Raw genomic sequence first — 144,179 nt, 5'->3', positions numbered from 1 at the left:
ACAAGACAGATTCCCGGTGAGAACTCAGTCTCCCGGGCCCTCCCGGCTGTATGACTTTATGGAAGCACAGGGCTTGGTGGACCTTTGGCGGCGATTCCACCCAGACGACCAGCAATACACGTATCACTCAGCGGTCCATGATAGTTTATCACGGACCGACTATTTCCTAACACTAGGACACGGCACCCTCACTATAGAAGACGTACAAATCAAACCAAGGGGTGTTTCGGATCACTCTCCCCTGACACTGAGTCTCTCCAATCCTGGACGGACCCGAACACGCATCTACCCAATCTACCTGGGGTACCTTAAGGTACCATTAGTAGCAAAAGCGCTTAAGAGAGGGACGAGGACGTACCTCGCCGAAAACGTAGGGTCCGTTAAGTCCCCCACTATCCTATGGGAAGCATACAAAATGGTTCTCCGGGGACAGGCTGTCTCCACTATCACGAGGTACAAACGCACACAAAAACAAGAGCTCCTAGACCTAGAAGACAAACTTGCCAAGGCCAACAGAGATCATGAGACTGACCCGACAAAGGACACGCTACACAGGCTCCGACTGTGTCAGCAGCGTCATACCGACCACAAGCGCCGCAGGGTAGTGGACAATATAGCGACGACAGCACACAGAATCTACGACGTAGGTGATAAAGCTGGTAGGCTTATTGCCTGGTTAGAGAAAAAACGTGAAGGGCAGAGGGCCATCCTACACTTGAAAGATCCTGCAGGGGTATTACAAACCCGTCCCTCATTGATAGTTGAACTCCTGGCTGACACTTTCAAACAGTATACTCCCCTGAATTCGACGTCACTCGGGAGATGGCGGAGGCGTCTCTCGCAGGAGTACCCACTCGCACCCTGTCGCAGGACAGTAGAGACGAGTTGGAAACAGACCTGACCGCTGAAGAGTTACTGATAGCCATCACTGCACTACACTCAGGAAAAGCATTAGGTCCCAATGGGATACCGATTGAATGGTATAAAACCATGTCGGAAACGCTTGCGACCCCCCTACTGAATATGTTTAAGGACAGTCTGGAACAGGGACAACTACCGCCCGATCAACGCGCAGCGACTATCATAACAATACCGAAACCCGGCAAGCCACCTGAGGACTGCGGGTCATACCGCCCAATATCCCTACTTAATGCCGAAAGCAAGATCTTGGCGAAACTACTAGCCAACAGACTGTTACCTCATCTGGTGCACCTAATACATCCTGATCAATCCGGATTCATGCCGCACAGGAGCACGGCGATGAATCTCAGACGACTACACGGCATGATGGCACGGGCTCCATTACTGTCAGAACCAGCAGCTATCCTGTCGCTTGACGCCAAAATGGCGTTTGACCTGGTAGAATGGCGCTACCTCTTTGCGGTTCTGGAGCATATGGGTTTCGGCCCGAAATTTATAGAGTGGATTAGACTTTTGTACAAAAACCCTGTAGCCCGAGTGACGGCAAACGGCCACATCTCGAGAGAAATACCATTAGCGAGGGGCACGAGACAAGGGTGCCCACTCTCGCCGCTGTTGTTCGCTCTGGTGCTGGAACCATTAGCCACCATCATTAGGACCACCCAGTTACTGAAGGGCATACGGTGGGGAGGCGACTGGGAAGACAGGGTGTCATTATATGCCGATGACATGTTGATTTACCTGACAGACTTAACGACAGGTATTCCGGTACTGCTGGCCTTGTGTGAGAGGCATGGCACAGCCTCGGGGTGCAAAGCAAATTGGACGAAATCTGTGCTCTACATGCTACATGGCACGCCGCCGAACCTAAGCGCGGACTGCCCATTACTGTTGGAGACCACCTCCTTTAGATATCTAGGGATCCAAATCACACGAGAGCATGCGACCTTTCAGGACTTAAATCTCAGGCCGCTGCTCGAAAGGTGAAAATCAGACGTGCGCCACTGGAAAACCCTCCCGTTGACGCTGTTGGGCAGAGCCGCACTTTTTAAGATGATGGCGTTGCCCCGTTTCCTATATGTCTTGGAGAATACGCCAGCGTTGGTCCCATCGTCGTTCTTTCGACAAATATCGACTCAACTGTCCAGCTTACTGTGGGGAAATAGACCAGCCAGGGTTGCACACGTGAAATTGATTCGAGACTGGTATAGTGGGGGGATAGCGCTCCCAAATTTGGAACTATACTACTGGGCAGCCCACCTTAAAGTGATTAACCAGTGGATACACGGGCAACAGGACGACCCGGCGTATGTGGCGGACAGACGTCAGCTAGGAACAAACACGCTTCTGGCCCCACTCTACAATAAAGGTTTGACGGCAAAACTTAGCGGCCCAACTAAACACACTGTGACGCTATGGCATAAAGCCCAAACACGACTAAACTGGGAGGGAGTGGTTACACGACTCACACCCCTGTGGGACTCCAGAATTCGGGGAAATCTGAGACACAGTAAAGGCTTCGATCAGTGGGACAACATCGGGATCTCCACGGTGGGTGATATGTGGACGAAAGATGGGGTGGTTTCGTTTGAGACCCTGAGGGAACAGTACGAATTGGGCATTACTGAAACATACCGTTACATACAGATTCATCACGCATTAATGTCAGCGATAGAACCAGGCACTAATGTCCCAGAATCGGCCCCGTTGGAGGACCGACTACTTACAGACTACATGGAAGCGAGTGCTACTTCCCTCACTTACCGTAAACTCATAAACAACTTACCCGGCCCGTTGCAGAAATTGAAGGAGAAGTGGGAGGGGGAAATAGGGGAACTAGATGAGACAAACTGGAACGCGGCGCTGGCGTCACCTAAAGAAGCAGGCATCTCGGCGAGATTTAGATTAGTGCAATTTAAATTATTGCACCAAGTATACTATACACGCACCACTCTGCACAAAATCCAAAGAGCAGATCACCCATACTGCCTGAGACACTGTGGAGAGGAGGGCACATTGTTCCACACCCTATGGTCCTGCCCCAGCATGGTGGACTACTGGCGGCGAGTAACACGAACGATGGCCCAGACTTTACAAATCCCAATCACACCTGACCCCCGAGTTTGTCTGTTGAATGTTTGGAGCCCAAACAACTTAACACCACAGGGAAGGCAATGGGTGGTCATTGGAATGATGTTACCAAAGCGAGATATAGCGCAAAAATGGGGATCATCCGAGACGCCGACCCTGGCACAGTGGTGCCGGAACATGGACATGCTCATGGTGGTGGAAAGGGCGGTGTACCAACAAAGAACCAACCCACGTAAATGGAACGAAATATGGACGCCTTGGAACACTTATAGGGGGGATCTGTGCAAGCCGCTGCCAGAAGAGGAAGACATGGATAGCTCAGGGGATGAGGAGGATATTGAGTAGGGGAGGACGGAAGGGGGAGATGAGTTAAGATAGGGTAGCCCCAGGGTTTTTCGGGCTCTCATGGTTGGCATAATAGACCTGCAAATTGTGGTATTAAAGGCTTTACCCGATGTATTAGTTGATTTGAATGCTCCAATGATCTATCTAACATGTGCCAATTATCCAATCGATGACCTTTAAAGTTAAGAGTTGTATAAGAAAAATGAAAATGTTGCGCTAATTGTTGACTGCAGCAGAATGTTGACACTGCAACCAACGAAAATATATGGCTGTGTTTATCGATATGTGATGCAACAATAAAAAAAAAAATAAAAAAAAAACCATTCAACATTCTCAATAACAATCTAAAAAATAGAAATAAAACCTATGTTAAATGTTTTTTTCTAAGAGCAATTTCTTACCTAAATATGAAACAACTCAAACAATGATAGAATAACAAAACATTATTATTAATTTTCATACTCTGTAAATAATGTTGTTTAGAAATATATGTTGACAAAATATACAACAAAAAATTCTTAATTGTTTTAGATACTTTTCCTCAAGGCCAAATAGTATTTGTGAAAGCCTTTGTTTTGAAGTTGACCAATAGTAATCCTGAAAGGCCAAATTTTGTTCCTAAAACTTTGGCTATAAGAATATTAGGTAAGAATTTGGTCATTCTTTAGGCAAACGTTGTTTAAAAAACCAATTGACCCTCATTTCAATGTATCCAACCTTTATCACATTTCAAACAAGCAGTGTAATGTCCAGATGTTATAGAAGGACCATCATGGAAAATAATTGCTACAGCTACAAAAGTTCTTCCTGATATTGATATTTGAGTAGCTATAAAATGTTTAATTAAAGTTTCCAATTTTCTTCCATCAGCTGTACAACGTTGCATCATGTATAAATAATCTTGATGACATTTCTGATTTACATTGGCTACACTCCATGTTTTGAGTGGCTCCTCTAACTAGGTTGTTAAAAGACACTGATTGACATTGGTAAAGTCAAATATATAAATCTTTCAGTGTCTATGTTAGTGCTACATGTAAACAAACAATTTTCACAAGCATGTTGCCATTTATAAGCAAGGCCAAAAACATTTTCAATATCTATACCTTCATCTTCCAATACAACAAACATATACATTAGAAATTCCTGACAATCTTGCTGAATATTCTGCGTAAATTGAGTACAACCAGAACATGTGTCCAATACATTTCGAATATCAGAAACACTTTGTATTTTACTTTTATCACTACTACATTTCTCATAAACGGACTACAACAACAAACAAAATCTTTTTTCCCGATTTTCAACAATTTGCTGTTGCAAACTTTCAAGAAAAAAAACAACATTATCAACTACATTAGCATAGCAGTTGACACCAGAACTATTTTCAAACTGATAACCAACTATCTCTTCAACAGTGTCCTTTTTCTTTTTGCTTGTAATCACAACTTTATCTTGTTTTTTTTCTTTCTTTATACATTCACGACAGATATTGTCATATCTTCTTTTTCGACCTACCACACCCTATTCAAATACAGGATATTGACCTAAATTGGGAGTATATTCTCTTCTTAACCTATCATACTCTTTCACACAATTTGCATCTGCCCAAATATTTCTCTCATCAAAATCAATCAAGTACAATCCAGATAAAGTTCTGACTCAAGACAAAGCATCATATGCCATACCCTCTTTAAACACGGTACTTCCAATATTCACCAAAGCACTATCTACACTTAAACCTTGAGATTTATATATGGTCACCGCATACGCCAAAGAAACAGGAAACTGTTTTCTGCGAACATACAAATCTTTTACAAGCAAAAACCAAGCTGAACAACGACTAAATTGTTGTACTTCTACAATTTGATCAAATTTGATTTTCAAAAATTCAATACCATCTCTATTTAGATAATTAACGAAATCAACAACATTACCCATTGCTCCATTTACTAAACCTTTTTCCACATTCAAATTAAGTCGTAAAATTACCCAACAGTTTATACATGCATATAGATTCTTTTCTAAATCAGCAGTTTTAGATTTCAATTTCTCTAAAGAATCCAATTTTCTCTTCAACTTTTCTGTCAAAATAATAGTGATTTCTTCATGCTCTATTTTATCAATAGCTTCCAATGTTATAATTTCTTCATTTTCCAACTTTAAAATGTCTTAATTGAATATAGAAGATTCACGCAGGGTTGGCATTAGCAGATTAAAGATTTGTTTTCTGCCATTCTCATATTTATTTTCTCAGGAACGATATTTTAATTTGGAAACGAATAGGAAAGTAATCGTCTCTGTAAAGCTTGTTTGCCATGTTCAGTCATGTTTCCAATTCTTAGAAGAATAGTTCCATAATCAACATCATTTGCCTGTCGCATATTTGTAATAAGTTCCTTATATTCAAAATTTGACCAAATGTTAACATTTCCAATGCTAACCAAAGACTTTCTGGCATCTTCATGCGTAAGTGTTTTAAATACTAGTTGTCCTTTTACAGGAGTAAGTTGTAGTAGATCTCCAAAATCCAAAAACTATGACATGTTTTCCTCCAAACAACACATCTTAGTCTGTTTTAAGAATTTGCTGCATTCCTAAATGCACAAAAGCATTGCTTACCTCATCAATAATCAGAAGTTTTATTTTCTTATGCACTCTTGAAACTTCACAACAAGCTTCTCCAGATAGCTTGTGATATTCCAATTTGTTTTCATTCTCCACAGGCAGCATAAGTAAACAATGCAATGTAATTCCTTTAATGTTGTGTGCTGCCAACCCAGTTGGAGCAGTTACAACACAAGACAAATGAGACTCAGTTGTTTTCTGTGGATAACTGGTGATTACTTTAATTGAGAAACTTTTTCCTGTTCGAGCTTGTCCACTCACATACATTTTGATTGGTTGAAACGTTGTACATGTGCACTCTTTCTTTTCATGAAGTAACCTATGGTCAATCTGTTCTTTCACTTGTTGATATAATTTCTTTCTGTTCAAGATTTAGTTGCTCCTCCAAGTTTGCTAAGTCCATAATATCTTCTTGAGCTTGATACATTGCTGTTTCCACCTCATCCATGGCAATTGCTGCTTCATTTTGAACAATTGTTCTCCTAGTGGATCATGACTCAACGGAGCAAAAGTTTGACTGTCTTGAGAACTGTCTCTAGCAATCTCAGATGCAATTGTAGCTTCTTTCTCAATTTCGTCGTTCAACATTTTCACATAATTAGCATAAACAGGACATTCTATAGTATCTTTAGTTGCATTGAACAAATCTTCATAGCTCTGAAAATCTCCAAGTACATCCAATTTGAACGCCACGGCTTGAAGAGTTGCAAAAGAGCTAAATAGGAAAATTCCCTTTTGTCAGGACTATCGCAACTCAGTTTTCGGTGATTAATCAAATGTCCTTTTCTTTGTTTCACCAAACATCCTTGAGAACCAATCACAGCATATATTCCATTATTGATGTTTTCTGTAATATTCAGTTTAAAAGTATAGTATTGCAGCACTTCATAGAGACAAATGTTCTCAAGATGATGACTTCTATTTGGATAATATGTATCCAACATAATTGTTTTCACAATATCTGTACTTTCTGGCTCTTTTTCAGCTAAATATTCAATTTCTTGTACATATTTAAGTACTCGATTTTGTGTTGCATCAAGACCTAGACTCACCCAAATTATTTTTCTAGATTTGGAGTATAGACTTGCAGATGATAAGCGATCTGAGTATTCATACGCTCCGATTTCTCAATGAGATAACATCTTCAAACAGTAACTGTATAATTTCTTACTTAGACTCTTCTCGCGGGAAATCTCTTCCCACATTTCCTTCAATTCCGTCTTTTCTGATTTTGTTATGTAGGATGTTACATATAGAGCAACAGCAATGGAATTGTCTGCAACGTATTGAATATCCATGTTAGCATTTCACATGGACAGAATAACTGGATTATAATCATTTATATATTTTGACTCTTCACTTTTTCTCAAATTATAGGTATTGTTTGGAGACTTTCTTGTCAAGGTATGTCGCACAGCTGACATAAAACTATTTACTCTTCCTTTGCTTATTACAGGACGTGGAAAACCAAAACGACATTTGGTATAAAACTTTTCCTTTGACTTGCACTTTCGACGACAGTATTTCCCACAACGATGGCTTTGGAATCGTAAGACTTGTTGTCTTAAGTTCTTTTCTTCTGTGCTTTCGGGTATAGCCCATGTAGCATATTCTTCAATAAAAGACAATACAGTATCATCCGAATCTGTTCTGAATTTGGGGGCATCTTTGATCCATATTAGCATATGTATGTGAGGAGCACCTCTTGCTTGATACTCCTTTCTCCAAAAGAAATCCACAACCTCTCCGAGAGGAGGATTTGTTTTATTGGTGATAAAAGACATCATAGCTTCAAATCTATGATTGAAATATCTGCTTACATTAACTGGATCCAAAGAGCACAATTCTCCAGGTGTCTTGTATTCAATATTTACTATATTTGGATTTGCCTCTCGAAGAAATTGAAGTACATCATCCCAAGCATATTCAGCACAGCTTAGAGTAAGGAACCATGTAGGAGTTACTAAGTTCCTTAGCATACATTTAGGTTCTCCATGACGACGGTATCAGTACTCATTACTACCACGCTGACATGCCATGAGATTAATCAGCTGAGATTCCAAAACATTAACTTTCTGGTGTACTTTATCCATACATTCCTTTGCCGAAACATTTTGCAGATGTACACGTGTTTTCAATATATAGCTGACTGCTTAAGAAAGTCCAGACAAGTCACTCTCAAACAAAAGATGAAACATATACGGAATACATTGTCGAAATCTTGGATCTTCTGCATACAATCTTGATGTCCAGTATTCAGAAGCAGGAACCTGTACAGGTCGTTCATCATATCGTCCTCCTTTTCCTGTTGGAAACAACTGAGGGAAACAACAATCTTTCTTCCCATACTCTCATGGGACTTCCCGTTGCTTCCTTCATTTGGAATAACTCAATAGTATTCCCCATCACTTCTTTGGAATGAAGTGGATAAACACTGTAACGTTTATAGATTTCTTCAGTTCTTGACATATCCACTTTTTCAATTTGTCCAGTTGACGAGTCAGTATCTTCTTCTAAAGTTATTTCTTCTTCTCCCACATACACATTTTTATAGTACTGATTATTTTTTACCAGATTCAACGTTGTCTTTTTCACTTTCCTAACATCCACTAATTCTTGCCAGATTTTCTTACTCTTAGTAGGAACGCCATTAACTAGAATAACTAGAGGTTCATCTACATTTTCTACACCAATTGTTTCAATATTTATCCTTTCGGGCAGAGAGGCGAGAGAACTGCCGGCGGCCAGGCTAACGGACTGGGAGGCTTGAAGAGGCGAGGCGATGCAGAGGGAAGCTGGTGAGGTGCCGGAGGATCTCCGGGACATCTGATGCAGATATCGGACAGGGAGCACCACAGAGAAGACGCGGGCACGCAGTGAGGCTGGGACTGCGGGGCGAGGCGAAGCAGAAGGCGAGAAGAGCACTTAAGCACCCGGAGTGATGGTACTTCAACTGCTAGCCCCGGGGAACTAAGGAATCAGGTGAGGGACGGAGGTGAGGAGACCGCACAGCGCCAAACACCGCAATGGGGCCAGCCATCGGTAAAGCCATGGCGAGATCGAGCGGCCTGCCCCTCCCTCGGCCTCATCATCCCATTGACGCTAGGGAAAGCTGAGAGGCGGGCCTGGAGGCCTAAGCAGAGCGGGCGGCCTAGGGGGAAATGCACCGGGGGAAAAGTGGCAAGGGGCTGAGAGGCCCTAACGGACCCCAGGGGTGAACTGAAGACGCAGGGAGAGGGCACACAATCTGATACCTGGGACCCTCGCACAGTCATCATCCCCCCCACTGGAACTACCATCTTCTGCTGGCGGGCCGAAGACACAGATAAGCACACCATCGGGAGCAAGTAGGACATATGGCCTAAAGTGGGACTCTGAGGAGTGGCTAATGGTGTCCCTGCACGCCCAGGATAGGCCGGGAAGAGCCTGGGGAGTCGAGTCGGGCCAGCTGAGTCGCTGAGAAGAGGAGTGAAGAGACAGGTCCAGCAATGGGCGACGGAGAATGGGGCCCTGCTAGTGAGGCCAACGCTGGTCTACAATCGACTAGCACGACATGGGTAAAAAGGACGCGGGCCCCAAGGCCCCAAGGCAGGGCACAATCGACAGATTTGCAATGGCATCACTGGCAACTGACGTGGAGGGCACAGGATCAAGATCGGATACGGCCCTCCTGATAGGGGCCATACAAGCATCAGGGGAAGACATTCAAACCTCACGCACAGCCCTAGAAGTCAAGATAGGGGAGGTGGGCACGGAAGGCACGTTGCTACGCCAGGATTTCTGCAATCTCACAGAGAGGGTGACCACAGCAAAAACGAGACTGAGTGAAGCAGAAGATGTCATACACTTTCTCGAGAAGGACATGAAAGAGCTCAGAGACTCGCACAAGCAACTGCAATGGAAGGTGGACGACGCAGAAAATAGGGCACAACACAATAACCTGCGCTTTGCTGGATTTAGGGAAGGAATTGAAGGGTCCATTATGGTGGAGATCCTGCGCACATGGATAATTAAGACGATGCCACAGGCGACATTCTCCAACTGCTTTGTCATAGAAAGAGCGCACCAGGCACTCCTTGCAAAACCACTGGTAGGGGCACGACCTAGACCGGTCATCGCCCGGTTTTTGAACTTTGCTGACCGAGACATGATACTACGTGAAGCAAGAAAGTTGGGGGAGATCCGCGTGGAGAACTCACAGATCATGATCTTTCCCGACTATAGCCAAGAGGTACAGAAGATGAGATGCTCCTTCGATGCGGTGAAGGCAAAGTTGAGAGACTTGAAGATCCAATACATGCTGCTCTTCCCAGCTAAGCTTAAAATTATCTATAAAGAAAAAACGTACTTCTTCACACACCCGAGGATGCGTGGCAATGGCTGGAAGAACGCCCATCCATACGGAGACAAGAGGAAGGGGAGCGAGACATGGCGGCGAAGGGCTCCACGACCAGGAATAAGTGGGAGACAACGGAGATGCAGTGGCAACCCAAAACGAGGGGGAACAGGAGAGTGAAGATGACACCCTATCCCACGCAGAGCCCGACTAGCAGGAGACAACAGAACCCCGGTAACCCCCAACGCGGTGGACATGCGGGATCTAGGTTCTGCTGCCTGGCTGGACATGAGCGCTCCGAGGGGGACGAAGAAACGGGAGGTATCACATCCGAAAGTGAAGAGTTGGAGGCACAGTCGTTGCATCCGCTGGTAGCGGCAATCAATGAATTGGAGCAGGAAACGATTAATGAAGGGGTACCTACACAAGGAGAGGGTCAAGACTCCAATGCCTGATCAAGGGACACTCTGGATGGACGAGATATCGGCTTATGGACTGGAAGCACGCAAGTTGTTTCACACCCCATACGTTCTATTTGTATTGTTTTTCTTCCTCTTTCTAATCTACTGAACAGGAATGTGGTTATTGTAAGAGCAGTTTTTTTCAAGCTTTTGCTAGACAGACTGTTTGGGGTAGGTTTTAGGGGGGAACTTGGGGAGGGCGACAGACCTTCTCCGCCAGTAGGTCCTTTTCCTGCTTTGGGAGAGGATGGGACTAAAGGGGGAGGGAGGTAGGGTGGGGGAGAGGGGATGAGTTGGGGCTGTTCAAAAAGCGAGAATCTACGGGGATGGAGCAACCAGGGGAGGGAGATTCGGGGTGTGGGGAGTTGAGGGGAAAGGAAGGCAGGGTTCATGTCACTGAGGTCATACACACCGGTGTTCTAGACACTGTATCCACACCAGGAACACGCAACACAACTCAGGAAACAAGACAAGATGTCAGGTGACATATGCAAGAGGTGCAAGAGCAGGAGGGGTTTAGCATACTATCTTGGAATGTGAATGGGCTTGGTAGTAAAATTAAGAGAAGGCTAGTAAATGCATACATAAAACGACTAGGCCCAGACATAATCCTGCTGCAGGAAATGCACCTTAAGGGAACCCAATGTGCTTTCTTGGCCAGAGGTCAATACAGAGTCCTTGCGCATGCAGGGTTTACCACAGGTTCCAGGGAGGTGGGCACAATAATAAAGAAGAGCCCACCATTTAGCTTAGCTCAGATGTGGACGGATCCTCAGGGGACTTACGTAAGAGTGAGGGGTGTGTGGAGGAGGCGGGAATACACAATAGTTTCAGCTTATGCTCCCCCTAAACTACAAGCAGCTTCACTCAAGGGGATTGTGGACATCCTACTTAATGCAGCAGATACCATACAAGTCCTTGGGGGAGATTTTAATGATGTGATAGAACCGACGTTGGACAGGGCAGGGGTTAGACCTAGAGACCAGACGCAGACCTTACTCTCCAAGACGATTACTACACTTATTTATTTATTTATTTATTATAAAGTTTTGTATAGCGCGAACAAGACCCGTGGGTATCAGAGCGCTTAACATGAGAGAGGAAAAGTGTCAACATATATGTAGTTTGTACAAGCTTTATTCGAGATAAATTCTCATAAAAGCACAGCATAAGATTGAACATGACAAAATAAAAACATATCATTTGACAAATACAAATACAAATTCGTGTAAACATTTGTGCAAGCTCATACAATACCTATATAAAAAATTTACATATATGACACAATAAATTTGGATTTTATAAAAAAATCTAAAAACATGAATAACTGGACCCTCTCAGAAATCGCCGCCTGATTGCCCAGGCCCACCCCAAATATTTGGCTACCCCAATAACTATCGACTCCTGAGTTGAAGTGCACAAAATTCTCAGTGCCACAGCACTATCTCGTGTCCCGAGGTTCTTACATACAGGTGTAAGCCATACCTTCCTAGGTGAAGAATAGGCTTTGCAGGCAAATAGAAAGTGGCCTAGGCTTTCCTCAGCTGTTTCGCATACTGGGCATAACGTATTGGTCGACATCTGCCAACCTGCAGTTAGTTTTTTTAGGGGAATAGAACCAGATCTAACCTGAAAGAGTAGCTTCCTATCCATTGGGACCGTAATAGTATCCCAATAATTTTCTAAAATAGGATAGATTTTAGTCTCCAGGAAGCGACCCGCCATAGAGTCAGACCTAACACCTCTCAACAAATTACTGCCCACCCAGTCCCAATATTGTAGTTTGAGGGCTTCCTTACTAGGGAAGACCTCCCCAAGTGGATTGGTCCAAAGGTTGGAGAACCCAAGGTTAAATAACATGGACCTTAAGTTTTTTAGCCACTTTATCTTGTGGAAATTATCTTCCTTGATTATCGAAAGGAAACCCTCAGCATATTGCCTAATCTCAGGGGTTGTCCATAGACGTCTCCAATAGAGGACAGGGCGCAATCGCGCTCTATCACTAATGGGACGTCTACCCAGCTCCAGAAACAGTGGCAATAGGGGGGTACTCTGTGGGAGGCCTGTAATCCCTCTGAGAAACTTGTTCTCAGATATCTGTAAAGTCGAGAGATTGTCCCAGGCCCATAACTCTGCTCCGTATAAGGTCGCGCCTAAGACCTTGGCGTCATAAACCATAAGAACAGGTTTGATCGGTTTCGTCTTAGATTTTCGATGTTCCCCCCGCAATGCTCCTGATAGTTGTTGATGTTTTAGGGCCGTTTTTTCCAAGTGATGTGACCAACCAGGGCCCTCTGCTATCTGTACCCCTAAATATACAAACTCTTTGACAGTCTCTAGCTTGCTATTATTCAGGGTTACCTTAGGATAAGTTTTACGGCGTGGGGAGAAGGCCATTAGTTTCGTCTTCCCCACATTTACTTCTAGGCCGTGCTCTTTGCAGAAAGCATCGAATATATTTAATGCACGTTGTAGCCCCACAGGGGTTTTTGACATGATCAGGGTGTCGTCAGCGAACATCAGGATCGGGACCCTGACGTCCGCTATCGATGGGGCATCTACGCTAGCTTCCAACATTCGCTCAACAATCCCATTAATAAATAATGAGAATAGTAAGGGTGCCATGGCACAGCCTTGTCGGACCCCCCTTTCCACCGGGAAGTCCGGAGTTGACTCGCCATTCCCACCCCACTGTACTCTTGCAAAGTTAAATTCATTCAGACGCATGATCAAGGTGAGCAGTTCAGCAGGGATCCTCAGTTTTTGCAGGACCAGCCATAACTTGAACCTGGGGACCAAGTCAAACGCCGCCCGTAGGTCAACAAATGCGACGTACAGGCAGCCCCTACCAAGTAAGACCGTCTTCCACCGCAGTATAGTAAAGCGGAAGACCTGGTCAATAGTGCTGGTCGCTCGACTGAATCCTGCCTGGACTGGCGAGAGAGCGTTATTGTTCTCCACCCAGTCCATAAGTTGATTTGAAACCATTCTCCCCATTACTTTTTGCACGGTTGCTATCAAACTTATGGGCCTGTAGTTGGCGGGGAGTGAACGATCTCCCTTTTTATAAATGGGGATAATAATTGCTCCTTTCCATAACTCGGGAACCACCCCCCCCTTGGCTAAGGCATTTCCTAACAGAAAAATATATTTCACCCACCTCCTCATATCATGTTTGAAAATATCCGGGGGAATCCCGTCTAACCCTGGTGCTCTCCCGCATTTTACAGTGCTAATAGCATTCTCAACTTCTTTGTGGGTGAACAAATTGTCAGCTGCAAAGACTGGCAATATGCCCTCCCCTACCCCGGGTTGCATGACTTCAGCATATTGTGGTCTGAAGTACTCTACACAGGCTTCTTCGGCTACGTTGTTATCGGGTCTTGCGGGGCTACCTCCTCTACCCCACTTGATGATTTTCCAAAAGAGCCTAGAATCCTTGCTACTAGAAGCCCCTTTTAACTCAGCCCAATGATCTTCGTCCCATTTCCTCTTTGCCCGAGAAATGGCTAATTTATACGCTTTCCTTGCCACTCTAATGGCAACATTGTCCCTATTTCTAATGGCTTGGCCCAATTCCAATCGTGCGGATCTACACTGGCAATTGTACCATCTACCAACATCCGGGTTTTTCCTCCCTTTATTGGTCTTAGTCAAAAAACATGGTTTTAGGAGGGAAAATAGCTTATTATGGATATCAGTGATGTCCCTAGCCCCTGGAGTTGTGGAATCTACCACCTCCATGGCAGAAATTGCATTATCCACCACAAGGTTAATGTAGGTCATTGTTTCATCATTTGCCAGTACCCTTGGCCATTTCAGCCTACGTCCATCATTAGTCATAACTGGGATCTGGTCATTCCTTAAATGCAAGTTTTCAGGTCCAACATTCCACCACCTATGGGTCACACAAAGGGGGTTGTGATCACTTTCAATTCTAGGATTAATTGCCATATCAATAACCCCCTGCCACAGCTGGAGACTACATATTACGTAATCGATTCTGCTCCTACTGTTGCCGTTATCAAAAGTACAACTACCCTCTTTGTCCCCTGGGGTTCTCCCATTCAGGGCTCTTAAACCGTGCTCCATACAAATAGCATTTAGTAACAGGATATCCTTTGTCCACCTTGTGATGGGATTTAGAGTTAAAGGTGGTACTCCCCAAAGATTATCCTCCTCTTTCCCTAGGGCGTCATTTGTACAGTCAAGGGGTTCAAAAGTCCTATTAAGATCCCCAGCTACTATTACCCTGCTATCTTGCGACTTGGTTTCTAAGGCAGCAGACAGCGCCTCTAGAGTGGAAGAATTAGCTGAGTTACTCCCTCTTGCATAAACATTATACAAGTCCATTAAAACCCCCTTTTCTGACGAGATTCTTAGCAGTTGCAGATCGCTAATTCCCAAATCCAGCATTTTAATAGAGATGCCCAAGTTCTGCTTTATCCAGACCTCCCATTGGTCGACCTCTTCCACCTTTGGTGGCTGGTATAAAAAAGTTTAAATAGCCACAGAGAAAGACTGGGTCACAAGCCCAAGTTTCTTGGAAACAACATACATCGAACCCATTGATAAATTCTACCCAAGATTGGGAGACTAGCTTACTACCCAACCCGGCAATATTCCAGGATAAAAACATACCAGAGCTGAGTTCGATCCCACCGGAATTGCTAGTTTTGGAACATGGTTGGAGAGCCATTGGGTTTTCAGCAGTATTGGCGACCTTCACACAACCGATGGCGTTTGCTGTTGGTATGGATAATTCCCCGACACTAGCATTTATATTTGCTATCTCATCGCCTCCCGCCACAGTAAAACTCCCATTTCCAGTTTTCTCAACAGTTGTGGTTGTACCCGCAATATCATCATGATCATCACAGCTCCCTTTAGATTCGTCGATACACCCTCCGATACTACTGCACGAATCGTGCACAGTTTGTCAACGACCCCAACTCTGATCCTGCCATCCGACAGGAGGGTTATAATTCATACATGTAGTATAGTTTTGGAACAGTGGAGGTGGAGCTGATGTTGGAATAATTGGCAAAGGTAGGGTGGGATGATTTATGGGTTCATTAAGCAGGCTAGTTAATACACTGGTTGGGGGGGGTAAAAAAAGGTGAGATCGACAATTCCAATACCTCCCTTGTTTGTACCCCATCCCTGTCTAGTTATCCATCCAGCCACCCTTGGATCTTGAAAGTTCACCACAATACAATCCCCACCCAGACTTTTAGTTGTGTACCCTATCCAATCTATTCTCCTAACCCCTAAGATTAACCCATCGACGTCTCCAGGGAGAGGACGATTCTCCCTTAACCAGTGCATGATCTTATTTTTAAGCATCTGGAAGGTTTCTCTCTGCCCTACAGATAGAGGTGGAACATTTATGAGAATGGCTACGTAGGGGAAGAGTCCGGAGTAAGGTTCACTGGGGGTTTCCTATGTGGTGGCTTTATCAAGGGTGGTGGGATCGGTTTGGGAACTGTAAAAACAGGACGGGGTACAGGTTTGTTTAATAGCAGCTGGTTGTTAGTAGGTTGGGTAGGTGCTGTATCTTTACCCGCTAAGGAACATGCATTAACCCCTAGCCCTACTACAAGTTTGTTTGACACCATCTGGTTGTTGGTTGGTTGGGTAGGTGCATTAGCTTTACCCACTGTGGAAGATACATTAACCCCTGACCCAACTACAGAAGGAGGAACTGGTATTATTGTTGGTTGGAGCACCACAGACTGGACCGGATTCGCAGTATTAGGGGGATTTGGAGCAGAGCCTAGATGTACTAATTCAGTAGGATTGGAAGTTCTGCTTACAGATGCACTACCTGACTTGGATGGTAATAGGGGGTTAGTTTGTGGCCTCTTTCCCTTGTCTTGGGTTGTATGGTTGGTATTGCCCTGGTGCTTGACACTTACGTCCATCCTAGTGTTTGTTTTAATCAATGATTTTGTGGAAAAGAAATTGTCTAGAGTTGCCTGCTCAAAGTGATCTAGGCGATCGGAGAGCTTAACAATTCTATCCTCAATCGGGGAAAGAATTGATCTGAGCAGCTTTTCTAGCTCAGGGATCAGGTTTGTAAGCAATGGAAGCTTATCATCAGTTGGGGGGCCTGACTCAGAAGCAATATTCTTAGCAGGGACAGGGCTATCCAGTAAAACAACATTCCCATTCAATACACTTTCTGTGCTACAACTTGCCTCAACGGCAACCTCTCTAGTACAGATAGTCTTGTATAACTTCCTATGCTTTTGTGGGGGTTTCACAACATATTTACATTTTCTCTGTACGGTAGTTCTTTTCCTTTTAGATCCGTGCTTGGGTTGAACCAAGGCAGCCTGGGCACCTGGACCACGAAGCAGCGTAGGGTTAATATCACTCCCACTGGATAAGATCAGTTCAGTAGCATTGTCTTTATCCACAGCATTTGTGGGTACCTCAAATTGCTCATTTACAACTGGGAGATTTACCGAGGATAATGGTGTTACCAAGGTGGGATATGTTTGAGTAGAGTGCTTGTCCGTAATGTTTTTAAGTAGTTCAATCGATAGTCTGCGCTCAGCGCGCTTCTCAGCCAGTGATATCTCTTTGTCAATGGATAGAGATGAACGATTGAAAAAGAATTTATCCAATGGACCAATTGCCAATGGGCCAGTCTCAACCGGTGGGGTTGGCGGACTGACACTACTTGTGGAGGCAGACATTGCACTTTTATGCGCCAGCAAAATACAATAGTTAGATGTCACTTACTATGAAATTCGCCGATGGACAAATATCAGGGGAATGGCCCAGCCCGGCCTCCTTAGGCCCCTGACGGCCACAGACGGTCCCGCCCTTGTCCCGGGCTTCTCCCGGCGCGCTCCCGCGCAGCGGGGATATCCAGTTAATGAAATACTGTTTTGGGAGGAAGAGGAGGAGCCTGCAGGGAGAGCGTCCCAGGTGACAGCAATTGGGAGTTGTGGGCGCTCCTGGGACTTGAAGTCCTGCGCCCACAACACGCTCGCAGCCCTGCAGGTCACAGCACCCGGAATCAAGCACCCAGCAGCCACGGCAGAGAAGGAAGCCCCAAGCGTACAGTTAGCGAGCAACCGCTGTGAGGTAGATGATATATATATTCGTAACATCTGTGAACGATTAGCGTACATAAATATGCTATGACAAAATTACTAACAAAAGCATGTATATATAACAGATATGAGGTAGCTCGGTATATGTTCATGAAAGATGCTGTTCTCCTGTTCACTCAAAGTAACCATTACTAATGGTCTTTCGGTTGCTCTCATATCATAGGATACGTATTCCATTATAGAATTGCCTAGGTCTCCCTTTCTAATGGCGTACATGATCAGTACTAGGCAGTGGTAAATCCGAACCATGAACAGTGTTCTAAGTAATGTATCTATTCATCAGCAGGCTGCATCCAGAACTGACGGCCTACTCCTTCTTCTCTGGTGCCCATAGGGTCTACTCAAGACTGGACTACATTTTCCTAGCCATACACGACTTGACGACAGGGGATGTAGCTGAATACAAAGCAAGAGGGATATCAGACCATTCCCTGCTCCTGGCTCGGGTGGGGGGAGGAGGGGTGTGAGGAGGGGATCCTGAAGGTTGACAGCCTGGGACCTACAAAATGCAACCATATTGAAGGGTATCAGTGCGGACGTAAAAGTCTATATAGCTGAAAATGAAGGCACAGTTACGTCCAAAGCTGTCTTCTGGGAGGCCTTTAGGGCGGTTCTTAGGGACAGGGCACAGAACAGACTAGCCGAGGAGAGGCGGAAGCTACAAAATGAAATTGGGTCTCTAGAGACACAGATATTGGAATTGGAGAGGGAGTATCAGGCCACAAGAGAGACAGGGACACTTAGGAGGTTGACGGACGTACAGCACCAATATAGAGAGGTAGTTATGGGAGAAGCTAAAACCCAGGCACTGGCGACACTCCATCGCCTATATGATGTGGGAGACAAATCTGGAAAGTTACTGGCGTGACTCTGTAGGAAGGAAAGAGACGCCAGGTGGGCAGAGCAGGTTAAAGACCCTCGGGGGACACTGGTAAGGTCGGACGCTCAGATCGCGGAGGCATTTGCTGCCCATTACAAATTATTCTATGAAGCTAGAGACCTAGGGACACAGGAGGACGCCCTACGCTACATGTCAAACATCGAGCTACTGGCACTAACTGCTGACGCTCAACGAGGCCTGGAAGCTGACATTACGCTGGACGAAATTAAGGCAGCCTTGGCTAAGTTGAGGGCGGGAAAGTCCCCTGGCCCGAATGGGTTTCCTGCGGAATTTTTTAAATGAACGGCCGACCTATTGGCCCACCATCTCCTGGGACTCTTTGAGGAAGTGGTGCAGGAGGGGAGACTGCCATCAGATCTCCGTATGGCAATAATAATTCCGGTACATAAGGAGGGGAAACCACCAAACGACTGTACATCGTACCGCCCCATCTCTCTCTTGAACATAGAGGTGAAATTATTGGCGACTATCCTAGCACTCCGTCTACGGACGGTGATATCCGAACTAGTTCACCTGGACCAGATGGGCTTTTTCCCCGACAGGGCCACTAGATTAAACCTCAGACGCACTCACAACTGGCTACAGGAGGTGGGCAGGAGAGAGGAGCCACACTGGTTCCTGTCCTTGGATGCCGAGAAGGATTTTGACTCTGTCCACTGGCCCTTTCTCAGGGGTGTCTTGGCGAGGTTCAGCTTTGGCCCCTAATTCCAGAAATGGGTACAACTGCTATACACGAAGCCTAGAGCCAAATTTAGGGTTAACGGGATCTTACCCCAGGACTTCCCGGTAAGACGAGGGACCAGACAGGGGTGCCCGCTGTCCCCCTCCTCTTTGCGCTCACAATAGAGGTGCTTTTTGCATCCCGGGAGAAGCATGCTGCATCTGGAAGATCTTCACATCTTTATTTCTTTGCACCAGTACTTTGCCGCATTTCCCTCACTTCAACATTGCTTGTCGTGGAAGCGCAACGCATCATAAGGTACATTGACGCAAAGTGTTGCATCTTAAGAACTGAACTGAACTGAGCTAAAACTACCCATCTTAAAGTAACAGTATTGTGTATTTTTGTTGTTTATGGTCTTGTGATAAATCTATATAAAGTTTACTTATTTTTTATGTAAAACCTTGTGTGGTGTCCATTTGTAGTGTTGTCACTGGGTTACTGTATGTGGTCACAAATGCTTTACACACTGCCTCTGAGATAAGCCTGGCTGCTCGTGCCAAGCTACCAAGGGGGTGAGCAGGGGTTATTTGGGAGTGTAATCCCCTTATCCTGACTAGAGGCAAAAGTCCCTATTTGTTACAAGTACCTACCTGTGCCAACTAGAGACCCCCGAATCTAACATTGATGGTCAGCAGTGAGGATTCTGGACTTGCATTTGTGACTCATGTACAGTGATTGGTGAACACTACTTAGTGAGTGCAGACCATAACGCAACCACATACTTTTTTGGTAGATTTCTTTTTGGGATTTTTTTATTTTTGCCAAGAACTGTCAGGTTTAACCACCATGAGTAAAGCAGCATCCATAGCATCTGTTGATTTTTATTGGGAGGACAGAGAGAGATGTAGGATGCATGAAATGGAGCTGGCCAAGCTCAAGTTGAGTGGACAACTGGAGTTAGAGAATAGGAAATTGGCCCTTGAGGAAAAGAGGATGCTGTTTGAGCAAGAGTTGACAATGAGCGTGCTTGATTTAGAGCTCAAGAGGCTTGAGGCCATGAGGTTCTCAGCCCAGCAACAAGAAATGTGTGTAGCTCAGAGATTGAGGATTGCTGAGTTGGAGGTGGAATCCAGCTCAGATGGTGGCAGCAAAATTTAATGTTCTAATGCTGAGGGACCAGTACATACACCCAGAGATGTGGCAGCTGACTTGAAGGAGCGGGTTAACATACACCAGGAGGTTCAAGGACATGAGGAGAATGGGGAAACTGGTGCAGGGGTTCATGGTCCTAGTGGTGGGAGGGACACTCTACTGACTCTAGATGAGAGGTGCAGGGAGAGGGGTTCCCCCAAGGTTGACGTCCGGGTATGTGAGTGTGAAGACCGCCCAGAAGAGTGTGGGTTGAATGACAGAGACAGTCAGATACTATCTTGCCAATCTCAGGAGAGTGGTGTGGAGTACGTGTGCGAGGCACTGGGTGGAGAGGTAAAGGATAGTTTGGTTAACCCTTGTAGGGGGCTGTGTGATCCAATTGTGGGAGAGCATATTGTAAGTCCCTGTTTTCCAGAGCAATGCCAACAGCTGTTGGAGAGTGAGTTCTCTGACCCCAGGGAGCACGGGAGGCAGACCTTTTGATGGATTCCAGAGGGTCTGGAGAGGCATTGGGGAATGACCCTGTGGGGAGTGGCTCTGGTGTCTTCCAACCCAGAGTGGTGGAAGTGGTGCAGAGTAGCCCTGCTATGTCCCATTGTAGTGCGAGGGGTGTAGGTTCTCACATCCTGTCTCACTGGAGAAAGAATGAGTGTGGGGCTACGTGTCTCAAGGTGCTCAAAACCCAGTAACAGGGCCTGGGTGGTGCTTTAGGGGAACACCACGTGGGGAGCCTAGGCTGTCCTGATGGGCCCCCCATTGAGGGGATCCCCTAGTGTCTGCTGAGCTGGGAGTATCTGTAATCAGCCCTCCATCAGTTCTGGTGTATGGCAGTGCCGCTCCAGTTGGGAGGGTACAGAGGTCCAGACTGAGGGGTGAGAGGGGAACGAGTACCCAGTGGAGGAACCAGTGGGTAAGGGGCCAGCCAGAAGGGCTGCATCCCCAGTGAATGACCATGGTGATACCACTTCTGTCCTGAGGGATCTTCTCGCACTGTCAGATGGACAGGGGTCAGGAGATCCACGCCAGGCAGACTGTCACAAGACACATGAGTTATGTGTCACCCTTGGGGGGAGCATGTGTGCTCCAAAGGAAGTCCTGGTTTGCCAGGCAAGTGTTCAACCGCAGGGTTTGGTCCCTGGGTTGGGAAGCCAGGTTCAGGGGTTGTCTGTCCTGGATGAAGGGGCAACTGTAATTAGTGTCCTTACCAATGTAGCATCTAGGTGTACCACTCCAGGTGGGAGGGTACAGCACTCTGGAAGGGAGTGCAGAGGGAGGTAGTCCTCCCCGCTGACCCCGGTGCAGCCTGAGGGTTTAGACCCTAGGTTGAAGGGTCAGGTTCAGGGTATCCCCCTGACCTGGAAGCCCAGTTGCAGGATAGAACCCCTGAACTGGTGGGCAAATTGTGTAGGACACCTGCAACAGGCCCCCTGACAATTCTGGAAGGGGCTACCACTCCAGGAGAGAGGGTAAAGAACCCCAAGGAGGAGGACTAAGTGTGGGAGAGCCCACCCCAGTCTCTGGTCCAGCTGCCGGGTACAGGCCTGGGGCTGGTAGGTCAGTGTCAGGATGTCATACCTGACCTGACAGGAGGGAGAGTGGACAAAGAGTGCCAAGCCCCTGGGGCTACTGCCCCCGCTCTCTGGCGCTACAGAAGTTTGAGAGCCCTGAGAGGCATATGGCCTGGGTCTCATCCCTGACTACTGTCAGTGGCCACTGTGACTTGCTGTCTGTCTGTTGGGACACACCGGTGAGCATGTTGAGGTTAGATGCTGCACAAGTGGTATCCACAGATGAATGGAAGTGTTCTCCATGGTTTAGCTTGATGGACCCTGAGAGTATGGACAGAGGATTTGAAAAGGGTTTAGATTAACATAGAACTGGAGTATGCCCCTGCTGTTGCGGGCCAGGTTCCTGTTCTATCACCCAAAGCAGGGAAGCCTATCAAGGGAGTGATTGGTCTACCCTGCATTTTGGCTGGAAGGGGGTTGTGGTGGACTTGGCCCTTTTTGCAGGGTCATCCCTGAACATTTTGCCTTCCTCCTCTATTATTTCTGACCCGTTGTTGGCTGTTTTATGACTCTGGGCACTTTACCACTGCTGATCAGTGCTAAACTGCATATGCTCTCCCTACTGTAAATTGATGTAGGAATCGGTGATTCCATAATTGACTGATTTTGTTTACTTGTCAGACCCTAGTATATTGTACTGAGTGTGCCCAGTGCATGTAGACCAAAATGCTGCTAGTGGGCTTGGAGCACTGGTTGTGCCACCCACAGAAGCAGCCTTGTAAAATGTGTCTAAGTTCTGCCATTGCAGAACCTGTGTGCAGTCTGGTACTGTCATGCTGACTGGGCAAGTGCACCCACGTGCCAGTCCCTAAACCTTCCATTTTCTTCATATCAGACACCCCTATGGTAGGCCCAAGGGCACGGTGCATTGTAAGTATAAGGTAGGACTTGCCCTGGTGTGTGTGGCATGTCCTAATAGTGAATTTCAGCCATTTTCATTTTTCACTATTGCAAGGCGACCTGTTCTCCATAGGCTAGAACGGGCAGTTAGATTATTACATTTTAATAATCCAAACGGACTCAGGGAACATTGTAGAAATTCGAGTTTAGTATACCTGAACTCAGAATGTTAAAATACATCTTTTAGTGAAGTTGGTTTTAACATTCTGTGTTTGAAAATACCACTTTTAGAAAGTAGATATTTTCTAGTCTAACTATCCAAAGTCTGCCTCTGCTAGGTTGTGTATTTCTTGTCTGGAGTTTGAGTGACAGTGCTTGGGAATTCCAGGAGACAGGATGAGTCAGCCCAGTGGTGAATAGAGAGATTTGCATCTAGATGGGAGGGAGGAGTTGCACCTGGGACCTAAATAGGACTATGCCCGCCCCAACAGTGTTAGCTCCACCCCCTGTGGTGTGTCTGATGTGTCTGCCCTGCACATTGAAAGAAGAGAAAGAATCATGTCAACGAAGTGCTCCAGGGCTGTGCTTTCCCTCCACAATGCTGGCTCCACCTCCTGTGGGGGGTCTGATGTTTCTGCCCTGCACTGTGAAAGGAAAGGAAAAGTCTGGTAAACAGAGTGCTTCAGAACTGGTTTAGACTGGGCAAAGGCCCCTCTCCCCTCAGAGATCAAAGGATTTTGGGGTAAAAATATTAGGACCCTGATCCCATGAAATTACATCACTTTTGGACAAACAAGAAGAAACCTCTGCTGAGGAGAGGAACCTGAAGAAACTGAGGAGAGACTATTCCTAAGCTGAAGTGCTGCTTAGGGTATTGGCCAGCAGTGGTTGCCTTACTGCCAAAGAGAGAAGAAAGAAACTATGTGTACTTTGCTTTCAACCTGTGAAGAATCTCCAAGGGCTTGGAAAAGAGCTTGCCTCCTGCTGAAGTCTCAGGGACAACAGACTTCAACCCTCAGCTCCCCAGAGTTCTTTTGGAAGTGCCTGCTGCTGTTTTGGGCCTTCTGAGGAAGTGCGTGTTGCAAGGAGCTGGAAGCGCGACGCAACGAAGAGGAAGCGTTTCGCTGTCGCTGCTGCTGACATCGCAGTTCTGAACAACGGTGTCGCTGCTGGAGTTGTCGCACTGCACCGCATTGAGAGAAGCGACTTGCAATGAAGAGGAAGCGTGTCGCCATCGCTGCTGCCTGCCGTCGCACTTCTGAACAAGGGTGTCGCCTTTGGATTTGTCGCACTGCACCGCATCATTAGAAGATTCTCGCAAAGAGGAAGAAGCATGTCGCTGTCGCTGTTGCTGCTGTCTCCCTTCTGAACAAGAGTGTCGCCGCTGGAATGGCTGCATTGCACAGCATCGAGGAAAGCGCCTCGCATCCCCGGTGAAGCGTGACACCGTCAGAGCTGCTGCCGTTGCATTTCTGAACAAGGATGTCGCCGCTGTAGTTGTCGCATTGTGCGGAACCTTCACGCAAACGTGGGAGAAGAGTGTCGCAGCTGAAGCTTTTGCAGTCGCACTTCTGAACAAGGGTGTCGTCGCTGCAGTCCACGCATCGAACCGAGAACTTCTCACATCCCCGGAGATGCGTGCCGCATCTGGAAGATCTTCACGTCTTTATTTCTTTGAACCAGAACTTTGCCGCATTTTCCTCGCTGCGACATTGCTTGTCGTGGAAGCGCAACAAATCGTAAGGTACATTGACACAAAGTGTTGCCTCTTAAGAACTGAACTGAACTAAGCTAAAACTACCATCTTAAAGTAACAGTATTGTGTATTTTTGTTGTTTATGGTCTTGTGATAAATCTATATAAAGTTTACTTATTTTTTATATAAAACCTTGTGTGGTGTCCATTTGCAGTCTTGTAACTGGATTACTGTACGTGGTCACAAATGCTTTACACACTGCCTCTGAGATAAGCCTGTCTGCTCGTGCCAAGTTACCAAGGGGTTGACCAGGGGTTATTTAGGAATTTAATCCCCTTATCCTGACTAGAGGCAAGGGTCCCTTTTTTTGGCACAAGTACCTACCTGTGCCAACTAGAGATCCCCAAATCTAACATTGTTGGTCAGCAGTGAGGATTCTGGACTTGCATTTGTGACTCATGTACAGTGATTGGTGAACACTACTTAGTGATTGCAGACCATAACGCAACCACATACTTTTTGGTAGATTTCTTTTTGGGATTTTTCTATTTTTGCCAAGAACTGCAAGGTTTACCCACCATGAATAAAGCAGCATCCATAGCACCTGTTCATTTTTATTGGGATGACAGAGAAAGATGTAGGATTCTAGAAATGGAGCTGGCCAAGCTCAATTTGAGTAGGCAACTGGAGTTAGAGAATAGGAAATTGGCCCTAGAGGAAAAGAAGATGCAGTTTGAGCATGAGTTGACAATGAGGGAGCTTTATTTAGAGCTCGAGAGGCTTGAGGCCATGAGGGTCTCAGCCCAGCAACAAGAAATGTGTGTAGCTCAGAGATTGAGCTTTGCTGAGTTGGAGGTGGAATCCAGCTCAGATGGTGGCAGCAAAATTGATTTTTCTAATACTGAGGGAGCAGTGCATTCACCCAGAGATGTGGTGCCTGATTTGAAGAAGGGGGTTAACAAACACCAGGAGGTGCAAGGACATGAGGTAGCTCCCGTATTGCGCAGTGTCCCTGAGGAGAATGGGGAAACTGGCGCAGGGGTTCATGGTCCTAGTGGTGGGAAGGACACTCTACTGACTCTGCATGAGAGGTGAAGGGAGAGGGGTTCCCCAAGGTTGACGTTGGGGTATGTGAGTGTGAAAACCACCCAGAAGAGTGTGGGTTGAATGACAGAGACAGTCAGATACTGTCTTGCCAATCTCAGGAGAGTGATGTGGAGTAAATGTGCGAGGCACTGGGTGGAGAGGTGAAGGATCGTTTGGTTAACCCTTGTAGGGGGCTGTGTGATCCAATTGTGGGAGAGCATATTGTAAGTTCCTGTTTTCCAGAGCTATGCCAAAACCTGTTGGAGAGGGAGTTCTGTGAACCCAGGGAGCTTACATGGAAGGCAGAACTTTTGGTGGATTCGAGGAGGGTCTGGAGACGCATTGGGGAATGACCCTGTGGGGAGTGGCGCATGTATCTTCCAAATTAAACAACAGAAGAGTGTAATTCATCAAATGCATAGAAGCACAAATGGAAAGAGAATGAATATGCAAATCTATTTGATTTGTATAGAAAGCCCTCACTCACCAACCTGGTTGGTGGCATGCTTCATCATCCGACCCACCAGGAGAAGCCGAATGCCTCCCGGGTGTGCTTCAACGCCAGATTACTGCAGAGCTGGTTACTTGTGAAGATTGTGTGAATGTGATAGGTTAAAAATGTACAGATTGTTTCTCACACAAAAAGTTTTAATTCAGTGGCCAATCTGACATATTAAAAACGATGTGTTTGGAAATTACCAAATTAATTGTTCGGCTATTTCCACTTAAAGTGGGGTCAACATGTTTCTGCCCTCGGTGTATGATTTACAGGGCATTTGTCACTAAACAGGTTCCTCTTATTTTTAGGTAATTTACCCCATAAACTTGTTGGTTTGTTTTGCAACTTTTTACACTTCTTTTTAACTTTCACGTCCTCAGGTAAGGGTGGGCCTTAGCGTGCCCATACCGCAGAGGTACACTCCCCACGGTCCTGACGAATGCCCTGTAAACCATACACTGAGGGCAGAAACATTTTGACCCCACTTTAAGTGGAAATAGCCGAACAATTAGTTTGCTAATTTCCGAACACATCGTATTTAATATGTCAGATTGGCCACAGAATAAAAAAAATGTTGTGTGAGACACAATATGTACATTTTTAACCTATCACATTCACACAATCTTCACAAGTAACCAGCTCCGCAGTAACCTGGCATTGAAGCACACCGGGGAGGCATTCGGCCTCTCTCGGTGGGCCCGTTAATGAAGCATGTCACCAACCAGGTTGGTGAGTGAGGGCTTTCTATTTGTGCTTCTATGCATTTAATGAATTGCACTCTTCTGTTGTTTAATTTGACTTACCTGGGGGACTGAGAGTGTACTCTAGCTTCCCTCTCTCTCTCGATGATAAGAAATCAGGTATCTTCTAACCCAAAGTGGTGGAAGTGGTGCAGAGTAGCCTGGCTAGGTCCCATTGTAGTGAGAGGGGTGTGGGGCTCACGTCCTGTCTCAGTGGAGAAGGAGTGAGTGTGGGGCTCCGTGTCTCAAGGTGCCCGAATCCCAGTCTCAGGGCCTGGGTGGTTCTTTAGGGGAACACCAGGTGGGGAGCCTAGGCTAATCCTGATGGGCCACCCATTGAGGGGGATCCCCTAGTATCTGGTGAACTGGGAGTGTCTGTAATTAGTCCTCCATCAGTTCTGGTGTCTGGCAGTGCCGCTCCAGTTAGGAGGGTACAGAGGTCCAGACTGAGGGGTGAGAGGGGTAAAGAGTCCCCAGTGGAGGAACCAGTGGGTAAGGGGCCAGCTGGAAGGGCTGTATCCCCAGTGAATAACCATGATGACACCACTTCTGTCCTGAGTGATCTTCGCGCACTGTCAGATGGACAGGGATCGGGAGATCCAGGCCAGGCAGACTATCACACGACACATGAGTTATGTGTCACCCTCGGGAGGAGCATGCGTGCTCCCAAGGAAGTCCTAGTTTGCCAGACAAGTTTTCAACAGCAGGGTTTGGTCCCTAGGTTGGGAAGCCAGGTTCAGCTGTTGTCTAACCTGGAGGAAGGGCCAACTGTAATCAGTGTCCTAACCAATTTGGCTTCTAGGTGTGCCACTCCAGGTGGGAGGGCACAGCACTCTGGAAGGGGGTGCAGAGGGAGGGAGTCCTCGCCTATGACCCCGGTGGAGCCTGAGGGATTAGACCCTAGGTTGAAGGGCCAGGTTCAGGGTGTCCCCCCTGACCTGGAAGACCAGTTGCAGGATAGAACCCCTGAACTGGAGGGCAAATTGTTCAGGACACCTGCTACAGGCACTCTGACAATTCTGGAAGGGGGTACCGCTCCAGGAGAGAGGGTACAGAACCCCAAGGAGGAAGACTGGGTATGGGAGAGCTCACCCCAGTTTCTGGTCCAGCCACCTGGTACAGGCCTGGGGCTGGTAGGTCAGTGTCAGTATGTCATACCTGACCTGACAGGAGGGAGAGTGGATAAAGGGTGCCAAGCACCTGGGGCTACTGCCCCCGCTCTCTGATGCCACAGAGGTTTAAGAGCCCTGAGAGGCATACGGCCTGGGTCTCATCCCTGACTACTGTCAGTGGCCACTGTGACTTGCTGTCTGTCTAAAGGGACACACCTGTGAGCAAGTTAAGGTTAGATGCTGCACAAGTGGTGTTCACAGGTGAAGAGAAGGGTTCCCCGATGGTTTAGCTAGATGGACCCTGAGAATATGGACAGAGGATTTGCAATGGGTTCAGATTGGCGTAGAACTGGAGTATGCCCCTGCTGTTGTGGGCCAGGTCCCTATTGTATTGCCCAAAGCAGGGAAGCCCATCAAGGTAGTGATTGGTCTACCCTGCGTTTTGGCTGGAAGGGGGTTGTGTTGGAATTGGCCCTTTTTACGAGGTCATCCCTGAACGTTTTGCCTTCCTCCTCTATTTTTTCTGACCTGTAGTTGGCTGTTTTATGACTCTGGGCACTTTACCACTGCTGATCAGTGCTAAAGTGCATATGCTCTCCCTACTGTAAATTGATGTAGGAGTTGGTGATTCCATAATTGACTGATTTGGTTTACTTGTCAGACCCTAGTATATTGCACTGAGTGTGCCCAGGCCATGTACATTCAAATGCTGCTAGTGGGCTTGCAGCACTGGTTGTGCCACCCACAGAAGCAGCCTTGTAAAATGTGTCTAAGGTCTGCCATTGCAGAGCCTGTGTGCAGTCTGGTACTGTCATGCTAACTGGGCAAGTGCACCCGGTTGCCAGTCCCTAAACCTTCCATTTTCTTCATATCAGACACCCCTATGGTAGGCCCAAGGGCAGGGTGCATTGTAAGTATAAGGTAGGACATGCCCTGGTGTGTGTGGCATGTCCTAATAGTGAATTACAACCATTTTCATTTTTCACTATTGCAAAGCTACCTGTTCTCCACACGCCAAAATGGGCAGTTCGATTATTACGTTTTATAATCCTAACTGACTCAGGGAACATGGTAGAAATTCAAGTTTAGTATGCCTGAACTCAGAATGATAAAATACATATTTTAGTGAAGTTGGTTTTAACATTCTGTGTTTGAAAATACTACTTTTAGACAGTGGGTATTTTCTGGTCTAACTATCGAACGCCTGCCTCTGCTAGGTTGTGTATTCCTTGTCTGGAGTTTGAGTGACAAGCTGGGGGATTCCAGAGGACCGGATGAGTCAGCCCAGTGATGAATAGAGAGATCTCCATCTAGATGAGAGGGAGGAGTTGTATCTGGGACCTGAATAGGACTGTGCACGCCCCCCACAGTGCTGGTTCCACCCCCTGTGGTGCTTCTGATGTCTCTGCCCTGAACTGTGAAAGAAGGGAAGGAATCATGTCAACAAAGTGCTCCTGGGCTGTGTTTTCCCTCCACAATACTGGCTCCACCTCCTGTGGGCCGTCTGATGTTTCTGCCCTGCACTGTGAAAGGAAAGGAGAAGTCTGGTAAACAGAGTGCTTCAGAACTGGTTTGGACTGGGCAAAGGCCCCTCTCCCCTCACAGAACAAAGGATTTTGGGGTATAAATATTGGGACCCTGATCCCATGAAATTAGATCACTTGTGGACAAACAAGAAGAAACCTCTGCTGAGGAGAGGAACCTGACGAAACTGAGGAGAGACTATTCCTAAGCTGACGTGCTGCTTAGGGTATTGGCCTGCAGTGGTTGCCTTACTGCCAAAGAGAGGAGAAAGGAACTTTGTGTACTTTGCTTTCAACTTGTGAAGGATCTCCAAGGGCTTGGAAAAGAGCTTGCCTCCTGCTGAAGTCTCAGGGACAACAGACTTCAACCCTCAGCTCCCCAGAGTTCTTTTGGAAGTGCCTGCTGCTGTTTTGGGCCTTCTGAGGAAGTACGTGTTGCAAGGAGCTGGAAGCGCGACGCAACGAAGAGGAAGCGTTTCGCTGTCGCTGCTGCTGACGTCGCAGTTCTGAACAACGGTGTCGCTGCTGGAGTTGTCGCACTGCACCGCATTGAGAGAAGCGACTCGCAATGAAGAGGAAGCATGTCACCATCGCTGCTGCCTGCCGTCGCACATCTGAACAAGGGTGTCGCCTTTGGATTTGTCGCACTGCACCGCATCATGAGAAGATTCTCGCAAAGAGGAAGAAGCATGTCGCTGTCGCTGTTGCTGCTGTCTCCCTTCTGAACAAGAGTGTCGCCGCTGGAATGGCTGCATTGCACAGCATTGAGGAAAGCGCCTCGCATCCCCGGAGAAGCGCAACACCGTCAGAGCTGCTGCCGTTGCATTTCTGAACTAGGATGTCGCCACTGTAGTTGTCGCATTGTGCGGAAGCTTCACGCAAACGTGGGAGAAGAGTGTCGCAGCTGAAGCTTTTGCAGTCACACTTCTGAACAAGGGTGTCGTCGCTGCAGTCCACGCATCGAACCGAGAACTTCTCACATCCCCGGAGATGCGTGCCGCATCTGGAAGATCTTCACGTCTTTATTTCTTTGAACCAGAACTTTGCCGCATTTTCCTCGCTGCGACATTGCTTGTCGTGGAAGCGCAACAAATCGTAAGGTACATTGACACAAAGTGTTGCCTCTTAAGAACTGAACTGAACTAAGCTAAAACTACCATCTTAAAGTAACAGTATTGTGTATTTTTGTTGTTTATGGTCTTGTGATAAATCTATATAAAGTTTACTTATTTTTTATATAAAACCTTGTGTGGTGTCCATTTGCAGTCTTGTAACTGGATTACTGTACGTGGTCACAAATGCTTTACACACTGCCTCTGAGATAAGCCTGTCTGCTCGTGCCAAGTTACCAAGGGGGTGAGCAGGGGTTATTTAGGAATTTAATCCCCTTATCCTGACTAGAGGCAAGGGTCCCTTTTTTTGGCACAAGTACCTACCTGTGCCAACTAGAGATCCCCAAATCTAACATTGTTGGTCAGCATTGAGGATTCTGGACTTGCATTTGTGACTCATGTACAGTGATTGGTGAACACTACTTAGTGATTGCAGACCATAACGCAACCACATACTTTTTGGTAGATTTCTTTTTGGGATTTTTCTATTTTTGCCAAGAACTGCAAGGTTTACCCACCATGAATAACGCAGCATCCATAGCACCTGTTCATTTTTATTGGGATGACAGAGAAAGATGTAGGATTCTAGAAATGGAGCTGGCCAAGCTCAATTTGAGTAGGCAACTGGAGTTAGAGAATAGGAAATTGGCCCTAGAGGAAAAGAAGATGCAGTTTGAGCATGAGTTGACAATGAGGGAGCTTGATTTAGAGCTCGAGAGGCTTGAGGCCATGAGGGTCTCAGCCCAGCAACATGAAATGTGTGTAGCTCAGAGATTGAGCTTTGCTGAGTTGGAGGTGGAATCCAGCTCAGATGGTGGCAGCAAAATTGATTTTTCTAATACTGAGGGAGCAGTGCATTCACCCAGAGATGTGGTGCCTGATTTGAAGAAGGGGGTTAACAAACACCAGGAGGTTCAAGGACATGAGGTAGCTCCCGTATTGCGCAGCGTCCCTGAGGAGAATGGGGAAACTGGCGCAGGGGTTCATGGTCCTAGTGGTGGGAAGGACACTCTACTGACTCTGCATGAGAGGTGAAGGGAGAGGGGTTCCCCAAGGTTGACGTTGGGGTATGTGAGTGTGAAAACCACCCAGAAGAGTGTGGGTTGAATGACAGAGACAGTCAGATACTGTCTTGCCAATCTCAGGAGAGTGATGTGGAGTACATGTGCGAGGCACTGGGTGGAGAGGTGAAGGATAGTTTGGTTAACCCTTGTAGGGGGCTGTGTGATCCAATTGTGGGAGAGCATATTGTAAGTTCCTGTTTTCCAGAGCTATGCCAAAACCTGTTGGAGAGGGAGTTCTGTGAACCCAGGGAGCTCACATGGAAGGCAGAACTTTTGGTGGATTCGAGGAGGGTCTGGAGACGCATTGGGGAATGACCCTGTGGGGAGTGGCGCATGTATCTTCCAAATTAAACAACAGAAGAGTGTAATTCATCAAATGCATAGAAGCACAAATGGAAAGAGAATGAATATGCAAATCTATTTGATTTGTATAGAAAGCCCTCACTCACCAACCTGGTTGGTGACATGCTTCATCATCCGACCCACCAGGAGAAGCCGAATGCCTCCCGGGTGTGCTTCAACGCCAGATTACTGCAGAGCTGGTTACTTGTGAAGATTGTGTGAATGTGATAGGTTAAAAATGTACAGATTGTTTCTCACACAAAAAGTTTTAATTCAGTGGCCAATCTGACATATTAAAAACGATGTGTTTGGAAATTACCAAATGAACTGTTCGGCTATTTCCACTTAAAGTGGGGTCAACATGTTTCTGCCCTCGGTGTATGATTTACAGGGCATTTGTCACTAAACAGGTTCCTCTTATTTTTAGGTAATTTACCCCATAAACTTGTTGGTTTGTTTTGCAACTTTTTACACTTCTTTTTAACTTTCACGTCCTCAGGTAAGGGTGGGCCTTAGCGTGCCCATACCGCAGAGGTACACTCCCCACGGTCCTGACGAATGCCCTGTAAACCATACACTGAGGGCAGAAACATTTTGACCCCACTTTAAGTGGAAATAGCCGAACAATTAATTTGCTAATTTCCAAACACATCGTATTTAATATGTCAGATTGGCCACAGAATAAAAAAAAATTTGTGTGAGACACAATATGTACATTTTTAACCTATCACATTCACACAATCTTCACAAGTAACCAGCTCCGCAGTAACCTGGCATTGAAACACACCGGGGAGGCATCCAGCCTCTCTCGGTGGGCCCGTTAATGAAGCATGTCACCAACCAGGTTGGTGAGTGAGGGCTTTCTATTTGTGCTTCTATGCATTTAATGAATTACACTCTTCTGTTGTTTAATTTGACTTACCTGGGGGACTGAGAGTGTACTCTAGCTTCCCTCTCTCTCTCGATGATAAGAAATCAGGTATCTTCTAACCCAAAGTGGTGGAAGTGGTGCAGAGTAGCCTGGCTAGGTCCCATTGTAGTGGGAGGGGTGTGGGGCTCACGTCCTGTCTCAGTGGAGAAGGAGTGAGTGTGGGGCTCCGTGTCTCAAGGTGCCCGAATCCCAGTCTCAGGGCCTGGGTGGTTCTTTAGGGGAACACCAGGTGGGGAGCCTAGGCTAATCCTGATGGGCCACCCATTGAGGGGGATCCCCTAGTATCTGGTGAACTGGGAGTGTCTGTAATCAGTCCTCCATCAGTTCTGGTGTCTGGCAGTGCCGCTCCAGTTAGGAGGGTACAGAGGTCCATACTGAGGGGTGAGAGGGGTAAAGAGTCCCCAGTGGAGGAACCAGTGGGTAAGGGGCCAGCTGGAAGGGCTGTATCCCCAGTGAATAACCATGGTGACACCACTTCTGTCCTGAGTGATCTTCGCGCACTGTCAGATGAACAGGGATCGGGAGATCCAGGCCAGGCAGACTATCACACGACACATGAGTTATGTGTCACCCTCGGGAGGAGCATGCGTGCTCCCAAGGAAGTCCTAGTTTGCCAGACAAGTTTTCAACAGCAGGGTTTGGTCCCTAGGTTGGGAAGCCAGGTTCAGCTGTTGTCTAACCTGGAGGAAGGGCCAACTGTAATCAGTGTCCTAACCAATTTGGCTTCTAGGTGTACCACTCCAGGTGGGAGGGTACAGCACTCTGGAAGGGGGTGCAGAGGGAGGGAGTCCTCGCCTATGACCCCGGTGGAGCCTGAGGGATTAGACCCTAGGTTGAAGGGCCAGGTTCAGGGTGTCCCCCCTGACCTGGAAGACCAGTTGCAGGATAGAACCCCTGAACTGGAGGGCAAATTGTTCAGGACACCTGCTACAGGCACTCTGACAATTCTGGAAGGGGGTTCCGCTCCAGGAGAGAGGGTACAGAACCCCAAGGAGGAAGACTGGGTATGGGAGAGCTCACCCCAGTTTCTGGTCCAGCCACCTGGTACAGGCCTGGGGCTGGTAGGTCAGTGTCAGTATGTCATACCTGACCTGACAGGAGGGAGAGTGGATAAAGGGTGCCAAGCACCTGGGGCTACTGCCCCCGCTCTCTGATGCCACAGAGGTTTAAGAGCCCTGAGAGGCATACGGCCTGGGTCTCATCCCTGACTACTGTCAGTGGCCACTGTGACTTGCTGTCTGTCTAAAGGGACACACCTGTGAGCAAGTTAAGGTTAGATGCTGCACAAGTGGTGTTCACAGGTGAAGAGAAGGGTTCCCCGATGGTTTAGCTAGATGAACCCTGAGAATATGGACAGATGATTTGCAATGGGTTCAGATTGGCGTAGAACTGGAGTATGCCCCTGCTGTTGTGGGCCAGGTCCCTATTGTATTGCCCAAAGCAGGGAAGCCCATCAAGGTAGTGATTGGTCTACCCTGCGTTTTGGCTGGAAGGGGGTTGTGTTGGAATTTGCCCTTTTTACAAGGTCATCCCTGAACGTTTTGCCTTCCTCCTCTATTTTTTCTGACCTGTAGTTGGCTGTTTTATGACTCTGGGCACTTTACCACTGCTGATCAGTGCTAAAGTGCATATGCTCTCCCTACTGTAAATTGATGTAGGAATTGGTGATTCCATAATTGACTGATTTGGTTTACTTGTCAGACCCTAGTATATTGCACTGAGTGTGCCCAGGCCATGTACATTCAAATGCTGCTAGTGGGCTTGCAGCACTGGTTGTGCCACCCACAGAAGCAGCCTTGTAAAATGTGTCTAAGGTCTGCCATTGCAGAGCCTGTGTGCAGTCTGGTACTGTCATGCTGACTGGGCAAGTGCACCCGGTTGCCAGTCCCTAAACCTTCCATTTTCTTCATATCAGACACCCCTATGGTAGGCCCAAGGGCAGGGTGCATTGTAAGTATAAGGTAGGACATGCCCTGGTGTGTGTGGCATGTCCTAATAGTGAATTACAACCATTTTCATTTTTCACTATTGCAAAGCTACCTGTTCTCCACACGCCAAAATGGGCAGTTAGATTATTACATTTTATAATCCTAACTGACTCAGGGAACATGGTAGAAATTCAAGTTTAGTATGCCTGAACTCAGAATGATAAAATACATATTTTAGTGAAGTTGGTTTTAACATTCTGTGTTTGAAAATACTACTTTTAGAAAGTGGGTATTTTCTGGTCTAACTATCGAACGCCTGCCTCTGCTAGGTTGTGTATTCCTTGTCTGGAGTTTGAGTGACAAGGCTGGGGGATTCCAGAGGACCGGATGAGTCAGCCCAGTGGTGAATAGAGAGATCTCCATCTAGATGAGAGGGAAGAGTTGTATCTGGGACCTGAATAGGACTGTGCACGCCCCCCACAGTGCTGGTTCCACCCCCTGTGGTGCTTCTGATGTCTCTGCCCTGAACTGTGAAAGAAGGGAAGGAATCATGTCAACAAAGTGCTCCTGGGCTGTGTTTTCCCTCCACAATACTGGCTCCACCTCCTGTGGGCCGTCTGATGTTTCTGCCCTGCACTGTGAAAGGAAAGGAGAAGTCTGGTAAACAGAGTGCTTCAGAACTGGTTTGGACTGGGCAAAGGCCCCTCTCCCCTCACAGAACAAAGGATTTTGGGGTATAAATATTGGGACCCTGATCCCATGAAATTAGATCACTTTTGGACAAACAAGAAGAAACCTCTGCTGAGGAGAGGAACCTGACGAAACTGAGGAGAGACTATTCCTAAGCTGACGTGCTGCTTAGGGTATTGGCCTGCAGTGATTGCCTTACTGCCAAAGAGAGGAGAAAGGAACTTTGTGTACTTTGCTTTCAACTTGTGAAGGATCTCCAAGGGCTTGGAAAAGAGCTTGCTTCCTGCTGAAGTCTCAGGGACAACAGACTTCAACCCTCGGCTTCCCAGAGTTCTTTTGGAAGTGCCTTCTGAGGAACTGCATTTTGCAAGGAGCTGGAAACGTAAGGAAATGAAGAGGAAGCGTGTCGCCGTCGCTGCTTCTGCTGTTGCACTTCTGAACAAGGGTGTCGCCGCTGGAGTCGTCGCACTGCACCACATCGAGAGAAGCGTCTCGCAACAAAGAGGAAGCTTGTCGCCGTCGCTGCCGCTTGCTGTCGCACTTCTGAACAAGAGTGTTGCCGCTGGAGTTGTCGCACTGCAACGCATCATGAGAAGAGTCTCGCAACGAGGAAGAAGCGCATTGTTGTTGCTGCGGTTGCACTTCTGAACAAGGGTGTCACTGCTGAAACTGTCACATTGCACCGCATCGAGGATAGCGCCTCACATCCCCCGAGATGCCCGCCGCTGTTGGAGCTGCTGCCGTCGCATTTCTGAACAAGTTTGTCGCTGCTGTAGTTGTTGCATTGTGCGGAAGCCTCACGCAAATGTGGGAGAAGAGTGTCGCAGCTGAAGCTGTTGCTGTCGCACTTCTGAACAAGGGTGTCGCCACTGCAGTCCGCGCATCGAACTGAGATCTTCTCGCATCGCCGGAGAAGTTTGCCACATCTGGAAGATCTTCACGTCTTTATTTCTTTGCACCAGAACTTTGCCACATTTCCCTCACTTCGACATTGCTTGTCGTGGAAGGGTAACGCATCGTAAGGTACATTGAAGCAAAGTGTAGCATCTTAAGAACTGAACTGAACTAAGCTAAAACTACCATCTTAAAGTAACAGTATTGTGTATTTTTGTCGTTTATGGTCTTGTGGTAAATTTATATAAAGTATACTTATTTTTTAAATAAAATCTTGTGTGGTGTCCATTTGGAGTGTTGTCACTGGGTTACTGTATGTGGTCACAAGTGCTTTACATTCTGCCTCTGAGATAAGCCTGTCTGCTCATGCCAAGCTATCAAGGGGGTGAGCAGGGGTTATTTAGGAGTGTAATCCCCTTATCCTGACTAGAGGCAAGGGTCCCTATTTACCACAAGTCCCTACCTGTGCAAACTAGAGACCCCCAAATCTAACAAGAGCTAATCAGGATTTTGCTGTTCCTGTGAGGGTTGCATTCCCATAGTCCAGTCTGGACAACACCGGGGATTGGGTGGCTTGTTTGAGATCACTGGGAGGGATGAAGGGTTTTATTTTGTTGAACAGTTTAAGGTTGAGGAAGGCTCTCTTAGTGGAGTTCTTGATATGTTTGGTCATGTCTAGTTTTGGGTCCAGAGTGATCCCTAGTGATTTTACAGAGTCGGTGAGGGTGAGATTGGAGTTGAGCGCATCTATGACTTTTAGCCATTCTGTGACATGGGGGTTCTGCTCCTTGTTGGAGATGAGTAGAATTTCTGTCTTGTCTTGGTGGTTGAGTTTCAGGTGGTTGAGTGCTAGCCAGTGTTGGACTTCTCTTAGAGTGTTGTTTAGTCTGTGAATGTGGTCAATGGAGGAGGTTTTAAGATAGATCTGGGTGTCATCCGCATAAAGTGGAAGGGAATGTTGTTTATTTGGAGAATTTAAGTGAGGGGTTCCATGTAGATGTTGAAAAGTTGCGGAGAGAGAACTGATCATTGGGGTACCCCCTGCTGACGGGATGTAGGTCCGACAAGAAGTTATTGATTTTTATTCTTTGTGTGCGATTCTGTAGAAAGGAGGTGAACCACTGTAGGACAACCTCATCCGCTCCTACCCTTTCTTGCAGTACCTTAATGAGTAATGTCTGGTCAACTGTGTCGAAGGCTACCAATGGGTCCAAGAGAATGAGCAGACAGCATCGGTCATTGTCTAGAGATTTGTGGATGTCGTCAATGACATCCAGGATTGCTGCAACCTTTTCTGAAGCCAAATTGCTCAGGGTCTAGAACACAGCTTTCCATACTGTGTGGCACGACACGTTTCTGTGTCGAGCCCCATGTGTGGGTGTGTCGCGTGACGCGATGACATATATGTCTGCCGGCCAATATTAGGGGAATGTAAGCCTCAGTCAGGACGTGTGAGTGCGATGTGCAAGGCAGAAGGCAGAGCAGCAGCGGAGCAGAGCCTCATGGTTCGGAGCTTGATTCTGCTATACCGATGCTCAGTGGGGCATTGTACAAGTCTCAGCAGCGGACTGTCGTGGGTCTGGATGTAACCAGCAAGAGTCCAGTGGGTGTATTGACCCCCTCCGGGAGTGCTGTGGCGCTGCTCACGGATCTGCCCTGAGCGCTTCTGAGCGTGCAGCCTTGTTGTGACGCAGTGGCCACGGAGCCGCCTCAACCCCCATCCCAGGCACTCTATAAGTGAGATTTTGACATTTAAAAAATCTGATGGCATACAATTAATATGGCTCCAACCGTAGAGGTGTAGTTTGTATCCCCTGGTGATAGGTTACTTAACTAGTATGGCGCCACTCTCGGAGGTGTAGTTGTAACTACACCTCCGAGAATGGCACTATACTAGTTAACTTACCTAGCACCTGGGGATACAAACTACACCTCTGAGATTGGCGTCACATTAATTTTAGCCAACAGGGTTAATGCATTGGCCTCTAGATGTGTGTTTGGTTCTTTAGTATCAGCCTTTATTGTTAACGGTGCCTGAAGGGCATTCTTCTTATTAATGCCCAGCTATGATTGCTAACGCTTGCATGATATGATCAATATTGACATATTATCTGAGTGTTTGTGTGGGAGAAAGAGAGTGAGAGGGCGAATGTGCGTGTGAACAAGATAGGGAGAGAGTGCGTGTGTGAGTGAGATTGTGTGTGTGAGAGTGTGTGTGTTTGTGTGTCAGGAAGAGAGCGAGGGTGTGTGTGTGTGATAGAGTGTATGTGTGTGTGCATCTATCTGTAAGTGTGTCTGAGAGGGAGTGAGTGTATGTGTGTGTGTGTGTTTGCACGTGTATGAGAGTAAAATTAGAGATGGAGTAGGGGGCTACTTTGAGCTAAGTGATAATGAGCATATCTCTGAGTAAAAGTTTGCAGCCATTCCTATCCATACATCGTTTTCTCTGCTGCCACCACCTTATTTAGAAGTAAGAGAAGCGCTGTGTTTCCGATGGTGGAGCAAGAGCTGGTGGCACTTTCAGAAGCACCCTGTGCACGAGCCAGCTGCCAGCTCACATGGAACTTGAATTCAGGGCAGGTCTTCTGATGCTATATGAGTTGTGGTTTTGAGCCTGGACCTTGGCAGAAAAATATTCAGAAATCTTGCCTACAAGCTTGAAGAAAAATCTGCTTTGGGAAACTGAAATACATGATATTGACTATTCCATCATGCTGCCATGGTATCTCTGTTGGCCAGCATGTTCAGTTTTGCTGAAAGTGATCTAGCAGGGGACTTTTAATATAGTACAGTCCCGAAGTAGGTGTCTGAGGTATGTTAGTAAATTCTATAAGCCTCATGAGGCCTTTTGTGCCCAGTTCAAAACACCACACATGCAGTACTGTGCTATTTTAGGCAACCTCATCTAGAGCATTTTGTCAATATCCAGGGGCATATCCTTAGATGGGGAAAGACATATTGGAATATAGGAATGTCAATCTAACATTGTGTTGATTTTAATCCCTAATGAAATTATGTCATCTCTGGGGGAAAGGATATTGTTAGAATTGGAGGTCTCTAGTTGGCATAGGTAGGTACCTGTGACAAATAGGGACCTTTGCGTCTACTCAGGGTAAGGGGGTACACTGCTAAAATAACACCTGCTCAACCCCTTGGTAGCTTGGCAAGAGCAGACAGGCTTATCTCAGAGGCAGTCCGTAAAGCATTTGTGAACACATACAGTAACCAAGTAACAACACTACAGATGGACACCATACAAGTTGTATATTAAAAATAAGTATATTTTATATAGATTTAACACAATACCACAAACAACAGAAAATCCACAATACTGCGCTTAAAATGGTAGAATTCGTTTAGTACTCTTTTGGATGTAAAATGCGACACTTTGAGTCAATGTACCTTAAGATGTGTAATGCTATACAACGAAAGTGTTGCAGGGAAGGTCATGTGTCGGTTCCTTACACGCAAGAACGGTGATGCGTTGGTTCCCTTCTGCTGCATATGGAGCGGTGATGCGTCGATTCTTCTCTGCGAGGGGAGGTGATGCGTCGGGTCCTTATAGCGCTTCCGTGGTGATGCGGCCCACAACGCTGTGATGCGATGAAGAGCCGGTGCAAAGAAACAAAGATGGCATCTTCTTCTTGGTGTGACACGATGTGGACCACTCCAGATCCTGCGACACGCTTCCCAGTGATGCGGCGGCATCTGATGCAATATCAATCCTCTTCTCCGGTGATGCAAGGCGCTTCAACAACAATGCGAGCCATGACAGGCCCTGCGACACGCTTCCCGGTGATGCCGGGGCATTTGATGCGATATTGATTCTCTTCTCCGGTGATGCAAGGCGCTCCGGTGGCCCTGCGATGACTCAATGGTTCTTCTGGGCACCGACAGGCCCTGTGACATGCTTCCCGGGGATGCGGCGACATCTGCGGCGACATCGATCCTCTTCTTCAGCAATGCGAGGCGCTTTCGCGTTGTGAAGCGACAGCAGCAGTTCGGCATCACGTTTCTTGCTCGTGAGTTTCGCTTCTGGCTCCTTGCGACACGCAGTTCCTCAGAAAGCCCAACACAACTGCAGGCACTTCCAAAGAACTCTTGAAGAGCTGGTGGGTTAGGTCTGTTGTCCCTGAGACTTCAGCAGGAGGCAAGCTCTTTTCTCAAGCCCTTGAAGATCCTTCACAAGTTGATGAAAGTACATACCAAGTTCCTCTCTCATTTCTTTGGAAGTCAGGCAACCACTGCAGGCCAATCCCCCAAGCAGCGCTTCAACTTAGGGATAGTCTCTCCTCAATCTCACTGGTTCCGCTCCTCAGCAAAGTTTTCTTCTTGTTTCCCAAAAGTGATCTAATTCTCTGGGGTCTGGGTCCCCTCTTTCATACACAGTTTCTCGTTGTTTTCTGAAGGCAGAGAGGCCTTTGCCTAATCCAAACCAGATCTGGTCAGTCCTGGCGCACTCTGTTTACATGACTCCTTCTTTCCTTTCACAGTGCAGGGCAGAAACATCAGACGCACCACAGGAGGTGGAGCCAGCATTGTGGAGGGAAGGCATAGCCCTATTCAGGTCCCAGGTGCATCTCCTCCCTTTCATCTAGATGCAGATCTCACTATTCAGCACTGTGCTGACTCACCCTGTCTCCTGGAATCCAACAGCCCCTGTCATTCAAACGCCAGACAAGGAATACACAACCTAACAGAGGCAAGTTAGACAAGAAAATACCTACTTTCTAAAAGTGGTATTTTCAAACACAGAATGGTAAACCCAACTTTACTAAAAGATGCATTTTATCATTCTGAGTTCTGGTATACTAACCTCGAATTTCTACCTAGTTCCCCGAGTCAGTTAGAATTATAGGATGTAATATTCAAACTGTCCATTCTGGCCTATGGGGTATAGGTAGCCTTGCAATAGTGAAAAACAAAAATGGCTGTAATTCACTATTAGGACATGCCACACACATCAGATCTTGTCCTACCTTGTACTTACAATGCACCCTGACCTTGGGGCTACCATAGGGGTGTCTGATATGAAGAAAAGGGAAGGTTTAGGGACTGGCAAGTGGGTGCGCTTGCCCAGTCAACATGGCAGTACCAGACTGCACACAGGCTCTGCATTGGCAGACCTGAGAAACACATTTTCAGGCTGCTTCTGTGGGTGGCACAACCAGTGCTGCAAGTCCACCAGCAGCATTTGGTTTACAAGCCCTGGGTACACTCAGTACACTGTACAAGAGTCTGACAAGTAAACAAAACCAGCCAATCATGGAATCTCTAATCCATACATCAATGTACAACAGGGAGCACTTGAACTGTGGCACTAGACAGCAGTGGTACAGTGCCCAAGGCATCTAACCCCAGCAAAAACACATGAGGCAACAGAAAAAATGGAAGGGAGACCCACACCAAGGTGCCAGGTCTAACAGCTATAATAATGTCATTCATGATTAAAAAGTCGCTCACATCATGTGTCACAGTTTGAAAGTGTGGTGGGGGCTCACATAGATCATTAAGACACATTGTCACATTATTATCGGTTTTCAGGACTTAAGATAGCGTTAAACTGTCTATAGCCTGAAAGGTTGGTCTTACTTACATAGGTTTAGTCTTGGGATAAGACATTTGTTTACAAAGGATCCACCATTACTTAAAACAGTTTTCACACAGCCTTAAGCTAGAGAACCCCATCTGTAAATCAGACTTGAAGTCTAGAGGCAGTTTTCAGGCTGAAAACTTTGGTAGTAAATTTGTACCTATGACTAAAATCTAGTAAATGAGTACAGTGTTGTTCCTGCTGGTATAAGGAAACCAAGATAATGCATTAATTTTAAGATTCAGGACTATTACTGTTCACAAAAGTAGCTACAGGTCAGACAGCAAGAGCAAACCTGACGAGTGGGTACACCCCTTTGTGCTAAGATTAGCAGGAGCTTGAGAGTAACAGAGAGTCCTTGATGTTTGTCATAGGTGTTGCAGAGAAGAAGAACGCCTCCAAGCATAATTCTTCCTTATGCTACCAGAATGAAGACACATTGAATGAAAACAGCTATGAAATATGTGTCCCCCATTAAGACACTGATACAATTCAGTGCAATAAATGTGTTGTGGTCTTTTGAGCTTTGCTAGCCGCCCTGTGTATATCTTTGAGCAGTAGGACTGCGCTAAACGACAGTAGGACGTTTTGCAGGAGCGGTCACCTGTCCTTCGTGGACGCTCGCTCTCTTGAACTAATGGCATGTCTGGGACTGAAGCTATGATTCCAGTGGAAGCATGAAATGGTAAAAAAAACTCTAGCGGAGAATAGAGAATTAAATGTCTGTATCATATTTAATTATGGTAAAAATATCAATCTTTTTACTGTTTTTTGTCGTCCTCGGCTGCAAAGTATCTGAGCTTCTTATCAAACAACCTGCTTAAATTGTGACAGTTTGCAATGTGGTTCTAGTTAGCAACGTACTGCTCAACTGGTGTGATGTGGGGTTTGATTTTTTTCACCGATGATCAGCTTGTGTTTCATCTACAAAGAGGCTGACTTTTGCTACTGCATAACAACAATGAGTCGATAAACTGGCAGACATCATAGGCCAGTGTGGGTCTACCCCTCCACTCTCGCCCTGCTTGGCTCGCACAGCAGAGCCTTGACACCCATGTTTTTCTGTGCTCTGCCCAAGGTCAGTTTTCATGTCCACCCCTGCCAAAGGCCTTTTTTTGCTTACAGTTGCACTGGCCGCAGCTTGATCCTTTCTTGTGCTTGTTTTTAGCGAGCATATTGAATACCTTTGAGGTGAGTTTGCCCTATAAAAATACATCAGAGCATGTCCAGGCCTGTCTGCACAGACACAGCCAGCATCTACTTATCTAGGTGCACAATAATCTGCAATGTTCCTGTGCGCCACCAGTGCTCACATGAGGGGCCAAAGAAAACCCTTCTAACTACCTGACCCGTCCAGTCAGTTATGGGCTACATGCACCTTTATTTTCAGAAGGACTCATGAAGTGCTATTGAAATAGTCAACAATTTATTGGACTGCACAGAACGAAGTCTGTAGTGCGACAAATATATACAAAGTGCCATCAAAGCTAACCCCAAACCCTCAAGCTCATCGCCAAATAACTGTCCCACAAAAATATTGGAAATTATCAATCCTGAGGTAATTGGAAATCTAACCTGGTCTATTCAGAAGATACTTTTCCATTAATGTAGATCATGTAGTCACAGAAGCAAGCTGCCTCAGTTTGGCTTCTCTAATTCTAATCCAGACATTCATTTGTAAAGCTGGACACTTGAAACACCATGTTCAAATAACCTGTGTTACATCCTTACCATCCTATGACTGCTTGGTTACTTTACTGTATGCTGGATTGAAATGTTTGTGAATATAAGTGCAAAACTAGAGTTGTTCAGTTAGCCATTATGATAGTGTTGCACTCTGGTTGTGTGTACATTCCAAAGGTCACGTTTCATGCACGCGTTTTTTTTCTGTTAAGGAAATGCTTTGTTAATATTTCTGGCTTTCAAAACTGGTGGCAATTCCAGCTCTGTGTTTACTGCTTACTCTTCTAGTGTACATTCATTGTCATATAGCTGGGTCTGAACTGAGGTGGAGAAGTGAGCTAAAGAATGATGATGGATTCAACCCAGATCTGTACCGGGGGGGGGGGAGTGTCTGAAAATTGTCACTGCTCCATCCACCATCTCCTTGTGTTTGCTTTATTGTGTTATAGGCCAACCTTAAGTCCTATGATATTATTGACTAGATTAGAACTAGATTCTTGAAAGATGGCAGCCATTATTTTCAACATAGCTTGGGCAACAGTTTGATTTCCCAACCATTTTAGAGGTTTCAGAAATGTGGTCCTCCAACTTATTTAGAATTTCCCATGGGCAATGTTGGCATGGTGCTTCCACCTTTAATGGCATGTTTTATGTGTGCCGCACTGCTACCTCATTTAGGTTGCCTGTCTCTGATTCAGTCAAAAAGGCTTCAGTGTCTTAGCAGAGCAATATGTGGTTATTTATGTGATTATCTCTTGATTGCTTTCAGTTCAAATAAGTAGATTAAAAATGAGACATCGATTTGTTTTTTTAGGAAAGTAAGCAATCTAGTTTAGCGGAAAAGACCATGGCATAGATCACTCATCAGATGAAGATGAGGATGAAGAGTCAGGCTTGAAATCTTTTTTTCTGGAGAGATCCGGGATTAGCTCTGGAAGTGAGCTTAATACTTCAAACCTGGACGAAGGGAAATTTGAAACTACAATGGTTCATAAGTAGGGCTCCCTGTTTTCCGTTTTTACTGATTTTTACATATAAATACAGACAGAAAACAATGGGTGTTCTGTCTGCATTTATTTTTAAAAGTGGATAAATACAGAAAATTGTGCTCCTTTAAAGTGATTCTCCATGCTGTCTTTGATGAATTATAGGCCAGCGGCTGAGCCTATGGACAGCATGGTGAATTAAAAAACAGGACAAAATGTATTTAAATAACAGCATATGTCAACCTACATTTATGGTATAATGCTGGTATTTACCAGTGGATGTATTGTTATGTAATATTTGACAGCTTAAATAGCTAAAACACAACAGATATCAAAGGATGAGTGCGATCGCTGAATGTTTAATAGGAGCAACTAACCCCCAGATGCATCAACAACCCATTTTGCGATTCCTTTATAGCGAAAAATGCTGATTCGCTATTAAGGAATAGCAAAATGGAATGTATCAAGAAATCACTTAAAAAATAGCGATTTCTTAGAATTCCTTAATTGCGAATGGCAAATTGCGAGTCGCAATTAAGAAATACCTCCCCATTCATTCCTATGGGCCTAGAGGCCCATAGGAATGAATGGGAAGACAATCTCAATTTGCGAATCGCAATTAGCGATTCGCATATTGAGATTGCGATTTCAAGGGTGCAGGGGTATCCAAAGGACACCCTGTTGTACCCCCTGAAATTGATCTGTGCACATATGTTGCGCACACACATGCCCTTAGGGCATGTGTGTGCACAACATGAACGTTTGAAAAATGCACTTAAGTGCATCTTTCAAAGTTTTTGCAAATTACCATGAAGTTGTACGTCATGGTAATTTGTGTGCCCTATTAGCAAATTCGCTATTTTTAAAAATTTCATGCATTTCATTTAAGAAATCTCAATTTGAGATTCCTTAAATGCAAATAATCGCAATTTAGCGATTTCTCAATTTGTGATTTTTGCATTTGGGATGATGCATCACAAATACAAAAATACCGGTCGCAAAGGGGCTGATTCTGAGAATTTGATAATTTGCGAGCGGATTTTTGTTTGATGCATCTAGCTGTAAATATACTATTTGCTCTGTCTATGGGTCTAATGTAGATGAAGCTGATATTTTGGAAAACCTAAATGTCGAATTGGCATTATGACCCAACACGTTAATTTTATGTGGGTATTTCAATATCCATTTAGAGGGACAATTTTTAAGCTCCAATGTATGTGGTAGCAAACCCAAGGTTTTTAACGCTTTAGCTCAAGTATTAAGGGATCATGGGCTAGTGGATACATGAAGGACATTACACCAGTCTGATCCTGGATATATGTTCTATTCATACCCACATAAAAAACTGGTAAGACTAGATTATATATTCTCGTCTACGGCACTTATAGCTGGAGCTAAAATGCAGGTTTGGCCCCGAATTACGGCTGATCCTGGCCCCCTTTTGCTGGATCTGTGTACAATCAGGCAGAGGAAGGGTGGAAGGTTAATTGCTTTCAACAGGAAATTACATTATTAGGTGGGAAAGGGATTTCCTTGATATAAATAGGGGATCTGCTCCGGGCCCTAACATATGGGATACTATTATAGCAGGAATAAGGGTGAGGCACTTAGTTTTGGCTTAGCTAAATCAAAACAAGGGCAAGCATTTATTCATCAGTTGCTGGACGCACTTCGGGCAGTGGAATCGGAATTGATACAGACCCTTAGACAGGGGTTAGATAAATGTGGTCTAGTGTAAGGAAATTGCCCTTCAATACAATACTTTTAGACAAAGTAGATATGAATATGGAGAGTTGACTGGGCAGTGTCTTGCTCAAAGACTTAGGGCCCCATTAGGATGGGAGGCGGATCGCCCCCGCGGGGCCGGCAGTAGTCACTGCCGGCCCAGCAGGGGCGATCCACCCGCCATCCTTGCAGAAAAGACCCCCCACCATATTACCATAGCTGGGGGGTCCGCGGCGCATGGAAAGACCGTCCACCGCTTTTCTGCCTGGTCGACAAGTCAACTGGATGGAAAAGGGTTCGATATGGTGGTGCCACGGAAAGACATGCAGAGTCTGCTTGGGGGGCCTGTTGCGGGCCCCCAGGGACTCCGAGGGGGGGGTTGCACATGGGGGTACCTATGGTGCCCCCCTGCCTTTCAATGAACAATGTGGCAGGCACTGCGCGGTGCCTGTCATGTTGTGCATTGAAATGCACAACCTGCCTCTGTGGCATTGTGGCGGGCGGTGCTCTCTGCACCAGCCGTGGCAATGTTGCAAATGCTCCATGAGCCTGCCAGTGTGGTGGGTGCATGCTAATCTGGAGTGTGTGACCGCCGCACCCTCAGCGGGCAGTCCTGGTTCCCGAGGGTATGTCGAGTGGACCAAGTCCGCCCGCCATACTAATGTGGCCTTTAGAGTTAGACAATCTTCCCAAAGAATTTCTGCTATGATTGGTGCTCCTGGACAATACGGTTGAATCTGAGGAGGGTATTATGTTTTTTTAATGAGTTTTATCAAGAGTTATATAAACAACAGGTTCCTGAGGATTTAGATATCGAACATTTTTGTCAAAAATTAGTATTGAATCGGATAAGTGTTGAGGATCAAGCATTACTGGATGATTTAATATCTATCGAGGAAGTAGAGATAGCATAAGGACAGTTAGCACAGGGGAAAGCTGCTGGTCCAGATAAATTACCATTAGAAATATATCACCTTCTCTTTCCAGTGTTGAAAAATGATATGCTGGGAGTTTTTCAGGAAGCCCAATTGGGGAATGGGCCTCCATCCTGGGATGAGGCTAACATTGTAGTGTTTAAAAAAAAGGCAAGCCCCCTAATATACCAGGGTCATATCGACCGATATTTTTGTTAAACGCCGATGGGAAAATCTACGCCAAGATCTTAGCTATCTGGCTAATGAGGGTTATTACGCCTTTGGTTTCAATGACCCAACACGTATTCAACACGGATTCATTCCAGGTAGAAGTACTATCAATCATATTCATAGAGTGGTTGCTCTTATTGATTTTACTAATGTGCATCATAAAAAGCTGGGCCTAATATTTCTCGACCCAGAGAAGGCGTTTGATCGTGTATCTTGGACTTTTATGTGGGGCATCATGCGAGGGATGGGGTTCTAGCCAGAATTCATTAAATAAATTCAAAGTATGCATAAATCACTGAGAGCTAGAATCTGCATCATGGGCAGGGAATCCCAGCAAGTTTGTATTCAAATGGGAACTAGACAGGGATGTCCCTGTTCCCTATTACTTTTCGCACTGTATATTGCCCCGTTTGTGCAGATGCTAGAGAAAAGTAGCCTGATAAAACCAATGGAATGTGGGCTTTACCCCACATGTGTTCTAGCATATGCTGATGATATCGTTGTAGCCTCTGCAGATCCTGTGCAGGCTATAAGAGAGATAGAAAAGTTGGCTGAAGAATTCGGGGCAGTGTCGGGATATAAATTAAACGCGGCCAAAACACAGATAGTATGCACCAATCAGGTCTGTCCGGGGGAGAACCGGGTAACGGTTAAAGCTCAATATTTGTGTATAAAAATCAGAATATCCCTACAAGAACTAATCGAGGTTAATTAGGGTAGTTTCATTTTAGCGGTTAAGCAGCCACCAACACCACCAACTCATCCGCGCCACCAAGAAAACTGCATTCAAGGAACGACTGGACAACAACGCACACAACAGCAAAGAACTCTTCAACATCGTCAAAGAGCTCTCCAACCCCAACGCTGGAAACAACGACATCACCCCTTCGCAAGACCTCTGCAACTCCCTCGCCTCCTTCTTCCACAACAAGATCGCGGACATACACAACAGCTTCAGCACCCAACCGACGAACACCACGACCGAACCACCGCCCCCCACCACCACCCTCCGCGCCTGGACTCCGACCAGCACCGAAGACACCATCCGCACGATGAACTCCATCCACTCCGGATCTCCGACCGACCCCTGCCCTCACCACGTCTTCAACAAGGCCGACGCTGTCATCGCACCCCACCTGCGGGACATCATCAACACCTCCTTCGATACCGCTACCTTCCCGGAGAGCTGGAAGCACGCCGAACTCAGCGCTCTACTCAAGAAACCATCGGCTGACCCCACCGACCTCAAGAACTACCGCCCCATCTCGCTGCTCCCATTTCCTGCAAAAGTCATCGAGAAGACCGTCAACAAGCAGCTGGCCGCCTTCCTCGAGACGAGCGGTTCCCTCGACCCCTCGCAGTCTGGCTTCCGGGCCAACCACAGCACCGAGACCGCCCTGATCGCAGTCACCGATGACATCCGAGCGCTGCTCGACAACGGAGAAACAGCGGCCCTCATCCTCCTAGACCTCTCCGCGGCCTTCGACACTGTCTGCCATCGTACCCTAGTACAACGCCTCAGCAACGTCGGAGTCCAGGATAAGGCACTGGAGTGGATCATCTCCTTCCTCGCCGGGAGGACAGGAGAGAGTCCGCCTCCCCCCGTTCAGATCTGAAGCCACCGAAGTCATCTGCGGCGTCCCTCAGGGCTCCTCGCTCAGCCCTACCCTCTTCAACATCTACATGAGCCCACTCGCAGACATCGCACGCCAGCACAACCTCAACATCATCTCCTACGCCGACGACACCCAGCTGATCCTGTCCCTTACCAACGACCCCGCCACCGCCAGAGCCAACCTTCACGAAGGGATGAAAGAGGTAGCCGAATGGATGAAGAACAGACGCCTGAAACTGAACTCGGACAAGACGGAAGTCCTCATCCTGGGATCCTCACCCTCCGCCTGGGACGACTCCTGGTGGCCCCCCGCCCTAGGCAGCGCATCCAAACCAACAGACCACGCACGAAACCTGGGCTTCATCCTGGACTCCTCCCTCTCCATGACCAGACAAGTCAACGCCGTCTCCTCGTCGTGCTTCAACATCCTGCGCATGCTACGCAAGATCTTCCGGTGGATCCCCACCGAGACCAGGAAGACGGTCACCCAGGCCCTCGTCACCAGCCGTCTGGACTACGGCAACACCCTCTACGCCGGAACCACTGCCAAACTCCAGAAGAGACTCCAGCGGATCCAGAACGCCTCAGCACGACTCATCCTGGACATCCCCCGTCACAGCCTCATCTCCGGACACCTGAGAGATCTGCACTGGCTCCCGGTCAACAAAAGAATCACCTTCCGTCTCCTCACCCACGCACACAAAGCCCTACACAGCCAAGGCCCAGGATACCTCAACAGCCGCCTCAACTTCTACGCTCCCAAACGCCAGCTTCGCTCGACCAGCCACGCCCTCGCCGCCGTCCCCCGCATCCGTAGAACCACCACAGGGGGACGGTCCTTCTCCTACCTCGCCGCCAAGACTTGGAACTCCCTCCCCACCCACCTTCGCCTGACCCAGGACCACCTCGCCTTCAGGAAGCAACTCAAGACCTGGCTGTTCGAGCAGTAACATCCCCCCCCCCAAGCGCCTTGAGACCCTCTGGGTAAGTAGTGCGCTATATAAATTCGATGATTGATTGATTGATTGATTGATTGATTGATTGATTGATTGATTGATTGATTGAAGCAGCAGTTAGACCGCCTGGAATGTTTGCATCTGACACTAGTTGGGAGACAAAATGTTTTTTAAATGATTGTCCTCCCTAAAGTACTCTATTATTTTAGAGCAGTACCATTAGAGCTTACGAACAAACAGTTACAAGGGATACAATCCATATGCAATAGATTTATGTGTGGACAACTCAAAGCCCGGAGAGCTGTTAAATACATGATGCTACAGTTAGACAAGGGGGGTGGTCCGTTCCGAATTTCTGTTTTTAATATTATGTTTGTTTATTGCAAAATATATACATATTCTGTTGACAGAGATACAGGCAGAAGCTCCTTCAATATATCAACTTCTGTTAGGGGAAGAAGCAAGAAAGGTGTTAATAAAATTTTCAAAGCCAAGTTATTATAAAAAGACAAGGTTCAAGGTTATGATTTCAGCTTACAAGGCTTGGAAAAGGGTATGTAAATGGCTGAATATTCCTCAACTGAACTATTATATTCCACTAGATTCAATTAGATAGGAATTAGTTGAAAGATACCAACTTCGACATCATTAATTTTTTTAAGTATCTGCAACTGTGCGATTATCTTGTTAGGCATTATCTATATGATGGAATCACTACACTCCCAATGGTAGAGGCTATCAGAAGGAAGGCTAAGATTGGGGTATTATACTCTACGTTAATTGAGTCTCAAAAGGATGATTTGGCCACTCATGATCTCAAATGGACTGCACGCCTAGGGTTTGATGGAGAGGTGATGCAGACTTCTATAGATATTGCAGGAAAAATTTTGTTATCATCAAATCTACAAGCGCAACACTTCAAGACCATTTTGATTTATATCATACACCTGAACGTATGATGATATAGTGGGGTGGAAATAATGATAGTAAATGTTTCAGGTGTCGAAGTGATTGAGCGGATAGTGTACATATTTTCTTTGAATGTATAGCATTGCTGCAATTAAAGAAACAAATGGAACTGTTTTTGCAAGTAGTCACAGGTACCTCCATATCTATTGCGAAGGCAATGATCCTACTAGGGATATCGGGTAATATTCCAAATGATCAACCACTGAAAAAATGTAGATATTTATTATTTATAGCTGTAGGGGTGGTGCATATATGTATTGGTTCATGCTGGCTCCAAAAGGAGGCACCCTCATTTGAGATGTGGGGGGCAAAATATTTTTATGTGTTTAACATGGAATATAGTCTATATGCCCTAAAATCAATCAAACTGCAAAAACTGGGTATTCAGATTTGGGATTCGATGATACAATACATGAACTAAGCAATTGTTCTAGGCTCCGTTATGATAATAGGGTTATATTTATTTTGCTGATGATGTTTCTGATGATTTATTTTGGAACTGTTAATGGTAGTGTACCAAAAATCTTGTCAGTATCGATTGTAATTGTTAATACACATCTGTGATACGGTATTTGTGTCATGGATTGAACCAATACTTTTTTTTTTAAATAGGTGTCCTGTCCTGTCTCTGATCCAGTCAAAAAGGCTTCAGTTTCATAGCAGAGCAATATGTGGTTGTTTATGTGATAATCTCTTGATTGCTTCCAGTTCAAATAAGTAGATTAAAAATGAGATCTCGATTTGTTTTTTTAGGAAAGTAAGCATTCTAGTTTGGCTGGGAAGACCATGGCATGAAAATGTAAGGGCCTTCTGATAAAGGATGGAATATAATGGTGGGTTCTGGACCGCTCACTTGGCATCCTGAGTCTGCAAGAACCAGTGTCGAATGCAGTTTTCACTTCTGTCCCACCTTATGCTCAGAGCTCTGATTTCACATGATTATCTTCTACTCAAATCCTGAAATGTTACTGGAGAGAATGTAGACTTTAAGCAAGGCGTAAGATTGTTAAACTTCGTATCTCATGTTCTTCCTATCTCTAGATTTCCACATATCTCCAGTTTCCCGGAAGGCAAACAGAAACTCCAAATGATAAGTTTATAATTTGGAAGCGAAAAGCTGGTGACAATGAGGTTTGTGAAGAACAAAATGTAGCAGCTATTTAGCAAACTAACCAAGAATCAACTGAACAGTCTGTCTCAGTACGTAAAAGTGTAAAGGGAAATCGCCAATTCCCGTTTATATAATAAAGCGTATATGAAACTGGGGTTCACATTCTCTGGTAATGAAAACCATCCTAGTCGTCAGTGTTTAGTTTGTGAGGAAATACTTGCAAATGAAAGTATGGTACCAAATAAATTAAAACACCATTTTACCACAAAACACAGCCATTTGTCCGAAAAAACAGTAGAATACTTTATTGAGCTTGCAGAATCTATAAGAAAGCAGTCTGCATCATTCACAAAGAGAATGAAGACATCAGAGAAAGCTCAAAAGGCAAGTTACTTCGTTGTTCAAATAATTGCCAAAAACAAGGAACCGCACACTGTTGCCAAAACCACCGTAAGGCAATCTTGCTCTGCTATTGTTCGAACAATGTTTGGGCCAGAATTTGAGATTGAAGTTAATAAAATCCCTTTGGCAGATAACACAATTGGAAGACGGATTCAAGATATGTCTGCTAATTAAGGATATTTTTCAAGATGTCAATATGGTCTATACATTGCAACTAGATGAATCAACAGATGTCAGTGTGTTAGCTCAATTACTGGTTTTTATACGTTTCATTCATACTGAAAAAATTATTGAGCAATTCCTGTGTTGCCTAGAACTTCCATTGAGAACTAGAGGTGAGGATATATTTCAAACTTTAGATTGCTTTGTGAAGGAAAATAATTTGCAGTGGTTAAATTGTGTTGGGATATGCATGGATGGTGCACCCTCAATGGTTGGCAAGGAAAGAAAATGAAAATATCATATTTACTCATTGCTTTTTACATCGCGAGGCACTAGTCGTGCAAACCATTGGAAATTAATTAAGGGAAGTAATGACAAAGTGACTCAAATGGTCAATTATATAAAAAGCAGACCTCTTAAATCAAGAATATTTGCTCATATTTGTGAAAAAATGGGGGCAAGGTTTAAAAAGCTCCTACTGCACACAGACGTTTGTTGGCTCTCAAGAGGTCGCTTGTTTTGTCGTGTATACAAATTGCGTGAAATGATGTTTAAACTTTTCGAGGGAAATCAGCAACATGAATTGTGTGATCTAATTCAAAACAAACTTTGGGGCACAAAATTGGCATATCTTGCTGACATATTTGAACATTTGAATAAAGTGAACACCAGTATGCAAGAAAAGGAGAAAATATCTTAACAGCAGTAGATAAAATTTGTTCTTTGAGAGACAAAATTAAAATTTGGGGAAGGAAAGCGAAAGAAGGCAGTTTTAAAATGTTTTCCAAAAATGATAAGTGCCAGCTGAAAATATGAGATCAGCCCGCTGATTGTTGAACATTTAACATTGCTCGGAGAGACAGTTTATCATTACTTCCCAAATGTTGAAATCCAAGACTATGATTGGATCATAAATCTATTTCTTTCAACTGCAACTGGGAACTTTTCACTAACTGAAGAAGAAGAATTAGCTGAAATAAAAAATTATCAAAGTACGTGCATGATGCATGCAGAGAGTGATTTAGATAGCTTTTGGATTCGTGTTACAAAAATGCATCCAAACAAAGGTAAAAAAGTGTTAAATATTCTCTTCCAGTTTTCTATTACATACATCTGTGAAGTATCCTTTTCAACAATGACAAACTTAAAGACACTGAAATGTGTATGCTTGAAAATGCTTGATAATGAAATGCGAGTGTCTTTATCAAATACTAGCAGCCCGTCCCGACGTTGTCCGGGTATGAATTGCTGCCGGCCAGTAGTATATTGTTTTGTAGGATTTCGTTTTGATAGCATTTCTTATCTGTGACAGGCCTGTGAAACGCTCCGATTCACAGTGCACTGCTGATGCACTTAAGAGTGCGTGTTCAGTAGTGTGTGAACTCGAGTTTCCCTACTTTATTTTTCCTTGCAATATTATGTAGAGCGAACTCGACAACATGGCATTAGCACAATTTACATTACAGAAGAACACATTCATTTGTGGTAGGCACAGGGAGACAAAGCAATTTGCCTGGAATCACAGGATGTTGAGCTGATGCCGAGATTCGAACGTAGCTCCCCAGCTCTAAAGTTCGCAATTCTAGAACTTGTTGCAGGAGGTGTGTCTAAAAGTGTATGTCGGTGCTGGCCATCAATGAGAGAGACCCGTGCATTTTTCAAATGGGTGGTGAAAAAATATGAGTATGTTGCTGGAGATGTGGGCCGCCGTGCCACCAATGTACTTACCGGGGGAGGGCAAACACCCATTATTCTGCAACTTTCTTTCCCCATACCATCACTCTGCATACTTTCATTACGAAAGTACAATGACTCCGTAATGCCATTATAACGCATGGCATTACATCCTATATGCTTTTACCACGCATACATTTACAACGAAATTCGTTGTAAATGCATGAATGGTAAAAGCATGTTTTTTTAAATGTTTGGATAAGGTAAGTATGGGTATAGGGGTATATGTTTTGGGGTACTGAGGTATATGTTTTGGGGTGTTTGGGTATTTTAAGGGTTCAGATATAGTTTTGGGTTATGGGGTACAGGGGTAGTTTTAGGGTTTAGGGATAGGTATGGGTTTTGGGCTACAGGGGCATTTTTAGGGTTCAGGGTTAGGTTTTGGTTTTGGGGTGTAGGGGTATTTTTAGGGTTCAGGGGTAGGTTTGGGTTTTGCGGTACAGAGGTATTTTAAGGGTTCAGGGCTAGGTTTTGGTTTTGGGGTACAGGGGTATTTTAGGGTTCAGGGGTAGGTTTGGGTTTTTGGGTACAGTGGTATTTTTAGGGTTCAGGGCTAGGTTTGGGTTTTGGGGTACAGGGGTATTTTTAGGGTTCAGGGGTAGGTTTGGGTTTGAGGTGCAGGGCTATTTTTAGGGTTCAGGGCTAGGTTTGGGTTTTGGGGTACCGGATTATATTTAGGGTTTAGGGATAGGTTTGGGTTTTGGGGTACAAGGTATATTGATAGGGTTAAGATGGGTTAGTGTTTAAGGGTGTTGGGGTACTTTAAGGAGTAAGGGTGGGTTATGATTATGGGGGCAGGGGTATTTAAAGGGAGCAGGGTTGGATTAGCACACGATATGAGACATGGCATGAAGGGTGGAACGTACCACACGCCCCCAGCGTTTGTCACGCCCCCAGCACACGCCCACAGCACAACGCAGACACGCCCACAAGGGACTACTTTGCTGGAACGGTTCTTTTACCTTTTAAATGTATATGGTGGGCGTCTGCATAGCCTATGTCCTTCTGCTGCAACTGCCCTTTCCAAGGCTGTATTGGGTGTTGTGATTGGTGCTGTGGTTCCTGAGATTACCCGCCTCAAAGATTTGGGCTCTCTCTTTATTATATTAGTATGGATTCAACCAAATATTGACCAGCTGTGTTCATCCTATTAGCCTCATATATCTCATTAAAATAGTAAGACAAGTGCTGTTGTTTTCATTCAAATTTTGTAATTCTTTTGCTATGAGAGACAAAAGAGAAATTTGGAAAAGCAAAGTGAAAGGAGGAAATTTTTAAATGTTTTCAAAAACTGCTGAGTGCCCGCTGAAATGTGCTATCAGCCCCCTGATTGTTGACAATTTAGCATTGCTCGGAGAGAACATTCATCATTACTTCCCAAATGTTGAAATCCAAGAATATGATAGCATCAGAAATCCATTTCTTTCAACTGCAACTGGGAACTTTTCACTTTCTGAAGAATTAACTGAAATAAAACATGACACTGAAATGTGGAAACTTGAAAATGCTTAATGACGAAATGTGAACGTCTTTATCTAATATTCCACCAAATATTGACCAGCAGTGTTCATCCTATCCACCTCATTCATCTCAATAAAATAGTAAGTGCTGTTGTTTTTATTCAACGTTTTTCATTCATGTACATATTTACATAGTGTTACTAATAAAGGATAACATGTTTTGGAAATGCATGTGTGTTATATTACATATCATATTTAAAAAAATAAAATCAATGGGAGGTTTTCGTGAGATATGTTGTATCCCCATACATTTGATATTTACAATTTATATGACATATATGTATTTGTCCTTATCTCTTATATCCAGTTAATTTTACCTCAAAGTGCTGAATGGAAAAACATATGACTCTTCTTATTTTCTGTTTTTTTTTGACGCTCTGCGATGAGGAAAGCGGTCCCACCTGAGTTCAATGCGCAGAGACCGGCTGATAAGTTGCATGATTGTTTTACCACTCACAATTCCCCCTTCCTGAATGGATTTTTGTATAACTCATATTCAGCAAGCAGCAGGCAAACTTTGTGCATGCAAAGAAAATGGCGGTAGTGTTTCTCATCAGAGAAAACGTCCGCACCTACTGTTGTAGTTATTCTCCCCGGGTACGTAATGCGTGAGGTATCAAATAGAGGTGCACTGAGAACTTGATAAGACACCCACCACCAGGGGTGTTTGAGCAATGCAACTGAATGCAAATACCACGAATCAAGAGAAAAAAACAAATTACACAAGCACCCTCTTAAAAGTCCATTAATCTATGAACATAAATGTAGTTATTTCCAAGGTTATTGCACCAACATTATTCAATGGTTCAATGGCAATTCAAAGTATGGATCCAAAACCAAATCTTGTGCTTCAAGTTCTTTATTGTTCAAATAAGTTAAAAGTTTCCCAGCTTTACACTGCCGACACGTGTTTCGCCCTCTCCAGGGCTTTTTCAAGGCTATCTTGTTCTGGTCTTATGCTGCTCTGGCATCGGAGAGGTCTAGAGTTCGAAAAGATACGGGTATGAAGCGTTTATGCGAAACCTATTGGATGTCTTGGTCACAGCGAGCTATTCAGAAAGTGAGTTCCCTCTAAGTAACTTTAATCTTGTTGGGTCCCTCGTGGAGCATTGAAAGAACAAAAGTGATTTAGATGCAGATTTGTCTTGTTATGGGGGTGCGACTCGCTGCGTGGAGGTAAATCCTATCTTGCTGAGTGAAAGATTCTTGAAGACCTTGATAAGTCTTACTCTCGTAGTTTTCCGGCGCCGAGTCTCCACTGCAAGGCGCCGGAAAACTACGGAAAACTTACGCAGCGAGTCGCACCCCCATAACAAGACAAATCTGCATCTAAATCACTTTTGTTCTTTCAATGCTCCACGAGGGACCCAACAAGATTAAAGTTACTTAGAGGGAACTCACTTTCTGAATAGCTCGCTGTGACCAAGACATCCAATAGGTTTCGCATAAACGCTTCATACCCGTATCTTTTCGAACTCTAGACCTCTCCGATGCCAGAGCAGCATAAGACCAGAACAAGATAGCCTTGAAAAAGCCCTGGAGAGGGCGAAACACGTGTCGGCAGTGTAAAGCTGGGAAACTTTTAACTTATTTGAACAATAAAGAACTTGAAGCACAAGATTTGGTTTTGGATCCATACTTTGAATTGCCATTGAACCATTGAATAATGTTGGTGCAATAACCTTGGAAATAACTACATTTATGTTCATAGATTAATGGACTTTTAAGAGGGTGCTTGTGTAATTTGGTTTTTTCTCTTGAAACTTTGTGCATGGTTGAAAGGGTTGGCAGTGTGTGTACCCCAATCATCAACAACAACAAGTATCTAGTGGTCAAAAAAGGAACAAACTCAACTCACAATTTATCCTCAATCAAAACCCATTTTTTGTATTAATAAAAGAATGTGTGAAACCCCAGTGCTCAATTGTGCAAGATTCAATACACGGGGGCAAGAAACCTCATGGGTAGATGAAGTTTAGCCATCAGTTGCCGATCTATACCACCCTTTTTACATCATCTGGGGACTCCTTACCCAGGAGTAAATATGTCCACAGTCTAAAGGCGTAATAGTGGTTGTGACAACCCAGTTACCATTCGGATTAATAAATGGGTGGTGAAGATATAAGATTAATGTGATTTAGGCAGCTGAAAAAGCAGTGCAAATAATGTGAGTAGTGATGCAATACAATTGGATAGAGCTGGGTAGAGGTCTAATCTTTAATGTTTTCTCTCAGCTCCTCCAAATCTAAAACTACGTGAAAAAAGGAAAAACAACAATAACAAACAATAACAAAATATCTGTTCAGTAATGGAGGTCAACATGTTTCTGAATAAAAGGCTTGTGCGCCTATGCTTTCGTCAGGACTAGGTTGCTGCTACTGCTATATAGTGAGATAGTAACAAGGAAAATGAAATTTATATCACCTGAAATTACAGGTTAAATAATCCACCACAATCCAAATCTTTGTGAGGAAAGCGCTTCAACCCACCTGGCTGCAGCTCGGGTATAGAGGAGCACCGCTCTGTCTGTCGGTGTCTCCCAGCGTCCCTCTGCACTGACTGATTTTTGTGCCGTAAATCACTGGGGCATGTGTCAATGTGTCCATGATTATATTCTTGTTTCAGGCACAAACCTAACCTTGCTTACACCCAGTTTTGCCAGTCACTGTCTTTGTTAGAACAGATTTACAATTGCTCTATAAACCTTCCTGCTTTCTCAAATTTGCTTGAAAATGCACCATTTGCCCACTATTTTTTCAAAATGTTCTCGGCGGGGATGCCCCCTCCACCAATACCACTTAGGTGGTTCGGGCGCGCTCACTGCGCTCATGCGCATTACCGTGTCACAAGATGAATATTGTCTAAAAGGTGTCACCAAGATGAAAAGTTTGGAAACCTGTGGTCTAGAAGGTTGTTGGGGTCCATGTGTTGAGTGAGTTGGAGGAGAACACATTTTTACAAGATTTTAGCTAGGAGAGGGAGATTGGAGACGGGTCTAAAGTTATTGGGATCGTTGTGTCAGAGCCTGTTTTTTTAGTTGTGGTGTGACTTGGCCAATTTTGAGACAGTCCAGCATGACTCCAGTTTTCAGGGAGATATTTATAATCTTGGTCCGGATCAGAGCTAGGGTGATCTTGAGGAATGGGGTCCGAGATGTGAGATGAAGGAGTAGAGTTGGAAATCATTTTTGTGATCTCGGCTACAGAGATGGGATTGAAGGTTTTCCAGTTGTTAGGGTGGGACATGGGTGTGATAGCTTCTGTGTCAGTGAATGAGCTATTTCCGGGGCAGTAGCAGTGAATGTCCAGGAAAAACTCAATCTTTGTGATTTTGTCATTGGAAAAATTAGCAAAGTTGTCACACAGGTCTTTGAAGGGTTGAGCAGAGGATGTGGGGGGTTTGGAGGATTGTTGTCTGATGAGACTGAAGAGTTCTTTCAGCCTGTTCTTGGCGTTGTTCAAAGCATTACAAAAGAAGGACTTTTTTCCATTCGTAATGTGGTTTTTGTATTTCCTGCGTATTGATTTGAGTAGATTCTGGAGGATTGTGGACGGGTTGTTCCACCAGAGTTTTTCTGCAGCACTTAGTTGTCGTCTTTCGGAGTTTATGTCTGTGTTGAACCATGATCTGGATGGGGTGTTTCTGACTCTTTTTTGTTTCCAGGGGGCTAATTGGTCCGTGATGGAAGTCATAGTATACTGTAGTGAGAGGTGAGTTCTGTTGGGGAGAGGTTGTCAGTGGAGGTGGGGAGAAGTGAGCTTACCCTTTCCTCCAGGTCACTAACATGGATTTGACTTAGATTCCTCGCCCAGTGGGTAGTTACCTGCTTGCGGGGCATGCATTAAGTCGTTTCAGTGGAATAAAATGATGTGATGGTCGGACCAGTCAACAGGTAGGATGTGGTCGATAGTGACTATGTCTGCTTGGGCAACAATGGCATCTAGGATTGATCCTCTGTTATGGGTTTGTTCTGTGCAATGTTGGGTGAGGTTATTGGTGTGTAAAAGTTTGTTCAGGTTTTGTTTTCCTCATTCCAGTGTAAGTTGAGGTCTCCTAGAATTATGTTGTTGGAGTCATGGAGTGCGCAGTCTGTTGTCAGATCGGAGAGGCGTTCACTAAATGTGGTGGTGTTGCCCGGGGGATGGTAGAGGCAATGGCATGTTAGTGTTTTATTGACACTTGACTTACTGTTGGCAGTTAGGCATTCAAGGGAGTTATATGTGAATAAGTCAATTTCCGATACGGAGATGTTGTTTTTGTGAATGATTGCAATACCCCCTCCTCGTTGTTTTGTTTCTGTCTTAATTGATAAGAAGGAAAATTGGGGGCACAAGCATGTTAAAGGTAGGGGCAGACAAATTGTTCCTCCATGTTTCAGTGATGAACGTGATGTCCATGTAGTGAGCAAGGATAGATTCTGCCAGTTCGGTCGCATGTTTCGTGGCTGGTCTGCAGTTTATAAGCATGCAATTGGGGAGTTCCCCTCATTGTTGAGATTGATGGGGAGGCCCTGGGAATAGTATAGAGGAAGACGGGGGGTCTTCCAGTTCTGGGTGGTGATCGGTCTGTACCAACTCCCTTGATAAACTGGATCTTGGAGTTTGGGGTGACAGTGGGGGATGTGTCAAAGGCAGTGGCAAGTTCTATCGCCTCACTCATGGACATTGCGGCTTTTGTTCTTTTGGGTCTCTGTGTTTGGTTCGAGGGGAAGGTTGTGTTCTGCCTTTGCCATTGAGTCATGAGAGGTCTTGTCAGTTTGGAGTTGTTAATTATGGGTGTAGGGTGTGGGTGTTGGTGGATTTTCCGGCGTTAGGTGAGGTTGAGTAGGATTTTGTTGAGGGCCACAATTACAGTTTCTATTTGGCTTTCCAAAACAGCGAGTCTCTGCCTCATCTCCCAGGAGGAGGGGGTGCGGGTGCTAGGATTTCGATTATCCTAAGCGAGGTTGTTAAGAGAACGGGAGAGCTTGGACTGGAAGGATTTTCTATTGTTGATGGTGCTGCCTTTGTTATCTCGGTGGGTAGTTATAGCCATGGGGTGAGAAGAGTAACGACTGTGGCGCACAGGTAGAGGGCAAGAGTTAGGAGTCGTTGACTGAGTATTCAGTTTGCTAGGTGTTTGTGGGGAATAGTAGTTTGGGGAGGGAGGGGGTGGGTGTCAGTCAGGGGATAATAGGGTCCCCACTGAGACGATTCTTCGATTTGTTTTGGTAGGTAGGTCAGTATTGAACGATTCCGGAGCTTGGTGGTGGGAGGAGAGGTTGATGACTTGGGGAAAGGGTGGCACTGTTGGTGTGAGATTCAGGGATAGTTTTTGGTCTCTCTAGGAGGGTCCATCTGTTGGGGAATGGGGAGTTGTTCAGATGGGAGCAGCATGGGTGATTGAGGGCATTACATAGCAAGAGGAAGAGGTGATTGAATGAATCTAGGTTGTCGTTGTTGGCTTGGTTCTTGACTGTAGCATTAGTGTAAATGGTTGCAGAGGTATTGCCAATACTCGTGTGGTGTTTAGGGTTTGAGATTGTCAATTTGCAGCTGAAGGGTGTGTTAGTTATTTTGGATATGTGGAGATGTGTTCTGAGAATGGTTTTCCAGTTCGCAGGGCTTTCTGTATGGATAACGAGATCTATTTTCTGCTGGCCTTTGGAGGTGCAGTGGTAAATATCGGCGAATAGCGCATCTGGGTGTTATCTGATCAGTTTGTGTTTGAAGTTTCTTTTTGCTTTTAGTGAGACGTTGGGGGGAAGATGAGAAGGAGTTGGGCCATGTGGTTTCAGGCAATTTGGCGTGGAGGGGCCGATGGAGGATGCGATGGCTGATGCATTTGTTCTGAGTTGGAGTGGTGAGTAGGTGTCTGGGGCTTTGTTCAGTCTGTTGGTCTGAGGAGGCTAGGGTTGGGGGTGTAGGGAGTTGAGTTCGAGGAATGAGTATACACCTGGAAAGTAGGAGTTAGGGCATGTCAGAGGTCAATTTTGGCACCAGGGTACCGAGACCCACTTTTCATGCTATTGGGGTGGAACGTCTGTAAAGGTTTTCACATGAATTAGGGAGCTTATTGTAATGTTCAAGGGATCTGTGGAGATATGGACAGGTGAGGGCCTGGATCAGGTGTATGTAATAGCCAGGTGAGGGGAGGGAATTGATCGACTCAGGCCGTCATTGCTCAGGTATTGAGGTGTAGTGGGCAGCGACATGTGTATCAGGGGTGTCACAACTAGGAGCGCTGCTGTCAGTCTGTTTCAGTTTCCAAGGGTCTGTTGCAATGCTCATAGGATCTGGGGTTCTAATAATTAGATCTTTTCAGTACTTAGTACGGAAATTCACCCAGCAAGAGGATGTTAGTGTCACCATTTTAGAGTCAGGTTTCAGGAACCATGACCTTCGACACCAGTTGCTGGGGCAGCACGTTAGTAAATAAAAAAAGATGTATACCTGAGGGTAATGTCTGACTGATTATATCAGTGCATAGGTAGTGCCTGAGTAGAAGCATCACTGTAACAATAACACTTGGATCACTGGATGAGTGCATGGGTACTGCCTAAGAGAATGGTTTACTGCAGGAGTAGTGCTTGAGTGATTGCATGACTATATGGGTAGTATGTCGCTGAATGCATGAGTACAGGAGTAGTGCCTGTATCATTGCATGAGTGCAGGGGTACTTCCTGGCTGAATGGATAACCCCATTGGTACTGACTGAGTGAATTCATGACTGCAAAAGTAATCCATGAGCCATTGTAGCTGAGGGAATGGATGAGTGCATGGTTATTGTCTGAGTAAATCATTGAGTGCAAAATTAGTGCATGAGTGATTGCAAAATTGCATACATAATGTCTGATTGATTTTAATGTGTGTATACGTAGTTCTTCCTTAACTGTATGAGTGCATAGGTACTGCCTGAGTAAAAGGATGACTGTAAGAGTAATGGCTGCATCATTGCATGAGTGCAAGGGAAGAACCTGAAAGAATAGGTCAGTGCAAGAGTAGTGCCTCGGTGATTACATGATTACATGAGTGCAAGGGTAGTGCCTGGGTGATTGTATGAGTGTATGGGCAATGCCTGAGATAAACTATGAATGCAAGGCTAATGCATTGGTCATTCTATGAGTGTATGAGTAGTGCTTGTATGAATGGATGAGTCCATAGGTAGTGTCTGAGTGAATGGATTAGTCTAACTCTAGTGCCTGGGTCATTGGATGAGTGCATGGGTGCATGGGTACTGCCTGAGAGAATGGATCAGTGCATGACTAATGCTTAAGTGAACAGTTGATTGCAAGAGTAGTTTTATGTGTGATTCCGTGAGTGCATGGGTACTACCTGGGGGATTCTACAAGTGCAGGGGTAGTGCCTGAGTGATTGCATGAGTGTATAAGAAGTACCTGAGTGAAAGTATGACTGTACGAGTAATAGCTGGGTCCTTGCATGAGTACATTGATAGTGCATGAGTAAATACATAAGTACATCAGTAGTGCTGAGTGAATATTTGAGTAGAATAGTGTTGCCTGGTTGATTGCATACATGTATGGTTAATGCCTGGGTGATTACATATGTGTATAGACAATGCCTCTTTGATGGCATATCTGCATGGGAGAGCCTGAGTGAATTAATGAGTCCAAGAGTAATATCTACCTCCTTAGATTAGTGCATGACCAGTGATTCAGAACAGAGATGTAACTGTCACTGTATTCTAGCAAACAAGCATGCAATTGTCTGTACCTTTCCCTCCAGGCATCATATATAAAAGAAACATACAAATAGATGTATACTACTGTTTTATACCTCTACTATCTTTATAGTCATAACACGTGTGAGAACACATGTGCAAGTAGAGACATACCTCAGTCATAAGACAATAAAGTCCCTTAATCTTAATAAACTGCACTTTCCATTCCAAGAACACACCTACATTTATAAGCATTACTTGCAGTGTTCTTTCACTTAGACTGATACGAGATTACTTAATCACTAATCTTTCTACCAACATGTCTTAAACCACACTTTTCTGCTGCTTCTTCACTATTTCAGGAACTACTGAGAGTGTTGGGCCTAGCCAAATACAAACCAGCAACTTTTTCAATGTGTCTGTTGTAAGTCACTCTATAGTCATAAAAGCATTAAGCATGGGCATAAAATCCGTTCCCCCCGCGGATTTTGCGGATTTTTGGTAAATTCGCAATCCGCGAACTCTCGCGAATTTGCCGAAAATCTGCAAATTCGCACGCGGCGGATTTTTTTGCTTGGTGATACAATATTGCGGCGCGCGGCGTTCACTTACCATCATTCAGCGTTTGCCGAGTTGTTTTTCTCGATATTTTGCTCTGACCCTCACAGCAGGCTCATAGAATAGCTACAAGTAGGCCACAAAGGTCCTGGGGAAAAAAATGCACAGTAACAGAAAGCAAATTACAGATAAGGAAGCAGGTGTCAGACTGGAAGTTTACATTCAGTGACACATTAATAAATCAACCCCAAATTAATTCATGTCAGTTGAAGCAGGGCAGGTGTGCTTGCTTTTCCCCACCATAATCTACAGTGATGAACCAGAGGGTGGCAGTGATGTACCAGAGGGTGGCATGGGTGAACCAGAGGGTGGCAGCGGTGAAACAGAGGGTGCTGTGAACCTGTGATGATGAACCAGACGTAGAAACAACATAGTTGCGACCGTTGCGAGCCGACAAGTAAGTTAGCAATTGCGAACTGGTACAAAACCCTCGCGAACTGGCAGAGACCCTTGCGAACACAAAAAAACAAAAAATCCGGAAATTCTCGAGAGTTCGCCGATTTTGTGGATTGCGAATTCGCGAATACGCAAATTCGCGAACGCCAGATTCGCAAAATTCGCCCATGCTTAAAAAGCATGCATACATGTGTCTGTACCTTTTCAGCTGGCATCATACATAAAAGAAACATACAAATAGATGTATACCTGAGTTTTGTCTGAGTGAGTTTATGACTCCAAGTGTAATGTCTGAGTGATTATATCCGTGCATGGGTAGTACCTGAGTAAAAGGATCACTGTAACAGTAACGCCTGGGTCACTGGATGAGTGCATGGGTACTGCCTAAGAGAATGGTTTACTGCAAGAGTAGTGCTTCAGTGATTGCATGACTGTATGGGTAGTATGTCAATGATTGCATGAGTACAGGAGTAGTGGGGGAAGTCTTACCAGCGTGCAGCTATCACCGAGGGCCGGGCTTTGCTCCGCCAAACTCAGCCGCAGCACCAGCAGCAGAGGGCCGGGCTTCGCTCCGCCTGCTCCCCGGCAGGGCTTGGCTACACCGGGTTCCTCCCACCCCGTGAGCAGCAGCAGTGACGCCTCTGACCAGCGCCAGGAGGCGCATAAAGGCACCGTCAGTCCCTCGTCCCGCGGGACGTGCTCGGGCGCGCGCCGGGAGAAGCCCGGGACAAGGGCGGCCGTCTGTGGCCGTCCATGGCAGACCGAGGCTGGGCTGGGCCACGGACTTTGGTTCTTTTTGCCCCTGGATACTCTAAAAACCGTGAGACTTATTACTTTATGAATTGTGGTCCCTGTCTGATGTACTTGAAGTTGTAGCAACCTTTGGTAATCCTTGCCTGTCGCAATAGTATCCGTGTCTCTAAAATCAAAGTGCTTGGATCTGTAATCTAGGTACACTATAATGTCTAAACTTAGATCGGCTAAAACACCGCTTGTGACTAGCACAATGGGCAATTATTTGGTAAAGGTAGTTAGTAAAATTAATAAAGAAAGGCGTCTTTCATTAAACCGGGTAAGCCCTCCGGTCTCACCAACAAGCTTGCATGCCCCATTAGTTACCCCTGTCCTGGATCGTAGTTGTAATGAAGACTCGATTGTAATTAGAGTCAACGATATACCTCCAGAACAGAGGCAGGAAGAGCGGGATAAATACCCGGATATTACACCACATTCTTCCCCGGCACCTTCCCCGAGGCCTTCACCGGCATCCTCGCCTGTACGAAGAGTAGTGAGGGCCTGTAGGAAGGCACCAGTTAAGCGGGGGGATTAAGAAATTAAAAAAGGCTGGGACTCAATCAACTAGTTCAGGGAGTGTAACTGAGACCGCAAATAATGCTGAGATGATTAACCTGCTTCCAGCCCATATTGACCTCTTGGCAAGCATTATTGAATCAAAATTCGAACTTATGATTAAACCTCTTGTGGCAAAATTAGATCAGGTAACACAAGAGGTATCTAGACTGGGTGGTCTTTTGAACTCTCACCTAACCTTGACTAAAACACATAAGAGCTCGAAGGCTGGCAATAACGTTAATAATGTTAATAAGGATGCAGGTGTTTCCAGCAATGGGGGGAATAGGGCCACACATACTGTACAAACTGTACTGGCCACTCAACTACCATTGGTACCATCTTCTCAACCACCCCCAGTACCAGAAATCCAACCTCTCCCAACGATTTCTGGTAATCAGACTACTATAGTTAGGGGGAATAAGGAAGGGAGGAGTCTGGCTAAGAGAAGAGCGCCAGTTAATCTCCCCCCTGAGTGTGTCCCATATACAGTTGTATTAACTAATGTTCCTGAGGTGGACTCTTATCTTACTGACTCTAGGCTAGAAACACACGAGGCCCTGAAAATAAATCACCATCGTGGTTGAGCAGGAACTGTGGTTTTCCACTCGCCTTCTCTAATGATATAATCTCTACCCGAAGAGTCAGCTGGATAGGAAATTCTAGGATGAACACTAGGGGGGACTGCAGTATTGTTAATTTCAAGCATCCGCAGCATGTTGCCACAGTTCTACTTAGAGCAGCTTCTTTAGCTGTTGCGGACAACATTGTATGTGCACGGCCCCTTGGTTTCTTTTATAATCATCTCATTAACTCTCCGCCTTCACATTCTGATCAGTCCAAGTTTCCCGTCTCCTTACCTAGGCGGGGTTTAGTTTGTTTTTCGCAAAATGCCTATCAACCACCAAACAGACTTGATCCATATTGTTACTGGTTGGCTAGGCCGTATAATTAATTTGACCAAGTCCTTCCACTGGCCAATCTCTATACCCCCCTATCTTCATTGGAGGAAAATGATTGACAGTCAAATGAACCTAGGACTAAAGTACAGCCCCCATTTCCTATTTTAAGAATTGCGACCTGGAACATTGCTGGCATCAAGGCTAAAGCAGGGAATGATTAGTGGATTTACTCATTAAAAACATTTGACATTTTAGCACTTCAAGAGACATGGGACCAGGTAAACAGTTTCTCTTTGGATGGCTACAGACATTTTTGCATCCCAGCAATTAGTAGTGCTGCAGGTAGAGCCAAGGGAGGCTTACTAAGTTTATTCAAACTTCACATAAATGGCTCACTAACTCAGTGTAATTCAGGATGCGAGAACTGTTTACTTGTGGAACTATCCATCCCTGATAAGACTAAGATTTTATTTATTAACTTTTATAATTCAAGTGCAAATGAGTGCACCAGTTATAATTTGGATGTATTGGAAAACATTTTAACAGTCTATAGCTTAAATGTGAATACTTTTGAAATAATATTCCTTGGGGATTTTAATATTCACCCCTGCAACCTACCGCATGCCAGTTTAGAAGAAGAAGGCCCCCCATACTCTCTACCCATGCACCTTGAACATTCTAAACGGGGGGAGGCCCTAGAAAACTTCATGGCTAGATGGAACCTTTACGAGTCGGGTTGCGGGGAAGGTGGATGTAGGTCCCCCACATTCAAGGGAATAGATGATGGTACTATCATTGATTATATTTTTATGTCCTCTTTTTTGTTGTGTAAAGTTTTAATATATAAAACTGAGGTATCGGTCTTCAGTGACCATAATCCGGTGTTCATGGAAATAATGTCTACGGACTTATTTTCCATGAAAACGGTGACACATAAGGGTGGCCTAAACGTGATCTTTAAAGATCAAGGACGTAGGCTAAAATGGACAAATATAGTCCCTGAAACTTTCTTGTTAGAGGTACTGGATAAAGTTGAGGACGAGGTGGCCGTATGCCTAGCGAATCAGGCGCAAAATAAAGACGTGGTTATTGCTTTTGATAACAACAGTAGAGAAATTAACCAAAGTTTACTTGTTGGTTCAAGACAGAAGACGCATTATGGCAAGAGATGGTTTAATAAAACATGTTCTAGGGCACATGGCGATCTACTTAGGGCCTTGAAGGCCACTCCAAAAGACCGAGCTCAAATAGCTAGCTTAAGATCTGCGTACAAGAAAGCTATCCTAGATAGGAAAAAAGAGCTAAAAAATGATGCCTGGGCTCAATTACTTGCCCTGGATACCCTAAAAAAAGCGGACTGTTTTGGAAAATTGTAAACCAACCGTTATTCTCGGGTGAGGAGAATTCCCCACTTGAGGCTAACATCCCAGATGAGGGCTGGATAAAACACTTTGGCAAAATATATTCTGACCCTAGCAATGAAACACAAATGGGTGACATCCCTCTTAGCACCGAGGGTTCTATTGTAACCTTCGAGGTCTCAGAAGTGGAAAGAGCGATAGATTTGACCCTAAAAAACAAGGCTCCTGGCCCTGACGGGGTCCCTGCAGATGTCTTCAAATGTGAGCCAAAATTCTTGTCAAAGATCTTGTGTAATGTTTTTAATGTTTTAAACCATGATAACACACCGGCCTCGTGGAAAAAATCGATCATCATTCCTGTCTTCAATACATGTATTGTTGATATTTTTAAAAATGTTTTTAAATGTATGTATTTTTCTTGCCTTTTATGATTTTAACAAAAATCGAATAAAGTGTATTTTGACTGACTGACTGATTATGGGAAGGTGCTCTAGGAAGAAGTACTCTAAAACTTTTACTTGCGGAAAAGAGGAACTTTGTAGAGTACCCACATTCCCCTATCTGGGGATCACTTTTGATGAGAGAGGGAACTGGGGACCGCAGTTAAAAAACAGAAACATTTCCCTCGCAAGAACTACCTCTGCTCTCCAGGGGCTAGGCCTATAGTAGCATTAATGAAAATTTACAAAGCAAAATGCCTCGCAGTGGCCACATACGGTAGCTCAATTTGGGGATATGGTTCCCCGGATTGTTTACAGATTACTGAAAACTAATTTTTGAGATCTGTCCTTTCAGTGCCACAGTCTACTCCCTCATACACTATCCATACCGAAATTGGGGTAGGCTTTATTTCAGATATGATAAAAATGGCCCCTTTAATATTTTGGATGAAGACCGGGCTAAATCAGGAAATTCCCCTGAATCATATTATTTTAAAAGATTGTCTTCATTTAGATAACAATAATAAGATTCAGTGGCTGACATACATTAAAAATAGTTTTTTCAAGCTGGGGAGACCAGAGCTTTTTTCCTCACCAGAGTCAATAACACCAAAGGACATTGCACTAATTAAGGGTGCAATGGAACAAATGCTAAGCCTGGAGAGAGAACAACTGGAATTAAAAAACCTACTGAGATGACTAACCTCATTATATCCGGCCAACAAGGACCTGAAATCTATCTTAATATAGTGAATCGCCCATATCATAGGTTTCTTTTAACCCGATTCCGTTTTAATATGATTCATCTGAACCTTGGTTATTTCCCTAATTGGAGTACCCCTGAAAATGCAATGCCATGTTCTTGTGATAACTTTTCCACCCAGAACACAATGCACTTTCTGATGTTCTGTGGTCATTACACGGAATTAAGGTTGAAATTTTTGGTCCCCATTCTAAAGGAGGCTGGGTTTTTGCAGGTTAAGCCATCTTTTTTGTATTTGCAATTATTACAGACCCCTAGGATCATCTTCTGCGTTGCTAGTTTCTTAGTGGGTGCTGTTAGGACTAGGAACAAGAATATGACTGATAGCCCTTAAATGTATTGAAATGAATTGGGATGAAATCCAGTATAAGGTTTGCACTATGAATAATTGTAGTTAGGGTAACTATATTGAATGATGTTTTCTACCTTTTTTATCATTACTTCATTTTATGAATTTTTAAGGAAATATTTAAAGGTCTCGAATTTTTTTACTATGTATAATTAACTCTGTTTTTAGTGTGTATAATTAACGTATTGTATTTCATGTAAGTTCTGTATAGTACTATTGTCTTTTTATGATATTGATTTATCAAAATAAAGTATTCTGACTGACTGACTGACTGAGTAGTGCCTGGGTGATTGCATGCGTGCAAGGGTACTGCCTGACTGATTGGATAAGTGCATTGGTATTACCTGAGTGAATTCATGAGTGCAAGAGTAATATCTGCATTCTTAGATCAGTGCATGGCTAGTGCTTGAGTACAAGGACAACTGTAAGAGTAATCCATGGGTCATTGTATGAGTGCATCAGTAATACCTGAGGGAATGAATGAGTTCATGGATATTGCTTGAGTGAATCATTGAGGGCAAATTAGTGCCTGCGTGATTGAAAAAATATGTAGGTAATTCCTAATTCATTGCATGTGTGTATAGGTACTCCCTCCCTAACTGTATGAGTTCATGGGTACCACATGAGTAAAGGGATGACTGGATGAGTAATGGCTGAGTCATTGGATGAGTGCATGGGTAGTGCTTGAGAGAATAGTTTGGTGAAAGAGTGGTGCTAGTGTGATCACATGAGTGTAAGGGAAGTGGCTGGGTGATTGTATAGGAAATACCTTACAGAAAGTATGAATGCAAGGCTAATGTGTGAGGCATTGCATTAGTGTATAGATAGTGCCTGTGAGAATGGATGAATGCATGGGTACTGCCTGCAAGAACAGATCAGTGCATGAGTAATGCCTGAATGAATAGTTAAGTGCAAAAGTAGGTTTCTGTGTGATTTCATGAGTGCATAGGTACTGCCTGTGTGATTCTATGAGTGTGGGGTAGTGATTGAGTGATTGGATGAGTATATGAGAAATATCTGAGTGAAAGTATGACTGTAGGAGTAATGTATGGGTCATTGCATGAGTGCAAAGGTAGTGAGTGAATAGATGAGTACTTGGACAGTGCCTGCGTCAATGTTTCAGTGGAATACTAGTGCCTGGGTGATTACATCACAACTTTAAACCCAACCCCTGGTTTAATGACAGCCTGGCCACTATGCGCAAAGGCTGTAAAAAACTGGAGCAGGTCTGGAGAAGGAACTATGACCTGGCGGCTATGAGATGCTATCAGGCCACCATTAAGAGTTACCATAGGGCCATACAATCTGAACGGGCTACACCTTCGCTAACGAAATTAGGGCAAGTAGTAATCTGGCCAAATGCATTTTTAAAATACTTAATGATCTTAAATCAAGGAAAACTCCCACTGCCTCCATGATTATGTCAGAGCAGCATTGTGAGGAACTTGCCACCTTTTTTGTTAAGAAAGTTGAAACTATCTATCAGTCCTTTTCTCTGGCTCCTGCCTGCCTCAGTTCCTTACATAGACCCCCCTCACTCAGTGTCTTGCAGCCTTTCCTGCCATCTTTCAGGACGAGCTTCGCCTGCTCTGCAGGAAAGTCAAATCTGGCTCTCCTGCAGACCCTCTCAAACCCGACCAGTTCATAGGCTTCCTGCCTGTGCTCTTGGCACTTCTGTGCCTGGTGATTAACACCTCCCTTTCCACAGCAGTTCTCTCTAGGCTGTGGAAGCAGGCTAAGGTGGTCCCCCTTCTTAAGAAACCTTCACTCGACCAGACCAAATTAGAACATTTTCGCCCTATATTCCTTTTACCATGGGCTGCCAAGGTTGCCAAGGCACATATTTCCACCATCCGTACGGCATTCCTGAACAACAATGGCATCTTGGATCTCTCGCAGAATGGTTTCCGCCCGGGTTACAGCACGGAGACTGCTCTCCTAGCTGTGACCGAACATCCGCGAACTGTTCTGGACGCGGGGCAGGCCACGGCACTGATACTGCTATGGCTCAGTGCCCCGTTCGATACTGTCTCCCACTAGATTCTTTTACATCGTCTGGAGGAGGCCGGCATCGTTGGCTCAGGTCTGGAATGGTTTAGAACTTTCCTCTCTGAAAGAACATTCCAAGTGACAGCCCCTACTTTTCTCTCCTGTGTCCAGTCTATCGGACAAGGTGTGCCTCAGGGCTCTGCAATTAGTCCTGTACTATTTAATCTGTACATACAACCACTGGTGGTGGTGGCCAAGGACAGAGGTCTCACCATTGTCTCTTATCCAGACAAAACGCAGTTGGTGGTGGCTCTCTCCGACGACTCCACGCATGATGCTCCCAAGTTTAGGACCGGTCTTGCAGCAGTCGCCGAGTGGATGACCACCAACTGTCTCCAGCTGAGCGCCAATAACTCGGAGGTGTTGCTGGTGGGGTGAGATACCGAGCTGTGGAGCGAACATTGGTGGCCCAACACCCTTGGGAGTGCACCCATCCCCAAGTTGGTGGTAAAAAATGTAGGGGTGTGGATGGATTCAACCCTCAGTTTTCAGACTATACAGAGAAAGTCCTGGCCAGGCAGTTCGGGCTGGACTGGTCCCATTGGGCGCAGAGTCATGACTGATTTGCATATGGCTGGGTCCAAACTGGAATGGCATGGTGAGCAAAAAAACAATGGATTTAGGCCCAGATCTCTGTACTGGGGTGAATGTATGACATTGTTCTGCATTCTGTCCATCATTGTTCTTTTTGCATTTGTCACCCCGAGGGGGACGGGTATGCCCAGAAGTGGGTCCCGTGCTCTCCATGCCACTGGAGTCAACCTATCCTGGCTGCTGAGGGCTGAAAGCCCAAAACCCGTCCTAGGATGCTTGTTTACAGTCCAGGGAGGACCTGGCCTGGCAGTTCGGGCTGGACTGTTCCCATTGGCGGCAGTGTAAAGACTGATTTTCATATGGCTGGGTCCAAACTGGAATAGCATGGTGAGCAAAAAGACGATGTATTTAGGCCCAGATCTCTGTACTGGGGTGAATGTATGACATTGTTCTGCATTCTATCCATCAATTGTTCTTTTTGCATTTGTCACCCTAAGTGGGACGGGTATGCACAGACGTAGGTCCTGTGCCCTCCATGCCACTGGAGTCAAGCTATCCTGACTGATGAGGGCTGAACGCCCAAATCCGGTCCTAGGATGCTTGTTTCCAGTCCAGGGAGGACCTGGCCTGGCAGTTCGGGCTGAACTGTTCCCATTGGGCGCAGGGTCCAGACTGATTTGCATATGGCTGGGTCCAAACTGGAATGACATGGTGAGCAAAAAAACGATGGATTTAGGCCCAGATCTCTGTACTGGGGTGAATGTATGACATTGTTCTGCATTCTATCCATCAATTGTTCTTTTTGCATTTGTCACCCCGAGTGGGACGGGTATGCCCAGACGTAGGTCCCGTGCCCTCCATGCCACTGGAGTGGAGCTATCCTGACTGATGAGGGCTGAAAGCCCAAAACTGTTCCTAGGATGCTTGTTTCCAATCCAGGGAGGACCTGGTAATGGCAGATCGGGCTGGACTGTTCACATGGGGCGCAGGGTCAAGACTGATTTGCAGGTGGCTGGGTCCAAACTGGAATGGCATGGTGAGCAAAAAATTATGGATTTAGGCCCATATATCTGTACTGGGGTGAATGTATGCAATTGTTCTGCATTTTGTCTATCAATTGTTCTTTTTGCATTTGTCACCCCGAGTGGGACGGTTATGCCCAGACATGGGTCCTGTGCTCTCCATGCCATTGGAGTCAGGCTATCCTGGCTGATGAGGGCTGAAAGCCCGAAACCAGTCCTATGGTGCTTGTTTCCAGTCCAGGGAGGACCTGGCCTGGTAGTTCGGTCTGGACTGTTCCCATTGGGCGCAGGGTCAAGACTGATTTGCATATGGCTGGGTCCAAACTAAAATGGCATGGTGAGCAAAAAAACGATGGATTTAGGCCCAGATCTCTGTACTGGGGTGAATGTATGACATTGTTCTGCATTCTGTACATAAATTGTTCTTTTTGCATACAACAAAATTATCAGAAACTTGTTCGGTCTACTCTGGGGATTGAAAACCCTGCTGGGGTTCTTCGACCCATCCACCTGACAAATTATTGTCCAGGCAGCCATTTTGTCAAGGCTGGACTATGCCAGTGCGCTGTACCTGGAGGCGAACAAGGCAGAGGTTATGTGACTGCAGAGGGTCCAAAATGCGGCAGCCAGAGCCTTGCTTTGGTTCCTGAAAGCTGCCCAACAGTTGGTGCCATTCGACGGCTACACTGGCTGCCTGTGGCCAAGCAGATTGAATTTAAGGCCCTCTCTGTGGCCTTTAAAATTTTGAAACTCTCCTCTTCTGGTATCCTGGCCAATTTGCTGGTGCCCTACGTACCTTCGCGCCAAGTGCGCTCCATGGGGCAATATCTGGTCACCGTCCCTCGGGTGAAACGGTTACGTGCTGGAGGCGTTCCTTCTTCAGTTTAGCAGCAAAACTTTGGAACTCCCTCCCCCTTCAGATTCGCAGTCTGGACAGCTACCTGGCGTTTCGGAAAGCAATTAAAACATATCTCTTACCTCTGGTGTAGGGTCTAGCTTCTATGTCACATTACTGTCAGCGCCGGGACGCCTCTTCGCTGAGTCAGCTGTGCACTTTATAAGTGAGGTTAACATAACATAACATGAATGTATGGTTAATGCCTAAGTGATTAGATGTGAGTATAGGTAGTGTCTCCTTGATGACATAACTGCATGTGAGCACTTGAGTGAATTCATAAGTCCAAGAGTGATATCGACCTCCTTTGATCAGTGCATGTCTAGTGCTTCAGAACAGAGATATAACTGTCACTATATTCCAGAAAACAAGCATGCATGTGTCTGTACCTTTTCCTACTGGCATCAAATAAAAAAGAAACATGCAGATAGATGTATTCCACTGTTTTATACCTCTACCATCTTCATAGTCATAACACGTGTGAGAACACATGTGCAAGTACAGACATACCTCAATCATAAGACCATAAATTCCCTTAAACTTGACCAAACTGGACTTCCCATTTCAATAAGACACCGAAATGTATAAGCCGTATTTAGTGTTTCTTTACATAGACTGATACGAGATAACCTAATCACTAATCTTTCTACCAATATGTCTGAAACGACACTTTTCTGCTGCACCTTTACTATTCAGGAACTACTGAGAGTGTTGAGCCTAGCCAAATACAAACCATCAAATTTTTTAATGTGTCTGTTGTAAGTCTCTCTATATTCATAAAAGCATATAAAAGCATGCATGCATGTGTCTGTACCTTTTCAACTGGCGTCATACATAAAAGAAACATACAAATAGATGTATACCTGAATACTGCCTGAGTGAGTTTATGACTCCAAGGGTAATGTCTAAGTGATTATATCAGTGCATGGGTAGTACCTGAGTAAAAGGATCACTGTAAAAGTCACGCCTGGGTCCCTGGATGAGTGCATTGGTACTGCCTAAGAGAATGGTTTACTGCAAGAGTAGTGCTTCTGTGATTGCATGACTATATAGGTAGTATGTCAGGATACTGCCTGACTGATTGGATGAGTACGTGGGTAGTGGGTAGAGTACATGGGTAGTGCCTGAGTGAATGTTTCAGTGGAATACTAAATCCTGGCCGATTGGATGAATGTATGGTTAATGCCTAAGTGATTGGATGTGAGTATAGTTAGTGCCTAGTGAATTCACCTGAGTGAATTCATGAGTGCAAGAGTAATATCTACCTCCTTAGATTAGTGCCTGGCTAGTGCTTGAGAACAGTGTCACTATATTCCCCAAAACAAGCATGCATGCGTGTGTACCTTTTCTTAGTGGCATCATATATAAAAGAAACATAGAAATTGTATACCAGTGTTTTACACCTCTACCATCTCTACAAGCAAAACACAAGTGAAAATACATGTGCAAGTACAGACATACCCCAATCATAAGACCATAAAGTCTGATAAACTTGTCAGACTGCACTTCCCATTACAAGGAAACACCTAAATTGATGTGGCTTATTTGAAGTGTACATTTCTATACACTGACATGACTTGACCTAATCACTAATCCCTCTGACAACATATTTAAACGTCACATTTGTACTGCAGCATCACTATTCAGCAACTACCGAGAATGTTGGACCTAGCCAAATATAAAGCAGCAACCCTCTGCATGTATGTATTGTAACTCTCACTATATTTTAGAAAGCGAGCATGCATGTGTCTGTACCTTTTCCTAGTGGCATTATATATAAAAGAAACACAAATAGATGTAAACCTTTTTTTATACCTCTACCATCTTCATAGGCATTACATGTCAGAATACATGTGTAAATAAAGACATATCTCAGTCACAAGACCATAAATGACTTTCAACTTGTCAGACTCCATTTCCCATTTGAAAGAGACACCTAAATTTAAGCTGCGTTTTTCAAGTCTACCTTTTCACAGGCTCAAAAAACATTATCCAATCACTATTCCCTCTCCCAACATATCTTAAACCTATATGAAAGCACTGTTACAGCACAACCTTATTAGTTACAATAAATCCAAGATACATGTATTGGATATTGATGTATCATAACACCAACCACCCAAATCCTAAAGTCCAAAGGCGGGTATTGTATATTCCAGTCCCATAAGGGTTTTCAGCGGTAATCCACGAACACCATCCATAGAAAATTTATTTTTATTGATGTAAACAAAGTAAAATGACTGGTTTAACCAGTCGTTTTAGGGACAGCCACGCATGATCAGTGGGATGTCGACTACCTTGGTTTGTCAGGTGACCGACTTATCTTGGTCTGGCCCACCGATGTTACATCGCCTAATTTAAAAATGGACGCTTGAGTAAAGTTTATCATTTGCGTATTTTACTGAGGACATTACTACGATCAATTGACATCAGTGCTCATTAAATTATTGGCTGCACTTTGGGATTTGCGACTTGCTTTTAGGAACTTATAGTGCATACCACAACACAACTCGTACGAATGACCCATTGTGCCTTGGAACTTTGGCCTACAACATGCCAACTTTGCCTTGAGAAAGTCTGAATATGGATATGCACAGACAAAACACGTGTTGGCTTCAGAAATTGCTGGGAACTTTGTTTACATCAATAAAAATAATTTTTCTATGGATAGTGTTCTGGATTACCTCTGAACACCTTGATGGGAGTGGAATATACTATACTCGCCTTTGGACTTTAGGATTTGAGTAGTTGGTGTTATGATACATCAATATCCAATACATGTATCTTGGATTTATTGTAACTAATAAGGGCGTGCTGTTACAGTGCTCTCATAAATGTTCATGTGCATGTTCTTTGTAGCTTGCCGAAAGCACCGTTTGGTAGTAGGTGCTTAGTGTTATCCTAGCACCCCGACATGTATTACATTTGGATTATTACTCATGCTCGTACTGGATATATTATCTCATTAGCGCAGGAGGCTCTTCAACCACGATCAGGGGGATTTACCAAATGTCTGGAGGAGGTGAAGACCTGGATGACTCAGTCATCATTAAAACTTAATGGTGACAAAACGGAGCTCATGCTCCTGGGCCCTGCCGACCCCACATTTTTCAACTCATTGTGGCCCCCCTGTCTAGGCCCCCCCCCGGCCCCGAAGGATAACATCAAAAGCCTAGGGGTATGGCTGGACAGGAGTCTCTCACTCAACACCCAGGCCACAAAGCTTTCAGCCACCTGCTTTGGAATACTCAGGACACTGAAGAAAGTTCTTCCTTTGCTCCCAATGGAGGCAAAGCAGATAGCCATACAGGGCCTGATACAATCACGGCTGGACTCCAACAACATCCTATATCTGGGTGCACCAGAGTACACCTTAAAGAGACTACAGCTGGTACAAAACTGTGCCGCGCGTACGCTGCTGCAGATTCCTCGCAGATTGTCAGTAAAGGCGGCTCTGACCAATCTTCACTGGCTCCCAGTGGGTAAGAGAGTCTTTTTTAAAGCAATGTGTATTGCCCATCAAGCTTTCTGGGATTCGGGTCCTCCAATCACCCGTGACCTAGTAAGCCAGTATCACCCAGGTAGAAATTTGCGCTCTAGTCAGGCCTTCATGGCAGCAGTCCCCAGAGTCAAAAGGTCTAGAACTGGCGGAAGGACGTACGCCTTCAACGCCGCCAAGATCTGGAACTCCCTCCTGTTTCACCTGAGATCCAATCCTGATCTCGTTTCCTTCCGTAAACAATTAAAAACACACCTATTCAATTCTGTTTAACTTAACTCAGTTCTTTTCCCTCTTCTTCTGGTTCTCAACCTCTTTATCCTTCACTGGTTCCTTTTTTAGCGCTTGGACGCCTCAGGGCAGCAATTGCGCTGTTTATAAATTCACTTTCATTCATTCATTCATTCATATATGCTATACTGCCTCTTTCTTCTTTTTGATGTGCGTTTTTTCCCTTTGGGGAATGCTACTACCAACTTTTTTAAACCTCACTTTTATGCTGCAGCATCAGTATTCAGCGACTACTGAGAGTATTAGGCCTATCCATATTCCTAAAAGCACACACGCATATGTCTGTACCTTTTGTTAGTGTTATTTTCAGAAGCAGAACACATGTGAGAATACATGTGTAAGTACAGACATATCTCAGTCAGAAAACCAAACAGACCTTAAAATTTAACATACTGCAGTACTAATTTCATGTACAAACTACCATAATCACTATTCTATGTAACAATGTAGATATGTTACTATGCATAAACTATTTTTATTGTCATTTCATGACAATAAAATAAACTACAATCCACATCTGCACATAACATAACATAATTTGGGAAGGCCAGAAATATGGCTAGACCCTGAAAACGTTTGCAGTAAGGTCTCACGCAAATGTTTAACAAAGGAATATTATGACTCAAAATTAAATACCTTACTAGGGAATATGCGGCTGGGGTCTCTAACAAACACATTTATTCAATTTAAAGACTTCTACCACTTGGAACAGGTCCTTGATGGAATCTGTCCTGTCTTGACCAGGAAGTTATTTCTGCAGTGGAGGTATGGTACCCTTCCGCTCAGAGCATTCACAAGTACCTGGTGTCAGCCCTTCTCCACCAAGCAATGCCCCGCATGTTCAAACCAGTTGGAAAATGAATTACATGTTTTATTCTTCTGCAATGCCTATCAAAAATCTAGAAAATATTGGCTTGTTCCTCTTCTTAAAAACTTAGGCTGTAGGCACTGTATTCCAGCTTACAGAATACTCAAGACGGATTTATCACCTCCGATTGTATTTGCGGTAGCCAAATTTTTAACAGCGATTTGGCACAAGCGCACTCGCCATATACTGAACTCTGATATGGATTTGGTATAGGTACTATAAAAATCCAATGCATAGATAATCATAAATTAGAAAGGATTGCAATTGTTTTTATCTACTATAACAAATGTGATTTTTAAAAATAATCAGCAGTCTGATTTTTATCCTGCACCAGCACTTTGAATCTGTACTATAAGATGATAATCGTAATGACTTTTATAATTCTTGTAATGAATATGTACTATTCTTGAGTGTTTTTATTTCTTGATGTATATCTTTTATGGTCCGAGTGATCGAAATAAAGACAGAATGATGAATGATGATTTTTATTGTCATTTCATGACAATAAAATAAACTAAAATACAAATCTGCACATAACATATTTCAAAAACATCAAACTTCTCTAATAATTTCCAAACTTAAAAAAAAATATTTTCAAATATCAAAACAAACAGTGAATCGCTACTACATAATACATACCACTCCTTACAAATATGTAGAATATCAAATATCAGAAACTCATTAAAGTTTTGCACACAATGAATGTAATGCAGCACTCTCAACAAGGTAAAACCAGTAATGGCAAACATTCCCTGTCTTTCTGCACTCAAATAAATGTAAGAAACAAATCACATTCCTTCCTACATTATTTGAAATTGTGAAACACATTTCTATTGGCAAGACATATTAACTCTTTCTAACTGTCTTCTAAAGCTGCCCCAACTGGTTCTGTAATTTTCTGGAGTTGTGACTCCACCGCGGTGCCTCAGTAAAGCATCGCAATGGAGCTGTGAACCCTTACGGGAGTTCAAAAATGTCTTTCTAATAATACTTCTATTTTTTTTACAACACCCTACTACACATACTACTGACTTAGAAAAACTTAATTTACTAACATATCACTTATATATGAGTTATCATCTCACTTATAAACTCCACAGTTAACTTCCAACCCTTCCCCATTCTACTTAATCCCAGTTTCCATAGTAACAGTTTCTACAACATTCAACTGTACTGGCAGGTCAAAAGTTTACCATATTTTCAAGTTCAGCACACTAGCTCACAAATGAAATGGTAGGTGTGGTTGACTTTTGCAAAATATTACCTAATCCTATCTTCTGTACCTTTTAAACATTTTTTTAATAACCGATCAGAAGTATGCTTCTTCATGAAAGCAACATGCATCCTATTTTTGAGTGCACAATGTTGATGAACAGCTAATCACTTATCAGCTTTTTTAAAAATAACATCTTTTCCACCATTTTAGATACCAGTCATTCTACCAACTGACTACCTCAGCAACAGACATCTTTTCATTCTTCCAATCATCCCTTCAAGATGCTTACAGTGTAGATTGTAGGGCACAGCGATGTTTTCTGGCGCAAAAAGTATGCTGAACACAAAGGTATTAACAAAGACCTAGGTTTGCAAATGTGGATATAAAATGGATTGCACAGACAGGATTAAAGTGGCACCAATTGTTGCTTTTGGTTAAAACCTTTTTGCATCTCCAACCCCCTGACCTCATGATTGTGCACTGTGGTGGCAATGACCTAGGCATATTTACTGGGGTAGGTCTGGAAATAGTAATGAAGGATACCTTTGCACAATTGTTGTTGCTATACTACAATACAATACACTCTTCAAGTTTTGCTTTTAATTTTAATCTTTTTATATTACTAATAACTATCAAATTTAATGTGATTAATAACTTCAATCTAACTAAAAAAGGTCACAAATTCAACACTTCCTTCTAACTTATATACTATTAAATTATTTATATGAGGTGGATCCGCGAATCCACTGCAACGTTACATGGGGGAACGCGCTGAGAGCCGCGATGAAATCGCAACTCCAAACACGAAAGAAAGAAAATGCCATCCCAGTCCCATTACTCGATGTCCTCCCCGAAAACCCCATCCCCAAGGCATGCCCTCATGTTAGGGACCGCAGGGGAGCCTCAATGTCCCCCGTGGTCCCTGCCGGCTTCCCGCCTCCTGTGGGAGCCGACATTGCTTTTGGACAAAGGGAGATGCTAACATGCAGCTCCCGCCCTGCCATAGCAAACTAGAATTTCCCAGGTGTGGGCACAACGGCAATTGCCGGAGCCAGCCCTGAGGGGGTTGGTGTTCCCCAGGGCCAAGGAGGGCTCCTAGACGGGGGCCGCGCTGCCCCCCTCCCATCTGTGTGCTGACCCAGGGAGGTGGTGTTCCCCGGGGCCTGGGTCCGCAACTGACCCCGCACTTAATTGATGTATGCCCCGGGGAGGCGGTGGTCCCCGGGGCAGTGTGGGGGGACTTGAGCCCCCCCACAGTCAAGTTATTAATAGTAGCCCCGGGGAGGTGTGTTCCCCGGGGCTTGGGGTGGCCCGCAAGGCCCCTCCCACTCATTAGTTAAAAAAACCCGGGGAGATGGCAGTCCCTGGGGCAGCATGGGGGTCCTGAGCCCCCGCCAAGCTATTTTATTTTTTTAAAAGCCCCGGGGAGGCTTATATATTTTGGTAATAATGTGGAATTTGACCTGTGAACTACATTCCTGGTTATTCATACCCACTTGTTCCAAATGACAGTAGTGAGGCACATTCCTTTTACTGTCACTGCCTATGCACGTGCATCCTCACACACGCTTGGTTCGTGCTATTGCACAGTTACAAGTTATAAAGCCTGTGTCCATATATAGTATACCATTACAAAGTGCCCCTGCACAAAGACTCTCTCCCCTCCTCTAGCCACTCCCGCTGGACCTTCCGTTACTCCCATAGGCGAGGAGTCCCACAACCCACCTCTGCGGCCTCCATTCACACCACATGCACTCTCATTTGGGCTCAGATGTTGCCCAAACAAGAGATAATGAGGGGGTAGTATTGCATTCATGTGGGGGATGAGATATCATTCTTATGTGAGCTTACGTGCCAAGAAATGCCCCGCCCATATATGAGTCCTGTAAACACATGCATCGGTCTTGTCCGAGGCGCTATGAACTACAGCATTGCCAGAAAGGGGGTGGAGCTGGTGTTTTTTGCCACAGCCAAAGGTCCACAGGCCATTTACTGTCCACCCGACTGGTATTTGTGTTTAAAGTGTTTAATAGATATATCATTTCCACAGATATAAAGAAATATAAGAAGTGTGTGAGAGAGGCATAGAGAAGCGCACGAGGGTGGGAGCGGGGAAGAGAAGGAGACAGGATGTGTGAGAGGAGGGAAAGAGGTGGAAGAAAAGGGGTGGGCTGTGCAGTGTGCAAACTGGTCTAGTGCTCCGTCCATAGGTATCCCGTGCCATGCAGTGGGTCAGGAGGCGTGGGCTCTGCTGCCTTTGACACAGTTGGGCAAATGGAGAGCTGGGGGCAGAGTTAGGTGCACGAGACCTGGCCAGGGTATGAGTGTGCCCCGGTGTGCACAGCCTGGACAGCCTGCTCGCATCCACAATGTCTGAGGCGTCGCCTCGCCGTTTTTCCAGCCCCTGCAGTATCCAAGTTAAACAGTAGGCTGAATGAGACAGACTAGTGCTGTCTTTTTCCAAAACAAAAGTTGTTTAAAAAACGATTTTCCCTTTCTGTGATTACTGTCTTTGCATGTGGTTGTTACAGTTTAAAATTGCAGCTTTGACCTGCCTGTGATTGCAAATTTTATCACATGTGTTGTGTTTTAAACTTGTGGTTTTCCATGCCCATGATTGCTTGCATCTATTGTGTTTAATATTGGGATTTGCAGTCCAACCTCTGTAGTTTATCCCTCTCATCCCTTGGTGACAAATCTGTTTTCCCTCCAAATTTCTCCTTTGCTCTATGCTAAGACCTGTGTGTTAAAACAGTACTACCCCAGCCACATTTTTGTGTTAACAAGCCAGTGGGGCCAGCCGCCCCCCCCCCCCCCCAGCAACATGGATATTCTACATCACAGGGTGCTTCTGTGAGCTGTTTAAACTGTATTCACTGGGGCCTGTGCACGTCGTTTTTTGGCCAGCAGAGGGAGTAAAGTTTTATTCAAAGAGTATTGTTAGATTTCGAGTTAGTGAAGCCTTTACCTGCAGAAGTCCAAAGTGTGGAATGAGACTGTATATCTCCTATGAGATTTTGAACAGGAGAAGCAGCTCCCCAGCCCCAGGCCAGCAGACCATTGGCTATTCAGCTACCAGGCATGTCTGAGCCCTCCTCTCACACCTGCCCAGGTACCTTAAGGCCTTGCTGGGTGCACCCCAAATCATTCTCCTCCATCTTGTGAATTGCAGCCTACCTGTGCCCCAGGTTGCAGTTAGCAGAGTCCAGGAAGTGGTAAGGAGACAGACTAGTGCTGTCTCTTCCCAAAACAAAAGTTGTTTAAAAAATAATTTTCCCTTTCTGTGATTACTGTCTTTGCATGTGGTTGTTACAGTTTAAAATTGCAGTTTTGACCTGCCTGTGATTGCATATTTTATCACCTCTGTTGTGTTTCAAACTTGTGGTTTTCCCTGCCCATGATTGCTTTCATTTAACGAGTTGAATTGTGGGATTTGCAGTCCAACCTCTGTAGTTTGTCCTTCTCATTCCTTGGTGACAAATCTGTCTTCCCTCCAAATTTCTCCTTTGCTCTGTGTTAAGTCCTGTGTGTTAAAACAGTGCACCCCCAGCCACTATTTTGTGTCCACAAGCCAGTGAGGTAAGCCCCCCTGACCCCCCGCCCCCCAGCAACAGGGATATTCTACATCAGAGGGTGCTTCTGTGAGCTGTTTAAACTGTATTTACTGGGGCCTGTGCACTACATTTTTTGGCCAGCAGAGGGAGTAAAGTCGTATTCAAACAGTTTTTTTTAGATTTTAAGTTAGCGAAGCCTTTACCTGCAGAAGTCCAAAGTGTGGATTGAGCCTGTCTGTCTCCTAGGAGATTCTGAACAGAAGAAGCAGCTCCCTATCCCCCACCCCAGGCCAGCAAACTATTAGCTATTCAGCTACCAGGCAAGTCTGAGCCCTCCTCTCACACCTGCCCAGGCCCCGTAAGGCCTTGCTGGGTGCACCCTAAATCATTCTCCTCCATCTTGTGAATTGCAGCCTACCTGTGCCCCAGATTGCAGTGAGCAGAGTCCAGGAAGTGGTAAGGAGACAGACTAGTGTTTTCTCTTCCCAAAACAAAAGTTGTTTAAAAAATAATTTTCCCTTTCTGTGATTACTGTCTTTGTATGTGGTTGTTACAGTTTAAAATTGCAGTTTTGACCTGCCTGTGATTGCATATTTTATCACCTGTGTTGTGTTTTAAACTTGTGGTTTTCCATGCCCATGATTGCTTGCATTTATTGTGTTTAATATTGGGATTTGCAGTCCAACCTCTGTAGTTTATCCCTCTCATTCCTTGGTGACAAATCTGTTTTCCCTCCAAATTTCTCCTTTGCTCTGTGCTAAGACCTGTGTGTTAAAACAGTACTCACCTTGCCACCATTTTGTGTTAACAAGCCAATGAGGCCAGCCCCCCGCCTCCCCCCTCCCTCAGCAACAGGGATATTCTACATCAGAGGGTGCTTCTGTGAGCTGTTTAAACTGTATTTACTGGGGCCTGTGCACATCGTTTTTTGGCCAGCAGAGGGAGTAAAGTTTTATTCAAAGAGTATTGTTAGATTTCGAGTTAGTGAAGCCTTTATCTGCAGAAGTCCAAAGTGTGGAATGAGCCTGTATGTCTCCTATGAGATTTTGAACAGGAGAAGCCGCTCCCCAGCCCCCACCCCCAGGCCAGCAGACCATTGGCTATTCAGCTACCAGGCATGTCTGAGCCCTCCTCTCACACCTGCCCAGGCCCCTTAAGGCCTTGCTGGGTGCACCCCAAATCATTCTCCTCCATCTTGTGAATTGCAGCCTACCTGTGCCCCAGATTGCAGTGAGCAGAGTCCAAGAAGTGGTAAGGAGACAGACTAGTGCTGCCTCTTCCCAAAACAAAAGTTGTTTAAAAAACGATTTTCCCTTTCTGTGATTACTGTCTTTGCATGTGGTTGTTACAGTTTAAAATTGCAGGTTTGACCTGCCTGTGATTGCATATTTTATCACCTGTGTTGTGTTTTAAACTTGTGGTTTTCCCTGCCCATTATTTCTTTCATTTAACGTGTTGAATTGTGGGATTTTCAGTCCAACCTCTGTAGTTTGTCCTTCTCATTCCTTGGTGACAAATCTGTTTTCCCTCCAAATTTCTCCTTTGCTCTGTGCTAAGACCTGTGTGTTAAAACTGTGCATCCCCAGCCACCATTTTGTGTTCACAAGCCAGTGAGGCCAGCCCCCCTGACCACCCCCCCCCCCCCCCGCCAGCAACAGGGATCCCCCCGCCAGCAACAGGGAGATTCTACATCAGGGGGTGCTTCTGTGAGCTGTTTAAACTGTATTTACTGGGGCCTGTGCAATTCGTTTGTTGGCAGCAGAGGGAGTTAAGGTTATTTAAACAGAATTGTTAGATTTAGAGTTAGTGAAGCCTTTACCTGCAGAAGTCTTAAGTGTGGATTGATCCTGTCTGTCTCCTAGTAGATTCTGAACAGGAGAAGCAGCTTCCAACTCCCTGGCCAGCAAACCTTGTCTGAGGTCGCTCGGACCTTATATGGTCTGCTAGTGGTTGGTACATGTGTACAATGATTGGTGGTTGTATCATGTGTTTCTATTGGGTTAGGGTTAATGTCCTCATTGGTTGGGTATTTGAGGGTTTCCTATTGGTTTCTGGGTCTGTGATTCAATCATTGTAGGGTTGGGACTAGTGCTAGGGTTAGGATTTCTATTGGAAGTAGGGACTAGGGCTACCTGTACCATTGGCTGCTTGGACTTGGGTTGGGACTACTGGTAGGGCTAAGGCCTTTATTGGACGTAGAGATCAGGGTTTTTTAAACTGTTTGCGTGCTTGGACTAGGGCTAAGATTGGCAGTAAGGTCCTGGTCTCCTATTGGTTCTAGATTTCATGGCTAGTGTTGTGATTGGATAGTGTTAGGGCTAGGGTTCCCATTGGCTGAAAGGGTCACCTGATTACTAGGGCTATAAAAGGCCAGGCTTAGGGCATCTCAGCTCGGGCGTCGAGGCTAAGGGCGGAGAGGACAAGGGTAGTTGCCTGTTTGAGCCTGTTAAGGGTGGAGAGGACAAGGGTAGTTGCCTGCTTGAGCCTGTTCGAGACTGACCAGGACAAGAAATGCAGCAGTTTTTCTCATTTAGTAATACCCAGCCCACACCATCCACATCCAAAAACAGAGCAACACACTCACACCAAATGTATACCACGCACAACACTATGCACAGATTAATGTACCAGCATGTACCACGAACTCACCCAAACCACATCTACACACCCTACTATCCCAACTACCACACATATCCACCATCACCCACAAACAGTACACAACTCTATCCTATACCACTAACCAATACACTCATCACTAACACAACACCAATCAACACCATGCATAACTACATCCCATTCAAACACACTCTCCCTGCTGTAATTACACCTAACAGACCACCTTTTACCACTAACAAACATATACTGTTCCTTCCATCAGTTGTCCAACAAACACCCTCCTCTCCCTTCTACCATAATAACACTAACACGCAACACACACACTGCACACCACCACACTTTGTAACTCTTGAAACAAACCAGTCTAAGATAAACACTCTCACCTCTACTTCATTCTTTCCTACACACAACATACACTCTACTCATAAACGCATCACCACCCCCTCTACGTCACAACCTCCTCTGACAAACAATACTTCACAACCAAATTCAGTGCATGAAACATATACATCAGCACCCATTTCACTACACCTCAAAAGCAAAACATATCACACACACCAGCACAACACGGTCTTCAGAGCCCAACACCTCATAATACTTACCATCACAAAATACATACATATACCCACCTTTCAAACCACACAGAGGAACAAACTCCAATGCCAAGCTTTCACTCTTCCACCACACCTAACACAGATACAGCAATACAGCACCTCTCTTCTAACCGCCTGTCATCCATTGGACAATTTAGAACATTACTACATGACCCACATGCTGCACCACCTCCCCTGACTCATACACCTTCCGCCTTAAACATACGCAAAAAATATAAGCAACATGCCACACCTCACAACTTTGCTTCCCCAAGTCTACCTCACAACAATGTTACACCACAAAAGCAACACAGCACTCCAACTCACTCTCAAACACCATCTCCAACACATACACATGCAGACCCATCAAAATGCCTTCTTAGCATGCTTGATGAGGAACACGATACAGAACAGCTACATGATTGCTATCCTAATACAGCTAATACCAGCACTAAAAACACACCTGCTGCACACCCACACAATACTGATCACTCTTCTACAAAACAAAGTCCCAATATCACCAAAGGCCACTCTCTGCACTGTCTACTAATAAATGCTCGATCCCTCTCTAAAAACAAGCATCACATCTACGACCTTCTCACCGATGCAAAACCAGACATACTATTCATAACCAAATCATGGTTGGGAGAGGATATGGCTCCAGTCCTGCATGAAACCATTCCTCTAGGCTATCAAATAATCACCCAAAATCGTATTGCCAAAAAAGGAGGTGGTCTAGCTGTTGTATTCAGGCAAATAATACATATCACTAAAGTTGACAACATCTCCATAAAGAATTGTGAGGCTCTTCTAACAAGATGCAATCCTACACCGTCTTCCACCTGTAATTTCCTGCTCCTTTGCAGACCTTCACCTAGCATGGCAACATACCCATACGCACTTCTAAACACAGTTTCAAACCTGATAACTATACACTCCAACCTATGCGTTCTGGGTGACCTTAACATTTGGTTTGATAAACCAATATGACCCATCCAAAAACAATAATCATTGGCCTAGACGCATTGAATCTGCATCAGATTGTCCACAATCCGACACACGCCGCTGGTCATATCCTAGATGTAATTTTTGCTAATACTGAACTAGTTACCTTTCAAACTATAACTCCAGGCACATGGTCAGACCACCACTTGCTTGCTTTCCAACATAAAACAACACTAAGCAACTCACCTAAAACTACCTTAAATCCATCCACCTATCGGCCTTGGAACAAACTCAATTTGGAACACTTGAAAACACAACAAATATCCAGTATAAATCTGGAAACCATAAATTCTGTTCAGAATCTATATGAGTGGCTACAGGAAGCTTTTGACCTCCTGATACCACTCAAAACCACACAACCGAACAAAAGAAAAAAAGCGCCTTGGAGAAACATAGAAATAAAAGACATAAAACAACAAATTAGAAAGCTGCAACGTACCTGGCTCAAAACAAACGCCAAACAAGACAAACCTCACCTACAAAAAATTAACAGATTATATGTCGGCTATCAAAAAAGCTAAGAAAAGGTACTATTCAGACAGAATTCAAAACGCTAAATGTGCAAATAAAGAATTCTATAAAATACTCAATGATTTCGAAAACCAAATTGCCTAGAAGGAATTCATCCTGTTACTCAAGATTTCACAGACAAACTGGCAAATCATTACACGGACAAAGCAGACACGTTGGACTCATACTTAAAACAGAAACAAAGCACCAGCACTAACCCTTGTACAAAACAACTATCCAAGAATGCTCTAATCAAGCCTCTCAGTTCCTTCCAATACATCTCACACAATGAATTTATGGACCTGGTCAAAGCAAGCAGGCCTGCCAGCAGCCGTTCTGACCCCTGTCCACCACAAACTTTAAAGACAATTCTTTTAACAACCTCTGCTGCCATTCTAGTAAGAAGAATCATCAACGATTCCTTAACTATTGGAATATTTCCAGAAGAACTGAAAAAGTCATACATACGCCCTTTACTGAAGAAAACAAACTTGGACCCGCTGAACCCTGACAACCACAGACCCATTACAAATGGACCTTTCATGGGCAAACTGATAGACAGAGCAGCGTTCGCCCAGATGTCACAATTCATTGAAGAGAATGACATACTTTCAAATTTCCAAACAGGAATCTGTCCGGGAAGAGGCACTGAATCTGTCCTCCTTGACATCTGGGATGACCTAAAGAATACAGTTGACCGCAACAGGGTTTCTGCGCTCCTCCTCTTGGACCTCTCAGCTGCCTTAGATACGGTTGACCATGACACTCTGAAACAAAAACTTTATGAAGCCGGCATAGAGGGAACTGCTCTAGACTGGATCGCGTCCTACCTTTGAAACAGAACTAATGTCATCCATACCCCACCTTTCTCGTCCAAACCGTACTCGACAAAAGCAGGTTCCCTCAAGGTTCTATCATCTCGCCCATGCTTTTCAACATCTACATGAAGTCTTTACCAGTACTGATCGATAAATTTCACCTCACGTGCTACAACTATGCAGATGACACGCAAATACTCCTTCAACTGGAATGCCCCAAAGACATTGGAAAATCACAAATTTTCAGCTGTCTCAGAGCCGTGGATCAGTGGATGACTTGGAGCTATCTCAAATTGAATGCTTCAAAAACGGAAATACTCACGTGTGGCGATTGGAAAAATTACAACCTGCTTGCCGCATGGCCTGATGAACAGGGATCACTGCCTAAAGTATCGAAGGAAGTAAGAAACCTCTGAATGACCATGGACTCCAAGCTGTCGATGAATGCCCAAGTGGATAAACTAGCAAGCTCAAGCTTTGCTACAATAAAACGCTGCAACAAATTTTCCCTCATTGGGGATTTCCGCACAAGGTCCAAGCTACCATCGCCCTTCTTCTATCCAAACTCGATTATGCCAATAGCCTCTACCACGGATCACCTTTAACGACCATGAAAAGACTACAACGGATTCAGAACTCGGCTGCCAGACTACTCTTACATATCAAACCACAAGACCACATCTCCCCTGCTTGAAAGCCCTGCATTGGTTACCGGTTGCCAGAAGATCCACGTTCAAGCTGCTTTGTATTACCCACAAAGCAATACATGGAATAGGACCACTCGTCATCAGGAATAAAATCACCAAACACATTCAACAAAGGAACCTCTGCTCTAAAGGAGCATCTCGCCTCAAAATCCCATCATACAAGAAAAAAACATGGGTGGCACATCCTTCTCTGTTCAAGCAGCCAAACTATGGAACTCTTTACCCCCCAACATAAGATTCACCGACAACCACCGTATCTTCAGAAAACTACTCAAGATTTTGCTCTTCCCCACATAAGCACCATACGCAAACAGAAATTTACAGCATATCCCTCTGTATATAAGCATTTGTTTTCACTATAGATATGTACCTATCTTTGTGTATTACTTTATAAAACATGTAAAATAATGATGTTGTTAAGAGAAAAAATATATATAATAATACATGAATAAAAATCATCTTTGGTCTACATGTACATACTTCCATTGTGCATCTATGTACCTTCCATGTACTTGGATCTGTGTGTCTGTTATTTTTTCTCCTGAAAAAGCATATACAATGCACTACCCTATTTCTCATCCTGTGCCTCTATCAATATATTTAATCGAAATATACTTCCTTCCTTTATGTATCTATATACTTTCAATGTACTTATGGATCTATATATTTATCACTTTCTTCTAATTTAACATTTCCAATGCACTACCCTATTTCTCAGCCTATACTTTGCTCAATATGTCTTCTAGCCCAACCTTCTGACTCATCTCAAACTTCTTTCTACTACTCCTTCCAATGCACTACCCTATCTCTCACCCTAGACATCTATCAATATATCCTCTACATCCACTCTCTCATTTATCCCAAACCCCATACCACTACTATGATCACAAAAATAACCCTTTCTAGACTCTCTCCTGCTCTACCCCTCCTTGCATCATCTGACACCTCTTTTTACTATACCGATTCCCTAAAACAAACCTTTCTAAACTCTTCCCTCTGACTCCTCCCCTCCAAAACTCCTTTTTACTCATCCAAAAGCCTCTTCCTACTGCTAAGACCTAAAAAAAAATTCCTTCACTCTTATCCCTCCACTATCCTTTTCAATCAAAATTAACAGACTAATATGTTAACTTCTCAAATTCCATATTCAACTATACTAATATACTGCCCAAATAACTGAATAACATATCTACTACTCAAATTACATCATATTTATACTATATTAATTTTCAACACTAATCATTTATGGGTTCCGGAGTGGCATGCTACTCGCTAGAAAAGCGCTTCAACACCCATCAGGGGTGACAAGTGCTGTATGAATGCAAAACTTTCTTCCCCTTTTATCCCTCCGATATACTTCTCACTCCAAGTAACAAACTAATATCCACCATGAAATTACCTCATATTTCACCATATTAATTCACCACTAATCCTTTATAGGCTTCCTGAATAGTGTGCGTCAACAAGCGATAAATAAATACAAAGCTTTGTCCTTCTCTATCCTTCTGCTATCATTCCAAATCCAAATAACTGACTAACCTATCCACCACTTAAAATGTACTTACATGTTTCACTATACTAATTCAACACTAATCCTCTATGGGTTCCGGAGTAGCGTGCTACCCGCAGAAAAAGCGCTTCGACGCCTCCTCAGGGGTAGTAAGCGCTATATAAATGCAATTACAAAACAATACAATACATGCTCACCTGGCGCTATTTTATTTTGAGCTAAAACCATCTATGAAAATAGTATTTGCATGAATCCAAATAAAGCAAAACCGAAGCTTGCAGTGAGAATAGAGGGATCCGTAACTGTTTCTGCTTTTAAAATATGTTCACCGGAAATTCGGTATAAAAGGAAACGAACTATAGGTAGGTAGGTAGGTTGATTGATTTTGGAAAAGCGGGCGTGGTGGGCCACCATCAGTGCATGCCAGACTGTGTTTAGCAGATAAAAGTTACGAAAGCGGTGCAAGACGATTCGTGGTCATCCACAAATAACGGCTCCTGCTGAGACTTCATAGGTTGTAAAATACCTCTCTCAAAACTTATGTGCAGCCGTAGAACAAGTTAAAATGCCTGCTGCGCTGGGCGGACAGAAGTGCTCCTAGATAGACAGCAGAGCGGGCTTCCTGTGAACCCGGGGGCAGTACCCGCACTTTGCAGCCTAGCAGTACCACGGGAACAGATGGGGGGGAGGGAGACCCCTAATCTATACTTCTCCCCTCGATGCTGCAGCAGTTGTGGGTGTGCTTTTACTGGGGCACAAATACAACAGAACAGCAGCTCCAGCTGTTTGTCCCTGGCAGCCACAGGAGTCAGAAATATGATTCCAGGAGGGATGACTGACTGACCTGAGAGCTGACCCGGAGAGCCTCCTCGTCCTATGCGTGTGGGGCGTGGCGTTGTGGGCAGTTGCGGGGACGGGGTGGTTCCACTGGCTCCTTCACCCCTCTGCTCGCCCAGTCTCGGGTGAGGTTGTGAGACAGGGGCGGCAGTTGTGCATTTCTATTACTGTTCTGCCTAGCTTGCAAGGTGGGGACATCCCTGCTCTCAATATTAATGAGAAACACTGTCCCGGGCACACGTAATTGGGATAACTATCTGGTTTTGAAAGTCTTGTATCTTATCAGAAACTTCGGTCCACACCAGTATGATGATTTGAATGTATTTAATAATGCAACAATGAAAAACAACCAGCCGACACATTTTTCGTTACATGAGGGAGTTATCCTGTGACTTGTTCATGGCTGGGAAAGATACAAAACTTTGAATGAAAGGGAAATACTAACACGTCTCAAGTTGGTTGGTGCCAAATTGAGCCAGCATGACAGAGGGGTAATGTAGAAGTACATCACTGGTAATGCGTGGAAACCCTAAGCAAGAAGTGAGATGGATGACTGTGAAAGTGACATGTATACAAATTTGTGACTGTGTGGAGTGAAAACAATATGCAAAATTAAGTGACATGATCCTGGCATATAGTGAGTGATGATGTGGCAGTGACAACCAGATATCATGTAAATGTTTAAAAAAAAAAAGGGGTGCTCATTGGATCCTTGAAACAAAAACAATAGAGTGTGTGTTCTTGTACGAGTTGTGGCCAGCCAGAGTGCAAGCCAGGGGAGTGACTGGGATGTAAATAGCATAAATTGCCTGGCGAGGAAAAGGGAAAGAGACCGGGTGACCTATAACGGGGGATTGTCAAAAGATGGTGTTGAAGGTGGTAGGTTGGTGTAAGTGACTGACATGTGTCAAGAGCGCAATCCAGGATGAACACCACTGGGGCAGAAATGATGATGAAACAAGTGAAACGCTTGGATCGCCGTAAAGTGAAATAAAAACAAGAACAGATGTGAGAGAGAGGTACCTGTATGGAGCTGTGGGGTAGATGGAAGAATCTGAAAAGAGGAGGGAGACGAAGCAGAACCGGAATGAGTAGGACAGAACTGTGGTTCCGTGGTCCGAATTGGGTTCGATAGTTCCGAAACTCGATTTATAAAGATCGTCGGAAATGGACGATTTTGGTCTCTACAGACCGCAAATGGCGAGTGTAACGTGTCTGAGTGTTTTCGTATGAATCAATATAGGAGAACACTCTGCATTTGAGGATTTAGTTTGAACCCTCGGGTTCCATCTTGTATATGGCAGCCATCTTGTATGGTTGCCCTAACATAGGCCCGATGATTGTGGCCGAACGAGTCCTTGACACGTACGCCTTAGTTGACTTCTGGTTGACCTGGCCGAACTGACTCCTCGCCTGGGGCGAATCCTGCTGAGCCAGTTCCTTGTTCAGCAGCTGGCCTGATAAAGATCAAAGGACAGGACGTGGTCCGATTTTATGGCACACCATTCCCACTCTATCTCCTTTCCATCTGTTTATGCCTTTCCTTTATGACATGTTCATCGATCTGGGTTGAAGGTTTTATGATGGGTTTGTCCGGCCTGATCGAACAGGAAACTAAGCATGTGTGCGATCGTTTTGGTGGGCTGGACAACGGAAAGTGGGATTAACTTTGACTGTCGTCATTCGCTACTTTTTGAAATGCTACTTGTTCATTGGTCAGTTTGTATGCACCAAATGTAAATTGTGATGTTGCCAGAGGCGTAATTTTCGGCATAAAAGACCGAGTTTTGTTCATTGAGGTGGTGCAGTCTCTGTCGAACTACCCGTGTGTACTTCGTAGACCTCTGTCCCTGGTTGCAACCAATAAACTTTGGTCTTTGACGTCATCGAGAAGTATCCCGTGTCTCTGTTTGCCAAGACAGGGGAATCCGGGGTCTTTGGGTGTTGCCCTGACACCGCTGGGTTATTGTAATAGTATCGGTTCCGAAAAACCCAGTACCTCAGAACGGGGGGAGAAAAGGCAGCCAGATGAGAGCCATACTGTGTGGCTGGGAGTGAGCCAAGGTGTACTTAAGACAGAGACTCACCGACTGACCGGTGATAATTCCAACCCAGCTGGGTTAACCAGAAAGGTTTGAGTTGGATAAAAGCGGGCAGTGTAGTCCCTGGGTGAATCGACCTGTATATGGAAAGACTTGGGTAGAGTCATTATTAACTCCTTAATGACTAAAAGTAAATGGTGCACGAGAAAAAGCACTGCTTACCTAATGTAGGTGCACAGAACGAGATGTGTGTGCAGGATGCATCTGAATGATCCAACTGGGGATGTAGATTGCTGTAAAAAAGGGAGAGTGGAAGGGTAAAAAGGGGGAAGAGGACGGATCGCATGGAGGTAGGGTAGTGAGAGGGCTGTTAGGTCGGATCTTACCCGTAAGTGGTGGATGAGGCATGGTCCAGTGTTCAGGGCAGAAAATGTGAGTACGCCTAATGGCGGAGAGTTTGGGGAGAAATGTTGTAATAAAAAACTGGATCCCATGTTGGCAACCAGGAGCAATGCGGGATGCGCTGGCACTGGGAGAGGGAAGAGCTTACCCAAGGTTCAAAAAATGGGGTAAGAGTAACACTGGTGCTGTCTTGCTGTCAGGATGTGGAAGCGAGCAGACGCCAGCTAAGCCGAATTTGAGTCGGTCAAGCAAAAAAACAACTAGACCGCCAGCGGGTAGTATGTCCCAATGAACGGGGGCGTGCGGATCCACGTTGAAGCCGGCTCGTAGAAAGGGAGCGTATAGTCATGTCATTACGTTCTGATGCAGAAGCTGTAATGGCCACTAGATGGTGCAGTAATGTGCATTTTGTGTGTAGAAGAACTAGAGCATGAAACCATTGTGGAGATGGCGACCAATGAGTCCCATAAGAGAGCCATCTCCAGGGGTTGTGGTGTGGCGAGGGTAGCCTGATAGAGCATCAGGATCAATAAAAGAGGAAAGATAATGTAGAGTCAATATTGAAAAGTATGATGCAAGGCTCATTTACTTGGATCTTGTGGAAATGGTAATGCTAGACTGTTGTGAAGATACACGCCCCGATTGACTACAAGGGGCTAGCATGTCAAAGTGTGTATTGACCAAGTAAACAGAGGAAGTAAGTATTAAGTCAACACAAACTGTATAAGTATCAAGGGTGTATATATTAATATTACATAAACATGGTATCATAATAGACAACATAGTAAATGGTTGTAAAGGTAGCAAAACTGCTATAAAAAGGATAAGCACGATGTGCTAATGTTACCAGTCATTTAAACAGAGACAGGCCACGGTTTGTGCAGTATTGTAAATTCATTCCCCAAGGAAGTAATGAAGCTCATGGTCAGTGTTCAAACTGTGTTGGGGCACACCAGTAGGTGAGGGGGGGAAGCACTGACACAGACAACCAAAATGTGTGAAAAAGGCAGCTTTATTGGAATCAGGTGCACCTACAAAATGTCCCACCTGGCCTGTGACAAACAAAACTACTGCTCACTAAATAACAACTGCCTGACAGCCCCCCACCCCTATAGTTAACCCCAACATTGCAACTGAAATCCAACACAACCGCTCAGCAACCTACCCCTCTACTGAATGCCACAGTGACCTCCATGACCTCACCCCCGCCTACCATACAGTCCCAGGCCTCCAGCAAAACCACCCTATCTCCTTAGGAAAGCGCCCCCCAGTAACCGCACCTGTTCCAGCGACACCACAACTGTAAACCCTAACCAGTGCACCATCGACCAACAAAACCCCTCATGACCAGGACCAACCTCGCCTCCCCAGAACCAGAGGGAAAATAAATTTAAAGGGAGGGTGGGTGGAACCACGAAACTGCCTGCGGCCCTGGCTGCTGTGTCACTGCACCACAAACAGTGTGCAGTGACACAAAATGGCCGGTTAAATACTTAGCCAGCCCAAAATAAGCCCAAGGAGCCCAACCAGCCCAATCAGCCCAATATCGCCAGCTACGGCGAGCCCCGAGGGTCAAGCTTCCTCCCCCCCCTCCGCTGGTGCCCCAAACTTCCCCGGGGGGAGAGCCTCCCGCTGGTCGGCCACCCTCCCAAATCCCCATTGGGGCACACCAGTAGGTGAGGGGGGGAAGCACTGACACAGACAACTAAAATGTGTGAAAAAGGCCGCTTTATTGGAATCAGGTGCACCTACAAAATGTCCCACCTGGCCTGTGCCGAACAAAACTACTGCTCACTAAATAACAACTGCCTGACAGCCCCCCACCCCTATAGTTAACCCCAACATTGCAACTGAAATTCAACACATCCGCTCAGCAACCTACCCCTCTACTGAATGCCACAGTGACCTCCATGACCTCACCCCCGCCTACCATACAGTCCCAGGCCTCCAGCAAAACCACCCTATCTCCTTAGGAAAGCGCCCCCCAGTAACCGCACCTGTTCCAGCGACACCACAACTGTAAACCCTAACCAGTGCACCATCGACCAACAAAACCCCTCATGACCAGGACCAACCTCGCCTCCCCAGAACCTGAGGGAAAATACATTTAAAGGGAGGGTGGGTGGGACCACGAAACTGCCTGCGGCCCTGGCTGCTGTGTCACTGCACCACAAACAGTGTGCAGTGACACAAAATGGCCGGTTAAATAATTAGCCAGCCCAAAATAAGCCCAAGGAGCCCAACCAGCCCAACCAGCCCAATATCGCCAGCTATGGCGAGCCCCGAGGGTCAAGCTTCCTCCCCCCCCTCCCCTGGTGCCCCAAACTTCCCCGGGGGGAGAGCCTCCCGCTGGTCGGCCACCCTCCCAAATCCCCATTGGGGCACACCAGTAGGTGAGGGGGGGAAGCACTGACACAGACAACCAAAATGTGTGAAAAAGGCCGCTTTATTGGAATCAGGTGCACCTACAACAATGTCCCACCTGGCCTGTGCCGAACAAAACTACTGCTCACTAAATAACAACTGCCTGACAGCCCCCCACCCCCACCCCTAAAGTTAACCCCAACATTGCAACTGAAATCCAACACATCTGCTCAGCAACCTACCCCTCTACTGAATGCCACAGTGACCTCCATGACCTCACCCCGCCTACCATACAGTCCCAGGCCTCCAGCAAAACCACCCTATCTCCTTAGGAAAGCACCACTCGAAAGTCGCTTACGACTTTCGACCCCCCCTAGGACTCCTGCCTCCTGGGATACCTGAGCACCCCCAACGCCCCATCCAAAGCCTCCTTCAGCTGGACTATGTACAACTCCATGCCATACCTGGGCAGGTGAACCCCATCCTCCCGGAAAAAATAGATCGCGCCATAGCGCAACTCCGGGTGCTCCATACTTCCCACCCCCTCCCTGGCACAGAATTCATGCATCTCTCGATTAATTTTCCTCCGTGCCCTGTCTATGGCTCCTGGGCACTCCGCCCCCCTCCACACCCACCTGGGAATAAACTCAGACCAGATAATATGACAGCCCGCCCATTGCTTCTTAATCTCCCTCAGGTCCCTCTTCATCTGCTTGAGCAGCGCCAGCCCCTTGCACTGCACCAAATCGTTCTCGCCCAGATGAATCACCACCACATCCGGGCACACCCCCCCCCCCCCTCCCCACTGTGTTCAACAAGGGCAATAACTCATGCCAACGCCTACCCCCTTTCCCCCTCCAATGACAACGGTACAGCCCTGCATCCAATCCCAAATTGAGTGTCCGATGCCTGTCCCACTCCGCCTGTTCTGCCCTCTTGACGAATGAGTGTCCCACAATATATACATTCAAAACAGCTACTTCCGGCCCCGCCACAGCACCTGCAAAGACACACATATCAAAATCGGGAATCACTGTTACAACACCCCATAAACCTCCCTCAACCGCACATACGTCCTGTAACAATCCGACTTCCACCGTCCCAGCCTCTGTATCTCCTCCTTACCCCAACCCCTCCATGCCGCCTCCGTTGCCGCCCCGATCTGAAAGGAATACATCCCGAAAGCCAGCAGGTCCTCACCCATGTACCGTAGGGTGCACCGCAGAACCCACAAAGCCTGAGACGCTGTCACTCCGTCACACCCACCCCGACCAAAAACCTCCCCCTCCTTCTCACCACTGCCTGCCATCAACCTCCTTCCCCACGCCGCCGGGCACACCCCCTCCCGGCCGCCCGGTCCCAGTACCACCCAAGTCCCGACCCCCCGCTGGTCCATCTTCGAGTGCCGCAAACGCACAGCCACCTCCTGATCTCGCACCTCCACATCCCCCCACAACACCCCCCGCCTCCCCTTTGCGCCCAGCAACTCCGAAACTCGAAACGCTCCAAAGAAAAGCTAGGACATCAAGGTAGAAAACCGCATCGCCTCGCCCTCATCCCAGCACACCGCCGGGAGCACGCCAATTACTCCTTCCAGCAATTCCACCATGATGGGATGGCGCAGCTGCACCTTTGCACCCCTCTCTCTCGCCCACCCCTCCAGCAGCCGGGTCCCCAATTCTCCCGCCGACGGGGGGTAACCCCACCACAACTTTCCCATGAACGCCACCGCCGACAACTTGCCCGCAATCGACACACGCGACAGCCCCATATCCATGAGCGCCAGCATGAACCTTACCACCTGTTCCTCGCGCCCCACCGGTCCCCTTGTTTCACCGCACCTGACTGCAGGAATTCCTCCTACGCTAGCTCGTATGCCTTCCACGTGGACACTGCTACCGACGCCTTCACCAACTGAAAGACCCGGCCTCGCCCACCGACCACAGGTCCTCCGGCACCGGCGTCCTGACTTCCTCCGCCGCCGTGGCTAGCCCATGGAACCTCTCCCACTGTGAACGAGACAAGGCATTGGCAATGTCATTGTCCACTCCTGGAACGTGGCGCGCCTGAAACAGTATGTCATTCTCCAAGCAACGCAAGACAAACACCCTCATCAATTTCAGAACCTGCGGGTCCCGAGCCGACTGCCTGTTCACCACCTGCACGACGGCCATGTTGTCCACTCGAAACAGCACGCGCTTGTGCGCCAACGCCCCTGACCACACCGTGACTGCCACCACCAAAGGGAACAACTCCAAGAACGCAATACTCCTCCCGCCCGCCTGCCAATGCTCCGGGCACTGCTCTGCACACCATTTCCCCTCCCAATACAGACCGAATCCGCCGACACCTGCCGCATCGGAGTACATGGTGACGTCCCACTCCCAGTCCTCCGCCGGCGCCATGGGTACACCATTGAACCATTCCAGGAACACCCGCCACATGCGCAGATCCTCCTTCATTCCCGCCAAGAGGCGTACATGGTGATGAGGCAAAGTCAAACCGGACAACGCCAAACCCAACGCCGGCAAAACGTTCGGCCCGCCCGCACCACGCGGCAAGCAAAATTCAAATGCCCCAACAACACCTGCACCTCTCGCACCGTCACCTTCCTTTTTGAAAACATTCCATCCACCAGAACCAGCATCGCTGACCTCTTGCCTTCCGGTAGGCGTGCTTCCATGGCGACCGAGTCGAGCTCGATACCGAGAAAGGACAACACCGTACTGGGACCGCACGTCTTCTCTGGCACCAGGGGAACCCCAAATTCCCCAATCAACCCGGCCAAACCATCCAGCTGCCGCTGACAGTCCTCCGCATCGGGCCGCCCGACCAGGAAAAAGTTATCCAGATAGTGCGTCACTGACTCCGAACCTGTGCGCATGGAAAAAACCCACTGTAGGAATGAGCTGAAATGCTCAAATAGCGTGCATGAAATGGAGCACCCCATCGGCAGCGCCTTGTCCACAAAGATGAGACCTTGGAACTGGATCCCCAGCAACTGGTGATCCGCCGGGTGCACCGGAAGGAGTCGGAACGCCGACTTGACATCGCATTTCGCCATCAGCGCGCCCCGTCCCGCCGCCGCGACGAGCCTCCGCGCCACGTCCACCGACGAGTAAGTCACCGACGCCAAATCTGCCGAAATGTAGGCATTGACCGACTCCCTTTCCGGCCAAGACAAGTGCTGTATCAGTCGGAACTGCCCCTCCTCCTTCTTAGGCACCACCCCGATGGGGGAGATGATCAAGCCCGGCAACGGCGGTGCCGTGAAGGGGCCCGCCATCTGACCTTCTCTGACCTCTTTGAACAGTTTCTCTCTCACAACGCCCTTGTGCGCGTTCACTGGCTTCAGATTGTCCGCCCAGCGCGCAGTCCGAGGGCCCTCGTACCCCAGCCTAAACCCCTCCCGGAAACCACAATGCAGCACTGCAGCATCCTCCGCCCGCGGATATGCCGCCAACCAGGGCTCCATCTGCTCGATCCTAACCGGCGTACGAGCCTTTTCCCAGAGCCCCAGCTCCCCCCCTCTGCCCCCTCCCCTCCCCCCACCCTGTCCCCCTCTGGCTGGAGCACCTCCCTGCATGGGCTGCTGCCCCGCCGGGCCCCGAGTCCCCAGCAACGCAGCACTTGATGCCATCGTCCGCACGACGAGCACTCGTGCCGGAATCGCCATGCCACCCGCCCACAGGCTCCTCTAATAAAGTCCCAGCAGGCCCCGACTGTGGCCTGGCTGCCAGAGTCTCCCTGCCCCATCCCCCACGAGAGGCGGACCGCAAAGGGGGGCGGCACCAGCGGCAAACCGCTTGCCGTGTAAATGGTGCGGCCAAACTTGGCCCCTCCCATTGTCTGCTGGTACAGATCCGAATCCAGCTCCCCTCATTGCGCTTCCGGGTCCGCCGCCATGCGCGCCCGGAATTCCTCGTCGTAGTGTGAGTACGCATACCCGCCGTAAGTCACCTGTGCCCTCCGCACCACATCCATGTATTTGAACAGCGCGACGGACCGGTCCGGGAACTTCTCGCAATACACGCTCGCGTATATGAGGAACGCCGCTGACCAGTTGTCTAGCGTCAGGGGCACCTTTGGGCGCCTAGCTAACTCCTGCTCTTCTTCCTTCGACCCCTCCTTGGACGTCAACTCCCTGTGGAGAAGCTTCAAGATGTCAATGTACTCCCCTTTCCAGATCTTTTCCCTCGTTGCCGCCGAAAGGTGGGCCCCCAGCGGCTTGGTCAGCCCCATGTACGGTAACTTACGCACCGGTACCACACAACTCTCCTTCCCTCCCCCCGCCGTCTCCTTCTCTCCAGCCGCCACCGACCCGCCGCCCGCACTCGACCCGTCTCTGCCCTGCGCCGCACCGTCCATGCCCACTCCCACGTCCTGCACGTACCGTCCCCGCACCAGCCGCCATCCATCTTCCCCGTTGCCCCCCGTCTCCACTGAAACCTGCACACAACGCCGCTTGCCACTCCCAGCACCGTCACCTGTCTTACCTGGCGTCAAGGTCGGCGTCCTTGCTGGATCCCGCCGCCTAACCAGTGGAGCTGAGGGGGCCGTCACTCTGGGCTCTTCTTGCCTTGCTGGCACCTGTAATACACTGCTAACAACATTACAAGACCCCCCGTCCTCCCGAATCTCTCCTTCCTCCCCCGACTCTCCATCAGCCGGCTCCACGCCACCCCGGCCCCCCACTTGGGGTTCCAGCCGGCTCAAACCCGCTCTCTCACGACACACCCGCATCAAATCCATCAAGTCCACACTCGCCCTCCCATCCTCCACACTCGCAGTCAAATCAGAAATATTTGCATCCATCCTCACTCCCCTACCCCCGGCTGCTGTAAAGACTCTTCGGGGAGGGGCCGGCGGAGACGCATCCCGCCTCCATTCACCGTGGTCATGATTTAGGTCCCTCGCTGGAGCTCGGCCGCCCGCACCAAACAGAGCCGGCCCATCCTCTCGGTGGGTGGGAACCGCATGCTGCTCCCCCGAGCGCCTCGCAAACAGCTCCTGCCAAGGAAAAAAGGTGGAGTCCAGCCTGCCAGGGTGAAAACATCCCCCTTCTCCCCCCCACGCGCCGCCCCCTCCCCCACTCCCCCATCCCATAGCCGCTCCCCTCCCCATCCTGCCGAATGACCTCCACGCCGCGATGGGATCCCCCGCCCCCTAGTTCCCAACCCCCCTCCCCGGCCCAGCCCCCCGGCCCACCCCACCCCCGTAACCCCAGCTCCTCCCGCACCCCCCCCACGCCCAACTCCCCAGGCCTCCCCCAGGCTGCACCTCCGCTCCCCTCCCCCTCGCCGTATCACCCCCTTGGCCCGCCACTTCCCCCTGCCCCCCACTACCCCCTGCCTCCCCTCCACTACCCCCGCCTACTCACCCCCCATCCCCGACCCACCCCTCCCGCCCGCCACACTGCCGCCTCCACGCACCCCCCTAGCACCTCTGGTCTGGCACGCCCCTTTGCCCGGCCCCTCCCCCCACCCCTCCCCCGCTGCCCCGGCGACGCCATCCTACCCTGGCCCCCCACGCCCCCCCACCTCCGCTGAGGATGAACTCCAGTCCAGCTCCGTGTCCGTCCCCCCTCCCCCCATCTCCTCCTTCACATCGGTCTCCTCAATCAATAGTGGGGAAACCGCCCCCCGACCCCCCATCCCCGCCCCCAACCGCCCACCTTGCTCTTCGTGCCTCGGCCCCCCTCCCCCTCCTGCACCGCATCCCCCCTCCACCCCCGGCCCCTCACCACCCTCGGCCCCCCGTTCCCCCTCCCCACTGCCCCCACCCTCCCCCGGCAACACTACCTGGTCCCCTACATCATCCCCCACCCCCCCCCTGCCCTCCCAGCTCAGCCACCGCCTCGCGGGCCGCCCCCGGTCCCCCCGGCACCCCCCCCACCTCCTCAACAAACTCAAGGGCCCGCTTCTTCCCATTCTGCCCTGCCCTCTTGGCGCCTCCCTTTGCCTTCCCATGCGGCGCTGCCTCCTTGCGCCGTCCTCCGCCCTTCGCTCCTCCGCCCCCCTCCCACCCCGCTGAGCCGGCCGCGACCGAGGCGGCTCACACGCCGCCACAGCCGCAGCGGCGCTGTTGGCAGTGCGCCGCTGTGGCCTTACCTTGAGGTCGGGCCGCACGATGTCCATGCGGCCCACCTCGCTCAACAGCCGCAGAGCCTCGGCCACCCGCGGATCGGAGCACTCCGCCATCACGCCCCAGCAATACGCCGCCAGACACAAAAGCGCACAACCACGCTCACCGCACGCACCAGCTACAGTCCGCCTCTCCAATCAACAAAAGGATCACGAAAATGCCGACAGTCCGCCTCGCAATCAGCAAAAAGCCCACGAAAACCACGAAACTGCCTACGGCCCTGGCTGCTGTGTCACTGCACCACAAACAGTGCGCAGTGACACAAAATGGCCGGTTAAATACTTAGCCAGCCCAAAACAAGCCCAAGGAGCCCAAGGAGCCCAACCAGCCCAATATCGCCAGCTACTGCGAGCCTCGAGGGTCAAGCTTCCTCCCCCCCCCTCCCCTGGTGCCCCAAACTTCCCCGGGGGGGGAGAGCCTCCCGCTGGTCGGCCACCCCCCCAAATCCCCATTGTACTGTTTATAGGCGCATGATCTAAGTGGCTTCCAGACGCCTGGGCCTTAATTCTCTGTTGCCCCCTCTGGCACTGGCAGCTGCAACATCAAAGCCGAAAAAGTAAAAGCGTTTCTTGACACCCTGGGTTGAGCAGTCCATTGCGTGTATTGCCATGGGGAATCTGCTGTCTTCATTTTGGAGTGCTCTAACATGTTCCCCAATACGTTCTTTCAACTGTCTGATGGTGCTTCCAATGTACCAACGCTTGCATGTGCACTCGAGAATGTAGACACCAAATCTTGTGTTACAGTTGATACTGCATTTGATTGTGTGCTTCTTCTTGTTGATGGCAGTGACCACATTTAAAGAATCCCAGAATATGGGCGGTGAGCCATGTTTTACTGGTGAGGGGACCTGGTACACTGGGACTCAATCTTGTTTTAAGTGTTCTGCCCCGTCTGTCGGTGATTTGAGGCCTCGCAGGAATAATCCCTTTGAGGGTTGTGTCTGCCAGTAAAATACCCCAGTGTCTATTGAGGCTTTTCTCTAAATATTACAACCAGAGCAGGGAAAGTATGGATATACAACGCCAATTTGGTTTGCATGGAAAGCCCTCACTCACCAACATGGTTGGTGACATGCTTTATCATAGGGCCCCACTGGGGTAGGCCGAATGCCTCCCCAGTGTGCTTATTTATTGTTAGATCAATTGGACATATTAAAAACAATGTGTAGGGAAATAAGCCAAATAGATTGTTCGGCTATTTCCGATAACTTAAAAGATGGGTCAACATGTTTCTGCCATAGTCGGTGTAAGTTTACCAGGCTTTCGTCAGGACCATGTGTGGACTAAACCCCGGCGGTATGAGCACGCTAAGGCCCACCCTGACCTAGGGACTTGAAAGTGAAAAATGTGTAAAAAGTGCAAAAGAGGGAAAATTCCCTTTTGGTACTCTGCATTAGAGAGACCGAAAAATTAAAATGCACCTGTAAGAGAAAGTGATAAAGACATACACAAAAGAGACATAACAAACAATTAGGTTTCTCATTTAGGGGTATATCTCATGTGGTCAAGTCGGTGAAATTACTTGGTGCTCTAGTTGTTAAAAGACAACTGTTCGATATTACACCGACTATGGCAGAAACATGTTGACCCACTTTTAAGTTATCGGAAATAGCCGAACAATCTATTTGGCTTATTTCCCTACACATTGTTTTTAATATGTCCAATTGATCTAACAATAAATAATTTTTGATACAACTTAGACATTTTTAAACTTCACCATCACTACCATCACATACCGCTCACCATCTCACAATACCTGCTCCGCAGTAAACATGGCGTTGTAGCACACTGGGGAGGCATTCGGCCTACCCCAGTGGGGCCCTATAATGAAGCATGTCACCAACCATGTTGGTGAGTGAGAGCTTTCTATACAAACCAAATTGGTGTTGTATATCCATACTTTCCCTGCTCTGGTTGTAATATTTAGAGTCTTTACACTCTTTTTTTGTTTGAAACAGTATAGCTGGGGACTAAGAGTGTATTGTTACGTTCTCCCTGCCTCTCTTTGTGTTGAATTGTACTTAGCAGCGCATAGCTGTGAGAGCCTCTAGCAAGCTGAAATATACACTCATTTCCCTTGCTGTTTTAATTCCTAGAGACATCCCTTGTTTCTACCCCTACACCATGTCTAACCTCGGGCTCATGTATTCCGAATCTGAGATAGATGCTTTCTATCTGACAACTCACTTTTTGCAGACCCAGCCATCTCCCAGGCTATAGCTCATACTTCAGAATGGGACAAACTAACAGAGCAGAAACGTGATAGAATTCGTATCATCTTACATGGGACCATACTCAAACAATATCTTCTCACCAGCTCAGCACCGAAAGGTCTCCTAGTAACGAATGCGCCTCGTATCTTCCTAAACGATGTAACTTTCCGCAAGGAATGGGCCATGATCGCATGGCATGGTACGCGTGACTGGCTCGTGCTAATAATCAAAACTGCACTACGCCTGTCTGAAGCCTTGATGGTTGAAATCCAAGAAACTGAGTACAGTTTGAAACAACGGTGGCTGGTTATTAGAAAAAACTGGATGAAATCAACAGAAAACTAAATTAATACAAAGACAATTTGATGCAATCGAAGGTCACTAAATTCCAAAAAGACCTAAAAAAATTTGAATTTGATAAAGTCTACCCATATGCTGACCCCAATTTCACACCACCTATTAAAAATACAAACAACTCTGATTACTCCGATGACAATTCTTCCAACAGCAGCGGGTCAAGCAACGGCTAAAACTGACAGGGCTAGAGAAAAGGAAAGAGAGGGAATAGGGGCAGACCGGGCTACTATAACCAACAACTAATATGGCCCGCCACACCTTTACCGGGATGCAGCCCCCCATTAGTCTCCGTCCAACAGCCACAGTTTCCCCTCATGGGGTAGAACCCAGCCTTCATGCATCAACCCCACTTCCAGAACCAATATCAACCGCCTTTTTTAGAGCGGGCCGGAGCGGAAGAGGGAAGGGGAGAGGGACAAACCAGGTCTCCTGGGACGTGGACGACCCAGTAGGCAACCACACCCGCAGCAAAGCACTGCTACCAGGAACGAGTGCCCAGTAAGTCTTTTCACCAATCTGTCGGACAAGGAACTGACTCCAATGGAAACTAAAGTTCTGGAAAAGGGTCTGGGATTCGTCCCGACCGCCCGTCCTGGTAAGTTCAGACTACATTGTGAACTGACGGATTTTCTTAGGAAATTGAAATTAAAAGCCTTTTTCGAAAGAAAAGAAGACCCCAATGAGGACACCCGTAAAGGAGACACAGGTTTAAGATTGAAGTCAACATTCAATCCACCTCCTCATACCGTACCTGCATCTATCTTAGCATTCGAACAGGCAGTTTTTCAAGACATGGAGACATGCCAGGAACCGACTATATTTGGTAAGTTCAGCGGAGCTGAATATCAAGCCCTAGAAGATCTCAAAAACAACACAGAGATAACATTGAAACCCGCAGACAAAGGTGGTGGTATAGTCATTCAGAACACCAGAGAATATGAGAAAGTCTGCGAAGACCTTCTGAATGATAAGAAAAACTATACCCCCTTAAACCGAGACCCAACAGCAGAGCTGAAAATTCGAATCAATCAGTTAGTGAAGGGAGCAGAAGAAAATGGATATATCTCCAAAAATTAAGCAGATTTCTTGAGTGCTAGGATATAAACGAGCACGCAACCAACCGCGTTAGGTTCTTCTTGAAAACAATCCTAGGCAACCCCAGGAAGTGCCTCTCACTTGCGTGACCACATACAGCAGCATGTCCAACCTAATGAAAAAATCCATTAACAAGAACTGGAGGATCATCTCCAGTGTCAATAAGAACTGGAGTAAGCCTTTAAAAAAGGGCGAAGTCTAAAAGACTCCTTAGTCCACACTCGACCAAAGGAAGTTGCCCAACCAGATGTACGCACCATTATAGACTCTTGGGGCCTGCGAAAAATTGTGGGCCGTTTCCCCTGCTCCAACTGTAGTGTCTGTCATTTAACAACTCCGACCAAGCATCTAGTATTGGAACAAGGGAAAATATGGACACAAAGAGTTCATACAAACTGCAACTCCACCAACATTATCTACCTGATCACGTGCCCTTGTTTGATGCGTTATATTGGAATGACTACCCATTAGATCAAACAAAGGATCTGCGAACACAGGAGCAATATAAGGTGTCGTAAAACAACAACAAAAATGAGCGACCATTTCCTCCAGTCCAACCATACCACCAACGATCTCAGGTGGACAATTATTGAACAGATCAGTGGTGGCAGAAACATTACTCAAAGACTCTTTGAAAAAGAACAAAGATGGGTTTACCGTCTGGGAACCCACAACCAAGGCCTCAATGATGAAATCCCATGGTCATCAATATTGAAATGAACTCTGTCTTTGTCTTATAGCATAGCCTACCAGTAACTTTCAGTTTGTAATGTCTGACCCCAAGCTACAAACCTGTCATGATCCCGTATTTTTAGTCACACATGAGTCCTATAGGACTATGATTCATTAATTCCTGCCAACACGATAATTAACGTGTCTCTCTGTCCTAACTTCACTCCTATGTTTGTCCCTGTATTTGATGACACGATGAATGCTTCACATGAGCTTAACGATGTTGCTAGTACCGTGATTATTAATTGGTATATAAATCTGTCCATAAGCCCTGTGAACACTATGATGTGTCACTCATCCCAAACACCCAATAGTCCGCCTTTTGACCATTTGACAAATACATACTGTTGTACTGGTGTTCATTTCTATCCACCTAATAAAGTTTTCAACTTAGAGCTATCAGGAACCTTTGCCGGTCTAGTTGTTTTCCTGACGCTCGCTAGTCTACCCCCGAGCATGTTTCCGGATTGTTTGGTTTCACGTCCTCGACGTGGACACTCCCACCCCGGAACCCGGTGGTATTTCCAACTCGCCTACTTATACCTGCCTACCGGCGCCAGATACCATCTTCGGGATCCGGTAACTGAGGGTGATTCAGGTTTCCAGTGGGTGCCCAGCGTCGAGGGCGTAAGTCAAACACCATCATCGCCGATACTAAGAGCTAAGTACCGCCTGTTTGCAATTAGTGCTGAATAGTGTCTTTCTATCCCTAAGGGTGTGCCGAATATGCCACCACCCCCCTCCCGAGATCCATGGTGTGATCGTTTCTCACCACCCAAGTGAGAACATCTTTTATTCATTCTTTTGTATCTGTTCTTGTCTTTTGGGGCCACTGGCCAATTTGGTCCATTGATACCATTATACACATGCGCTTCTCATAGAGTTGATTGAACATGTATTTGTTGCTATTTTTATCTTTCATAGATTTACTTAGCACTTTGTGAACCCACTCCTGGCACTGATAAATACCCCCTTGATAAGGCTGGGTGTTAACTTTACCGTTAAAAATATTGAACGATTGTCTTTTAACAACTAGAGCACCAAGTAATTTCACCGACTTGACCACAAGAGATATACCCCTAAATGCGAAACCTAATTGTTTGTTATGTCTCTTTTGTGTATGTCTTTGTCACTTTCTCTTACAGGTCCATTTTAATTTTTCGGTCTCTCTAATCCAGAGTACCAGGAGGGAATTTTCCCTCTTTTGTACTTTTTACAAATGTTTTACTTTCCCGTCCCTAGGTCAGGGTGGGCCTTAGCATGCTCATACCGCCGGGGTTTAGTCCACACATGGTCCTGACAAAAGCCTGGTAAACTTACACCGACTATGGCAGAAACATGTTGACCCACTTTAAGTTATCGGAAATAGCCGAACAATCTATTTGGCTTATTTCCCTACACATTGTTTTTGATATGTCCAATTGATCTAATAATAAATAATTTTTGATACAACTTAGACATTTTTAAACTTCACCATCACTACCATCACGTAGCACTCACCATCTCAAAATACCTGCTCCGCAGTAAACCTGGCGTTGTAGCACACTGGGGAGGCATTCGGCCTACCCCAGAGGGGCCCTATGATGAAGCATATCACCAACCATGTTGGTGAGTGAGGTCTTTCTATACAAACCAAATTGGCGTTGTATATCCATACTTTCCCTGCTCTGGTTGTAATATTTAGAGTCTTTACACTCTTTTTTTGTTTGAAACAGTATAGCTGGGGACTAAGAGTGTATTGTTACATTCTCCCTGCCTCTCTTTGTGTTGAATTGTATTGGGGCTTTTCTTCATGGCTAGACCCATCTGTCTGTAGTCGGTGATGAATCTCACAGGTTGCTCTTGTTCTGTGGTTTTCTTTTTGGCATGCAGTGTTTCCTGTCTCTCTGTGTTGTGTATTCTTTTCTCTGCTTTACTGATAGTTTGTGCATTGTAACCTCTGGCTCTGAATCTGTGCTTCATGTTGGACATACATTCTTGGAATTCGGGTTCTTCACTACAATTCCTCCTGGCCCTGACAATCTCCCCATAAGGGATGGACTGAATCTGATGGAACAGGTGAGGGTTCCCACATGTAAAATGGCATTACATGAAGTCGCTTTCCTGTGTAGTCGACTATGCAGAGTGTCTGATTTGATATAGAGTTCTACATCAAGAAATGTGATGCTGGATGTACTGAACTCGCTAGTGAACCTCATGTTCATGCCGTTGGAGTTCAGATGTCTGCAGAATTCTTCAAGTTTACTCTGGGACCCTGACCATAGTAATAGACAGTCATCAATGTACCGTCCCCAGTAGATTATGGAGTCCGCCCAAGGTACCCCTTTGGTGCTCCAAATCCAATTCTATTCCAAGACACCCATGTAGAGGTTTGCAAATGAGGGGGAGAACTTAGAGCCATGGCTGCGCCCTTGTTTTGTTTGTACCAGATATTGTCATACATAAAAAATTGTTGTTCAGAATAATGTCCTTCATGATGATGAACATATTGCTGTGTTGCCATAATGCAGCAGGCCTGTTAAATAGTAGACTGGTGACTGCTTTAAGTCCTAACTCTGGTTAATTTGTGGTACAGAGGGAACCCACGTCTAAGGTGGCCAGAGTCATACCAGTTTGCCATTGAACATCCGCCAAGATACTCAGGATGTGTTTTGTATCTTGGATGCGAGAAAGTAAATTCATGACCAGTGGACCCAGGAACAGGTCTATATATTGTGTGAGTCTCTCTGTGGAACCGCCAATGCCAGAGACTATGGGTCTACCAGGTGGAAATGATGCAGGCTTGTGTATCTTAGGTAGTGTGTACAGCCAGGGAATTGAAGGTCTGTGTACTCTCAGATAAAGTAATTCTTGATTGTCTATTAGGCCTAGGGAATGCTAATCAGATAAGCATTCGTTGATCTTGGTAATTAGTGTGCCAGTGGGATTGTGCGTGAGGCACTCATAATAGGAGGTGTCATGTAGTTGAGGCAAAACTTCATTGTGGTAGCCGGTCCGGTTCATTACCACGACATTGCCCCCTTGCAGCGAATTTTCCATGTTGATGGGAGGGTCATCTGAGTCCGTAAGGGACAGGAGTAGATATGTTGCTTGGAAATCTTTTGTGCTTTGTACTCCCAGCTAATTGTCTCTACAAATCTTTTTGAAGTTCCTAGTGGTCAATGAGGTGCCTTGGAAGTGTTTCTTGATTTTCAGGCCCCTTATGAATTTATGTCTGCATGTGTCTCCTTGTTTGTGAGGGTTAAAACTTAAGACCTTGCTTGGTAATGAAATCATCCCTCAGTTGAGGGTTTGGAAGGAAAGGTTGACCACCTGAATGCCCAGATCTTCTTTTTGTATTCTTGTGAGTCCTTCCCTCTTAACTCTGCTGGTTTTCTGTCTTGGGTTCCTTGTCTCTGTTGCGTTCTGTTTTCCCTTTGTATCATTTGGACCTCTCGTAAAAATGACGATTTAGTTTGGCCTGGTCTAGTTAGATCGTTTTCCTGGTAATCAGATTCACTATCACTTGTGTGAACGGTGTTGAGAGAGGTGGAGCTAGATGAGACCGAGTGTGTATCTGTTCTAGATGTTCTATCTCCCCGAGGTACGGTCTAGACTTACTGGTCGGATTTTCTCGCACAGGTGAACACACGTCCCTCCTTGTAATCTGCTTCGTCACTCCATAGTTGTCTGGTCTTTCTGTCTTTAATCTCATTCTGGTGTTTAGTCAGAATCTCATTGAGGATGACGTAATTTTTCTCAGTGGCTTCTCTCAGGTCTAGATCAGCAATCTCTTTCTCTAAATTGGATATTTCAATTTGAAGTTTTGCTACTCTACGCTCTACGTTCTCTATCAGTATGTTGATCAGTGTGTTTGAATTAGAAGTTAGAGTTTCTTCCCATTTGCCTAGGAGACCTTCATCCAGATCATCAAATGAGGGGGAAATCTGGGAACGTAGACCTCTTGGGACTCTATTGAGTCTCAAAAATTGCTTCAAGGTGGCACTGTCCCACCACCTGGAATTCTCCTTTTTTTCAGTCTCTCAAGTCTTAAGAACTTTTCTTTAAAAATGTAAATTGATACTTGTATAGCTCACTACTCACCCGCAAGGGTCTCAAGGCGCTCGTTCGAATACCGCTGTGGAACCCGTCCTGGCTTTCCCTGTGAGGCGTCCACTCCTGGGCACCCCCAGGGTGAAGGCCAGGCATCCTTAGCGTTGTGGGGGCCGTTGTGGCGATTAAGCAAGCTATTGCCATGATTAGAATAGGCACCGAGGCGAGAATTATCAGGTCCGTAGAATTTTGAGCCCAAGACCAAGTTGTGAGTGTTGGAAACGCTGCTGCTGCCCTTCGTGAGACCCTTTGGTGCTGTATCGGTGTAAGGTTTTTAGTAATGACAAGAATATTGGCACTCAGCTAGTGTGCGTGTATTTGCTGTGCTTCGTGAATGTACGATGCTGCCAAGTCGGATGGAGACACCTTGAAACCCTAGTAAATATGCAAGCCCAGAAACCCACAATAATATTGAGAAACAATGTCCCAGGCACAAGTAATTGGGATAACTAACTAGTTTAAAAAGTCTTGTATCTTAACAGAATCTGCGGTCCACACCAGTATGATGATTTGAATGTATTTAATAATGCAACAACGAAAAACAACCAGCCAACACGTGTTTCATCACATGAGGGAGTTATCCTGTGACTTCTTCAGGGCTGGGGAAGATACAAAACATTGAATGAAAGGGAAATACTAACACGTCTCAAGTTGGTTAGTGCCAAATTAAGCCAGCATGACAGAGGAGTCATGTGGAAGTACATCACCGGTAATGCGTGGAAACCCTAAGCAAGAAGTGAGATGGATGACTGCGAAAGTGACATGTACACAAATTTGTGACTGTGTGGAGTAAAAACAATATGCAAAATAAAGTGACATGATCCTGGCACATGGTGAGTGATGATGTGGCAGTGACAACCAGATATTGTGTACATGTTTAAAAAATAAAAGGGCTCATTGGATCCTTGAAACAAAAACATTAGAGTGTGTGTTCTTGATATGAATTGTGGCCAGCCAGAGTGCAAACCAGGGGAGTGACTGGGATGTAAATGGCATAAATTGCCGGGCAAGGGAAAGGGAAAGAGACCTGGTGACCCATAACGGGGGATTGTCAACAGATAGTGTTGAAGGTGGTAGGGTGGTGGAAGTGACCGAAATGTGTCAAGAGCGCAATCCAGGACGAACACCACTAGGACAGAAATGATGATGAAACAAGTGAAACGCTTGGATCGCCGTAAAGTGAAATAAAAACGAGAACAGATGTGAGAGAGAGGTACCTGTACAGAGCTGCAGGGTAGATGGAAGAATCTGAACAGATGAGGGAGACGAAGCAGAACTGGAATGAGTAGGACAGAACGGGGGGAGAAAAGGCAACGCGATGAGAGCCATACTGTGTGGCTGAGAGTGAGGCAGGATGTACTTAAGACAGAGACTTACCGACTGGCCGGTGATAATTCCAACCCGGCTGGGTTAACTAGAAAGGTTTGAGTAGGATAAAAGCGGGCAGTGTAGTCCCTGGGTGAATCGACCTGTATATGGAAAGACGTGGGCAGAATCATTATTAACTCCATAATGACTGAAAGTAAAGGGTGCATCAGAAAATGCACTGCTTACCTAATGTAGATGCGCGGAACAAGATGCGTGTGCAGGACGCATCTGAATGATCCAACTGGGGATGTAGATTGCTGTAAAGAAGGGAGGGTGAAAAGGGGGAAGAGGACGGATGGCGTGGAGGTAGGATAGTGAGAGGGCTGTAAGGTTGGATCTTACCCATAAGTGGTGGATGAGGCATGGTCCAGTGTTCAGGGCCACATCATCACTCACTATGCGCCAGGATCAAGTCACTTCATTTTGCATATTGTTTTTACTCCACACAGTCACAAATGTGTGTACATGTCACTTTCGCAGTCATCCAGCTCACTTCTTGCTCATGGTTTCCACGCATTAATGGTGATGTACTTCCACATGACCCCTCTGTCATGCTGGCTTAATTTGGCACTAACCAACTTGAGACGTGTTAGTATTTCCCTTTCATTCAATGTTTTGTATCTTCCCCAGCCCTGAAAAAGTCACAGGATAACTCCCTCATGTGATGAAACACGTGTTGGCTGGCTGTTTTTCATTGTTGCAATATTAAATACATTGCAATATTCAAATCATCATACTGGTGTGGACCACAGAGTCAGTTAAGATACAAGACTTTTTAAACCAGATAGTTATCCCAATTACGTGTGCCCGGGACAGTGTTTCTCATTATTATTGTGGGTTTCTGGACTTGCATATTTACGGGGTTTTCATGGTGTCTTCCCTTGATCTGGCAACACCGTACATACACGAAGCATAGCAAATACATGCACACTAGCTTAAGCACCAATCTTCCTGTCATTACTAAAAATCTTACACCAATACAGACTTCCCTGCTCTGCTGGAGGTTGTGAGGCGGGGAGGGGCTGTGGTCCTCTCCCTCCTCTTCTGCGGTGTGATGGAGATGCCCTGGTTCTGTTGTGAGGCGGGGTGAGCTTTTTGGAGGAGGGCTCTGCATTTCGGAATCTTCTTCTGGCTGAGGTTGTGAGACGGTGGTGTGGGGTGAAGAGGGGTGTATCACCCTCCTTGATCCGCTGTGAGGCGGTGCGATCAGGTGAAAGGGGGGGCTGTTTTCCTCTATCTGCTCTGTATTCTACGGGAATTACATTTAGATAGCGCTTACTACCCCTGATGAAGCGTATAAACGCTTTTCTGTGGTTGGGGAACAGGGAGAGGGGGTGCGGGGACTGGTGTGTTTGAGAGGGTCGAGTTTCTCCTTCCCTGTTATGCTGAGGTTGCAAAATCTGACATTTGCGGCGGGGGTCCTGAATCACCCTTCTTCTTTTCTGACGTCCTGAGACAGGCGAGTAGGTGGGCTCCTCTGTTTCTGGGTGGACGTTGTCCCGTGCCTGCTCTGCTGAGGAATAGAGACAGGCTGGCATGGGGTGGTGAGGGTGGTTGTGGGTGGTCTGACAGAGATGCCTCCTCCTGGCTGTAAACAGGAGCCTCGGGGCTTTCCTGGCTGGTCTGGGGTGAGCTGTGGTGGAGATGAGTGACACTGGGTCGTAGTTGTTGTGGTGGTTGTTGGCCGCAGTTTTATTGGGATCATAAATCATATCTGGGTCATATACATGTCAACCCAATATCCCATAAATTATATCTGGGTCATAAACATGTCATACAACATAGGTCATAAATCATACATGCCATCGCCGTGGTCATAAATCATATCTGGGTCATAAATCATACATGCCATCATTTTCATAAATCATATCTGGGTCATAAATCATAGATGTCATCATCATTGTCATAAATCATATCTGGGTCATAAATCATACATGTCGTTTTCATTGTCATAAATCATATCTGGGTCATAAACATGTCAATCATCATATTGTGCAGATCAATATCGTGGTACATTCAGTTCGTAGATGGCACGCCCACCAAACCAGTTCTTTCGTTGATCCTAGGTAGTCCTCATTGTCGTGTTACCTCTGGGACCACCATTTGGCTGGTCACCCACGCCCTTTGCGTGTAGGGAGGGGTAGCATCTCCAAGGAGTTAGGCCCAACTCGCTACCTTTTTGTGCCCTGCCGTCCGACCGGGTCTGGGCCGCGAGCGCCGTCTCCGTTCGCTACTCCCCTCCTTGGCCCGGCCACCTCACCCTGCCGTGCGGCATCCCAAAATGAGTGGCCTACTTCTACACACCGCCCTGTTGGTGTGTCTCCTTAGCCATCCGTTGTAACCATTCCCGCCACGCCGCAGGGGGGCGCACGTCTTCCTGCGGCTCCCCCCAGCTCCCGTGATTTTTGTGGCTTACGTGCGCAATTGCGTCACCGGACGGCACCTCGCTGACTCTCATCCCTCCTTCCGCCAACCACACTCGGTCGTGGCCGAGAGGGTCTGAGCGACCTTGGCAAACCCCAATGTGAAAGCCGCCATACATATTCTGAGCCGGCCTTGTGGACCTGCGCGCAGCTGTGCTTATTCCTTCATTTGTGAGGCCGGCCCCCCTTTTTCACGCCGAGGTGGGCGCAGGATCTGCGCTCGGGGCCACTCGCACCCGACGCGACAATCACCTCTCGTTTCCTTGCGGTATTCAATGGCAACGCGTGCCCGGCAGCCCTCTGCCTTCCGCTCCACATTTTTTTTTTTTTTTTTTTTTTTAAATCGCTGCTTGGCTCTGTCTGCCGCGTGAGAGCCGCCTGTGTGCGTGTTTATCATCACATCCCTCTACAAATCGATCAACCCCTATGCTGCTTTAGCTGTCCGCCTGTACACAGCCCTTGCCTGGAAGTTAAGCACCCTGTGTGAGCTGAATATTAACGGGGGCTTTCTAGGCACTGTGGCCTTCCGATATTTTGTGCGTTACCACGCTTAATAATGAAATCTGACGGCCGTAGGTGTTGTGTTATTCGCATCTTCTTGCTCCACAGGGTACCGATAAGAGCTTCATATCTCTTCTTTTTTTTTTTTTTTTTTTTTAAATAACTCACGGCTTGCTGCAAGACAGTAGGTAACTGACGCATGCGCAACCAATATATCAAGTTCCTCACGCGATATAATCTCACTCGGCTGTTCAAAAACGCCCCTGCCTGTTTTTTGACGCATCGCTCTCTTGCTTGCTAAAGTAACGTAGTTAGGCCCCAAGAAAGCCTTGCCTACTTTAAACCCTTTAAAAATGCCCGGCGTTCCAAACACAGTACCACTGGAGCACTTGCGGTGGTGTGCGACAGTTTGCTACCATTCTGCCGCTCTCAGCCATGGCTCTGGGTCGGCGGAGGTCATTAGCAGTGACTGGTTGGAACGGTTGTTCAGATTCATTAGCATGACATAACCGAACATGTGTATTTTTGAACGCGCGTTCACCTCGCTGCTGAAGAACAGCTGTTTCATGTTACCCCCACTACGTATTCATTTTATCGACCCCCAGATGAATGAGAGGCTGGGTGGGCCCGCCGGGATTTGAACCTGTGACCATGAGGTCTAACACCGGCTCCGGCGATGGGTACAGAAATCCACTGATACACCAGATGAGGCCTCTACAAATGTGACCCTTGGGAACAGAGGGCAAGGAAAGTGTTCCGATATTGCGCCCACTGCGTGGACTCCCGCATGTGTTTTACATCCGCTGGACTCAAAGGCCCTTTGTAATGCTAGAACTACAATTTCTCAAACATCTTTCACAGTGAACAAACACTTTAACCTGGTGTTTCCCCTGTGCTGACTACCGCCCCCAGTGACACCTGGTGATACAGGCTTGGGGCTCTCTTGGCAGCGCTGTGTAATTTCGGCTCCGGGTGCCTAAAACCATACCAACTGGACCAGCCCCTTTGGCCGGGCGCCAGAAGGCTGGGAAGCGCGGCGATGGTAGATGGCGCGCGCATGCTTAATTCTACTACTATGTCCTGTTAGATGATGCACTGTTCGGACGCACGCGATTTGCATATTGGGAGATGCCCCCCGCCTCCTTGCGAAGCGTTTTGTATCTTCTACTTATAGCCCGGTGCTTTTATACAGCGCAGGCTCGACCCGAAGGTACTAGAGCGCCTTCTATGAAAACCTGTTACATTACACGTGCAAACGCTCGTATTATGGCACGGGAACTGATGCTACCCTGCCAAGTGGCTTTCAACACGCAGCATTATTGTAACCTGGTACATGAGTTACTTGCCTTCCTAAGTGTCGTGATGGCTTTAACCCTAGCAAACCTTGTTTTATTGTCCCCCAGTCAATTGCTGGCTTAAGGAATTGACATTTGCATTTTTTGCTCAGTTCTGGGAGAAATACTCGCTCACCGTCACATATCCCTAAGGTTGATGTGTCGTTGTGCATCCTCTGGGTGCCTGTAATGGTGATGACGAGGGACTGTTTCCTCATTTTGCAATGGGATAGTTGTTTTGTTACACTGCATTCTGTGTGCGCGTGTCGGTGCTGCAGTCGCCTCCTCAGAAACGCTCCCTCCCCCGAGAGGATGCTGACGCCGCCCTTTTCACTGGCCCAGTTGCGAGTATTTCACAAGCTCCTGCAGATTCCTTTGATCCGCTGTTCCTCCCCCTCAGCAGCACTTCGCGCTAACCTCACAGAAGTGTTGCCCCTGGGCCTCCCCCTTTTGCACGCAGTTTCGTGTGGCAGCATTTTCTATATTCGTTTACGCGCTGACTGTTTCAAAAGAACTTCCCTTAGTCCCACCGGCTAAACTCAACTCATTGGTGGGCGCCGAGCCTAGCCTCGAGGCCCGGGATCTTTGCCGAGGCACGAACTCGGACTCGAAGTCGGTGGCTCTGCCCCTTATGCCACGTCCGCCCCATGCCGTTTGTAAAGCGGCAGTGCCCGCACCGTGTACAGGTTGGATTTAGAAAAACGTACATTTGCGCTGCACATGCTCCCCTATCAGCTAGGTTTCTGGTCAGGAGGTATAATAAGTGGCTGTAATTCTTCTCCCACCAGTGTCATCGCGCCACTGTGGAACGCATGAACACCATTTTAGTGATGGCAGTAGGGCATTGCAGTTTCTACCTGCCGTAATTGCTTTTACTTAAAATCTACACTGCACTTCTTATCGCAGGAAAGAGGCGAGCACGCTGCAGCGTGGTGCCAGCCAGGAGCCTCGAACCTGGAATCTTCTGCTTCGTGGGCCGGCGCGTTATCCATTGCGCCACTGGCCCGGTGCCCTATTAGAATTAAGAGGCCGCCCATGCCTAATGCGGACCCTGGTAAAGCGAGTGGGCATCGCTAAGGCAGAACTACCGGGTTAAGGCCAACAACGTGCCGCCCGTTACTTCGAGGCATCGTCCAATCAACCACATGAAGCCATTTTGGACGGGTTATACCTTCTCAGCTGGGGCCGTGAGCAATTCAATACCTTTGCTTTTAACTGTAGTCCAAAGATTGCGTGTGTGGGTTACTGGCGTTCATAGAGGCTTCACCCCCCCCCCCGTCACCCCTCACAAGTATGGTGGACCACATGACTTTAGAGCCTCAGTGCTGACTACGGCCCTCGCTCCCTTACTTTATTTAGTTATTTAATTATTACTATTATTATTATAGCGCGGACTTTACCCGAAGGTGTCAAAGCGCTTCACAATAGGAAGGTTAAGGTTACATGAGGAGAAAAACACAAGTGAACCAATTTACCAAAGCAAAAACGCTCGCCTTACTCGCTGGGATTCCAAAAAGACCTTTATCTGCGGACCTCCCGCTTAGCTGCAGATAGCGCAGCAAAACCCACCTTGCCACCACAGCTCGTCTCTGGAGCTGAGCGCCTCCTCCACTGATGTCCGTGGAAGCCGGGTGACGTATGTTGGGCCTCCGGACCCGTCTCGTCGTGGCCCTTTAAGTTCCGGTCGCGCATCATGGTAGCCGGGCTTCTGGCTTGCGCGAGGTTCAAAGACCCGGACAGACCGTCGGGCCTCCACAAAGGCTGCGCCTCGAGGGACCTGCGCCGATATCGATATATGCGGGCTCTTCCCTGGGCCTGCGTTGTTTCTTCCTCCTTTTCCCCCGGTCTGCCGCAGCACTTCAAGCACTCTTCTCTCGCCCAGTGGTGCCCCCCCCCTCCCAACTCCGCATGCTCTTCTGAGGGGGGGCGAGAGGCGGCTACTGGATACTTGCTGCCCCGGTGATGAGAAAAGGCAGGCTTTCTTCCTGAACATGCCGCAAGCCTCTCGAGGGTTCCAGCCGGAGAATTATCGAGCGGGGGGTTGTGAGCGGGCGCACCTCACCTTCTTCCGTCGTATTCTCGAATTCCCCCAAGCCATGCTGGGCTTTGCTTCCTCAGTTTAAATTCGGGTTTTCCTTCCAGGCGTAGTAAAGACTGCCTATCCTTCTTTCCAAAAATTCAGGTGCGCCGCTTCCCCCGCTCCACGAAAATTAGGAGCTATCTGGGGGAAGCGATGGCTTATATCCCCCCCATCTGCACGTCCGTTCCGTGCAGCTGGTCCCCCATTGGGGGGTTTGTACCATGCTGTACCCCCTATTGGCTGGGGGTTCCTTGGTGCCAACAGGATGCTCCCCTGTGAGGTGTTAAGTCTTCCTGCCGCTTCTGGGCGCCCAGAACCGGTTCCCCCACTGGGGCTCGGCGTGGGTTAAGGCGCCGGCCCTTGAGAGTGGGGGGGGGGGGGGGCGGGGGGGGGCGGCGGCCTCTGCAAGAGTAGACGGCCTGCAGGGACCCTACTCAGGACTGGCGGTGGGAGGAGCCGAGGAGCTGTCGCGGTTCCAATGAAAGGGGAAGACGGCATCAAAAGAAAGGCGTATGCGCAGCATACGTGGCACGTGGGACGCCCTTACCGCGCACGCTCAACCCTGCGCCCAGTCCAGGGGCGCTCTGCTCTGGGGTCAATGGTTTTCAGAGCGGTGCGTGCTGGGAGCAGGCCTGAATCCGTCCCTATGCACGCCTGGGCCGGGACCCCTATGGCAAACAGCAACCCCGCACGCAACGCTCCCAAAACACAGTATGCAAGAGAACGAGGAACATTCAACTCAGGCGAGCTTTGCCCTGGCTTGGAAGTGACAACACGGCGCATGGACACAAGCAAAAACCACGAGCATAACACCCCTACCGATAATGAGATCAATAGTAACGAAGCAATGATTAGCCAATACTAGTCAATGAAATGACAGCTGTGGAATGTGGCTCAGTGTGTGATTACAAAAATCACCTTTGTTGTAAGTACTGCTACTGGGCGCATAATCATAATAATATTATTAAGAGTAATAATAATAATAATGCAGTTATTATTGTTATTATTGGTATTATTATTCTCGTTATTACTATTAACCAGAAAGCGATCATAATGATTATTATAATAGGAATAACAACAATCACATCCTTACTGTTGATAACACTTGTATTTTATGCAAATAATATTATTATTAATAGTAAGTGTAGTAATAATCATAGCAGGGATGATGGACCGTTTGTGCTTGTGTATTTTTTGTAAACGTATAACGCCCGGTTTGTTTTCCCCATTTCACTGGCAGTGCATGCGTCGTTCTTCCCGAGCCTCGTCCCGTTCGCCTGATCGGGCATTGGCCGGAAGCAGGAAGGCGCAGAATCGGGGGAGCATAAAATCCCTCCCTGAGAAATGGCGGCATCGCCCATCGCCAGTCTCTGCGTCAAGGCGTCAGGGATGACGGGCTCCCACTGACCCGTGCAGCGCGCTGCACATCTGCAGAGCTCTGGGGAGGGGGGTTCCGCCCAGAGGAAGGGAGTGAGTGTCCACCCATCGCTGGCCTAACACAGCGCTTCAATCTCACTCTTTGTGCTGCAATGAGTGCTCCTGCTGACACTAGGCAGTGGCATAATGTCACTGTTGGCGCTACATCCTGTCAGATTCACAGCTTCTAGCTGCTGGTGCTGCATACTACCACAGACCCACAGCTGGCACTGCATGCTGGTGCTTCTTATGGCACTGCTGGCTCGCTGTTGCACTGCGTAGTATCACTGCTGGAGCTGCACTGGGTCACTGCCGGCGCTGCAGTGTCACAGTACTATTGGTAACGCTTCATCGTGACACCCTAGCCCTGCACACGCCACGATATCACCGCTGACCCTGCACGGCGCTAGTGCTGTTGATATGCAGTTATGCCTGCACGGCGCTAGTGCTGGTGATATGCAGTTGCGCCTGCACGGCGCTAGTGCTGGTGATATGCAGTTGCGCCTGCACGGCCTTAGTGTTGGTAATATACAGTGGCGCCCTGTCACTGTTGGCGTTAGGCAGTGGAGAGTAGCCCTGCTGGCCAGGGCTGAACACTGCCACAACCTCACAACTGGACCTGGACATCCAATGTGCCAGATGCTGGTGCTTCACCTTTCACTACTAGCGCTGCGCAGCCAGGATCACAGTGTCACTGCTGGTGCTGCACTGGGTCAAGCTAGCGCTACAGGGTCACCATGCTAGTAGTGACGCTTTACAATGTCACTCCTAGCGCTTCGCAGTGTCACGACTGGCGCTGCACATCGTGCAGTGTCACAGCTGGCACTACTACACAATGCAGTGCTACTGCTGCGCGGTGTTACAGCAAAGAACCCCCGGGCAGTCACACGTGTAGTTCACGTGCAGAAGAGCTTGGTTGTCTGCGCGTCCTGCAGGGGGCGGCGGGGCACCCTGCAGTAACACCGGTACGTCACGTTTCTCTGTAGAAAACAGCGTCGTCCGGCGGGTCTCGCTGGCCGCTAAGGGGGTTCGACGCCGCGCGCCTGCAGCCGTCTCCCGTGCAGCGCTGCCCGCTCCGAGCCGCTACCGTCCGTAATGAAGCCAGTTAACACACGGGGTCGGTAACAAGGCAGGGCAGCGCCGCTCTGTTCATTTACAAATGACAGCTGCATTATAAAATGACAGCTACATTTTACTCGTCCCTTTTTGTGCAGCTTGCGCGTGTTTTCGATATGACAGGCTCGGAGTGAGCCCTTTAGCGGTGCGCGGGGACACGCCACGTGAGCGGATTTGGCGCAGAGGGCGCGCATTTTTTTGGGCGTCTTTAATTGTGCACAGGAAGGAGGTGGGAAAATGAGGTGGGGGAGGGGGGTCCGGGTGCAGCGGGACGAATGACAGTGGAAATACCATTAAATAAGGTGATGGACGTATCAGAGAAAACGAAATACGAGGGCTGGTGCCAATGAGTTCGAAAAAAATCTTTTGGGGCAAAATGTGATTCTGTCCTTTTGTGGAATCCCCTCATAGCGCCACCTCCCTTTGTGGCGTCGGCCCATTAACAAACCTTTGTAAAGAGAATTGCCTCCCATAGAGTGGCATGTCTCTGGCAGGCCCGGGCACCAGCCCTGCCCGCGTGTTCCATGCCAGCCTGTCCGTCATCCGGGGGCACACACTGGCCCCACTCACGGGGGCCGGCGGAGCCAGCTCTCCCCCTTCAAATTATGTTTAATAAATAAGGGTGTAAACTGAGCGCGCTGAGCCGCGCAGGCCCCGTTCGCTGCTGCGCGAGGAGCTAGTGCGGCGGTCGCAGTGCCAGGGTCTGTAATGCGATCGGGCGATTGTATCAGTGATAGGAAAAGCAATTCATTGAGACTAATGACTGGACGATAATTAAAGTGGCAGCACGGGTGGACTTTGATATAGCCGGATATATATTCATATACAGATACGCATTGCTGTTTATCGACATCTCACGAAGCGTTAGGTTCAAACTCCGTGCTCCACGCGAGTGACGTCTTACCGGTGATTTAGTATTTCTTCTTCGGGGACAAACCACATGACTTTCGTACTCGCACCATCGGTAGCTTGGACAGCGGTGAGCTGTGACAGAGCACACTCGTCTCCTTAGGCGCTTTCTGCTTTAAGCTTGCGTGCTAGGTAACATCAGCACCTAATGCTAGGTCCGGCCTCTGGCGAGGCTTGCACGTCACCCAGATCCCTCCAAATTATAATTCAATTAAAAAAGAATAAAGAGTTGTAGAGTGTGTATATGCATGTAACAAAAATAGAATAATCTATTTTCGTATACGCTTATAATAATGTATAATAATCCGTTTATGTACATGCATACAATATAGTAATATGTTTTATGAATATATACATACATTTATCTATTTCTATGTACGCATAGTAATACATAATAACGTATTTATGTATATGCAAATAATATGTAATACTCTATTTCTGTATACGCATACACTATTGTATAATAATCTATTTAACTATATGCATAAAATACTATATAATGTTTTATTTAGTAATATGCATATAGTAATATAGATAATAATCGGTGTTGATTTATACTATCAAAGTGAAAATTAATGTGGCTAAATAACACGTCTTTTGGAAATACTGTTCTAATAAATAAACGTTTACACATTTATCAAAGGTCACGTTCTCTCTTACTGCACAAGCGCAGCTCGATTGTTTTGAGGAAACCCTGGTTACTGCCTTATACTTTTTCATTTCAAAACGGACTTATATCGGGGAGCAACCGTCCTAATAGTCACCATTACACACATTTAGTTCCCTGCACTGCGGTTTTGATTAAATACATATGTATTTTGAAAACAAATGAACTTGAAAATATCGTGTGGCATAAACAATACACGCTGGTGCGGAGGGTGTAATATGCTATTTATTTCCATTGCTGAAATGGGAGCATCAGGACTGTCGAGGTTTCACCTCTGTCGATTCGTGGCCCCACCCCACGCTCAACAGTGGTAATAAATAACATGTTACACTTTGGGCGGCGTCACAAATTCTAATCATAACTGTAAATAAGGTGGATATATAAATACCTGTGGGCGCGCACTGCACACGGGTTTATTGCCGTATTCGGATGGAAGTTCACATATATGCATGATTTCTGTGTCACTTTAGGCTCACATAAACAAAAGTAAAACCAGAGGAAAATTATTTCGGACATATCCTTTAAGAATGCTTTGTGGTAATCGGTGTATTAAGTGGAATGTACGAAATTGACTGAGCCCGCTACGAGGCTGCCTCTGGCTGTGTTTTTCCCGATATTCTACGCGCTCCTGGCCCAATGCTGGGGGAGGGGGGCAGTGTATGCACTCGTTTTAGACGCATTCCGAACCTCCCAGGGTGTGGCAGGGGTCGCTGCTTTGACAGATGCGAACTAAGCGCTGTGCGGCACCCAGCAGAAAAGCTCGGCTTGGTGGCTGGTTGTTAGCGTTAAAACTCGGGCTTCTAAGCATGTCCCCGGCCCCCTTCCAAGCGGACAGCGCCTCGAAGGCTCGCAGGGGCACTCCGAGGCTGGTATTGGCGACAGCGACCGCTTTCAGTCAATCCCTGCTTGTTCCACCTTTACGCCAGAATTGGCACGTCGTTTGTAGCCTAAAATTCGTTGCTCTTAAAACTGTAATTCAGCATTCAGCAATATCACAAGAATGCACCACCCCCTCCAATCTGATTTTTTTTTTAAGGCAGCCTTATTAAAAACGGCTGCTTAAGCTGTGACGCCTTCGACCAAGCGCATACAATATGGCTTCCAAGCGCCTGCCGTTCACTTATGCATGAATCGGTCCTTATCAGGGCACAGAGGGCCTTCTAGTGATTTTATTTTCTGACGGGTGGTGTGCACGCGGCGACCTGAAGCAGATTCCCGATCGATGTATTTTAGAAGGAAAATCATTTATTCGCTTCCGTTTTAAGTCTGTGTGTGGGAGAGTGCGTGTGCTATATGTACACCACGGTAGACGTGGGTTACGCACACAACCACGCGACCGACACGCATTTTAGTTGTTAAGAACCTGTATGTGTTCGCGAGAAGGGTACGCCTTTGTGTGTCAGAATAGTATTTGTGTGCGTGTGCGAGCGGGAGAGAGAGGTTGTGTGTCTATGTTCAATATATTATCTATCTATCTATCTATCTATCTATCTATCTATCTATCTATCTATCTATCTATCTATCTATATCTATATATATATATATATATATATATATATATATATATATATATATATATATATATATATATATATATATATAAAGATATATATATATGTGTGTGTGCGTTGCGTATGTCGTACATCTCTGTATTTGTAAGTGCGTGAGTGTATTAGGTGCGTGTTTACTTTCCATTCCACCATGTCTCACTTCCACCATTCACACCTGCTGTACTGACAAATAAACCATTCCAGAGAAGGATTTTAAAAGCCTGCGTTTTTTTTAATTCAAAAGGCGCCCTTACCATTCAGACACCACAACAAACTAGCATTAATTATACCCACGTAATATGTGAATATTAAATTCTAGCAGCGGACATATTTTTAATTAAATCTCGCCGGGGAAGAGCAGGATCTTCGCGTGCAAGCGATTTTTCATTCGCTTGCCTGGCTTGGGAGTGGGGTTGTTTTTATATAGCGATTTTCTTGCCTCTGACTTTATTTGAAAATATTAGGCCGAGGTGGCGAATTATAAACGAGTGGGGCCTTATCGGGCCGCTCACATAGCCCGGATCAGAGGCGCTGATTAAGGCTGGAGTCAGCGGCAGCGCCGGCTCGTAATGATTCCGAATAATGACGCCTTATCTCGCGCGCCCAGATTATCTGCCTTTCAGCTACCCGTGTTTTGTTGCGCGCGGATAATTTATTGCATCTAATGCATCACAATGGCTCTGATGGGGAAAGTGATGGCTGGTGGGGGGGCTAAAGACCCCCTCTTCACCCCCCCCCCCCCCTCAAGCCCCACCCCCGTTCGTTCCTTCACGGGGGCAGTGGCGGGGCCTGACTTCTTTTAATTGGGAAAATATATAAGGTACGATCTGATAATGTATGTGGCTATAATCTCGCAGCTGTAAGAAGGGCTGCTCTTTAATTAGCGTGTCAATTTCAGGCTGGAATTAACGGCATCGACCGGAAGACGCCACTGCAGATACTCTGCGAAAGGCCAAGATTCCAGTTCTGCCTGATTCGTTAATTTCTTTTTTTCGTAAGAAATCGCATCATTAATCATAAATGCAGAGGTGGACTGGGCAGCCTGGTCCCGTGACTCGCATGTAAAACTTGCTGCGGAAACTAATATAACGTCTGGGAGCTCCGATGCTCTCCTGTGCAGTAGATACATACATTAAAGAGCCGATCGGATCAGACCAGAGCCTGTGGGTATATTGTTTACAGTGGTAGCAGAAGTTCGGGTCTCCAATCCCGGCGTTTCCATGCGACCAAATGTGTGATCCTGGATTAACCACATGCGTATTATTTATTTGTCTGTACCAACCTCGTGAGAACGTAGTGCGCTATTTTGAAAAAAAAAGAATACATTTAAAGCGCGAGCCATGCTTGTGCATTTCCCTTTTTACGCACGTGGGGCCAACAGAAGTCCTCTATTAAACGAAAATATTATATGTACAATTGAAGGCTGTTTGGCCTAGTCTGATATTCAACTCAGACGTTCCATCCTGCAGTGGCGCGTCACATTATTGATCTACATGAAGGTTTTATGCACATTTAGCACAGAACTCGTTTTGACAGTGGGATACCCAGAAGAAAAAAAAGAGTCAACCATTTATGACGATCATTGTGATCGAGTTAAGGTCCTTTTCAGCGAGTTCCAGTGTTGTAAGTATTTTTTACAAGTAATGGACACATGGAAATATAAAAAAGCATGGCAAATCCATCCATCCATCCATCCATCCATCCATCCATCCATCCACCCATCCACCCATCCATCCATCCATCCATCCATCCATCCATCCATCCATCCATCCATCCATCCATCCATCCATCCATCCATCCATTCATCCATCCATCCATCCATCCATCCATCCATCCATCCATCCATCCATCCATCCATCCATCTGTCTCCCTCTGTCGTCTGTCCGTCCGTCTGTCTGTCTCATTATGTACATGTCGAGCCAGTGGAAATGACGGGAAAAGGGAAAGCATGTTTTTCAGAACATGTGTACTGATAAACTCACGATCACACATTTTCACTGTGCAAAGGTCAAATTTCAAGTTGCTATCACAACAGTAGAGCTTAACGATTCCGAGAAAACGTTTCTTATATGTAATCGTTTACCAGTGTTGGCTTCCCTTCTTGTGAATCAGAGCTCCTCACCCGTTCTATAAATGTTATTGAATACCTTATTGCATTATCCACATCTGCCTATATACTATTAAAGCTGGGAAAAGCAACACCACCTCTAGTTAAGTTGCAGTTTCCATGGGAAGTGACAGTTATTTGATAATAACTCTGGCCACCGAATGAATCTACATTAAAAGTGTCAACCGTTTGATGCATCCAGCTTACTTTCAGTTTTTTAAATTATATTTCGTACAGATCAGTCAAGGGTGGATAAAGTTCTCAGGGATGAATTAAAAGTAGCGTTTTCTGTTTTAAGTCATATAGGAATATTCGTTCTCTAAAGGAAAAACTGCTGAATGCAAGCATAACACATTGACTGATTGATTTTTTTATGGGCGGATGATGGATTGTTTTAATGCTTGTACACTTTTATGGTTTTTGTGATTTAAACCGAATAAAGTATCTTTTGAACTTTGGACTGAAAGGTGATTCTTTACCCAGAATCTGCTCTTTGCTGGTGTGGGGTACACCGTTCAGCTGTTTGAGATTTTTACCTTACAAAAAGGCGTTGGTCAGGTTTCAGATGGTCATTTTATGTGTATCTTGACCATTAATTTACACATTATTTACAGATTTCTATTTGAGAAGGATCCAAGGGTAACATATTTATACCATATTGGTATCTGATTGGGGATGGGGGAACGCCTTCTTTTCCCACCGTCCATTTTGTATCCAGGAAGCAGGATCTCTATTGAGCTGGTCCTTTGCGTAAAAGGTTGTTGGTGCTGCCAAAGGGCAATGCACAAAACCCACAAATGTATGTTCACCATTTATCAGACAAAAACCAATAGGAGAGGTACACGGAACCTGGAGGCATTACCTGGCCAAAAGGAAGAGGAAGGGTATTTGAGAGGGGTAACTATTACCCTCAACATAGAAATCAAAGTCCGGTTTATTGTGGTGTCTGGGATCATCCCAAATAGCCTTTATATCCCACAGATGCTATTTTGGCGACCTCTGGATTATCCAACATCTACAGATATTGACGGAAAACATAGAACAAAAACAGGTGGGAAGTAGTAAAAGGATTCTGGGGACTCATCTCAGACTCTAGGACAGATGAAGGGAGTAGTCAATTTTTTTATTGTATAAAATTATTAAAAATCATTACAAAATGCATCTAGATCAACTTGGGGCATAAAACACATTTTAAAATATTGGCAAATAAAACTGTTTGTAAGTGGCAAGTAAGAGTCAGTTATTTCAGGTTGGTGGTATAATTCCAAGGTCAGCGTGCTGTAGGAGAGATTGGGCTTTCATCATATATTTGACCCCTCTGCAGGCCAGCATAGGACATGATCCATCTAGCCATTGGATTACGGCTTGCCTACAAGTCCGAATATTCAATTTGTTAAAAATGTTCTTTAAAAGCCGTCTCCTCAGGTCCTTAAGTGCCGGGCACACACATAGTAAGTGCGGTAGTGTTTCATTTCGATATCCACATAGGCGACAATGGGGGTCGGTGTGGCAGTTTTTCCAGGCTGGTAGCAGGTCCTTTGAGAACTGTAGACCTAATCGATGTTTTATATATCTTTGTTTTAACGAATTGTTAAAGTGACTTTCTAGGTAGGAGTAAACCCCTGCCCCATAATAATAGCAATTGGTAGAATCATGGGGTTCGCAGGTCCAAAATGGGATCCTTAGATCCAGAGAAACGAATTGCTTTGTGGCGATCTGAGAAAAGGTTTAGGCATGAGCGTGAAATCCGTTACGCTCGCGGATTTTGCGGATTTTGGGGAAATCCGCAATCCGCGAATTTTGCGGATTTCCCGCAAAATCCGCAAAAAAAATCCGCGAACGTAACGGGTTCAAAAGTTGAACCCACACTCATGTAACTATTTTACAATGGCGCCAGCAAGCTGCCAGCGCCGTTGTAAAATAGTTACAAAGTTAGCTTGCACAGGAACCACTAGATAAAACGAAGCAGGTGCTTCCTGTGCAAGCTAACTTTGTAACTATTTTACAACGGCGCTGGCAGCTTGCTGGCGCCATTGTAAAATAGTTACAGCCTTACACAGGTCACTCAAGGGACCCCTGCGCCCTTCAGGGCGATTGCATAGTAACACACACATGGTCACTCGAACTAGTTGATGCTCAAATTCAGTGACTCATTCATTAGCCCAAAAACAATCATGAGCGTCTTCGAGGCTGGACAGGTGTGCCTCTTACCAAATCTACCGTGGAAAATCAGCTGTGATGCTGGGTAGAGGGCGGCCTTTGCATGGTCGCTCGAACTAGTTGATGCTCAAAATCAGTGACTCATTCATTAGCCCAAAAACAATCATGAGCGTCTTCGAGGCTGGACAGGTGTGCCACTTCCCAAATCTACCGTGGAAAATCAGCTGTGATGCTGGGTAGAGGCATTTGCATCCTTAACTTTCATGAGCGCAATCCCCGTGCTGTTCCTGTGACCAGGAGCTTCTTTCTCTTCCTATAATTGTGTTCGCACGGGTTGCTGCAAGTTCGCACACGTTTTGTACAATTTCGCAATTTGCGAAATTGTACAAAACGCGTGCGAACTTGCAGAAACCCGTGCGAACATAAAAAAAAAAAATTTGGGCAATCCGCAAATCCGCAAATCCGCGGATTGCCAATCCGCAAAATCCGCTCATCCCTAAAAAGGATGCAGGCATACAGCCTCCATATTGGAGCTGCAGACAGATTTCAAGATCTAGTATTAAAGCAATGAAAATGAAGCTTACCGCGATCAAGCATGCACAGAGGGCAGAAAAACTGATCAACAGAGAACGGAGAGAACTTGTTGAAAACACTTTGGCACAGCCTGCAAAAAAGTTTATAAGGATAAGATACAAAATAACACTGTGCCACCTGGAAAGCGAGGATGGATTTTATTAGCACAAAGATAAAAAATTCAGCACATTCAGCAAAAGAACTTTTTAAAATTGCAAACTCACTTATGAAGCCCTCTACTTCATCAACAGACCCAACACTATCCGGAGACAGATGAAACATGTTTGCTTCTTTCTTTCTGGAGAAAGTCAATACAATTTGTGCTACCCTACCAGAGGTGGAAGTTCAAAATCCTAATGGATCCCCCTCCTCTACACAGAACGGCAAGGCCTACCTGACCACCTTCTCTACGATTAAAACTGAAGTTGTGGAAAGTTTACTTATGTCAAACAAGTCAGGATCCCCTTTAGATTCTGCGCCACCCAATACACTCCTTAAAGGCGGAAAAGTCATCTGTCCAGCCCTGGTGAATATAATCAATCAGTCTTTTGAAAGTGGTGAAGCACCATGGGCATGGAAATATGCCATGCTAAAACCACTTAAAAAAAACCCTCACTGAAAGCTAGAGACCCATGTCTTTGCTTCCAGTCATCAGTAAAACTGCAGAGAAAGCCGCCAATAAAATCCAATCCAATTTTCTGGAGAATAATGGAATTCTCCATTACACCCAAACAGGTTTCCCGGCAGACAACTTTACTGAGACAGTTTTGTTGGCCGTTACTGATGAAGGTATAGCGATTTTAGACACAAATGGGTCAGCAGGAGTTATTTTCCTTGATCTACGTGCTACATTCAATATGGTGTCCAATTCTATACTTATCAGGAGACTGGACGAGCCTGGTATAGATGGTAATGCACTTGAATGATTAGCCTCTTTCCTAAAAGCCAAGGTTTCAGGGTTGAGAGGACACATTTTGCTCCAAAATGCTGGCCTTGCACCATAGGGTGTTACAAGGCTCATCTCTGAGTCCTACCATTTTTAATGTCTATGTTCAACCACTGGCAGACATCATAATAGGAAATAGTTTCTCAATGGTAGGTATATGCTCACAATACCCAGATCATCATCTCCTTAATACCCAACACTAAATGTTAAATGTTAAATGTCGTACACTTGTAAAGCGCACAGCTGCCCCAGCAAAGGAGCGTCCCGGCGCTGTATACCGCTGGGAACCCATCCTAGCTTTCCCTGTGAGATGGTCCCCCCTGGGCATCTCAAAGGTGAAGACAAGCATCCCCGGCACTGATGGGGCCGTTAGTAGAGATTAAGCAAGCTATTGCCCAGAGTTGCTGTGTGGGACCCATGGTTAGAGTAGGCACCGAGGCGAGAATTATCGAGTCCGCTGAAGAACCGGGTTTTAGAACCCAGCGGCACCAGGGGCACGCCCAAAGTCTTCGAGTTCACCTGTCTTAGAATACAGAGACACAAGATACTTTTCGGTGACGTCAAAGATCAAATTTATTGGCTGCAACCAGGAACAGAAATCTACGAAGTACGACACGGGTAGGTTCGCTAGAGACTGCTCAATCTTCAAATTGCGAGACATCGTCTTTTATGCTAAAAATCACATTCCTGACAACCACCCATTATTTACGAACTATCCAATCATAGGTGACATTGCAAAAGGTATCGCATAACGACAATCCCACTTTTCAGTTGTCCAGCCCACCATCAATTACACGGAAAAGCCCAACATTCTTGCTCGGACAGGCCGGACAAACCGATAATAAAGGACCACAACCTAAACCATAAACAGGCCATAAAAGAAGAAACAGAAACAGATGTGAAACAAGATAGAGGGGTGTGTGCACGTACTATAAACTCAACAATGTCCTGCTCTTTGATCTCTAACTCGACCAGCTACCGGACAAGGAACTGGCTCAGCAAGGTTAGCTTCAGGCAACAGGGTCAGTTCGCTCAGGTCATCTAAAAGTCAGCTATCGGTGTATGTGTCCCAAAGACTCGTTCGGCGTAGTCATCGGCCTATGTGAGGGCAACCACAAAATGACTGCCGTACACAAAATGGAACCCGAAGGTTCAGAACGAAATCCCTAAATACGTAGTGAATCCATCGATCGAACATGACGAAAACACTCATACTTGCCGCACTCACCAGTTACAGTTCGCTACTATCAAAATCATAACGATACCATGACCTTTACGAAACGGGTTCAGAATCACAGAACCTCAGACCCTCCTTTTGCCCTTACATAGGCAATAACCTAAACTCACGTCAGTCTGAATCCAGGTCTATATTCATCAGATCATCAAGATGTTGCTGAAGCATCATCCTATTACTTAGTAGCTCTCTCTGGACAGGTCTCCTCGCACACGAAGTAGCACAAAAGCCACATATAGCAGGAGCACACTGTACACAAAGACAGAACAGGAAAAGGATAGCTAAAACCATCCCAATGACCATCAGAATCTTCCATCCCCAAGTGGATAACAATCCCCAAAACCATCCCATTAACGACCAATCTCCTTCGTCCACATGTATAGACTCGGAGATCTTATGTAGCTTGGAAATGGCCTGGTACACTGTCGGAGCGTTGTCTGGAATGAAAACGCAGCAGCTCGATTGAATCAATTTACATACCCCTCCTCTATCTGCAAGTATGACGTCTAACGCAACTCGATTCTGCAGCATCATAAGGCGATTCGACTGGAGCTCGGCAGTCAAATTACTAAGGGCACCGGCAGTCTCAACTATGGTGGACTCAACCACTCTCGTCAATTGCCGTATGTTCCTGCTGTTAACCATAGGTCCCCAAAACGGCAGAAAACCCTTCATAAAATCTCCTAATTCTTGTCCAGCAGTATCTTCCTTACTGAAAACACCTCTAGCAACTCTAGTCTTATGGTAATCTGCCGCAGCAGTATACGTAGGAGGCAACAGGAACGAGACATAACATGTTCCCAAAAAATCAGGGGGCAACCATGTATATGCTCTATCATAACAAACAAAATAGGTACCCTTAGCTGCTAAAAACAATGGGGAAGTCTGGGACGCAAAAATGTACGTCTCAGTGCAAACACTCTTCCCTAACTGAGCTCTCGGATTCTTGCCATTACCTTGCAGACAAAAATGACCACGATGGGGTACAATCCAAATCGGAGAAGATCTTTTCGCTCGCTGGTTTCCACTCAGACTAACACCATATCCAGTCACGTTCCATCCAATATACGCTAGTGTCTCATCTTTCAGGATAGTCTCATAGGAATTAATTCCTCTAATCATGTCTACTATTCCCTTAACTAGAGCACTATTCTTCGGATTGTCTTTCACAGAACGTAGGGGGTAAAGGTCATGGGCATAAATGAACATTGTTCTGTACGCCCACACAGAACCATTATAGCTGAATGGCAGGGCCAGGTAAGGAATACCCTTATCAGTAGTAGGAGGCATAAGACCACACACCCAACAATTAGTGGTGTTCACTACTAACTGATGCTGGTGCAAAAGTTGAACAAAAGAGTTATTAGCAAACTCTAATCTTCTAATGGACTCATGTTCAGGCAAAGGATGAAAAGAATGCGAAGAAATAGTAGGAAAAGGCATAGGTTGTGTAGTGGATGTATACGTCACTTGAAAAGAGAAAATAACATAACCCACCAAAAACATCGTCATGCTAAGTAGCATTAAAAGACACATTATCAGAAAACATTTTCGACTCATTATTTTACATATTCCTGTCTTAAAGTTCATTTCTTCAACAGGTCTCTCCATCTCGAAAAACTCCATCCTCTAACCGTGCTGTTTCCAGCAGTTGATTCTCTTCCGCTCAAGTGTACCTCTGAATGTCCCAGGGAATGCCCTAGAACAAACCAGAACTGTCGACCTTGTGTCTTCCAGCCATACATTCTGAGTCTTTATACCGCGACCCTACAGCTGAACCCGGATGGCGGTTCGAAAAACAAAAAATCGATCAAAACAGTTTCTCAGATGAGAGAGCGTAGTTTAAAAAATAGCAAGAAAAAGTGTTTACTTTATTAGTTCAACGACTCTCGGTCGTAAATTATAGCGGCCTTTACCAGGCAATGTCTGATCATGAAATAATAACTCAGGCTCGGAAGTGTCCAGTCGAACTGATGGAAGCACGGCTTCCTGCAAAATATCGTCGTTCTCGCGCTCAGAGCTTGTCCCAATTAAACGTGCATCGCTGAACGTAATAAAATGTGGCACAGTCTCAGTCTCTGAATCGCCAACACCCTCCTGGACCCACCGGTCGTACGGCAAAGGTAAAGAAACCCTCTTACAATGTACACCGTGGATCCAGTTTCTTTTGCCGTGCACTCTCACTGCAGTACGCGTTGCCAACAAGACTTGATGGGGTCCGGTTAAGCGGGGCTGATCGTTCTTTGTCCGCTGAAAATTCCGGATCAGTACCCACGAGCCAGGATCGATGGCGTGTCCTGGATCTTCAGATGCTTGTGGCAATGTGTCATGAACCTGTTTGTGTAAAACACGCAATTTAGCCGTCAAATCATACAGATAGTCAATCAGTACAGGATGTTCAATTTCGCTAAACTTTGTCAGCCTCGGCACTCCCCATACATTTGCCGGGCGACCAAATACGATCTCGTAAGGACTAAGTCCCACTTGAGAATGTACTGTAGTTCTGGTTGATAAAAGTGCAAATGGCAAAGCATCGGGCCATTGGAGACCAGAGCTTGCCTGAATCTTGGCCAGTTTCAGTTTCAAGGTGCCATTATAGCACTCAACTAATCCAGCTGACTGGGGGTGATTTGAAGCGTGGAACTTCTGTCTGATGCCTAAACCCTCGCATACTCTCTTCATGACTTGACCCACAAATTCACTCCCGTTATCACTCCAGACCATTTTTGGCAAACCATACCTAGGGAAGAATTCCTTAACTAGGGCTTTAGCTGTGGACAAGGCAGTGTTATCTTTCAGGGGATATGCTTCTACCCATCTTGAAAAGGCACAAACAACCACAAGGACGTACTTCAAGTTGTTACATCTCTCCATATGGATAAAATCTAATTGCAAAACTTCGAACGGATACGTCGGAGGCGCAAAGTGACCAGCTGGAGTTGGAGTTCCCTTGCCAGGATTATACATCAGACAAACCATACAGTTCTTGACCAAATTCTCTGCACACCTAGGAATTCCAGCATTCTGCCATACCGGAGCCAACAACTTACAAATCCCTTTCGCACTAATGTGAGCCATTCCATGTGCTATTGGAACCACTGCAAGCACATACGCATCAGGTAACAACGATCGCTGATGCTCTGACAACTCAATCCAACAACCAGTCGAATCCAATTTCCCCGTACTCTCTCTCCATACATTCAATTCTTTCTCCGTAGCTTCAGCCTGAATTGACTTCACACTCTCTATCGTATCTTCACACATTCCTCTATCCGGAACCCATCTTGCTGGACCCGCAACATACATTCGACTCATCACATCTTTCGCCACATCTTTCGCAACTTCATCTGCAAATGCATTACCACGACCAACGTCATCAGTAACCTTCTTATGTGCACTGCATTTCACGATCGCAACTAACATCGGTAACGTAAGCGACTCAAGAAGTTCATTCACCAACTGACCATGCTGAATTTTCGTACCATGAGACGTGAGGAACCCACGTTCCTTCCACAGGCGACCAAAACTGTGAGCAACCATAAAAGCATACTGACTATCGGTATACATAGTCACTCTCTTTCCTTTCGTCAACACACACGCTCTTGTCAATGCAATCAACCCTGCTGCTTGAGCTGAATTTTGTGTAATACGTGCAGCTTCAACAATCGTATGCAAAGTCGCAACCGCATATGCTGCAGTCATATCACCATTCGGAAGCTTGAAACACGAACCATCTACCCATAGGGTACCATCACACTTCGCAAGAGGAGTATCCTTAAGGTCTATTCTACCCTTCGTTTCCTCCTCTGTCCTAAGAAAGCAATCATGCTGTTCCTGAACATCTGTCTCTATAGAAATCGGCAACAACGTAGCTGGATTCAACGTGTTGCATCTCTTTATATGCACATGACTCGCCAAAAGCGTTAGCTCGTAACCTGACAATGGAGCACTAGTTAAGTGCTGTGTTTTGGTCCTATTTAACAAAGTATCCACTGCATGTGGAACCATCACAATCAACGTATTATCCATCACCAAACCAGCAGACTATCGAATAGAAACAGCTGCTGCCGCTGTAGCTCTCAAACAACTCGGCAAAGCTCTAGCTACCGGATCCAAAGTCGACGAGAAATACGCACATGGACGTTGTTTATCGCCGAACTGCTGTGTCAGGACTGACAATGCACATCTGTCTCTCTAGTGAACATAGAGTGTAAAAGGCTTGCTGTAGTCGGGAGTACCCAACACAGGAGCTGAACACAACGCATTACGCAATTCAGAAAAACTCTTCTGGCATTCGTCAGTCCAAGGAAGAGGATTCAGAGTATCTTTAACAGTAAGTGCTAACAAAGGTTTCGCAAGAAGTGAAAAATTTGGAATCCATTGCCTACAGTACGAAGTAATACCCAAGAAAGCACGCACTTCTCTCTGTGTGGTTGGCACATTCATTTTCGCAATCGCTTGAATTCGTTCTGGGGTCAATCTTCTTCCCTCCTTCGATAAGAGATGACCTAAGTAGGTCACTTCTTGTCGACAATTCTGCAACTTCGAAAGAGACACTTTATGATGGAGGTCAGACAAATGTCGCAACATGGAAAGAGTAGCTTCTTTACAAATCTCCTCATTATCAGCAGCAACTAACAAATTGTCGACATACTGAATAAGAGCAGCACCATCAGGTAAAACAATCGTATCAAGCTGTGTTTTCAAAGCCTGACTATAGATGGATGGACTTTCACAATAGCCTTGAGGTGCGCGCTTGAACCGGAAACTTCGGCCTCCTAAAGAGAAGCCAAAAATGTCTCTACTCTCCTCGGCAATCGGGATGCTGAAGAAAGCATTCTTCAGATCAATCACCGAAAACCAGGTAGCAGAAGCAGGAATCTTAGTCAGCAAAGCAGTAATATCCAGAACAACAGGAAATTGCGGTACTACGATCTTGTTCACTTCGCGAAGATCGATCACAAACCTGTACACAGGCGGTTGCGAAGAATCAGTACGTTTCAAAACAGGCAAAACCGGACTATTGCACACGTTACCTCTCGTTTCCTCAATCACACCTTTCTCAATTAGATCATAGATGATCACTAAAAGGGCTCTTTCACCATCACTAGAAATCCTATATTGAGGAATACATGGCAATCTAACATTCGCTTTCAATGTCACAACATATGGTGGAATCTCCAAAAGACCCACATCATTAGGACCAGTAGCCCAAAGAGTATCAGGGAGAGAACGCAATTCAGATGGAAGTCGATCTTTGGACAAATACATCAGAGAGATCACTCTCTTACCCAATGTAAGTTGTACTCCTGAAAGAGAACAATGTAATGTCGCATACAATCTTTTCAACAAATCCAATACCAACAAATTCTCACCACAACCTGTCGTTAAAATGAGGGGTGCTTCAAATTCACAAGGTCCAACAGAAAGAGACAAAGGACTAGAAACCGGATTACAAACTGGGGCGCCAGAAAAACCTACTGAAACATTCGTCAAGCCAGACAAAGGTGCGCCAGGGAGTTTAGAGTGCATGATAGAACTCTTCGCAGCACCAGTATTCAACAGAAAAGGCTCTGACACACCTGATGTAATCACTTCAACATAAGGTCCACTCTGATCTACTGGAACTGACACAACTCCCCCTCTTTGTCTATGGCTGTCCTAGCAATCATTACCGTCGATATTCTCACCTTCAACATAGTAGTCGTCAGCATAGTACTGAGTCATCCTACCAGACGCAGCATTCTGTTGGTCAAAACAGTTCATAGAATTCTGTGGAGGAAAGGATCGTGCATTCTGGGGGAACACACCACGTCCTCTACCTCTAGGAGCTTGCTGAACACCTCGACCTCTCACACCAGAAGCACCATTCGTACGCTGTAACAGAACCGGACAATTATTCTTAAAGAGACCCTCTTCTTTACAATACGCACACTGATTAGTGCCTATAGGAAAACGCGGTTGAGAAGGCTTAAACCTCTGCGAATTTCTCTGTAACTGCTGAGGTTGCTGATATTCACGCTGATTATTACGAGGCGGATACGCTTGCTGCAAAAGAACCTTCGTCTTCAAATCTTTAGTCTTTCGGTCTGCTTTCTCTTTCTCATCCTTATCCCTATTCTCATAATATTGTGCAGTAGCCAATATCTGCGCCGACGAAGAAACAGCCCATGAACTCTCTGAATCCTTCAACTTAGTACACAACTCGGGAAGCAAGTTATGCACAAACTTATCGATGAACAACCGTTGGCCACCTTCTGTACCCATATCTTGACCACTATGGTCGATAAACGTCTCTTCAAACCTAGTGAAGAAATCAGACACACTTTCGTCTTTCTTCTGCTTGCATGCAGACAACTTATCCCAATTCACTCGTATAGCAGGCATTAAAGTCTTCATATAAGTAATGATTCTGCCGGGCAGTTCTGAAACTAAAGCTTCAGGTTTAGCTCCTCCACCTTGAAGACCATCTACAGCTGCAATATTAGTCCATGTATCACCTAACTCTTGCGCATGATCCACATGACGAATCATACCCCACAAGGGTTGAGGAACCACATTCCCAAACAACATATCTATATCGGCTAGGTTCATAAGACATGAATCTGCTGTCTGTGATAACTCCTTATAGTACCCTGCAGGATTCTTTCGGGGGTCAGGTAAAGTCTGCTTAAGAGCCAAAACTTCAGCTCGCTTCCACGGAACATGTACCCAAACACGCTGAAAATGAGCCGGTACAGCTTGAATACCATTATTAACATCAGCCTGAACTGCATCTTTCCAAACCGGAGGAACCTCTCTCATTGGATACTGTCGGGCTTGTCTCCTAACAGAAGAATCAGGCTCAAACAACGGCTGAGAAGGACACACATTCCTAAACGAAAGCAATGTCGCAACTGCTTTTTCGACCTCAAGACCCACTATCGTACCTTTCGCAAACTCGGACTGTACACGGAACAACTCAGACGGAGTATGTCCCAACTCACCATCTTCCCATTCCTCGCGGAGGAAAGTACACATCATGTCGAAGATATACCTTTGCTTTGGCGCTTCCCATTGGCGGAAGACATCCATACCCGACTCTAAATCATATCTTGAAGAATTAGCAACCCACTTACGAGCCATATGATCCAATACTGCCCGCTCTTCGGGACCAGGCATCTGGCTACGCAACTGTTTATGCGCAGAAGCAGGGGTCATACTCAATGACCCAAAGAAAGGAGACAAAAGACCAGTAACAGTATCAGTCATTCTCTGTCGAACAGAAGGAGAAGTTGCCATAAGGACAAGAGGCAAAACAGGTTGAGACAAAGTATACGTAGACGTAGCAGCAGAAGGAGTATCAGAGGAAGTAGGAAACACAGGAGAAAAAGTTGTAGAAATTGGAGGCGGAACCGGAAGCAAAGTCAGTGGCCCTTGAGTAGGCTGCGCCAAAGGAATAGGAGCCAACTGAAGAGGAGCTGGCGGTTGAAGAACGGCAAGAGGCACAACTGGAGGTTGCGCAACTAAAGGTTGTGGAGGTGCTGTAGCACTCTGCACATAAGGGATGGAGAACTCAACAAATGTGACATCTAAGGATCCTTTTCAGGGTTCTGTATTGCACCTTGCTGAAGAGGCGACAAAGCTGGATAACATTTATCGATAGCCATTTTACGTTGCCTGTGCAACTGCTCACTCTCTTGTTCTTCTTCATTATCTTTAAACTGTATAGCAGCCTGCATTATCGATATACTCTTCTCTCTTTTATTTCTCTTCGCTAGTTTAATTTCTCTCTGTTTGGCTTCCTTTCGCCAAAGGCGGAAAGAGTCAAACATCACCAGCCGGGCTTTATTCTTAAATAGTTTAACTTCCAGATTATCTAAAATCTCTGTGTCATAGCTACCATATTGGGGCCATTTGAGGACACCGTCCTTTCTCGTATATCGGACCCATACTTCATTATACGTAATGGGGCCCAGACCATGTTTAGAATAGAGCTCATAAGTTGGAGTTCCAACCGGAGGTTTCGGACACGAATCCTCCAATCGGGAATCCCTATTACAACCACAACAAAATATCTTTCCAAGTTTGCTAAGACCAGGCATCTTCGCTCACTAATCTAGCTTCAAACTTCAAGCGATAATCAAACTCGATAGTCTCGCAAATATACGAGTCCCTCGGCTTTGGCACTTGCAAGTTCCAAATCAAAGATCCCAAAGGATACCCAAAAAATAAGGACTGGGAGACGCTCCACTTATACTTAACTGAGGTATCGATCACGTCACCAGAAGACCTGTCTATCGTCTCGCTCTACAAATCGTCAAATGGTCCAAGACAGGGCGACAGTCAGGGCAGCAGTCCTTCGTAGCCGTCGGAAAGCGGATAACCTTGCAGCAAAAACCTTCGGACCACGACAACATACATGGGTCGATGAAGTGGTTGGCCTTCCTCCAGAATTTTCTCACGAAGCTCCTCACGATCTTCAGGCTTGGACCGGTACCACTGAAGTTGCCCCACGTTGGACGCCAACTGAAAAACCGGGTTTTAGAACCCAGCCGCGCCAGGGGCACGCTTAAAGTTTTTCGAGTTCACCTGTCTTAGAATACAAAGACACGGGATACTTCTCGGTGACGTCAAAGATCAAATTTATTGGCTGCAACCAGTAACAGAAATCTACGAAGTACGACACGGGTAGGTTCGCTAGAGACTGCTCAATCTTCATATTGCGAGACATCGTCTTTTATGCTAAAAATCACATTCCTGACAACCACCCATTATTTACGAACTATCCAATCATAGGTGACATTGCAAAAGGTATCGCATAACGACAATCCCATTTTTCAGTTGTCCAGCCCACCATCAATTACACGGAAAAGCCCAACATTCTTGCTCGGACAGGCCGGACAAACCCATAATAAAGGACCACAACCCAAACCATAAACAGGCCATGAAAGAAGAAACAGAAACAGATGTGAAACAAGATAGAGGGGGGTGTGTGTGTACCATAAACTCAACAATGTCCTGCTCTTTGATTTCTATCTCGACCAGCTACCGGACAAGGAACTGGCTCAGCAAGGTTAGCTTCAGGCAACAGGGTCAGTTCGCTCAGGTCATCTAAAAGTCAGCTAAAGGTGTACGTGTCCCAAAGACTCGTTCGGCCGTAGTCATCGGCCTATGTGAGGGCAACCACAAAATGGCTGCCGTACACAAAATGGAACCCGAAGGTTCAGAACGAAATTCCTAAATACGTAGTGAATCCATCGATCGAACATGACGAAAACACTCGTACTTGCCGCACTCACCAGTTACGGTTCGCTACTATCAAAATCGTAACGATACCATGACCTTTACGAAACGGGTTCAGAATCACAGAACCTCACCGCTGTCCATGGCCCAAGACCCTGCCGCATCAGGAATCGAACCCTGGTCCTGGGCCAATCTCTGCTTCCGGGTCTGCCGCCTCTAACCAGTGAGCCACACCACTCCACACCACTTTAGCCTTCTCCACACAACGTAATGCTTGTGTCAGAGATGTCACAGACTGGATCTCCAGTACATCCTTAACCTTAATAGAGGTAAGACTGAGGTGCTGGTCATTGGTAATAACTCCTCCCTTCGGAGTGAACTTCAATGGTCTAACTATCTAGGGGATTTACCACCCCAAAAAGTAAATTAAAAAGTCTGGGCTTTGAGATTGATTGTCACCTGACCATGGATGTCCAAGTTAGAAATTAGCTGCCTTCTGCTTTGGTCTACTTCTGACCTTTATTTATTTTATTTATTTATTTTTTATTTAGTGTTTTCTATAGCGCTAACATGACCCTGCGTAGGGTATCAGAGCACTTTACAGGAGCATTTCAACAATCTGAACCTTATAGATTACAAGTCATTAATGATTTACAACATTAAACTTCAGGAAAGCATATAAACATATATATCAGTCAACAGTTAAATTACCATAAAAAACATAAAACCACATGTAAAACATATATACAAGCCCATATGTGGTTAATGAACGGTTAGTGGATGCATGGAAATAGACATGAAAGGTTTGTAGACATAAGTTCTGCTTTATGGCCTTATGGGAGAAATTTCCTCATATAAAACAATTTTGCTTCCTTTTTGAATGCTGCGATGGATGGAATTCTTCTAATGCTAGGGGTGAGTACATCCAAAATCCCCGGTGCAGCCCCGGAGAATGCTTGGTCATAAGCTCTTTTCTTACAAAAACGAGCTGGTTTCAGTAGTAGGTTAGCTTTGCTCCTGGAGAATCGGAACCCTCCTGAAAGCGTGAGTTTCTGTGCTAGGTAAACTGGTGCTTTGTGGTGTTAGGCTTTATGAGTGATGCATGCCAACTTGAACTGAATTCTTGCTTCGAAGGGCAGCCAGTTGAGGGGAGTGAGGGGAGATATGGTCGAATTTTTTGGATCCCGATATAAGTCTTGTGGCTGCATTAAGACATGCTTTCAATGGGGCTGTTGTGCTCGTGGGGAGCCCAGCCAATGTAGTGCAACCATATTCGATCCTTGATATGACCAGTTCCTGAATTGCTATTTTAAGATCTGTTTTATTTAGGAATGGTTTTAGTTTTCGCAAATAGCTTAAATGGAGACAGGCGTTTTTTTCCATTGTGTTGATATGTGCTAACATGTTCAGGTTTTTGTCCAGAGTAATCTCCAGAGATTTAGTAGAGTCGACAATCTTCGGAGTACACTTTAGAGCAGTGATAAGGTTGGACCATTCTGCTATCTTTAATTTGCTTTTTTGTGGTGTAATCAGTAAGAATTTAGTTTTCTGAGGATTTAGCTTCAGGTGGTTTTTGGTTAGCCATTAGAGGGTTCTCGTTAGTCAGACCCTCCAGCATTTCGCGATTTCGCGATTTGCAAAATAATCGCGAAATCAGCAGAAGAGCGCGATGGCCGCGATATTAAACATTTTGGCCGCGAAAAATGGACTCCGGCAGGCAGCAAAAAAGATGGTGACATCTTATTGGCTGTACGCGCACACGTCACTCCGTGGCACTGTACAACCGTAATAGCCTGTTAACTCCTGTTGCTCGCCTTTACTGCATTAAGGGATTTATGTTCATGCGCTTTGGAAGATGAGGTGAGTCTCCGAGAATTTTGAGAAAGCCAGGCAGTGTTTGAATTTCAGCTCGAGAAAGTACTCATTCATCTTTCTCTGGCATTTTCTTCTGTTCCTACGGCAGCCTCAGGAAGGGAGGGGCGGGTGCGGGAGGCGGGTGCGGGAGGCGGGTGAGGGGGGGGGGGGGGATTGGGGAGGATTGTTGGTCAGTCGTCCGTGGAGCCCTATGTCCTCCCACCTTCAAGCTTGCTGAAGGAAAACCGTGACTTCAGCAAGCGGCTCTTAACTCTCCATTCATTGCCTTGTGAAATGGATCCAAAAAAGGAAAGAAACATTTTGTTGGTCTTTCCCTGGCATATTCTGTTCGAGCTGCAGACTCGGGACAGCAGGGGTAAATAAATACAAGATACAATACAATACATGGAAAATAACTGCATCCAACCAGACAAAGTGTTTGCAAAGTGACCAGAATGTTTTCTGTCACATGCAAAGACATTAGCGCCACTTTACAGATTGAGCCAGTTAATAGTGCTGGCGTTTTAAACTCTTTCCTGTACCAGCATTGTTGTCGGAAGAGAGGGTGAGGAGATGATGTCTCCATGGCCAGGGGTGTCTCCTACATCTCCATGGTCCGGAGTGTCTCTGACGCCTTCATGGTCAGGGGCGTCCCTGGG

Source organism: Lissotriton vulgaris, chromosome 1_1 (assembly GCF_964263255.1).
Source record: "Lissotriton vulgaris chromosome 1_1, aLisVul1.2, whole genome shotgun sequence".
Classification (NCBI taxonomy): domain Eukaryota; kingdom Metazoa; phylum Chordata; class Amphibia; order Caudata; family Salamandridae; genus Lissotriton; species Lissotriton vulgaris.
Note: the sequence above shows the minus strand (reverse complement) of the source record.